We start from the raw sequence: 102659 nt of genomic DNA on the forward strand, positions 1-102659 counted from the left end.
AACACATGGTTGCACTATACTATATACTACTTAAACACTAAATTGACAGATAACAGATAACGATTGGTCAGAACCATTAGAACCCCTACTATGGTCTTGTTCAATGCCTGTAGTAGCTACTTATCCTACATCAAGCCTATATTATGCCTATGACTCTGCAACTGCAAATTGTCCCAAATGTCATCACAAGAAACACATTTTAATCACTTGATATGGGCTTGTTTTAAAATTCATGTATTCTGGAAGGATGTCTGCCAAGTAATTAAAATCTACTTACATATTCCCATGACTCCAAAGTTTTGTGTGTTCTATGTTACTGACATTCTTTCTAGCTTGCTACACCAAATAACATGAATTCGAGAATCCCTCTCTTTTGGCTCACAAAACAATTGCCCTTAAGTGACATACCTGAGCTACAGACCTGGAAGGCCCTGCTTAGCCTTCTAGTTTATATTCCTAGGCGAAACCCAGAGAAATATAAATAAATGTCAGGATACTGGAGGCAAAATGCATAGTTGAGCCTGCATTTAATGTACGATTTCAGTAATGAGACCTGACAAACCTGGTTATTTTTTTGTTTGTATTTATCATTATGTTTATTAAAAACAGTAAATATAAAAATGGGGTACCTACTTCCTTGCATACCCTGGATTAAGCATTCTGAATGACAAGCAGACTAGGCATGTGGCATTATGCACCCATGTGCTGCCCACCTCCTAGCCGCAGAAGCAGCACAGCATGCAGTTCTTTGCTCTGCGGGAACGTAAAAAAGTTTTCCTGTGGGTGCTAATAGTAAATTCCATCAGTTCAAGGCAAAAAATGCAAAAAACTCAAGGGACCACTTATAGCCATGAGTGCAGTTGTGATTGGCTAAGTGTAAATGTGTGTTCCAGTTAGTGAATACACAAAAGATGAACAATTTAAATTATAACAATATGTAAAAATCTTAAACGACTGAATCATACAAATATTACTAGACAAATAAATTTGCTCACACGTGTTATCATTAATAATAAGCATCAACATAATTCAAAGGATATATATGAAAAAATACGTAACAGTTTTTCTTCTTATTGGTTAGTACCTTCACCAAAGTGACTAATAGGCAATATTTTGCCAATAAGATATTTGTCTGGGAAGAAATGCTTTTTGGCTGGTAGAAGTGCCTCTGCACTGGGCATGAATCATGTTGTTACAAAAAGTATTCACTGCAGGCTGAAATTTGGATAATTTGCAAGGTCATTTATTTTATACAAAACCAAAATGCCATTCCAAGCAGATGACTGAAAAGCTGAATTGTTAAAGAATGAAATCTGGCTGTTATATAAGAGCACTTCAAGGCAGTTCACGATACAAAGCAACAAGTTATTTATTAAAAGTAAGAGCAAGAACGTACCAGCTGTGGGGAGATCAACAGGCTCAAGTGTGTCAGATAACAGAAAAGGTAGGTGCTCTTAGCTCTATTGTGTCTCAAAGAGAATTGGAAAGGCCCCATTAGCTAATCATAGTAAAAAGTAATTTGCACATGTTCACAGGGCTATATAGTTCTCTTTTTAGCATGTATAAATGAGGGAAACCCAGTTTACAAAACTCTAGCTGTCATTAAATAAAATTGACAGCCTTTGAGATCTAAGGTGGATATGCGTAAACTATGTTGTAAAAAAATCACAAAATAATATATTCCTTCTATATTTGAAGACAAGTCTGCTTCAAATATTTCATAAAACATTCCATGTCTGCATGTTTGCTTGAGCACATTCATGGCATGGCATCCTTATGACTAAATGTATAACATGATATACTGTAACTGCACCACTGCAAGCAAAGTGCAGCTATAGAAATCAACTTTTTATTCCAAAGCTTTCATGGTAACATAGTTAAAAATACCTGAGCAAAAAGCAAGCGACCCTCTAATTAATTATAGCCTTCATTTCCTGAAAGGTGTCTCTCCCCGTTGCAAATAATGATAGAAACCGTTAACACTAAGGGCTTTGTTTGTTTTTTTATTCAGAGTAAGACACAGTCCGTGGTCAGTGTGGCCATTTCTATTACTACCAGAATTACTATTAATTGCAGCTGGCTGGTGAAATTCTGATTCTTTTTCATTTTTTTGCTCCTGTCTGAGAATTTTCCAGCATGTTACAGCACTTTAAAAATGAGGAGCCAGTATTCTCTGAAGACCATATTAATTCTAATCACATTGTTTTATGTCTAACTGAGAATACAACAGAACATATTGAATATTCTGACCACCCTATCATTAACTTTGATCTAGAGAAAATGTGCAGCTTGACTTTTTTGTTATTAATTATATGGATTTCTGGAGAAACTCATACCTAATCTTTTGGAATAAGACAATTTTCATATTTATTTCATTTATAAATAAGTTTCATTATACTGTACCCCCTGGGCTCTACTTCCTCTATAGTTACACCCCTGTTTTTGTATAGTTGTGGTTTGACCTGAAATTTCAAATGCTTGCTGCCCAGGAGTTAGACAGCAAATTAATTCTGAGCAGGATTTTGTTGTTATTGTGATTACAAAAGCCAAATACAGTTTGTCTTAGGACACCATTCTTTTAAAAAATGCACTAAAATAGATTGAATATAAATATCCCCTTTTAAAATAAATAATATGTTTTGATCACTTTTTACACATTCCATTAAGTAGGAGGAATATATATATATATATATAATTATATTATATGGGTATGCTCTGCTTCTTACATTGTGTTATAGTTGAATACATTTTTTTGCATTTGTATAAAATTATATTAGCATTTCAGTGTTAGCCAAATTAATTGTTTTAATTATTCAAGTTTACATTTTTTTCACAAATCTCTAAAAACTCGAATTTTATAAATTTCTATATAACTTTATAAATGTTATATTTATCGAGTGTAAAAACCACAAGGAACTCGAATACAAAACTGTGCCAAATAAAAGCTGTCAAAGTTCTATAGAAGTCAGTGGGAGCTACTCTGATCCTGTTGGACCATTTTTTCTAGGGATGCAATGAATCCAGGATTCGGTTCAGGATTTGGCCGAATACTTCTGCCTGGCCGAACCAAAACGGAATCCTAATTTGCATATGCAAATTAGGGACGTGAGGGGAAATCATGTGACTTTTTGTCACAAAACAAGGAAGTAAAAAATGTTTTCCCCTTCCCACCCCTAATTTCCATATGTAAATTAGGATTTGGATTCGGTTCGGTAGAAACTTTCACGAAGGATTCGGAGGTTCAGCCAAATCCAAAATAGTGGATTCGGTGCATCCCTAATTTTTTTCTGATAGCAATTGTTGGAAAAACTTGCATTTTTAGAAGTAAATTATTTTCTTCCAGATCGTTAAGCGCTTTTTTAATTTGTGCTTTTTAAATTTGGATCTTTTAATAAATACCATGCTTTTCTTTCAAAAACCTCTAAAACCACTAGAATGAGAATGTTGATAAATATACCACTATACCAATATAGTCCTGTGCGGGTCCAGTTGGGCAGACCAGTGCCCAACCTGCTGGCCCTCAAAAAATCCCCCTTCCTGCTCCCGAAACCTACCCACAGTGCTCCAATTTTAGGCCTGACCCGGCTCGTGAAAACCGCAAGTGACGTCACTGCCGGATGGAAGGAGGATCAACCAGGTTGGGGGAAACAGTTACATTTAACTGCAGGACTCTAACAGGGCAAATGCAACCTGCAATCGGCCTAGTACCCAGGCAGGGCCAAAATCAGGGGACAGCAACCTTGTGGGTATTTATTCCTCAGGTACCCAACCCGATGCAGGACTCCCTAAGTCAGGGGTCCCCAACCTTTTCTACCCGTGAGCAACATTCAGATGTAAAAGGAATTGGGGAGCAACGCAAGCATGAAAAATATTCCTGGGAGTGCTGAATAAGGGCTGTGATTGGACATTTGGTAGCCCTTATATGGACTGGCAGCCTACAGGAGGCTTATTTTGGTAGTGCACCTGTTTTTTATGCAACCAAAACTTGTCTACAAGTCAGTTATTAAAAAATAAGCAGCTGCTTTTAGGCCACAGGGAGCAACATCCAAGGGGTCGGAGAGCAACATGTTGCTCACGAGCCACTGGTTGGGGACCACTGCCCTAAGTAATGATAATACTGGCTGACCTAATGATAGCAAGCACAACTAGTCTGAGGTTTTTCTGGCTATATATAATGATTATAAGCAATGTAGTATTACCTATAGTTATATAGTAAAAAGAAAATCTGGAGAGTCTTTGAAAGTATGTAGTTTTATTATCGCACTACATGTTTCGGACCCAACTGGTCCTTCCTCTGGTGCATGGGTCCGAAACATGTAGTGCGATAATAAAACTACATACTTTCAAAGACTCTCCAGATTTTATTTTTACTATATGATACCGTGGTGGAGATGGCTACTGTGTCTGTTGAAGAGTCTGACTAACGAAGTCAATTGGTGGATTACTGAGGAATAATTTCCAGTTTTCATAGTATTACCTATAGTTAAACTGTTTACTTTGAAACCAATACTTGACCTTTAGTTGAAATTTGTAGCTTGCATTTTATTTATGGAGGCAGACAAAAAGGAATTCCAGCAGCCTCTGTGCACATATGTTACATGCTGACACTTCACAGCAATTTCTCCTGTGACGGAGAAGTCATTAAAAGGGATGTAAATTTACAAAGAAAGTGTGAATATTTTGCTGCTACAGAGTTCAAAGCCAGTGACAGCTTGAACACTGATTCTCTTCTCAATACAGAGCAAGAGAGTTGTTAATTTTTCAAGCTGTAGGAAAGTAGGAGACATTGGCTTATACGTTTGGTAGAGAAAAACAAAGAAAGCATATTGCAAAGTGCCTTACTGTGCCCAAATCATATAGGACTCATTTGATGACAATAGGGCTGGGTGCAAAATCCAAAAAAAAGATGCAAACTGGCATGTTTTTTGCTGGCATGTTGTTGCATTTGGTAGAGCTGTATTTATGAGAGGTGGTTGGAAGGAGGCGTGAAGGCTTCTCATTGCCACCCCTTCTCATTTCCTAACTTGCACATCATTCAGATTAACAAGTAGAAGAGGCAGGTGCATGCTGCAAAGATAAAGGTAAATGGCAGGTAAGCACAGGGCTGCCTGGCTGGCACCTCACGCAGAGTGCAGCAAAGTAGTGGACACAAGTACACTAAAGGGTCATTGGTAAATTACCCCTAATCGTTTCTTTGTGCCCACTATGGGACGGAGGGACCTAACCTCCTGTCTCCATTCAGTGCTGGGGCCCACCAGGGTTACTTCTGTAATTTCGGTGGACCATATTTTAAGAAGCATATTTATTAAGGGTTAACATGGTGAACATGGATTTTTTACCCTTTCTTAACTATGACCCTGAAAATCCAATATAAATGAATAGAAGACTATTGAGCAATCTAATGAACTGTGATGAACTCATCATATTGCTGTATGACTAGTGATTTTCACTGGGTTTCCTATGAGTGTAAATAGTCCCTTCGGGTAATGTCATATGGGGAGATCTTTCTCCCACCTTTAAATTTGCAGTGCCACGTATGTTTTCCCCATCAGTGATTGCCGGTGGTAAACAATTCAGGAATATTGTTGCCCACAGTAGCTCAGCAGTAAACACGGGCAACAAATGTCTCAGTGCGCTATTTTTTTCCTAAAGGAGTTATTTATCAAAATCCGAAAAGTTCTCACTATTTTCTGAAACCCACTCTGAAAATTCCACACGGACTCCCCCATCCCATTTATTAATACATTTTGACCAGAAAAAAACTCGATAACATCGTGAAAAATCAATTTTTCTGATTTGTTGCTGAAAACTGCGACTTTTTTGTATTTGTCGACCGAAACCTCTGACTTTTTCAGATTTGACGCCCGAAACCACAAAATCTTTGGATTATTGAACTAACCCAGCGCAGATCAGGATATTAATGGGACATCTGCCATTGACTTCTACATGAACTAAGCAGGTCTATGTTGGAGTACTTTTTTATTCTGACTTTTAACACGATCGGAGTTTAATAAATCTCGAAACTTTCAAGTTTTTTTTTTTAACGAAAATATGTGTTTTTCCCTTTTAAAAGTCCGACCAGGAAAAAAATCGGACTTCAATAAGTAACCCCTAAGTGATCATCAATAGAGGCTACCACAGGGTTATCCCCACATTACTTAGCTTTAGCCACATTAATGATGGTAAACATTTGTCTGCCAGCTCACATCAAGTCATATCAGCTTCCATAGACACCTCAGTCTGTCTTATGGGTTAATTGGCCCACAATGAAATCTCTCAGCAACGGGCTGCTAATAATACAGTTGATAAGCAGCCAAAACCAGTTAGCATTCCTGCAATGTCACTTATTGCTGTAGGTACATTCAGCTGATGCATTTTAATAGCAATACAACTCATGTTTCTCTGCTTCTTTACTTCTTTCTTTCATTTTCCTATTAAACACATTTATTGATTTTGCAGCGTAGGACGATAAGGTTCCTATTGTCTCTTTTCAGTTGGAGCTTTTGCATGTTATTTATTATGACCAAACTATTGTTTACACCCCTAGCTGTAAGCAATGTGGTGCCAGAAACTTAAAATGTATACTGTTATCAGAATTTCTACCTGTAAAACAGCAAATATTTAAGCCGGCCATAGATGCAAAGATCCGATCGTTCGAATCCTCAAACGATCGGACTTCCCAATCTCACGACCTGTCACTAACCATTCAGATCAAATAAAGTAGTAAAAGAACAGATCAGCCGATGTTCTGCCCCTGACAGCATTCATACGAAAGTTATGTCTGACAAAGCTGGTGACAGTCTTCCACTGTATAATAGATCTTGCTAGACAAATTTCACTTTTTAAGAAAGCGAGCAAAAACCTAGACCTTGGCAGGGGATGTGTTTATAGGTATGTGACTACATATACAGTATGCACTGGGGGTTATTTGGATAGGTTGAAATCTGTTGTTTTTTTTCAATCCAGATTGACTATGTAAGTGGTGGGCAATGATTTTAAAAATTAGTGGTGAGCACAACTTTCCCTTGTTTGTTATCATTAAACACAACAAACCTGTTGTATTTTTTCTAGTATGGTCATACAATCAACCCAGGCTACTGCTTTACGGCCACTTGAATGGAAAATATAAGCCACATGTAAAGTGTTTTACATTCCAAAACTAACGTATAGCAAGGTGATTTCCCAAGGATGACAAAGCTACTTTCATCTTTAAAGGGATACTGTCATGGGAAAAAAAATTTTTTTCAAAATGAATCAGTTAATAGTGCTGCTCCAGCAGAATTCTGCGCTAAAATCCATTTCTCAAAAGAGCAAACAGATTTTTTTATATTCAATTTTGAAATCTGACATGGGGCTAGACATTTTGTCAATTTCCCAGCTGCCCCTGGTCATGTGACTTGTGCCTGCACTTTAGGAGAGAAATGCTTTCTGGCAGGCTGCTGTTCTTCCTTCTCAATGTAACTGAATGTGTCTCAGTGGGACATGGGTTTTTACTATTGAGTGCTGTTCTTAGAACTATCAGGCAGCTGTTATCTTGTGTTAGGGAGCTGCTATCTGGTTACCTTCCCATTGTTCTTTTGTTTGGCTGCTGGGGGGGGAAAGGGAGGGTGATATCACTCCAACTTGCAGTGCAGCAGTAAAGAGTGATTGAAGTTTATCAGAGCACAAGTCACATGACTTGGGGCAGTTTGGAAATTGACAATATGTCTAGACCCATGTCAGATTTCAAAATTTAATATAAAAAAATCTGTTTGCTCTTTTGAGAAATGGATTTCAGTGCAGAATTCTGCTGGAGCAGCACTATTAACTGGTTCATTTTGAAAAATTTTTTTTTTTCCCATGACAGTATCCCTTTAAAGCTCAACAAAGAATTAGTGTAAAAGTGTTGCTGTATCACAACAAGAGTAAAAAATTGTGCCTCTGAAATTGCCCACAGTAGATCCTCATCTTCTTTTCTGCTGATTCACCAAATATGTTCTCTGCTACTGGCTCACAATATACAGTATATACAATATAAATGTTGTGATACAAGGCTGATTAGTAATTAATTCAAATTAACATTACATGGCAGCATAGACGCCAGTGCACACTATTTTGGAATTAAAAATCAGCCCTATAACATCACATTAAACCTCACTTTCTGCTAATGTTTTGATGATTTTTGATGACCCCTAAGCGTAGTTTTTCATCAGCTCCCCAGAGTAATGATGTATGGTCTGGGAATTTCCAAAGGGCACATGAAGTAAAAATTGAAGGGGTCATTTACTTTCCCATGGGTGCAAGCGCAAGAGCCTTCTACCTCAGGTAATGCTGCACTCTGCAACTAGGGCCAGATTGAAAATGCTAAGCATGTGCCATGGGCCTAAACTGTTTTAAAGTGTTTTAATTATATTATAATGTTACGGTTGTGATGTCACATTCATTAATTTTCGACAATAATATTGAAATTGGCTGTAAAGTGCAGCTGCCAATCACACTTGATTATGCACATGTCACTGCTTTGATCTGATTCAAGTCAGCCTGGTGGAAGTATTAGTACTGTTGCAGATCACTCCCAGCACAATAATTTGGTTCGTATTGTGCATGAGCTATTGCAGTTGTCACTAGAAATCATAGTTTCCATGTTGACCTAACCATTGGAAAACACTTGATGCAATGAAATGGGTTCATAATCACAGGGTCCTCAGGTACCACATTAAAGGTATGGGCCATAATTACACTCCATTACTCACTAGTAAAAAAGTTCTTGGTTCAGGCACCGTTTTTCGATTCCTTATGGCTGCAGATTCAGGTGTCTGTGTTACACCTTAAGGTACAATATTCAGGAAAATAGTTAAATCAAACAGCTCCAGGCAGTATTTTAAACTGCAATGTGTTTTTATTAGCAGGGTAGGCACACAACATGTTACGGGCAAGACCCTTTATCAAGTGTGATAAACTTGACTCTTGATGAAGGGCCTTGCCCGAAACATGTAGTGTGCCTACACTGCTAATAAACACATTGCAGTTTAAAAATACTGCCTGGAGCTGTTTGATTCAACTATTTTCCTGAACACTCCATTACTCACTAAACATTTCGATAAGTGTGCATTTGCCTTTAAATGCTTTCATCATAACAACATAACCAAGCATCTGGTTTGTGTATATTAATATGCAAATGAGTGCTAAATGCCATCACACTTAATGAACAGAAAGTAAAGTCTACTTGAAACATATAATTGGTGTGGCATGGTGGTTCAGTGGATAGATTTGCTGATTTCAGGTTAGCATGGAGTTTACATAAGTTTCCTGTGGATGCTATGGGTTCTTCCTACAGTCCATACACACTGGCAGACTAACTGGCATCTGTTAAACTCTACCTCAAAGTGACTGTAAGACTAGAGAATTCCCCTTGAGAAAGGCAAATAGCCAAAACGTCGGGGTAATTCTCCTCTCAGGGAAAGGGCATCCGATTTCTTTATCAAATTGCTGTTTGACCATATTCTGAGTGGTATGTTTTGTATGTATTCACTGGCATGTTTTGGCCTTGACCTATGTATGTGATTTAGCTTTTTTTTTTAAATATATGACTATTTCAAATACTACTTGGTCTTTTTATTTGGAGTGCAGGCCCTTTTTGTTAATGTGACTGTAAGACTAGAGACAGACATATCGGATCTCAGCCTGAGGAGAAATGCAGGTCGGGATCAGCTTCGTCTGTCCTTAACCAAAAGGGGGAATTCGATTAGAAACTACACAGAAGTCAGAAGAATGATATGAATTATCAGACATTCTCTGTAAAAGAGCCATGTAATACATTAGTGCAGTATGTATAAAAGAAGGCAATAGCTATTGGTAATGGTATAATCCATGCAATATTATAATAGATTTTGGGCAGTGTTGAGTATTACAAGAGGCACACCCTGACTCCAAGCAGCCCTGCCTGTTACAGACTCTGTTATTGTTCTTTTGACAAGTGTATTTACCAATGCACCTGGGGCGGTAGTGACTACACTGATGGTGGCCTGAATGCGTGGGGGAGGTGCGCTGTGTAACTACAGCCTGTAAGCATGACTTGGCCAGATTATATTGTGATCTGCAGCTTTCCTGGCATGAGGAATGTATACTTAACTTGAAATATTCAACAGTCCCCGCCGTATGTGTTTAAACAGCGAACATGCAGTGATGTATTTGATACAGGCGATGTCAGAGGCAAAGCAAAAATAAAATAGGTATAAAATAAAAAGTTACATACCCACAGGTGGTTTGTTGTGCACCTGTCTGCAGTCTAACTTCAAATCCATCAGAATTGACGTTTCCAGGTTACTCTTTGATCTATGCTATGCCGTGTGTTTACTGACAACACATGATGCTGCAAAGTCACAGCAGGCAAGGGTTAAATTGCCAGCAGGCTGTGTAAATTGGCAGTTGAATGTGCAGTGCCAGTGGGGCCATTTGTTAAACTGGAGATGTGTTCATTAAAAGTTACCTATAAGTCAGGTCATCATTTTGCCTGCCTTTTCAGCCCAATGAAAAGTAACTGTCTATGTGGCACTTACAGCAGCCCATCTGGCATTTGCAAGAATCCATACATTGCCAGTCCAGGCCTGACTGTAGGATGTGTTTGTGGTGATAAAAGACCTTAGTAAAGGTGATGAACAGATTTTCTGATTCAGAAAAAAAAATGTAATATATGTTGCTTATAGTCAGTTAAGCAATGCAAAGAGAAAGTAGATGATTAAAGAAAATCAAGTATTATCCTTCCGACTGCTGTTTTTTTTTTTTTACATGTTATTAATATTACATTAATATTTGATTGAAGCTCTCTTCACATTGCTTCTAGTATATCTCTCCCCTTAAAATGAAACTTTAATTTATTGTTGACAGCAATATTCTAACAAAACTTGCAGTTAGCCTTAATTTTTTATAGTTTCTTGTAGTTTTTTTTTGTTCTGCAGTACTCAGGCTTGAAATTGCTACAAAAAGTTGTGGCTTATTAACCCTAGCAACCAGGCAGAGGCTTTGAAGATGAATAGGAGTCAAAAAAGAAAGAGAAGCAATACAATTTAGGAATAATGTTAAACCCTCACTGCCGTGTGTTTTGGGTTCCAGGCAGCAGCTTGGAAGCCAGAATGTAAAATGAATAGGAGTCTGAAAAGAAAGATAATTGATAAAACCATAAGAATAATGTTAAACTCTCACTGGAAATGTGTTTTTGGTTGCTGGGGTCAGCAACCCTGATAATCAGACAGCCTTTTCAGTTACAGGCTGAAAATATTTAGAAAAGGAATGCTAATCGTTCAGAAAACATAATGAAGACTATCTGAAAAGTTGCTTAGAACAGGTAGCTCAATGACAAAAAATTACTGATCTTACCATCTTTGTATCTTTCCTATTAACATTGACATTAAATATTATTAGAGATGCACCAAATCCAGGATTAGGTTCGGGATTCGGCCAGGATTCAGCCTTTTTCAGCAGGATTCGGACGAATCTTTCTGCCCGGCCGAACCGAATCCAACCCCTAATTTGCATATGCCTATGCAAATTAGGGGTGAGTAGGGAAATTGCGTGACTTTTTGTCACAAAACAAGGAAGTCAACTTTTTTCCCCTACCCATCCATAATTTGCATATGCAAATTAGGGTTTGGATTCGGTTCGGTATTCGGCCGAATCTTTCAAAGGATTCAGGGGTTCGGCCGAATTCAAAATAGTGGATTTGGTGCATCCCTAAATATTATTTTTACTATTCAGGTCAGTTTCAGTCCCTCCAAAACTTTTGCACCTGTCACCCCAGTGACTACCCTAATCTGGACAGCAGAGCTCCTCTTTACCCTCCTACACATACCAATCTGTGATGGTTGTTATGTAAGTGTATATGGGCACAATACTAAGAATAAAAATGGCATAAATGTGGTACAATATTTTTTTTAGTTCTGTGGTACCGTAGGAAATTATGCCCTTTAGCACTCAGTATTAGTTCACACGAGGAGATTTAGTCGGCCTGGCGACTAATCGCCTCTTCTTCTGGGCGACAATCTCCCCAAACTGCCTTTGCGTGTCTTCCCATCCGCTATAATGAAGAGTCGTCTGCGCTAAAGCACATGCGGCGGTTCATTTTCCGAAGTCGCCCGAAGTTTCCTCGTGAGGCAACTTTGGGCGACTTTGGAAAACGCATCGGCACGTGTGCTTTAGCGCAGGCGACTTTTCATTATAACGGATGGGAAACCACACGTAGGCAGTTCGGGGAGATTGTCGCCCAGAAGAAGAGGCGATTAATCGACTCTTATTCTGGGCGACAATCTCCCCGAACTGCCTACGTGTGTTTTCCCATCCGTTATAGTGAAAATGAAAATCTCCTCGTGTGAACTAACCTTTAGAGGGATGCGGCTCCGGGAATTTACATCTAAATTCAGGGTGAGTTTATGTATAAAGTTCTCAAGTAGGATTAATTAGAAATGAATCGATCAAGAAAAAACATGACTGAATTAAGGGGAGCCATAAACTAATCTGCCTTGCCTTGCACTTACAATCTCCTTTGCCTCAAATATAAAATGATTACAGCAGTGGTAAACACGTCATCGTATCTTCTACTTCTTGCATGCCTGCAACGTGGTTAAATTTGAAAAGATTGTCAGCTCTGTGGGCACCTGCATAGGGAGCATCCATTTTGGGAAAAGGGTGGGGCACATTATGTTTTAATTGTGGTTAAACTGCAATGAATCCATGACAGACCCCTTTCTATCCCCTCCTTTCTGCCACACAGGCAGCAGGTAATGGTTTGGAAGCACCTTGGGTTTTAGTGCACCCTGGCTCCTTCTGCGTCAAGTGCCTCTTTTATTATTTTTATTATATTTATTATTAGCTCTAAGGCAGGTTCTGTAGGTCTCCTTGTGCCTCTTGTACAAAAACACCAGCAGAATGTTTTGTGTCAGACTTGGTGTCCCTGTACGAGCTGGCAGTCGGCTGTGTGACAGACTAGGAATGTGGCTGTTGCTGCTGTGGAGAGACATTTGGTACATTAGGAGGAAGTGATGAGGTGGGACCATCACGACATTGGCAGTTCCATAATACGTGCTGAACGTGAAACTGAGAGCCGCCGAGACACCTCAAATAAACCAGCCCACTTCCTTCCAAGGGGGTTACTAGCAATTAGCCGGCGCCCTTCCCTGCACACTAAGTCCTGACCTCTATTTTTTTAGGAGTCCTGTGCACAAACCACCCCCGCACTTCATTCGTACAGCCCACCCAGCCCCCTAGAGCTGGAATATCCACCCGCACATCCCACACCCTCGCTCCTTCCGAGCCGCATCACATCTTGCACCCCCCCTTAATCAACTCTCCTCTTCCTCCAAGTACTGCAGGGCTCGCGAGTTGCAGCCAATCACAGGGCAGAAAGGGGGCCGGCTTTAATATGTCACTGTTCCTGGTAGATGTGCATCTGTGAGTGTGTAGGGCAGAGACAAGGAGAGCGCTTAGTGCTCAGATCAAGGGGCTGCTGCTGCTGTATAACTGGGCGCAAGCACATTGAGTTCCTCTGCCAGTCTATAGGCGCCTCTGAGCTTTGCCGACAGGATGATTGCTGCCCAGCTGCTGGCCTATTACTTTACAGAACTTAAAGATGATCAACTCAAGAAGGTGAGTGGCCAATGATGCGTCTGTGTTCTGGCTCGCTGCTGGGGAGCAGTGGAATCCTATGTAAGGATCATATACCAAGCCAGGGCCATTTTGCAGGGAAAAGCCAGGAGTCGGCGTAATATGCCTGTGTCTTGGGATTAGTGTGAGGAGGAGGCTACTGCTGTGCCACAGGAAATAACGATGCGAGGGGAATTGAGCAGGAAGCTTGGGGAAGGGTAGGACCGTCTGCAGTGTCCTTGAGAGCAGGATGCGCTGACATTTCTCCTCTGTGACTGTCAGTCTGGGGCTCTAGGCCTCGCACCGGATCTCTGCCAGCCTGCCACTATAATACCTGCCACTATAATACCTGCCACTATAATGCCTTCTATAATACCAGCCACTATAATACCTGCCACTATAATGCCTTCTATAATACCAGCCACTATAATACCAGCCACTATAATACCTGCCACTATAATACCTGCCACTATAATGCCTTCTATAATACCTGCCACTATAATGCCTTCTATAATACCAGCCACTATAATACCTGCCACTATAATACCTGCCACTATAATACCTGCCACTATACCTGCCACTATAATACCTGCCACTATAATACTTGCCACTATAATGCCTTCTATAATACCAGCCACTATAATACCTGCCACTATAATACCTGCCACTATAATGCCTTCTATAATACCTGCCACTATAATACCTGCCACTATAATACCTGCCACTATACCTGCCACTATAATACCTGCCACTATAATACCTGCCACTATAATGCCTTCTATAATACCAGCCACTATAATACCTGCCACTATAATACCTGCCACTATAATGCCTTCTATAATACCTGCCACTATAATACCTGCCACTATAATACCTGCCACTATACCTGCCACTATAATACCTGCCACTATAATACCTGCCACTATAATGCCTTCTATAATACCAGCCACTATAATACCTGCCACTATAATGCCTTCTATAATACCTGCCACTATAATACCTGCCACTATACCTGCCACTATAATACCTGCCACTATAATGCCTTCTATAATACCTGCTTCTATAATACCTGCCACTATAATACCTTCTATAATACCTGCACCTATAATACCTGCTATAATACCTGCCACTATAATACCTACATCTATAATACATGCACCTATAATACCTGCCACTATAATACCTGCTTCTATAATACCTGCTACTATAATGCCTGCTACTATAATGCCTGCTACTATAATGCCTGCTACTATAATGCCTGCTGCATCACTGGCTTACTGTCAGGGCAATGCCACTCACCCACAGACTCCCATCTACACCACAATGCTGCCTAGATATGCCCCTCACCTAATATATATATATCGCTATATACTGCCCATACTCGTCTGTCAGTGCTCATTCAATAAACTCCACGTATGCTCACATTGTGCTGATGTTTTACTCTATTATTGTCATTCATCCCAAATAGAGAATATAAACCTCCTAGCATGTGTTCTCTATCTCTCGCAAAATACGTGTCAGCTTGGTGTCCAAGGGGCTGCTTTACTAACTGAACCAATGCAGTAACCCATACCAACCAGACTTTATTGGTCTTTCCCTTTTCAAGTAATTGGAGCAAATAACCACATAGCTATTGGGGGTTACTGCTCGCAATCTCGCACGCCAGTTAATGTTTAGCATATTATCATTGTAAGTTATTGCCATTGGGCCTATACAGACTCAGACAGGGGGATGCTTTCTCTGTCGGTTATACTATCATCTGTCCCTCTATCTATTATATATCTATCATCTATCTATTTATCTTACTATATTTATATCTCATATCTAAGCTGTCACAATGGCAATGCATTAGAGCCTTTTCAAAGCTAAAATACTGTGTGAGTGGTGCTGTCTGACTTACCTTCTGTTCATAATGAAAGGTTAACGTTTGAGCTCAGGCCCTGAGTACTGTACCATATTCACTTGCACACTGCCTGCCTTTCACTAGCAGTTATTCCTACTAATCCTCATCTTCCTCTGTTCAGTAGAATAGTAAGGATTTAAATTTAAGGGTACACCTTGCTGTCATTGCCTGCAGAGCAGATGGTAGGGCTGCTGACAATTCGCTCTGACTGCCACTTCAGCATCCCCATCCCTAGTTGGCCATTATGTACTGCTACCCAGATGCTGGCTTAACTGCATCCCTTGAATATGAAGCACTTAAGGCATGTGACCTCCATTGCTACGTGTGTCTGTCTTGTGTCACTTCCTCAGGGGAGGGCTGACCTTTCTGACAGACATAAATATAACCTATGTTCAATGGCACATATGGTTATATATATTATTAGTAGTAATAGTATTATGATTATTATTATTAATAGTATAGGTATGGGATACGTTATCCAGAAAATAATTTATAAAGCCCATCAGGTTTAAAGGATTCCATTGCAAGGGAATATGTTAAATTGTTGTGCATGTAATATTAGTAAATTTCGGGAAAGTGACAGAGATTTGCCTGTGGCAGTATTAAAGGATGGTGCATTATTATATCTGTCTCTGATAATGTGCATTGTTCATATCAATAGTTCATATAAGTTATTAGATATTTTACTTCATGTGCTGATTTTTAACTGGTAGAAGTTGTTTTCTTTGGCCTCTGTGCTTTCAGCTGTGGTACAACTAGCCCAGGGCCGGACCGGCCATCTTTGGGTTCTGGCAAATACCAGAGGTGCTGCTGTAAGATGCCATAGACAGTCATTGTTGATTGGGATTGTGTGGGGCTGTTTGGGCATCTTATCATGCCAGGGCCTATTTTGAATCCCAGTCCAGACCTGAACAAACCAGTAAATATCCACCAGTCCCGGCATACACAGAAACAGTAAACAGCAATATTAAATAATTTACATATCTCATTTCCAGGAAGTCTTTGTTCTTTGTTCAATGTGTGTGTTACATAAGACTTACTCCGGTGTGTTGGGCCTTCCATACATGTTATGCTTACGTATTGCAAGAAACACTTGGTTAACAGGAGCATTGAAATAATTCTGTGCTTCCAGTAGAAAAAATAATGGTTGATCCCAATGTTATTAATAGGGAAAAAGTATAAATATATAGGAAAGCCGGTATTTTTTTTCCAGTAAAGGTGGCAACTCTAGCTTCCAGACAGTTTTACAAAGAGGATCAAGGAAACATAATAGCAACAGAAAGGCTAGAGCATTACCATGTTTCTAACATACAGGGTCAATCCCTTTCTTTTGCAATTGTGATCCTTAACCCTCTTTTTAAAACTGCCCACTTACCCTGGTTACCAAGTTTACAAATTATCAGTATAATTGTGATTTTAACCCTTATATAGGTGACTGTTGAGGTCCTAGGTTTGATTCCAGCCAGGACACTGCCTGCAAGGAGTTTATACTGTTCTGTTCATGCTATTGGGTATTCTCCAGACACGAAAGTTTCGTAACCCTTTCCAAAAACATACATGTAGGTTAATAGGCCCCTAATAAAATTGACCATATATGATGGGGGCCCTTAAATTGCAAGCTCCAATGAGGTGTGACGTGAATGATGTAGTATGTGATTGGAGACTATAGGGCTTATTTATTAAGGGAAACCTCAGTCGGTATGGTATGCAAAGCAAATTGGCACCATTTATTGATAGTATTATTTATCATGTAGACTATTGAAGATAGCCTGTCTATATTTTGAATATTTCCAGATAATAGATCCCTTCCCATATGTTATTAATATATGACAGAGTAGTAAGAACCAAAATATATCATAGTACTGGTCCTCTATTTTCTAGAATAGGACTGTGCAACTAGAGTCAAAGAAGCTTAGGCTTTCCCCCACAAGAGATTTTGATAGCACTCGTCATGCCTAGAGCTTCATAACCGAAAAGTGGAAGTGTCTGGTCAGCATTACGTGTCTTAACTTTACTGAAGGCTGCATGTGCATGATCAACCACAAAGAACATTTAGAAAATTTACACTTCTCACTGTATATTACTGACAGAGGGAAAGTCTCCAATTATTGTATTTTTTAGAAACTGTGCCTGTTAATGGACATCACAGTGTTATGTGGCTCATGCGAAAGTGAATTTCATTGAATTCTGAAACGTTGTTATTTTAGCTGTAAATAAAGATGTCTGTTGATAAACTTACTAATGTATTGAATAAAAAGTCTAATATGCAGTTAAATGTTTCAAAAAGAGCCCCTTCTGGTACCACGCTCCTCTGCTGCTCGGTGCTGGAATTTTTCACTGCCACTTTTGGTTAAGCAGTTTATTATAATCACACTTCTGCTGTGTCCTGGGGGCTCATATACATATAGGAGCCTTGGGAGGTGGTTAAAGTGGACCTGTCACCCAGACACAAAAAGCTGTATAATAAAAGTCCTTTTCAAATTAAACATGAAATCCAATTTTTAAATTTTATTAAAGCATTCATAGCTGTTATACGCTCAATTAAAAATCTCAGCTGTCAATCAAATATTGTCTGCCCCTCCTCTATGCCTTATGCATAGAGAGGGGGCAGACAAATACTTTCACTTTCCATTCAGCACTTCATAGATGTCACTGCTTTCCACACATTCCCCCATTATCTTCACTGTTTAATTGTGTAGCCAGGGCATGGGGATGGACATCAGGTCCCCCATTCTGGTGCACAAACAAGATTCTGAGATGATGCAAGGCTTGTCTTAATAACACTGTCCACAAAATGGCACCTGCCTGCTTGCTATAATTATGAATGCCCAGACTAAAGGAAACAAGATTTAAATCATTTATATAGTGTAATTAAAGTTCATTTTGCTTGACTAATGTGATAAAATAGGATTGTAAAAAATTTGTTTGGGTGACGGGTCCCCTTTAACAGTCTTATTCTGACTGTAGCCCACTATGTTATAGTGACTTCCGAGATGTGAAATCCTTTTGACCTTGCAAAGGTCACTTTATTTCCTTATGTCTCTGTATACCAGAATGGCTCCACTGATTGAAGATCTTTTCCATAGTAGATCTTTATATAATACTGGTTGGCCTCAGACAGTAGGGGGCCCATTTACTTAGCTCGAGTGAAATTGCATAACACTCAAGTGTGCAACATTCTCAGATATTCTCAAAATCCCATAATGCATCCGTTTAGATCTGCGCAGTGTTATTGAGTCCTTTATCGAAACAAAATACAAGGGAAGCAATGAGCTGTAGCCTGTGTGTTTGTTTTGTGATACTGTACTCTCATACATTATGTATACAGTAGCATAACGCAGACTTTACTGTATCTGCGGCTAGGAAAATGTCATTGATTTATTTTAGCATTTTTAGCAGGAGTACGGGAGTACAGTAATATGATTTCTGACATAGCATAAAGATGCCACGACTGTCTTACTCAGTACAGAAAGGATATTCCTGTGAATGATTAATGAGACATTTCATTTGAAACCTGTTTTACATTGTTTATCATCATTAAACTCCTGGGATTCATTCTTATTGGAATTTATGGATGGTATTGCTTTTATCTCAGCAGAGGAAACAGTATGGTAGATCTTATTAGATATCCCATTAATCTATGTTCATACATAACAATCTCAATTTATAAAATACTTGTTTCTTAGCAACTTGCCATTATGCACTAATTACACATCTCCAAAGGTTCTAACGCTATTTGTAAATGCAATTGCTACTAAAAGCATTATCTGCATTATTGATTCTGACTCCTTAAAAAATGTTGCTAGGCAGCTGATTAACAGACCTGGAGGAGAACAGAAAGGGATGCTAAAATACTGCTTTGAGGAATAATTACATTTTCAAATAACTGTAAAACCACAGAAAATGTTGACTTTACTTTTATTGCAAAGTTTGTTAGAGTTACATTTTCTTTCATTGTGCAAAATGCAGATATAGTTGATTTAGAGACCCGTTAATGTACTTTGTTAGAAAACATCTGCAAATTCGTTCTGTTTTTTTCTCCAGGTTCAACTGTGTTTTAGCAGGAGTGATATGTAGCTGAGAGAACATGCCGCTGGGCACTTGCACAACATCCTAATGGCACCTTCTCAGGCATTTTCCCTTTATTCACTGTCATCATTTTGGGTGGGTAAAACACCCCATAGTCGCTCCAATCATGGAGGGGACTCATCAAAATGACATATAAAATAATTTATGAACAAAATTATTCTTAAATATTATGCCTTCGTACATTAGCGTCATGCAAATACAATCCACTAATTATGGAAATATCATGTAATACATCAGGTTCTTCTCTAGATACCTTTATAATCAGACATGGGTCACTATTACATTGGTTGTTCACCTTTAAATTAACTTTTAGCATAATGTAGATAGTGATGTTCTGAGACAATTTGCAGTTGGTTTTCATTTTTTATTATTTGTGGTTTTTGAGTTACTTCGATTTGTATTAAGCAGCTCCCCAGTGTGCAATTTCAGAAATCTAGTTGCTAGGGTCCAAATTACCCTAGCAGCCATGCACTGGTTTGAATAAGAGACTGGAATATGAAAATGAGAGGGCCTGCACAGGAAAAATGAGTAATAAAAAGAAGAAATAACCATAAATCTGTAGTCTTACAGAGCATTTGTTTTTAGATGGGCTCAGCGACCCCCATTCGAAAGCTAGAAAGGATCAGAAGAAAAAGGCAAATAACTCAAAAAGTATAACATATAAATAATGAAGACCAATTTCAAAGTAGCTAGGAATTGGACATTCTATAACATACAATAAGTTACCTCAAAGGTGAACCACCCCTTTAAGTTAAATTAACCTTCTTCAGAAACAAAGATGGGATTTTTAAAATGGAACACTTTTTAATTTCGGGACAGCGCATGTGCAGTAAGGTGAAAAAGCCAAACAGTAAGGGCAAGGCCAGACGAAGCGTTTTTGCAGCGTTTTTACGTTGCGTTTTTAAAAAAGAACAGCCAGGCGTAAATACGCATAAACTGCACTACCACTGAAACTAATTGAAAACGCACTATGGCAATTCACACAGGGCGCTTGCAAGCTGAAATCCGCCACAGGACACCAGTATTGGCATTTTTTTAGCAGAAACGCCAGTACGTCAAGAAACTAACAAATAGACTCTATGGGATCTGCACGTTTGAAACCACACTTTGCGTAAATACGCAGCGTATTTTAAATATGGCGTCCAAATTCTCAATGAGAACAATGAGAAGTGCATGTTAGGAAAAGAATCCTACGTGCTGAAATACACATGAAAAACGCATGTTGACGGTCACATGTGGTTTTAGTGGGGGAATTAACGCCTGGCTGTTTTTTTTTTTAAAAACGCAACGTAAAAACACCGCAAAAACGCCACGTTTGGCCTAAGCATAAACCCAACCTTTTCACTCTATTGCAAATGCACAAGCCCAGGGCTGTTGAAAAACAAAGAAACAAATATAGGCGCTGGCTCCTTGGTGTTGCATTTTGGAGCCATCTCACTAGAGCTGATAGCTATAAATAGAAAACCTCATAGACAAATAACTTCAATTGACAAGTACATTCACTCACTTGTCAGTCAGATCTAGGATGAAGCTGTACTTCAATAATGCCATGGTGTATTGTTTATGGGTCAGATTAGTGCAATCTGGCCATTTATGGCTATTGCTTACAATGAAATATGTAGGCAAGTTGGCTGGAAACTGGACGGTTTTACTGCATTCCATGAATGGTACAACTCACTCTCATCCTGACTGTGCATTGCTAAAGCTGTTCTATCTGGGACTACAGGTATAGGATCTGTTATCCAGAAACCCATTATCCAGAAAGCTCCGAATTCCGGAAAGACCATTTCCTATTGACTCTGTTTTCATCAATAATTCAACATTTAAAAAATGATTTCCTTTTCCCTGTTATAATAAAACAGTACCTTGTATTTGATCCAAACCAAGAAATAATAATTTACTTAAAGTAAAACAGTTCTGTTTGGTTTATTTAATGTTTAAATTTTTTTAGTAGACGTTAGTAGAGTACAGAGATCCAAATTACAGAAAGATCCCTTATCCGGAAAAACCCCAGGTCCCGAGCATTCTGTATAATAGACCCCATACCTGTAGGTTGGGTGGTTGAATCTAAACAGATTGCTTATACTTGAATCCAGAACACAGATTCCAGAATACCAACAGTACAGCGTCATATATTCTACTTTGGTTGATCAACAGTCCCAGCACAGGCTACTGTCTAGATCAGTGATCTGTCTGTGACTCATTAGGTTTAGCTGGAACACCAATGTCCAATATGCTAGCTTTAGTATGATGAGAGTTGCAGTTCTGTAAGAGCTGAAGAGCTGCAGGCTTTACATCACAGCTTTGAACTATACTACTCCTCTATTTCTACTCCATTTATACCTGGTCCCTCCTGCAAATATATTTAATTTCCTTTGTACAATTTCCAGATAGCATTTCCAGGGATTACTATTGTTTCCAGGACTTGGACTCCGCCTGAGTTTACTACTTCCAGTTTTACTGCATTTTTCTACATTCTTTGTAGTTGGCACCAGTGTCATATTACTGTGTAACCTATAGAGTAAAACTAGGTTCCAAATCACCCTTTTTGCCTTTGATTCATAGAAACATTTATTTTTTGAGTATAAAAATTGAATGCAAACAAATGAGCAAACCTGATATATATCAAGTATATACAGGCAGTCCCCAGGTTACGTACGAGATAGGGTCTGTAGGTTTGTTCTTAAGTTGAATTTGTATGTAAGTTGGAACATGTACATTTACGGTGCATAATTATTTTTACCTTTCTGTGCTCTGCAGTAGACAACACGCACAAGAGGGGATTGGGGCAGGTGGTTTATTAAAGGGGAACACCGGCTTCCACACCAAAATTTGATAAAGAGGCCCACATAACACAGAAACCCCTAATATATACACCACAGTTACCTGTTTCTTCAAAAAGTATGAATAAATGCCATTTTGTATGCTGAAATCCAGCTTTGTAAGAGTTCTTCTCTTTCTGCATCATTTGAAATCCTGGCAGGGAAGGAGGGACAAAAACACTGATGTTAAAGATTGTAAGAACTACTCCACAGCTTACAGACAGCATGCAGGAACTACATAACCCACAATGCATTGCACTGGGATGTTCTGTTCCTTATTGAAATCACATGTGCAGGGAATTGTGGGGTATGGAGGATGCAGGCAGCACTGCAGCGGGTCGGGTACCCGTGGGTACCCTCGGGTTGCCCGCAAAAATCTGCGGTACCCTACGGGTTATGGGTAGAAGTTCCGGGTGCGGGTATAGACGCAGGCTGGCGGTTCTGCGGGTCTTCTCAATAGCGATTTTTACTCCTTTTTTCTGATCATGTCTACTTCCGATGATGTCACGTCCAGTTTACAATGACAGCACTTCTTGATTCTTGATGGTCAGCGGGTCCGGGTTGTGGATAAGGCACTTGCGGGTCGGGTAGCGGGTAAGAATGTGGGTTTGCGGGTCCTGGTTGCAGGTTGCGGGTACGGGTGGGGAACGGGTTCCAAAAAATGGACCTGCGCAGGACTCTAATGCAGGCTGAGGACATATGGCTGTTGATACAAAGTAACAGTAGTCAGCCAGCTCAGCAAAGTAGTCAGAAAGATCAACAGCAGAGCAGGGGGCTAGGCTTAGGGAACTGTTCCAAACCATTAAAAATCATGAAAAGTTAGCATATTTTTTAATTGATGTATATTGCAAAATTGCTTGAAATTGTGTTAACTTTTCAAAAAGCTTGTTATGTTTTTGTGGAGTTCCCCTTTAAAGCTAATGCTAATAAAGGCCAAGCAAACCACATTATGTTAGTGTAATAACCTCTGTTTGTAAGTGTGAGTTGTATGTAAGTCGGAAGTATGTAACTCGAGGACTCCCTGTATATTACATTTTAAAAACGTATAGCAGAAATCAGCCTTGCATGCTTCCTCACTGGTTGGTTAATTTGTTGGCTTCTGCTACATTGTTTTAAATGGCAGATCCACCAGAAAATATAAGATGGAAATTGTTTTCAGTAGCAGTTATTTTTATAAATAACTTTGAGTTTACATTCCCTTTATGCCACAGTTAGTTGAGTATTTTCTAGGCAGGTCTCGCAAATTGGTTTAAAACCTAGGCCTATGTTAAGAAAGTTAAGTGCTCTACTTTAAGGTTTCTGTGATTTTACTAGGCCTGCTTAGAATTCATGAGATATGTTTACTTTAGATCAGACAGGTATGGTCATGCTCTGCATATCTTTGTAAATTCCTTTTTTGGAAGATCATCTGAGTTTGCCAGTTTAACTCCCAATGCATTTAAAGGGAAACAGAGCAACACCATTTATCATTCTAGCAGCAAAGGAATTAAAAGTGCATCAAGCATATATCTATGGAAGACATAGGTGTGTGTCAGTGCTGTTCAGTAGTCAAGCAATCAGTTTTCAGTTGTCATGTCTAGTTTAAGATTTCCAATAAAATTGCAACCACTATGGAAAGCTTCTCCTCCTTATTAAATAAATAAGCAGATACAGTATGACTCCCTGCATAAATATTCTACTACACCATTGATGGGAAACCTTTTGCTTTTGATGGATACTGGAAATGTACATTGGAAGGATTGCAGGCTGCTACAGAGTACATTTGTTACCTGCATTGTGCTTGCAAGTGCCATTCTTGTATACAGGCTTTCTGGATAATGGATCTTTCCATAATTTGGATCTTCATGCCTTAAGTCTATTAGAAAATCATATAAACATTAAATAAACCCAATATGCTGGGTTTTGCATCCAATAAGGATTAATTATATCTTAGTTTGGATCAAGTACAAGCTACTGTTTTATTATTACAGAGAAAAAGGAAATCATTTTTAAAAATGTGGATTATTTGGATAAAATGGAGCCTATGGGAGATGGTCTTTCTGTAATTTGGAGCTTTCTGGATAATGGGTTTCGAAATAACGGATCCCATACCCGTATAAGCACAATAGCATTCCAGGCTGGTGTGTAGTAAGGCTCCCTCTGTATACCTCAGTTCTGCTTTTGTTACAAGCAGGGAAAGGAACTGAATTCAGAACTCAATCTGAATGAAACTTTTTATTGATATTTGCCTAATTCGTGAGAGTTTGTGCAGATGCAGCATGTTCAGATCTAAACTTTATATAGCATTTCAGAAATATATAACACAGTTACTAGAAAAAAAATGGATGTACTGGATTTTTGCGGTTTTATTTTTAGTTCAAATTAGGGTATAATTAATGGTTATTAGACACAGTCATCGAAATAAAGCTGTTTTATTTGTGTTGCAAGGTTTATTGCAGTCCTGTAACCAGTTAATCTGAATAACTTAATGACAGTCTTATTAATAATAATACAGGATATAGAGAACAGTGATTGGACAAAGCAAATGGATAGCAATATGTTCTGATGTCCTAGGTCAATGTGGTCACAAGGGGCTCATTTACACAAGTGGTTTTATCACGTATAACTTTGTTAAATAACACAATGATGATTTGAAATAAATTGGAAACTATTGTAATTTTGCACAAATTCCACGGAACCTTGCTAAAATTAATCAATTTATTCCGATAAGGCTCTGTTTAATTAAAGGGAATATAAACTCTCCATGTCAATTATACAACATTTAAATGAGGATGAACTACTACTCTCAGCATTCTCCCACATAGTTTCAAGAGTTAAATAAAAATGGGAGCTGTAGGTTTGTTTTTAAAGCAACACTACATGAGAAACCTTTTACATGACCTTTTTCTGCAGTGAGAATTATGCCCATGTACCCTTGACTATCACTTCATGGTTTCATAGTATAAAAGGCATGTTAAATACTCTTTTTAGCTCTCAACCTACCCCTGAAGTTTGGCACGCACAGAGAATAAAGGAATAAACGGAGGTCAAGGAGGCAAATTAAAAAAGAAAACAAAATAGGACAACATTTTAAAGCACAAATACAAAATCCATTATGAAGGAGAAACATTCATCTATAATCAACACACAGATATAAGTTTTTATATGGATACATATGTATATAAAACTCCTTGTTCTCCTTTCTATCAAGCTGTGCTATGCAATTCATTTTATGCAAAGTAGAAGAGCTATAGAAATAGCCCCACACCAACGCATTTATTGGTAATAGCCATTTTAAACTGAATAATGTATAGTGAAGTTAATCTCCATGTTCTGTCTCCGAATCCGGCCTCAGCATGACTTGCACATTCTATAACTGTAGCTCGTATCCTCGACATAACTCTCCTTTTGTACCCAGCTGCTTGGGCCAGACATACGTATTAATTAACTATTATAGCACAATACTACTGTTTCTGATAAGGGAGAACTGTATGTTCTGAATGAGAACTTGGCCATCAGATCATTTTTATTTATGCTCATAAATTCAATTTGTTTTCATTTTTTATTATTTGTGGTTTTGGAGTTATTTAGCTTTTTATTCAGCCACTCTCCAGTTTGCAATTATATCTGGTTGCTAGGGTCCAAATGAACCTAGCAACCATGTATTGGTTAGAACAAAAGACTAGAATATGAATATCAGAGGGCCTGAATAGAAACACGAGTAATAAAAAATATCAATAACAATACATTTGTGGGCTTACAGAGCATTTGTTTTTTAGATGGGGGTCAGTCTCCCCCATTTGAAAGATGTGAAGAGTAAAAAGAAGGCAAATCATTCAAAAACTATTAAAAAAATAAATAATGAAGAACAATAGAAAATTTGCTTAGAATTGGCCATTCTTAAACATACCAGAAGTTAACTTAAAGGTGAAACACCCCTTTAATATACTTTATTGATATCAAATAATGTTTTAAATGTTTTCATTTGCTTTTATGCAGACCTGGGGTATGGTTATTCTTTTATATAAATTGCTCGCTGTCTGTATTTCTGTGTAGGTTCAGGAAAGCATATTATCTTGTTAAATACTTTTATCTTTGCCTGTGTCCTATAGCAAATTTCATCTTATAATTCCCTTCTCCCAAGCTGAGTTTTAGGACCTTCAGTTTGGGAACCTCTGTCAAATGTATGGGCAGCAGATAGTCCATTAGACCATACCAGAAGGCTCCACAAGTGAGGCATATCTCAATGTTTAGTTGTAGTATATAAATGTCAAAGGTATATATTAAAATGCTGGCTGTAGACTTTACATTAATAGATACACGTTTTACATAATAATAGCTAATGTATCTTTTTATTTCCGTCTTCCATTTATAGATTGATAAATATCTGTACGCTATGCGCCTTTCCGATGAAACCTTACTCGATATTATGGGGAGGTTCAGAACAGAAATGGCAAATGGTCTATCAAGAGACACAAATCCAACAGCAATTATCAAGATGTTGCCAACATTTGTAAGATCGATCCCTGATGGAACAGGTATGGTAATGAAGGAAGTAAGGGATTTGCTCATTTGACTGAAAAACACAACATGAATACGTTTTCCGTTCACAAGTTGAGCTGTATGGCATCCCATACTTAGGGTGCGTCTAACATGTTTTTTCATATTGGCTGCTAGATGTACCAGTTGCCTACGCATTAAATGCAATGCACAGGATGCAGTGTACTTGGAGACAGTGATGCATTAAGTTCAAGCTGATCAAATTGCAGAAAAGAACATCATGTCTCCGACCTTCAAAACCCCCCCATTACCTTGTACAGTATGTATGTGAAGGAGAAACCAAATTCCTTTCCCAAATTATGACATAAACGTTAGTTACTTCAGCTGCACACGGCCCTGTGCTATTCCCAACACTGTTGGAAATGTACCCAAATCTTAATGCCCACCAACCCAAGCCCTCTCACCTAGGACTCTGCTGCAGATAATCTCCAGTCCGGGGCTGTCCCCTTTTTGCCTGATTGCACCTGCAAGTTAAGCTTTAAAAGCCACACTATGTGGCACAGAGGGGCCATTGGGAACACAGCTCCGGTGGGACTCGCACACCCCAGTCCAACGCTGCTCTGCACTTAACATTTAGGACACATTGGGGCCTGGGCCTGTGGGCACTCCCTAACTTTAGGTGTACACTTAGGGGACAGGAGAGCAGCATCTATGTGCCCCCCACCTATCCCCTTTAAAAACAGTGCTGCCAACCACTGGGAAGAAAGCAGGTCTATGCACAGGGTAAGGCATGATTGAAAGTGATATTTTATTTTACTCTGCGCTTAAAGGGGCTTAGTTTTTTTCAGTTAGATCACCAGAAATAACGACTTTTTCCAATGACTTTCTATTTTTAATGTGTGACGGTTTTTCTAATATTTAAGTGTAAAGTGTCATTTTTAACCTTCTGAAGCTGCTCTGGGAGGGGAGTCGCCGACCCTGTAAACTGTTCTAAATGGATACATTTAGTTGATACATTTCTCATCTTTGTCCCTGCTGAGCAAAATCTCTGGGTTTCATTACAGGCAGCTGATACAATAGTTGCTAATACTCCAGAGATGCTGCTGAAAAATGTATCAACTAAATGTTGCAAAATTGTAACAGTTTAGAGTCTGCACCTGAATTACTGAGCTGCCAGACTCAAACACCAGACACTGACTTCAAACTTTAAACTTAGATTTTGGAAAAACAGTAAAAAATAAATAATGGAAAGTAATTGAAAAAGTCTTTATTTCTGGGGAACAACGGAATTGAAAAAAGTGTTGGAAGGTGGACAACCCCTTTAACAGATAACCTTTTATTGCTCAGAACTGTGTTTCAGTGTCAACCATGTTTCTGCCATTTTATTTTTTTACGCGTTTGCTTAGGTGAAATTGCCCTTTTTTAGTTTGCCCAGGCAATACTCACTCACAGGCAAAAATGCAGTGTAGCAGGGCCGGGCCATGCTGGCTGGGCGCCCCAGGCAACCCAGCCAGCCGTGACGCCCCATCCGCTCCACATGCGCACTGACCGATCACATAGAAGGCGCGCACACGTGCACTAACCGGCTGCGTCGACCTCTCTCTCTCCAGGTACACTCTCCCCCTCATGTACGTGCATGCGCACAAATAGGCGAATGGACTGGAGCGGCACTTACTCAGCCGGACTAGGGGTAGGTAGCAGTGAGAGGTACGTGCCTGGTGCCCCTCAAGCTTTGCGCCCTAGGCATGTGCCTACTCTGCCTACCCCTAGTTCCGGCCCTGCAGTGTAGGACAGCAGAACTTTATAGTAGGGATGCACCGAATCCAGGATTTGGTTCGGGATTCCTTCTGCCTGGCCGAACCGAATCCTAAATTGCATATGCAAATTAGGGGCGGGAGGGAAATCGCGTGACTTTTTGTCAGAAAACAAGGAAATAAAAAATGTGTTCGGATTCGGTTCGGTATTCGGCCGAATCTTTCACAAAGAATTCGGGGGTTCGGCTGAATCCAAAATAGTGGATTCGGTGCAAGCAGCATTGTGTGCAAAAACATACGAGAAATATCACAGGACAGGATAAAAGGTTTAGATCAGATCAGATTATCAGAAGAATAAAGCTGGCCATAGATGCAAAGATCCGATCGTTCGAATCCTCGACCGATCGGACTTCCCCATCTCCCGACCTGCCACTAACCATTCAGATCAAATAAAGTAGTAAAAGAACAGAAGCCGATGTTCTGCCCCTGACAGCAATCGTACGATATCTATGTCCAACCAAAGCTAGTGACAGTCTCCCACTGAAAACCGTACGATCGGCAATACACGCAGAGATATTATCCGCAGCCGACAGAAATCTTTTAACCTGTCCGATCGACCAAACGACGATCTCCGTGGGACGAAAAATGTCGGGTCTCTCCACACGCGGTCCGAAAATCAAATCAAGGATTCGTACGATCGGATCTTTGCGTCTATGGCCATCTTAAATGAACTGCTAAATGAGTGTTAGAACTAATTATGGGCAGTGTTTGTTTGCAGCAAATGTATTGATTTGGCAAATCTAGGCATTGGAAAGACCACATGTTAATGTAAATAATGGTATTAGTATTCCTTTCATGAATATATTGAATTGGTTTCTATTGAACAGATGGACTGAACAAACCAATTACACCTTTGAGTGGGGTGGAAATAAACACTAATCATGGTGGCGCCTTATTCTTAGGCTTAAGCTGGCCATAGACACAAAGATAAAGTTGTACGAATCGCAGGTTTGGTGCAATTTTTGGTGGATCATCCCATAGTCAATCAGACAGGTTAGACAATTTCTGTCAGCTTACGATAATATCTCTGCATGTATTGCCTATCAGACAATATCAATGGGTGATCACTATGGGTCACTACTATTAGTTAGATATAACTTTCGTACGATTGCTGTCTGTCAATTAATGGCTAAATCATCGTCTGATGTGATATTTTTAATACTTTATTTAATCTGAATGGTTAGTGGTAGGTTGGTAGATTTCAATCAAGGATTGTATTTGTATACAAGATATGGTCAGCTTAACATAACTCTTCAATTAAATCAGGACTGGCAGTACAAATTAAAGGGTAACTATTACAAAAACGGAAATTTAATATTAGCTTCAGCATACTGAAATAAGAAACTTTGTAAATACAATCAATGAAATATTCGTCTCTGAAATAATCAAGTTTATGTTCACTATTCCTCTTTCAGCTTCTCTTCATTCTGTCTTCTTGCAGCAATTGGGTGTCAGATATTCATTGACAGTTAAATCCAATATATCTTATAGGGGGCCCCTTTCCTAGAAAATGTATTAGAGCTCATTCAAATAACTGATTCCAGTACAAACAAAATCTAACAAAATAACTGCCTCTTGCACAAATTCTGCATGTAGAGAGACATGATGTCTGGTGATTTGAATAGAGTGAGCTCTAATACGTCTTCTAGGCAAAAGGAGCCCCCCTATAAGATATATTGGATCTAACTTCCAATGATTATCTGACACCCAACTGCTGCATGAAGACAGAATGAAGAGAAATAGATGCAGAGAACGGGATAGTGAACATAAACTTGATTATTTCAGAAACGGTACAAAATATTTAATTATATTTAGAAAGTTTCTTATTTCAGGATGATAAAACTTATATTAAAATTTAGTAGTTCCCCTTTAAAGCCAGCAAAGCATTGGACATTGAGGTTGGGTCTAGGTGGCTTCAGTTTCTTAATGGCTGTGCATGTTACATGTTCTGAATCTTTATTTGCTGGGTTACTTTTAACACATAGTGAGTAAGGTAAGTTCCCATAAAGGACGTGATTTCCCTTAAATATATTAAGGAGGGTTTGATTAAACCAAGACCCTCTGACCTTTGTAAGTTGCCATTTCTAGCCCTTGTCTCAGGTTGCTCTTTCTATATTTAGTTGGACCACAATGACAGCTCATATTGCAGCGAGGATAAAAGCACAAAGTATTGACAGAATGAGAAGCCTGCCCACCTTCTGTGATTTGTATATTACATTTTATTCATTTTAATAGTTAGCATAAATGCATGTTGGTGCAGTATAATCCCACTGTTGTTTTTAATCATTATTATGATTTTTTTGTAGCTTTAAGCCATAATGTTCACAATTATACTGTATATAAATATTTATGAAGGGATATGGTGATAATAAATGGGGAAGACAGACTGTTAAATGCAGGCACCAGCTTAAAGAATACATTATCCTGTGAAACATTAAGTGCAGTGACACTACTTTTGTACACTGCTTTTTGTGAATAATTTGAGTGTGTATTGGGTGCAAAATTCCTGTTATGTGTTATTCTCTGTATAGTGTTTGTAGAAATAAATAAAATCCTAGAGTGTGTTACTATATTTGGTGCGAGTAGAGGATGATATTTCATGTTGACTTTTGACATTACTGAGCATTTAATTAAAGTGCATCAATGGCCATGAAGTATGAACATCTGTTCTGCTGTTTACTCTGCCAGAGAAATGAACATAGCAGTAATTTGCTGTATCTTTATTGAGATAACAGTCAATTATAGGCAAGTTATCTGGAAGTAATAAAAGTCTGTTTATGCCTGTCATTAACAGGGCTTTTATTTGAATGCCAGTTGTATGCTGTTAGGGCAGGGACACACAAAGCTACTGGGGGAGATTAGTCACCCAGCGACAAATCGATTTTTCTTCGGGCGACTAATCTCTCCGAACTGCCTCCCCGCCAGCTAGAATCTATATCGCCGGTGGGATAACACTCGATCGCTTCATTTTCCGAAGTCACCCGAAGCACTCTGAGTGCCATCCCACCGTCGATTTAGATTCTAGCTTCAGTGTGGAGGCAGTTCAGGGAGATTAGTCGCCCGAAGAAGAAGCAATTTATCTCCGGACAACTAATCTTCCCCAGTAACTTTGTGTTCCCCTGCCCTTAAAGGAATTGTTCAGTGTAAAAATAAAAACTGGGTAAATAGGTAGGCTGTGCAAATTAAAAAATGTTTCTAATATAGTTAGTTAGCCAAAAATGTAATGTATAAAGGCTGGAGTGATTTGATTTATAACATGTCAGTCAGGACTCTACTTCCTGCTTTTCAGCTCTCTTGGTTTACACTGACTGGTTACCCTGGTTACCAGGCAGTAACCAATCAGAGACTTGAGGGGGGGGCCACATGGGTCATATCTGTTGCTTTTGAAACTGAGCTGAATGCCGAGGATCAATTACAAACTCAATGAACAGAAATGTACCATGTGGCCCCCCTTCAAGTCGCTGACTAACTCAGAGTTAGAGAGCTGAAAAGCAGGAAGTAGTGTTCTGGCTGTTTTATTAGAGATCTGTTCACTCCAGCCTTTATACATTACATTTTTGGCTAACTAATTATATTAGAAACAGTTTTTATTTTGCACAGCCTATCTATTTACACAGATTTTATTTTCACACTGAACTATTCCTTTAAGGTACATTTTTTGTTCATGCAGCACTATAGAGAATTCTGGAGCATTTATATGTGTCTTTTCTGTAAAGGTGGCTATACACTATAAGATCCACTCTTTTGGCAAGGGTGCCAGACTAGTGGATCTTTCCCCAATATGCCCGCCTAAAGTGGACTATATCAGGCTTTAGTCTGATCTCTGGCCCTAGGGCCAAACGATTCGATTACAGCGGCATGTATATGAGCCGTCAGAGCAAGGACTACTAGCTGATGTGGACCCCAATCCAGTGGGAAAGTCAGAACTACCAAATCTGCCAGATTTTTGATGAGATATTGATTGGGTGGGCCCATCGGAGGTCCCCATACACGGGCCACCTTAAGCCTTGTTGCCTGTACCGTCTGAGTCATGTCCATTGCATGTGTAGCAGCCATATCTGAAACATGTATTACTGCTGGTTTTGAATACAATCATTGACTTGATTGTGTTGATGTTAGAGGTTAACTCGAATTTCTTTCTTTGCAGAACCCCCAGAAAATCTCTGAGCTTTCTTATTAAAATGCTATGGAACTAAAGTGTCATCATTTTGACAATGCTGAATAAATAAGTAGGGTTGCAGACATGAATATTGAGTGACTTATTTAGGGCCACGGAAAAGTTACTCTGTTTTTTTTATCGTCATCTTAACCCATAGATTCACTCAGGCCCATTTACTACACTGGACAAAACAAAAAAGATTCCAAAACATTATTCTGTCTACAACCTGATAATTCCTGGTTGCTATGCTCTTGGGGGTCACTGACCCCATCTAAAACCTCTGTAAGGCTACAAATGTATTCTAATTGTGACTTTTTATTACCTGTATTAATATTCAGACCCTCTCCTCTTTATAGGCTAGTCTCTTATTGAAATCAATGCATGGTTGCTACAGTAATTTTGACCATAGCAACCAGATTGCTGAGATTGCAATCCGGAGAGCCTCTGAATAAAAAGCTTAATAGCGCAAAAACCACAAATAACAAAAAATGAAAACCAACTAGGGATTCTTAGCAGCAATCAAATGGCACATCTAAGAATTAACAGGTAACTGGAAACAGATAAGATATAGGGGCCCATTTACTTAGCTCGAGTGAAGGTATAGAGGAAAAAAACGTTGAATTTCGATTGGTCGAATATGGCTACTTCGACCATCGAATGGGCTACTTCGACTTCGAATCGAACGATTCGAACTAAAAATCGTTTGACTATTCAACCATTCTATAGTCGAAGTACTGTCGACCCCCTAGTTCGCCACCTAAAACCTACCGAGGCCAATGTTAGCCTATGGGGAAGGTACCCATAGGCTTCCTAACAATTTTCTGATCAAAGGAAAATCCTTTAATCGATGGATTAAAATCCTTTGAATCGTTCGATCGAACAATTATTCCTTCGATCGTTCGATCATAGGAATAGCGCTAAATCCTTCGACTTAGATAGAAGTCGAAGGATTTACATTCGGCAGGCGAATATCAAGGGTTAATTAACCCACGATATATTCGACCCTATGTAAATCTGCCCCATAATGTAGGTGAACTGCATTGAGGGGGGGGAATAGGCTCCAAATCATAGTACAATAAGGGGCAAATTTATCAAGGGTCGAATTGGAAATTCGAATTTTTGAATTTTTATATGGTCAAAACTGTCAAATTTGATTTTTTAAATAAATTTCGATTGGTAAATGTGCCTCTAAGGGGCTGATTTATCAAGGGTCAAAATTCGGGAAAAAAAAGACCAATTGAAATCTATTTTAAAAAATCGAATTTTTTTAAAAACGGGTGAATAGGATCGAGCTGCAAATTGGAATTGAATTTGAAAAAAATTCCCCCAAAATTCCACCAAATTACTCCAAATTGATTGTAGTAGGTCCCCCATGGATTAAAACACCAATTCGGCACGTTTTAGATGGCGAATAGTCAAATTTGAATTCTTAAAGGGACAGTACATGATAAATTTCAAAAAAAAAATTTAAATCTAATTTGGACTATTCTCTAGTTGAATTACACTAAAATAAACTCGAAATTCAAATTTAAAAAATTTAATTTTCAATTCGGCCCTTGATTAATCTGCCCCTAAGTGTATGTCAAGTCACCCAGCTGCGTTCTAGCTCTGCACATACTGTATGTTAGTGCCACTGCAGTCATATGTACAAATATACTGAGATAAACATCCCACTTCCTTGATTTCATTAAATGTGATGTCTTTCTACGTAGGAGGGTATGGATTTCTCAATTCAGTATATTCTCTTGTCTCTTGTTCTCTCTAACAGAAAAGGGAGATTTCATTGCTCTGGATTTGGGTGGATCGTATTTTCGCATTTTGAGAGTGAAGGTTTCACATGAGAAGAAGCAAACAGTCCAGATGGAGAGTGAAATCTATGATACACCAGAAGATATTATCCATGGTAGTGGTACCAGAGTAAGTCATGTTATAATTGATAATGTTTTATATATATAGAGAATCTTCCAATTATATTAATTAAGAGCAGTGATCCCCAACCAGTGGCTCGTGAGCAACATGTTGCTCACCAGGCCCTTGGATATTGCTCTCAGTGGCCTCAAAGCAGGTGCTTGTTTTTGAATACCTGGTTTGGAGGCAAGTTTTGGTGTTGTACTGACAAACAGAGACTCCTGTAGGCTGCTAGTGCTAGCCCACATAGGGGCTACCAATGTGGCTCCCAGGTTGGGGATTTCTGATTAAGAGCAATGCAGAAAATGATGTTTTGCCTATAGAGGTAAATAAATAATTACTAAAGGGCAATTAGGTATTTTTGCAGGATCAGCATAGCTCGCTACTTTTTCTGGCCCTGGATATTTAAGAAAATATTTAGTGAATATCCCATTACATTACTAAATGTGAAAATGTAAATTTGGGGTGGCAGTAGAGTGTTTCAGAAATTGCTGTTATATGTAGAAGAATTACTACTCCATACAGCAGTGATCCAGAAGAAAAAGTTCCAGACAATAGTGGATTTTCCACAAGCTATCACTAGATTGTGCTCTGTAGTGTTCATTCAAGCAGCATGTCTTCCTCTGGTCTGGCTTACTCTGTGTAAATAAAATAAAGCACAAGGAGTAGATAGCATTGTCATTAGGTACAGGCCAGGGTTGCCAGGTTGGCGGTTTAGCAGCCAAATTGGGTTACTAATTTAAAGCCCAGGGTTTTGGAAGTACAAACTAGCCAAGGTACGGATTTGGGCTAATTTTTGGGTGATTGGCTGGTTTTTTAACTTTCTAAACCAGCCAAAGTTTTTTCTTGCCCTATTGAGCCAAGCCTGCGTATCCCAATGCATGTTGGGTAATGTCGTTTTTGTTTAACGATTTGCCAACTGGCAAGTTTAATGTAAGACTACAATACCCAGCATGCAATGCAGATTTTGGGCTCTGTACCCCAGTCTCCTGTCACTCATATGCATTCTCATATTTTCTGTTGACTTTACTCAATTTCAGAAATTTTTGGGTCAAAAATCTACTGGCCACCAAAATGTCTAGAGGTTGACCTGTATTATCAATATTTATTGAAATTGTAAATATATTTGGGCCTTATGGGGCCCCTATACCTCCTGGGCCCCCCTTTGTAGTTACACCCCTGGTGAGGGGCGAAACTGTCCCATTTTGATTCATGGAAAAATTTGCCAAAAATTGAAAAACGCATATTTTCACATTTATTTTTTAGACCTTTGTTTTACTGCACATGTGCTGTTTTTTGGGCTACTTTTGAAGTGCCTCTTGGCTAGTTTTGGGCTGGCTTTGTAGCTGTCTTTGGCTGGTTTAGACCTGGTAACCCTGGTACAGGCAATCCCTGTCCGTACTGCCTGCCAGAGGTCACACTTTGCACTGGGCTCTTGCACCCCTCAGTGCTCTGTACATCTACCTCCGATCTGACCCCAATACTGCTCCTGAATTATCGCTTCTTTCACTCAAGTCTTACTGGCAGTTGAAAGAATACTCTTGGAATAATAACAAATCACTGTTGGGAAGAGTAAGATCTATAACTTTGAACAGAGGAAAACATCACGGAGAAGAGAAAGCCTGCTGCTTCATCATATTAAGACAATACTAACACGGTCCTATGAAAATATTTAGGTGCTGAAACTCTTCAGTAATACTGACACATAATTTTATGTACATGGATTTAAGTTTTTGCCAGAATTTACCCATTTTTAATGGTCCCATACAGGTAAGTGGCATCTCCCCCCCCCCCCATTACTGTATTTGATTTTTTCCTGCATTTTAAGCAGTTTTGATGCTATCCCCTAGAAAACCTAAAATTGTGGTTCACTGTATATATACAAGGTAGTCTAAAAACATTCTAGCAACATTCAATTTGGTACATTTAGGCTGCTGTGGTTCTGGGGGGGAAACAATAGTGTGGTTGTTGCTTAATGGAACAGTAACATCAAAAAATGAAGGTTTTTAAAGTAATAACAATATAATGCAGTGTTGCCCTGCACTGGTAAAACTGGTGTGTTTGCTTCAGAAACTCTACTATTGTTTATATAAATAAGCTGCTGTGTAGCCATGGAGGCAGCCATTCAAAGGAGAAAATTCTCAGGTTACACAGCAGATCAGCTCTGTAGAACATAATGGTGTTATCTGTTATCCACTATTTAACCTGTGCCATATTCAATTTACGCCATTGCTACAGAGCAGCTTATTTATATAAACAATAGTAGTGTTTCTGAAGCAAACACATCAGTTTTACCAGTGCAGGGCAACACTACATGATATTGACATTACGTTAAAACACTTTCATGTTGCAGGATTTTGGGGAGTCCCCTTACCTTTGCATTGCTGCCTGTGAATGTGTTCTCAGGCTTGTCTATCATTGGGCTTATACTTAAAGGGATCCTGTCATCGGAAAACATGTTTTTTTCAAAACGCATCAGTTTTAGGTTTTTTGGTCATAGGCATCATCAACCCTGGTGAGTGAGATAAAGGGTGAGGGGAGTCTGCTCTCTGTCACATGCAGGACAATGATATGTCACAGTAATCCCATGGGAACCATTTTCTGTTTTCACTGTGACAGGTTTTGTAGTTTTATCTTTAGTTTAGTTTCCAATGGCTAGAATGTAAATCGTCGTCGGGATGGCACTCGGAGTGCTTCGTTTTTCAAAGTCGCCTGAAGTTTCCTTGTGAGGCAACTTCGGGCGACTTCAGAAAATGAAGAGCCGCGAGTGCCATGCGCAGGCGTTTTTTTATTGTAGCAGGCTGAAGACACAGGGAAGCAGTTTGGGGAGATTAGTCGCCCCTAAAGAAGAGGTGATTAGTCGCCGGGCGACTAAATCTCCCAGAATCTCCAGGTGTGACATTACCCTAAGTCTACTAGAAAATCATGTAAACATTAAATAAACCAAATAAGCTGATTTTGCTTCCAACAAGGATTAATTATACCTCAGTTTGGTACAAGGTACTGTTTTATTAATACATAGGTTTGGAAACTTTCTGGAGTAATGGATAACGTGTTTCCAGATATCAGATCCCAGAAATGTACAAGGAAATGTTGTATTATTACAGAGAAAGTGCAGTTTTAGAAGTGACTTGGTAAGTAGGGCACAAAGCTAGGAAGTCCCAGATTCACGGACATCATTAAAAAAGGGTCTCAAGAGATCTGGGTTTGTATTGACACAAATGTGTTGAAATGACCCCCTGCAGAGCTTAATGCTCACATTAGAGCAGGGATCCCCAACCTTCTGAACCCGTGAGCAACATTCAGAAGTAAAAGGAGTTGGGGAGCAACACAAGCATGAAAAATGTTTTTGGACTGCCAAAAAAGTGCTGTGATTGGCCATTTGGTAGCCCCTTTTTGGACCGGTAACCTACATTGAGGCTCTGTTTGGCAGTACATCTGTTTTTTAAGCAACTAAAACTTGCCTCCAAGCCTGGAATTCAAAAATAAGCCCCTGCTTTGAGGCCACTGGGAGCAACATCCAAGTGGTTGGAGAGCAACATGTGGCTCACGAGCTACTGGTTGGGGATCACTGCATTAGAGCTTAGAGGTAGGCCAGTCCTGTTGTATAACTAGGTGCAAGAAGGAAGGCCCTGTAACAGTGGAAGAAGAATTGAATATTAAAGGGGAACTATGGCAAAATTAAAATTTAATATAAGCTTCATCATACTATATTTCTAAATACAATCAATTAAATATTCTGTACTGTTTCTGAAATAATAAGCGAGGAAGACTTTGCACATGCCAATGAAAGGCACTAGAATTATGGGTAACCACTGCATTTTGGGTAAAAACAATAGTGACTTGCATCAAAAATTGCACTTTCCATGCTGCACTTGCCATTGTAAATTAACTTTTTGTCACAAACTGTCGCTCAGTTAAGCAAAGCAATTGCTCTTACCATATTCATGCTAATTTGACTACTGTGGCCACAGTATATTAATTTGCTATTGGTAAAAGAAAAGAACATACTCTTACCTTTTTAGAACTTTCTCTTCTTCTCCAAGAAAGAGGAGGGGTGTTAAAATGTACCATGGACTATATGTAACCCTGCAAGGTTTTGCTTTAAGGCAAAAAAGTTTTTACAGTAGTACTGAGATATGATAGGCTGGGGATTTATTACGTATTTATTATGACTACAAAGGCCTGTTCCCTAAGGGGCTCTTACACATGGGTGGCTTTACCTGCACTCTCCTGCATTGCGCTTTCTTCCGTTCAGCCGCAGGGGAGTGCAGGACTGTATTCACACAGACACATGTAAGCGCCAAATGCAGGTGGGACACCATTTCACCTGCGTTTGACGCTTACATGCGTCTGTGTGAATACAGTCCCCTTTACAATAATTGAGTGTGTCTACTCCTGCGCTCTCCTGCAGCTGAATGCATACCTCCCAACTGTCCAGTTTTTAGAGGGACAGTCCCTCTTTTGACAGCTCAACCTGCAGTCCCTCTTTTGTACTGAAAAGTCCCATTTTCTCTGCACTTGAACAGTGCAAAGTTTCTAACCCAGAACAGCCACAGCAGCAGATAAGATGCTTTTGTAACAATTTCGAGATAAGGAAATAAGTAATTGTAACAATATAAGATAACAGGTCCCGTGGGAAAAGTTAGACTTATGGCTTAAAGAGCAATTCACCTTCATTAGCAGGGAGGGGGGCAGACAGAACGGAGAAAAAAGAACTACAAAAAAAAACGATAAAAAACCCCAAAAAACTACAAAAAAACCTACAAAAAAGTTATTTGGGGGCAAAGTAATTTGCAAAGGGTCTCTGGGATTGGGGCCCTGCCAAATTTTGTAAAATGAACATGGTAATTAGGGGGTGTAGCCATAAAAATGGACGTGGTCAAAAAAATTTGCCACCCTGCGCGTGGCAACTTTTTTGTCCCTCTTTTTAATGGCAAAATGTTGGGAGGTATGTGAACGGAAGAAAGCGCAATGCAGGGGAGCGCAGGTAAAACCGGCGTGTGTAAGAGCCCTTAGAAAGATGCCAGTTGCACCCACTCCCAAATGACATAAATGTTGTGATCTGGATCTTTTTCCATAGTACATATATTAATATAGTTCAATGTGGAAGGAGATTGGAATCAGTCAAAAGTTAACTGCAAGCATGTTAAAACGTGTCTGATTGCTTTCTTTATATTTTTGAACAGCTTTTTGACCATGTTGCTGAATGCCTGGGAGACTTCATGCAGAAGAAGCAGATCAAAGATAAAAAGCTGCCAGTTGGATTTACCTTATCCTTCCCTTGTATTCAAACCAAAATAGATGAGGTGAGACTGATGGGGTTTTTGATACAATACACTTCTATTGTTAGAACTTTGTATTGTAATATATATTCTCCCTATGACCAGTTCTGATTTCTATCCTTTTCTTTCTTCTTCCCTACTCCTCTTTCTATTGGTGGAAGTAAAGAAAGTAATGGATGTTAATTGCCTAAACTGTCATTGAATGTACAGTATGTGCATCAAAGCAAAGAATGGCTAGGCCACAATTCTGCAGATGCCTCTTATGCAGGGAACATATGTCATTAGTATATTCCATATCTGTGCTGGACTGTGCTTCATTTCAGCAAAGTTGCCAAAGACAAGAAGCCCTGACGGATTGGTGGCAACTTTTATATTTGTCCAGTGGTTAAACACATATTTATCCACTTTATAATGCCCTGCAACTCTCACTGCCATGTCTGTTCCCCTGCTCCTCACTCGTCCATTCTTTCTCTTTGTTTCTGCAGAGCCCCCTCTCATAGTTCTTTTCTCTGGAGCAGGGGTCCCCAACCTCTTTTTTACTCGTGAGCCACATTTAAATGTAAAAAAGAGTTGGGAGTAACACGAGCATGAAAAAGTCCATGGGGATGTCAAATAAGGGCTGTGATTGGCTGTTTGGCAGCCCCTATATGGACTGGTAGCCTACAGGAGGCTCTTTTTGGCAGTACCCCTGTTTATTTATACAACCAAAACTTGCCTCCAAACCAGGAATTCAAAAATATGCACCTGCTTTGATGCCACTGGGAGCTACATTCAAGGGGTTGGAGCTCCCTGACCTGAGATGGCGCCCAATATTATAAATTAAAAAATACACTTGCTGGTTCAAGAATAGAATTTTATATTGTGCAGTGAATTATTTTTAGTGTAAACTGTAATTTAGAAACAACATCATAAAAAAATAAATAAAATAAAAACAACATCATAAAAAACATCAAAAAAACAGGGGCACTGGGGCTGAGCCACTGGAGGGGGCCCTTTAAGATTTTTTTTTCATTAGATTTCAGTTTATTTAAAGTAGAAATGAAAAATGTAGCTTTATCAGTGTGACTTGTGTTTTACCAAAGCTAGTTATTGGTAATCAGAACATATAGAGGCACATTTATCAAGAGTCAAATTTCAAATGTGAGTTTTTAAACTCCCTTAAATTCAAATGAATTAGAAATTAGACTTGGGGAGATTTATTTAAATCGAATTTGTAAAAGTCGGACAAATTTAAACGACCAGAAAACTCGAATTTGATCAAACTCGATTCTCTGAAAAAAACTATAATGTCAGGAAGGCTACAGAGTTGACCCCTGGACCTCTCCCATTGACTTAAACAGTAATTCGGCAGGTTTTAGGCAGCGAATAGTCAAATTCAAATTCTTAAAGGGCCAGAGTATGACAAATCTCGAAAATCTAATTTTAATTTTTATAGGGGATAATTCCCTAGTCGAATTTGACAGTTTTGACCATAAAAAAAAACCTTTCAATTAGACCATTAATAAATATGCCCCATAATGCAGTAGCCTGCTGTTTAACATCAAATATCTGATTGGTTGTTACTAGATTTTAATGAAACCTTGCGCTGCTTTTTAACCAGCAATCACAATACCTCCTGAATCAAAGTATTAATTTGTTGGTGAAGGAACTAACTGCTAATACCAAGGTGGCAATCTAACAGTGTAATATCCTACCTTCTTATCTAGGGTGTGCTGGTTACCTGGACCAAGAGATTCAAAGCCAGTGGGGTTGAGGGAATGGATGTTGTGAAACTCCTTAACAAGGCAATCAAGAAACGTGGGGTAAGCAAATTTCTTTTTAGATGGTTTGAAAGGTTTTACTTAGCGTTAATTGATAATCCTCACACTCAGAGCATTGTACTTGTGCCATGTTTTAACCATGGAAAGAATATAGGATTTTATTCTTTTAACTGATGCTAAGTGCACTTGAAAAAACATTATGGATGGCTTAATTAAAGTGTGCTTCATCTCTGCTTGTTTTCCATGTCCATGCTAATTACACTGGTGTTTCATTTTCATAGCAATACATGATGACACAATGTTGTATTTAATTACTTGAGACACTTGTCTTCAGATGTCTACTCACTGTCTTTCTCTCTCATTTCTTTATGTTTTCTTAAAGGAACAGGAACACAAAAAAATTAAAATGTATCATTGAAATATAATGTACTGCTGCCCTGCACTGGTAGTTGTGTTTTTACTTCAGAAAGATTACTATAGTCTATATAAACAAGCTGCTGTATAGCCATGGGGGCAGCCATTCATGAAGGAAAAAAGGAGAAAAGGCAAAGGATACACAGCAGATAACAGATAAAACACCATTGTATTCTACAGGGCTTATCTGTTATCTGCTATGAGACATGTGCCTTTTCTTCATCTTGAATGTCTGCTCATGTTGTTACACAGCAGCTTCTTTATATAAACTATAGTAAAGTTTCTGAAGCAAGCACAGAACTTTTAGGGCAGAGACACATGAGCAGCAACAAATCTCCTCTTCTTCAGGGCGACTAATCTAGCTAGAATGTAAATCGTCGGCGGGATGACAATCGGTGCACTTCGTTTTCAGAAGTTGCCTCTCAAAGAAACTTTGGGCGACTTCGGAAAACGAAGCACTCCGAGTGCCATCCCACCGGCAATTTACATTCTAGCCGGTGGGATGTAGTTCGGGGAGATTAGTCACTCCGAAGAAGAGGAGATTTATCGTCAGGCGACTAAATCTCCCCGAATCTTAGCGTGTGCCCTTACCCTTACTAGCACAAAACACAACAGTACATTATATTGTAATTACTATAATACACTTTCATTTTTTGGTGTTACTGTTGTTTTAAGCGATTTTATCTTTATCCTCTGCTTCAGGACTACGAGGCTGATATAATGGCTGTAGTAAATGACACCGTTGGGACAATGATGACTTGTGGGTTTGATGACCAGAGATGTGAAGTTGGTATAATCATAGGTAACATGCAGTATATACTTGCTTTTGGTTCTTAAAATCCAACAAGTTGGAGAGAAGTTTGCTTATTGTGAAATGTGTTTATAAGGTACTGGGACCAATGCTTGCTACATGGAGGAGTTGAGGCACATTGATATGGTGGAGGGGGATGAGGGTCGAATGTGCATTAACACTGAGTGGGGAGCATTCGGTGATGATGGGTGCCTGGAGTATGTCAGGACGGAGTTCGATAGAGAGATAGACCGAGGTTCACTTAATCCAGGAAAACAGCTGTAAGTATTATCACTTTTACAATGCATTCCTCAACTTCACTACTAAAGGAAATTATTTTTTAAATTTAAAGTTACCTTTTGCACTAAGTAGGGATTTATCATAATGTACTACCAAAATACAGAGCACATTGTAAGGATGAATACAGTAAGTAATCATGTTTGCATCTGTCACACTCACTTGTGCAGGTTTGAAAAGATGGTCAGTGGCATGTACATGGGGGAACTTGTCAGACTTATCCTAGTCAAAATGGCCAAAGAAGAAATCCTGTTTGAAGGAAGAATCACTCCTGAGCTTCTGACCAGAGGAACATTTGAAACAAAGCACGTCTCTGCAATTGAGAAGTAAGTATAAGGCAAAAATCTTAACTGTGAGTTTCTACACAAGATGTAGGGTGATGAACAGGTTGGCCAAGGATAGAAACAAAACATAAAAGCGTGTGTAACACATGATGCAGGGCTGCTTCCAACAACAGCTGCGCATGGTGTGTGCTCCAATCCCTTGTGCTTTGACACATTCCTAGCAGGCACTTTACACATCAGGGATGAAAATGTATGTATAAAAAGAACAATGTCTAAGCTGAAGGTGCTGCTACTATCTTCTCTTTTCCTAGTTTAAAGCTGAATTAATTCTATATTCTTGGAAATTAAAATGTATTGGGGCCTTTTTATATGATTCAAGCTGATTAACTGTTTGAGCATTTGTGCATGTGCAAAATTGTGTATAAAGAAATTGTGTGATGATTTTTTCACAATTTGACATACTTTTTTTCTTTCTTTTAGGAGCAAAGAAGGTTTAAGCAAAGCCAAAGACATATTGACCAGGCTTGGTGTAGAACCATCTCATGAAGACTGCATTGCTGTGCAGCATGTATGTACAATCGTTTCCTTCCGCTCTGCTAATCTAGTTGCTGCTACACTTGGTGGAATCCTCATACGACTACGTGAAAATAAAGGGGTTCCTAGACTGCGTACTACTGTGGGCATTGATGGATCCTTGTACAAGATGCACCCACAGTAAGTAATCTTTTTCTTACTATAAGGTAGCAAAGCTCAAACTGTGGACTGGGGGAAAGAGAGCAGTCTGAAGATCAGCAAGGGAGAGATGTGAAGTGGATTCCTATATGTTCTCCTAGATCAGTGATCCCCAACCAGTGGCTCATGAACAACATGTTGCTCTCCAACCCCTTGGATGTTGCTCCCAGTGGTCTAAAAGCAGGTGCTTATTTTTGAATTCCAGGCTTGGAGGCAAGTCATGGTTGCATAAAAACCAAGTGTACTGCCAAACAGAACTTCCTGTAGGCTGCCAGTCCACATAGGGGCTACCAATAGCCAATCAAAGCACTTATTTTGCACCACCCATGAACATTTTTCATGCTTATGTTACTCCCTAACTCTTTTTACATTTCAGTGTGGCTCATGGATTAAAAAGGGTTGGGGACCCCTGTCCTAGATACTCCTGGAAGCCAGAATGAATGTCAGTTATGGCAAGATTTAGGGGTAAATTTATCAGAGTGAAGTTCCGCCACTAGAGTGAAATTCCGCAGCTCTCAATTCATTTCTATGGGATTTTGGAAGGAGTATTTATCAATGGGTGAAGTGAAAGTTCACCCTTTGATGAATACGCCTTTAAAAATCCCATAGAAATGAATGGAGAGTGGCGGAATTTCACTCTAGTGGCGGAACTTCACTATTAGCTTTACTCTTTGATAAATATACCCCTTAGGGAGAATTGCTTTTCTCATAGTTACTTATGAAAGCCCAGGAATATCAGGGTGATAGATAGCCCTAGATATCCTAGATAGCCTTGGAACTATTATGGGAAGGGTTATGTCACTTTTACATAGTCAGACAGCAAATAAGGAGGACTGTACAAAACATTCTATTTTTGAGGACTCAGTCCAAGTAACCTGTGATATTTATTCTGATGGTGAATATGGTAAAACTATCTTGTAGGCACAATAATGATCTGGAGTTGCATAATAGCAATTGACAGTGCTCATGTAACCAGCATTTGAAATATAATTTTTTTATTAATAGATTTGTCTATTTATTTGTTAATGGGTCTTTTGTAGGTGAAATTTTTATTGTATTTGCATTTATAAAATGTATTAAAAAATAGGGACGCACTGAATCCAGGATTTGGTTTCGGCCTTTTTCAACAGGAATCCTTCTGGCCAGCCGAACCGAATCTGAATCCTAGTTTGCATATGCAAATTAGGGACAGGGAGGGAAATCACGTGACTTTTTGTCACAAAACAGGAAAGTAAAAAATGTTTTCCCCTTCCCACCCCTAATATGCATATGCAAATTAGGATTCGGTATTCGGACAAATCTTTCTCGAAGGATTTGGGGGTACGTCTGAATCCAAAATAAGGATTTGGTGCATCCCTATTAAAAAATATGTTTCATAGTTGTGTAGTTTTCTTCCCAGACAGTTGGTGCATTTGGTATCAGCAATCCAATAAAGGACACTATGACTATATAACTTTGCCAAATTGTTAATTTTTTTCCTGTGATGAGTGGAATATCAATCATTGTGTGATATGTGCATTCTGCAGATATGCCAGACGCTTACATAAAACAGTAAAACGATTGGTTCCAGAATCGGATGTAAGATTCCTCTTATCTGAGAGCGGCAGTGGTAAAGGAGCTGCCATGGTGACTGCGGTGGCATATAGGCTGGCAGAACAGAGAAGGCAGATTGATGAGACCTTGGAAGAGTTTAAGCTCAGCCGTGATCAGTTGCTTGAAGTGAAGAAGAGGATGCGGGTTGAAATAGAGAATGGACTTAGGAAAAAGACCCATGAATCGGCAAAGGTTAAAATGTTAGCAACATTTGTAAGGAGTACACCTGATGGCACAGGTACAATTCCTATATCTGTTCAATGCTTCATTCTTTGCAGAATTAGAAGTGCATCCACTCCCTTACACATCTCTGTTGATCTGTACTGAAAAGTACAGCTTTTACTTGAGTGCAGGCACATGGGACGGAGTTTGGGCTGAGAGGAAATCAGAAGCTGCACATTCAGTACAGATCAATGGAGCTGGGGAAGAGAGAGAGAGAGGACCAATTCTCCGTGTGCCCTTAGCCTAAATGTCTTTTCCCAACCCAAAACCTTTGTCTGTCTAGCTGATGCTGACGACAGATCTCAGCAATCCCAGCATGCCCTGAATGTGGAGTGGTGTGCCAGTTGTAACCACAACTAGATTATGCACAATTATCAGCTGTAGATTCCACAAAGAGTCTCACGAGACTCGAAACATGTTGTGTTAAACAATAAACACTGAAGTTTGAGCAGTTAACCTGCATTTGGGTCGATCCTTGTGAACTTTAAACTTTGTGAATAATTCCAGGTTTAAGCTTCTTGTGTATATAAGTATACAGTATATTTACATACTGTATATGCCTAAAGGAACAGTCACACCAAAAAAATTTTTAAAGGAGGAATGACAACGCTTTAATGGCTGCCCCCATGGCTACACAGAAGCTTCTTTATTTAAACTTTCTGAAGCAAAAACCCCAGTTGTACTAGTGCAGGGCAACGGTACATTATATTGTCATTCCTTTAACACTTTCATTTTTTTGGTGTTACTTTTCCTTTAATTTAATATTAAAAGACACATCATAGGTCTATCCATTGACTCAAAACTGTCATTGAGAATATGTTGGTGCATTTTAACGGTTAGCCAGCATTTAATTATATATATATTATTAATTATATAATTATTGATTATATAGTGATTCATTGGATATGGCACATATTATGTCAAGCTTTTTCTGCTACACTGCAGAGTAGCCATTGAAAATTGCCATTGAATGTAACAAAATGTTCATCCCTTTTCTGTTCATTGGTTGTGACTCTTGAAACAATGTAGCCAGTCAGCTCTCTAGGTTTGAATTAGTGATGTGCGGGTCGGGATTTCCCCAACTCACACCTGACCCTAACCCGCCCTCCCTTGGCCCACGCCTGCCCTCATCCGACCTCCGCGTTGCTTTTATAGACCCGCCCGCACCACCAATGAAGTCACAAAAGGGGTGGGGTGCGCAGGCACATCGTCTATAAAAGACGAAGTCGGAAGCCGGCAAATACACAGTGGCCACCTGCGAGGAAGAGTGCAAGGTTGTCCCGAACCAGTTCGGTATCGGGTTGGCCCGCACATCACTAGTTTGAATGCTGCTACATTGTAATTTTGTATACAGATACACATAATAAACATAATTTTGTCCTTGCTCAAGCATGGAATATGAATTTTAGTGGCTGATTTATCTTTTCAGAAAATGGAGACTTTCTGGCACTGGACCTTGGTGGCACAAACTTTAGAGTTTTGCTTGTGAAAATTCGAAGTGGGAAAAAAAGAATGGTGGAAATGCACAATAAAATCTATGCCATCCCTACAGATGTCATGCAGGGGACAGGGGAAGAGGTACCAATCATTATTTGTGTGCTTTATTCAGAAAAATCACACAGCCCTCATATAAAATATTAGTTTGTTATTATATTTCGGTTGGTGGCTAATAAGATCCTTTGTAGGGATGGGCTAATTTTTTCGCCTCGTTTCGCCGAAAAAATGATGCCCATAGACTTGTATGGCGCAGGGCGTCAAAAAAAAATCCCCGCGACAAAATTATTTTGATGCCCATAGACTTTAACGGGTGTCTGCAACATTTCGCAAGCGGCAAATTTTTGGCGAACTGAAACGAGTCAAATTTGCCCATCCCTAATCCTTTGTACTGTTTAATGCTGACAGAAAGAATAGTGTCCATGTTGCCCCCCAGTATTCTGAACAGACTGTAAGCTTACAGGGAAAACATACCTACTTCTCACCCATGGTTAAATGAATAGGGTGTGCTTTTTGCTATTTCTTCCACTAAACAGAGGATATTTTGACAATGAAAGTAAACCCACATTCTGGTTTTGGTTTTTATGAGCCCACCAAAACGGAACAGCAGTCGACTGAGAAGTGCTTTGTATAACAAACTTCTTCTTGTCTGAAAGCCTGACATAGATTTCAGCTGGGGGATGAGAAGGTTTAGTTAATATTGGGGTTTTTCATAATCAAAACAATAAGTAATCCCCAATGCAAGGTACTTAGAGAATTATAAATTCAGACAAGCTGTTCCAAACACTTGAATGAATGGTTCCAGCATATAGTTATATAACAATAGTCTGTGACAGTGAAGCACATTGCTTCTTCTTCCTGGGCATGTCAGGGAGGATGGGCTATTGTAATTAATCAGTGTGTAGCAAGCTTTACTATGTACGGGAAAGGACACTTTTTTATAGGACCTACAACTTTACAATTACAGCAACACATAGTATTGGTGGCATAAATTCTGTTGTAACCTGTGTTCTCTGTTCTCCTTTACAGCTGTTTGATCACATTGTTCATTGTATTTCTGATTTCCTGGATTACATGGGAATTAAGGGAGCAAGACTTCCGTTGGGCTTCACTTTCTCATTCCCCTGCATGCAGACCAGCTTGGATGCTGTAAGTCTGTCTACAGCATGTCAGTACAGTGATAATCTATTGTTCTTTATTTCAAAGTAATTGCCACAACTATAAATAGACTCTAAAAACCAATATATGGCTAGAAGTGCCATATTTTATATACTACTTACTACTAGCATAAAGGTTTAGCATCTCTATAGTAGTAATCATCCAGGACTTTAAATGTTGACACAAAAGCTCACAATCGATTATGTTAGAAGTGTCAGTGACACACACACATGCTCAGCTCGGTCTGGGCAGCTTTTGAGAAGCTAAGCCTAGGGGTTGTAGCAAATCATCAAGAAGAAGAATGAGGTTAATTTGTCATATAAGCTGATGCTACAAGGCTGATGATTAAAGTTTGATCCTAATTGCACAGGCTTAGAGGCAGCCAAGTAGCCTTATATCGTGACATTTATATCTGTATATCAGTATATTGTGAGTGGGTCCCTAAGCTCAGTAAGTGACTGCAGCACAGAGCATGTGCAGTGCATCAGCAGAAAAGAAGATGGGGAGCTACTGGGGCATCTTTGGAGACACAGATCTTCTCTGCTGAAGGGCTGTGGTTGCCTTGGGCTGGTAAAGAAACCCAAAACATAATGTGCAGCATTTCTGCCTTTCTTTGTTAGCGTTAATTCACATTTTAAAAATGTCATCTTGAAGTTTGAGATCATTACAAATTGAGTTTTTAATACAGAGGTTTTTAACCTTGGGGTCCCAGACGATGACAAACTATAATTCTGGATGCTCAGTTATTAATAGGAGCTTGCTTGGTGTTGAAGTTCAGTAATATCTTAGGACCAAGTTTCACAAACTGCTTTAAAGGGTGAGCTGCCTGTTTCATTGCTTGATATCATACTAAAATGTTGTGTTGGGATTTATTCTTCCTTCTTCCATTGTGCTTTCTTGTTTTATATGAAATCAGATTGAGTCAGGCTAGTTCATCACCCAATGTCAGCTGGATCTCCTGTGTGCCATTTTAATTGAATGTATTTTTTTTATTAAAAAGTGGCCTAATGAAAACCCAAAATATTGAATGGAATACTTGTGATATTAAGGGGGTTATTTATCAAGCTCCGAATATCTGAACCCCCGAATAAAAAAAAAAAATAACTACAAATTATTCGAGATTTATTATTATTATTTATAAGTCCAATGGTCCAAAAACTCTGAATCTAAAAGCTCTCGAGGTCCTGTATAAGTCAATGGGGAAGATCCCAGTGTCTGCGCTGATGTACTTACCGATATCCAATGATTTCAGGGATTTGGAGCAAATAAGTCTGCCGTTTTTGCGGAAAACTCCGAACAATTTGGAGTTTTCTGAGTTTTGCCCAACCCTATTTTTTCGGGATTTTTTCTTCATAAATAAGGTCCATTCGGGAATTCAAGTTGCTCGGAGTTGGATATTAAGGTGGCCATAGACGTAACAATTACGATGTTTGTTGGAAAATATCTTTCCAAGAAAGATTGTTTGTTTCAACACACACGTGTAGAGCTGAATCGTCAGATATACAGATAGAAACAATAGAATTCAACCTGTATCTAACGATTCAGCACTAACAGTGGCCGATGTTTGTGTGTCTTCAAAGGCACCCAATCAAAAATTTCCTTCCAGCCCTTTCGACGAGCCGACCGATATCCAAGTCTTCTGCCGATATCGGTCGGCTCTTTTCCCACCATACACTCACCGAATATAGCACGAAAATTAGTTTCATACGATATTATCTGTGTGTCTATGGCCACCTTTACAAAAACTGAGATAAATTCAGACCTTGATATATAACTGCCTAAATCATTATATAAATTGCTCTACTGTTGCTGCCTGGTGAAATGGGATCTCTATTCTACATTGATTTATTTCTCATACCAACTCCCTACTGAGCCCTAGGTATTAGCTTATGGTCAGTACTGAAATAAACACCACTTTTTCTCTTGCACAGGGCATGTTAGTCACGTGGACCAAGGGTTTCAAAGCCACTGATTGTGAAGGAGAAGATGTGGTTAATCTATTAAGAGAGGGAATTAAGAGAAGAGAGGTACGTCACAGCTACATAACTATGATTCTTGTGCACATGGAAATATATCATGTACTGTACCACTTGAGTGTAAATAAATACAAATACTATAATAAATATTATTATTAGCAGCAGTAGTAATTTAATTACAACTACCTGCATAATCGATCAGTTACACAACAATAATGTCCACTAATGTATGTAAATGTATTGGGTGAGTGAATACAATTCCAGAGACATCAGACTGGATTTGTTTTTATTACCAGAAGTACAGTATATCATTCATTAAGAACAAAAATGCTTTAAATGCATTTACACATAGGGGCACATTTATTTAGGGGCACATTTACTTAGCTCGAGTGAAGGAATAGAATAAAAAATACTTCTAATTTCAAAGTATTTTTTTGGCTACTTCGACCATCAAATTGGCTACTTCGACCTTCGACTACGACTTCGAATCAAACCAAACCGACTTTGATTCGAACTAAAAATCATTGGACTATTCAACCATTCGAGAGTCGAAGTTCTGTCTCTTTAAAAAAAACTTTGACCGCCTACTTCGCCATCTAAAAAAGCCCATAGGCTTTCCTAGCTTTTTTTGATTGAAGGAAAATCGTTTGATCGATGGATTAAAATCCTTTGAATTGTTCGATTCGAAGGATTTAATCGTTCAATCGAACGATTTTTCCTACGATGATCGTTCCAACGAATGAATAGCGGTAAATCCTACGACTTCAATATTTGAAGTCGAAGGATTTTACTTTGACGGTCGATTAACCCTCGATGTTCGACCGTAAGTAAATGTGCCCCTTAGGGTCGATTATCGAGGGTTAATTAACCTTCCCCATAGGCTAACATTGCACCTCGGTAGGTTTTACTTGCCTAAGTAGGAGGTCGAAGTTTTTTTTAAAGAGACAGTACTTCGACTATTGAATGGTCGAATAGTCGAACGATTTTAAGTTCGAATCGTTCGATTTGAAGTAGCAAATTCGATGGTCGAAGTAGCCACAAAAATCATTTGAAATTCAAACTTTTTTTTATTCTATTCCTTCACTCGAACTAAGTAAATGTGACCCATAAGGTCGGTTTCGCTGTTGTTTAATAGTCCAGTATGAATATGTTACTGACACCTGTAAAGTAGTAAATATAAATCTAGGAGTCAGACAAGACTTTACAGGGAATGCTTTGCTAAAGGGCAAATGTTCAGCTCTCCTAAAAATGTGTTAAAATAGTAATTTCAGGTGACAATAACTTTCTGCATTCTCCACTTTCAGGAGTTTGACCTGGATGTGGTTGCCATTGTAAATGATACAGTAGGAACCATGATGACCTGTGCGTATGAAGATCCAAACTGTGAAATTGGTCTCATTGTTGGTAAGTGGCCCGACATCTGAAAATCCAAGGACAGGAATAGACTGAGTATGTACAGGTGTGGGCTCTGTTATCTGGAAAGCTCCAAATTACAGGAAGGCCATCTCCCATAGACTCCATTATAAACGAATAAATCAAATTTGAAAAAAATGATTTCCTTTTCCTCTGTAATAATAAAACACTACCTTGTTTTTATCCCAACTAAGATATAATGAATCCTTAACGGAGACAAACAATCCTATTGGGTTTTTAGTTGATTTAAGTTATGTTGATCCAAATTATGGAAAGTTCCTTTATCCAGAGAACTCCAGGTCTTAAGCATTCTGAATAACAGGTCAAATATATTGTACTGTATTTGTTTCTGTAATTAATAGGATCTAGATCTTATGCGAATTACCAGAGAGGTGAATTATAAAGTCAACACAAATATATATGAATTACATTATAGTTCATTACAGCAGAACCTTTATTCCTGAAAAGTATAATATATATATATAGATCCATCTGTGTACAGCCTGTTGCTGCACCACCTGCTGAGGTCAAATCAAATATCATCAGATATTTGTGGCAGTCTAATTAGTACCACAAGGGGCCAAAATTATCTTGACAGGGGTGTAATTTCCCTGTTTAAAGACTAATACATTTTGCAGATATTATACATGCAAAGATGTGCATGTAAAACTACAAAACACATTCCCTAGCAGGAGATAAACAATTAGTGACACATCAGTATGTCAACTTACCTAAAATGCTAAAATAGGATCCTTTACAGAGACAAGAAGAATGCCATTTATATTCAAGTTCTATCTAATCTCTTTTATTTTAGGGACTGGCAGCAATGCATGTTACATGGAAGAGACAAAGAATATTGAAATGGTGGACGGAGAACAGGGAAGAATGTGCGTGAACATGGAATGGGGAGCGTTTGGGGACAATGGATGTCTTGATGATATCCGCACAGTCTATGACCAGGCTGTTGATGAATTGTCATTAAATTCAGGGAAACAAAGGTATGTTCTTTTAATTCAGTCAGGAACAGTTGATGATCCTCTTGCTACTGGTGTTGTTTTAATAACTTTACAAAATCTGCCCCACTATCTTCCATGTTGTGCCTGATTTCCCCAACAAGGGGAGACCCATTTATCAAAGGTTGAAGAAAAAACTTGAATGTCTAATATTCCATCTAATGGTTCCGACCCAAAAATTCGAATCATATGTGATCTGTACGAATCGAGTTTTTCTCCCCTAAAAAAAAACTTCTCAACTTTTCCAAATGGCTCAACAGACCTCTGCCATTGACTTGTACATGAACTCGCAGGTTTAAGTTGGCGAATATTTGAATTAGGACGGTTTCACATTCAAATTTACATTTGAACAGGGGGATTAAAATTAGAATTTGTGAATTTTGAAACTCGAAAATTAGAATTTACTATTCAAATGTTGATAAATCTGCCCCTTAGGGGCCTATTTATAAGGCCTCAAATTTTTCTGGTTGAATTTTTAAGGGAAAAATATGAATTTTTAGAGGGAAAAAAGCCTCACATTTTTTGAGATTTAAACTGCTCCAAAGCTGCTAAAAATTCAAATCTGAAAATACTCCAGTTAAAACCTGTTGAATTCATGTAAAAGCCAGTGGCAGATGTCCCTGGCATTTAAATATTTTTTGCCTTCATGGTTTTCAAGAGTTTTGGGCTGTTTGATGGAAATTTTCGTGGAAATTCAGGTGACCGTTGTAAAACGTTGCATGATTCGAATTGCCGCACGACTTTAACGTAATTTTTCCCACTCGTGCAATTTTTCATTTGGATTTTTTGTAGGAATGCACCGAATCCACTGTTTTGGATTCGACCGAACCACAGAATCCTTCACGAAAGATTTAGCCGAATACCGAACCAAATCCTAATATGCAAATTAGGGATGGGAAGGGGAAAACATTTTTCACTTCCTTGTTTTGACACCCCTAATTTGCATATGCAACTTTGGATTTGGTTCGGCCGGGCAGAAGGATTCGCCCGAATCCTACTGAAAAGGCAGAATCCCGAACCAAATACTGGATTCTATGCATCCCTAATTTTTTGTAAAATAAGCCAAGTCGTGTTTAGGAGTTGTCAATTTTTATTTTTTTTTATTTTTGAAATAATGAGAAAAATTTAAGGTTTAATAAATACCCCCTTAACCTTTCATCGGGTGCATTCTTGATCACCCACACTGATCATGTAGTTCCCTCCTAATCCCCCCACCACAAGTCACATGACCTGAGGGCAGCTGGGAAATGTCAAAATGTCTAGCCCCATAGCAAATTTTAAAATTATATATAAAAAAATCCATTTCTTGTTTTGAAAAACGGATTTCAATGCAGGATTCTGCTGTAGTAGCACTATTAACTGATACATTTTGTAAAAAACATGTTTTTCCATGACAGTATCCCTTTAATGTTCAAAAAGTCTGAATCTGTTGAAATGAAACTTAGAAGGAAGTTTCTTTAGAACGCAAAGCAAAGCCAGTACTTATTTGCCATGTTCCTGCAGGTATGAGAAGATGATCAGTGGCATGTATTTAGGAGAAATTGTGCGCAACATATTAATTGACTTTACAAAGAGAGGATTCCTGTTTAGAGGACAGATTAGCGAGGCGCTGAAAACCACAAGTATCTTTGAAACCAAATTCCTTTCCCAAATTGAAAGGTAAGTAACAGACACACTCTTTCTGATTGAATACAACATTTCTTGGCTATGTTTTTTATATTATGTATCTTGAGTCTTACAATTGCTTCCTGTTCAAGGGAAACAGCTCACCATGGCTTTCATACAAAGGATACTGGGACGTTTTGTGACTTTCCAGGAGCAGCAGTTAATCCTAATGAGTTGTGTTTGGATAGGTTTGCTTTAACCCTAAGCAGTTTGAGGGTGAACATGCACAATAGGACACCCTATGATGTAAGGCAATAAAGCAAGTGTTTGCCATGGATATTCTTAATGCATCATAAGGGAGTCCAACCCACTAAAAAGACATACAATTATGAAAGTGCTGGGTGCTTATCCAGAAGACAACTCTCCTGCTCAGTGGCCATTAAAGGAGAAGGAAAGCTACGGAGGCATTTTATTGCCAATAGATGAGCTGCAATAGTGCAAGCTAGAATGCTATATTTATTCTGTAGAATGCTTTACCATACCTGAGTAAAAAGCTCTAGAAGCTCTCTGTTTGTTTAGGATAGCAGTTGCAGTATTAGCTTGGTGTGACATCACTTCCTGCCTGAGTCTCTCCCTGCTCACTTATAGCTCTGGGCTCAGATTACAGCAGAGAAGGGAGAGGAGCAAACTGAGCATGCTCACGCCCGGGGCAATGAGGTTTAAGCTGAAGGCAGGAAGTCTGATACAGAAGTCCATGTGTACACAATAGAAGGAAAGAAATGCAGTGTTTCTTTTGACAGAGGACTCAGAGCAGCATTACTTTGAGGGTTTACTGGTATATTTAGGTGGACCTTTCTGATAAGGCTTACTTAGTTTTAACCTTCCTTCTCCTTTAAAGGAAAACGTTACCCCCGAAATGAATACTTTAGCAAAAGATAGTTTATATCTTTTTAAGTGGCATATTAAAGAATCTTACCAAACTGGAATATATTTTTAAATAAATATTGCCCTTTTACATCTCTTGCCTTGAACCGCCATTTTGTGATGGTCTGTGTGCTGTCTCAGAGATCACCTGACCAGAAATGCTGCAGCTCTAACTGTAACAGGAAGAAGTGTGGAAGCAAAAGACAGAACTCTGTCTGTTAATTGGTTCATGTGACCTAACATGTTTGGTTTGTTTGTGTGCACCGTGATCCCAGGGGGCGGCCCTTAGTTTTTAAAATGGCAATTTTCTATTTATGATTAACCAATGGCACAGACTACTAGAAAAGTATATTATTAGTTTATTTACATGAAGCAGGGTTTTACATATGAGCTGTTTTATGCAGTATCTTTTACAGAGACCTACATTGTTTGGTGGGGTATAGTTTTCCTTTAAAATCAGTAGAGAAAATCCAATAGCACACAAAACTTGCATTGGGTAAACGGTGTTTCATAACTATGTATTTGCTTGGGCATTTAATTCTCTTATGATCTCTTACCTTGGCTACAGTAATATTCTTTTTCACTGATCCTTCTCCTAAGGATCAATATAAGATGTTGCTATGGAGAGCAGACCCTCTCATTTGCCATCTAAATGTTTTCGAATAAAGTGTCTTATTAAAGTGCTCATCGTGTACATTTCATGACTGTCTTTTATTCTCTTTACAGTGACAGATTAGCTTTGCTCCAAGTCCGGTCTATCCTCCAGCAATTAGGTCTGAACAGCACCTGCGACGACAGTATAATAGTAAAGGAGGTGTGTGGCGCTGTATCTAGAAGGGCGGCACAGCTGTGCGGCGCAGGCATGGCGGCCGTCGTGGATAAAATCCGAGAGAACAGGGGCTTAGACCATCTGGACATCACAGTTGGAGTTGATGGAACATTATATAAATTACATCCACAGTAAGTTCTTGTTTTCTAACAAGAGTCTATGAAGGATGGCCTTTTTTTAAAGGGGAAGTAAAGTCTAAAATAGAATAAGGCTAGAAATGCTGTATTTTGTATACTAAACATAAACATGAACTTACTGCACCACAAGCCTAATCAAACAAATGATTTATGCTTTCAAAGTTGGCCACAAAGGGTCACCATCTTGTAACTTTGCAAGACCAAGACTGTGCACATGCTCAGTGTGGTCTGGGCTGCTTAGAGATCGTCAAATAATATCTGCCAGAAGCCGATACAGCAAGAATGATTAATAATCAGAATATACAGACTGCACTGGGTCCTGTGTTGTCATGTAATCTAATGTGGATTTTATAGTTTTTGTATTGTTAAATACAAACTTTCTCCAACTCTGCAGAACCAGTGGCTGCAGCAAAATAATCCTCCAAATAGAATCCCAGTTTATCTGTTTAAATCTGGCTCCATGATCTTTGTCCCTGCAGCTGGAGTTGGAAACAGTAAAGGGGATGTAAAGACAATAATAAAATCTCTACACAGTCGCCGACTGCTCTTCAGGGAAACAAACAAAGTTGCTTGAGTTCTGCATGGCTGGGAAGTAAGGCGGGGGCTCCCCCTGCTGTTCATAAGTATGATTGTTTCCCTGCTCAGCAGTTAGGGACCGTCTGACAATTCCTATCCACAGCAGTAAATGAAGAGAGAATTTCACTGCATACAGTCAGGTTTCTTATAAAAACTGTACACATTTTTTAATTAAAGTATATTGGAGATATGTTTCTTTTTCATTAAAGAAAGTAAAAATGGGATTTTGTTTTTCTTTTGTCTTTACATGCCCTTTAATTTGGAGCTTTCTGGATTTCCAAATTACGCATCCCATACCTGTAATAGAAAACATTTTTGATCCTATTACTAACTTTCCTAAATTGTGTTTCTTGTTTCAGCTTCTCCAGAATCATGCACCAAACCGTTAAAGACCTCGCCCCGAAGTGCAATGTTTCTTTTCTCCTGTCGGAGGATGGGAGCGGTAAAGGAGCGGCTCTGATCACTGCTGTGGCCTGCAGACTCCGCAGCGGGGAATAAAACGAAATCCTGAACATCTTCCTTTAATGCTCCTGCCTTTTACAGCACTTTCATTTCAAGCATAACCTTAAGTAGGCTGGTCAGCTCCAGTCATGATGTCCATAGGAAGATAATAAGGGGAAATAGTAGGTCACAGTAGAAAATTCTTGCTCCGCTATGTATCAGTCCCACAGTTAAAGGGGAAGTTTAGCTTTAACTTAACTATTAGTATGCTATACAATGTCATTGTTTAAGCAAATGTTCATTTGGTCTTCGTTATTTAAAATGTTTTATCATTTTTTAATTATTTATCGTTCTTTTCTGCCTCTTTCCAGGTTTAAACAATACACAGTCAGTGAGGCTAGAATGTTATTATTTATTTTTCTATTCTCTCCTGTTCATATTACAGTCTTTTATTCACACCATTGCCTGACTGTTAGGGGCAGATTTATCAAAGGTCGAGGTGAATTTTCGAATGCCAAAAATTAGAATTTCAAGCTACTTTTTGTGTACTTCGACTAGGGAATAGTCCAATTCAAATTCAAAATTCGAATATCGAAATTTATCATGTACTGTCTCTTTAAAAATTCAGCTTCGACCATTTGCCATCTAAAACCTGCCGAATTGCTGTTTTAGTCCATGGGGGACCTCCTAGAACCTACTTGGAGTCAAGGTTTTTTTTGGGCAAAACGTTGAATCAAAATCGATATTCCTTCGATTCGTACGATTCGAATTAGGCCGCATACGTACCTATTCGATCGCAAACGGACCTATTCGACCCAAAAAAAAAAAAAACTTTGCGACTTAATTTCAGTTGGTCTTTTGAATTCGAATTTCTACGTTTTTTCAATTTGAATTTCGACCCTTGATAAATATGCCCCATAGGGTAAAGAGAGTGATATTCTGAGACAATTTTCTATTATTTGTGGTTTTTGAATTATTTAGCATTTTATTCAGCAGCTCTTCGATTTGCATCTTAACCAATCTGATAACTAGGGTCCAAATTTCCCTAGCAACCATGCACTGATTTGAATAAGAGACTGGAATATGAATAGGAGAGGCCTGAATAGAACGATCAGTAATAAAAAGTAACAATAACAATACATGTGTAGCCTTACAGAGCATTTGTTTTTTAGAAAAGGGTCAGAAGAAAAAGGCAAATAACTATAAAACTATAAAAAAAAAATAATGAAAACCAATTGAAAAGTTGCTTAGAATTGTCCGTTCTATAACATAATAAAAGTTACCTTAAAGGTGAACCACCCCTTTAAGGGCAGAGACATACGGTCAGATTGAGGGAGATTAGTCGCCCAGCGACAAATCTCCTCTTTTTTGGGGCGACTAATCTCCCCGAACTGCCTTCCCGCCGGCTAGAATGTAAATCGACAGCAGGATAGCACTCGGAGCGCTTCGTTTTCCAAAGTCGTCCGAAGCTTCCTAGTAAAGTAACTTCAGAAAACCAAGCGCTCCGAGTGCTATCCTGCTGTCGATTTACATTCTAGCCGGCGGGAAGGCAGTTCGGGGAGATTAGTCGCCCCAAAAAAAGAGGAGATTTGTTGCTGGGCGACTAATCTCCCTGAATCTGACCGTATGTCTCTGCCCTAAAAATAAAGACTAATTGCAAATTGTCTCATAGTATCTCTGTCTACAGCAGGGGTGTCCAAACTACGGCCCGTGGGCCAAATGCGGTCTGCGATCCATTTATAATTGGCCAAATTCCAAAAGTATACCAGAATATGGGCCGCACACAGGGTCGGACTGGCCTGCCGGGGCACTTGCGGCGTGCGCTGCGTCTGCACGTAGGGTTTGATTGCGCAGCACCCCCGTGACTCCTCTTGCTGACGTGACTGGCCAGAAGAAGGACCCGACTCCTGTAGAAAACATTGCGCTCATGCTTGGATGCACTCACACGCAGCACAGCGCAGCAGGGAGCAGCGATGGTCCTGAGACGGCAGCATTTAAATATGATCAACATTTTGTAGCTTCCTAGCAGCCATCTTCCAAGTGCTGCCTGGACAGGAGGGAGGTCGGTAGTGTGAGTGAGAAGTGAAAGGGACAGGGGAGAGAATGGTGGAGGTGGGTGAAGGGGAGAGGTCCAGTATGAAGAGAAGGGAGAGTAAGAAGCAGCTAGGATGGGGAAGTGAAATTGAAGCAGGAGGTCAAGTGAGGTGTCTGGAAGGTATTAAAAAAGCAGGGCCCACATCCTATTGTTCCAATGGGGTTACAAATCATTTGTAACAAAGCAACACAATATGGGGTCTTGGACAAATGTAAGGGGCTACAAAGATTTGTACACAGCACTGAATACTATTTGGCCATGCCCTCGTTTGACACACCCAGGGTTGCTACTTTTTATTACTCATTTAGGGCCTAAATCACTAGTTAGATACCTCGGAAGGGATATTGTTGTCAGGCTGAATGGTCGGCCCCCGCACATTTTCACCTCTCCAAATCTGGCCCTCGTTGCAAAAAGTTTGGAGACCCCTGGTCTTTAGCATACTAAAGGTGCAATTTAATGGTGAACTGCCCCATAACATGAATCCAACCAGCTGGCCAGTGATAATGAGTTATAATTTATTCTTTTATATGTTATTTATCAGTTTGTAAGCGCCCAGCAATGTCAAATTCTGTTTTATCTTGAATGTGTTTTTTTGGCCATAAATTAAGAAGACACGATATTCTGTGACATTAGGCTGAAACTCATTATGAATTTTAAACATGCAATTATTTAGTAGGTCTATCCAACATCTCTGCTTGTTTCTGAACTACAGCTCTCTGCCGCCATTGAAAATAGTAGTTCAGGGGTGCAGGGTGGGAATAGACTGTAGAACGGCTTCCATTCCAGAGCTCACAAACATCTTCCCAAATCATGAAGCACTGGAGACACCTCTGTTACATGTGCTGTCAGTGGCAATTCTCAATGCTTGTATGAATAGTGTTGTGTCAGTCGTATGTACCAAAGCCCATGTGTACGTTTTTGTTCCTCACGTCGGCCAATATTCAGCTTGTTTATTTCTGGGAGGTATCGTTGTTGAACTGCACAAAGCAGGACCCAGGAACTGAAAGGGTTGGACACTTTTATATGAATATCAATTGATTTTGCACTGTGATTGGATGTGTTGAGATCGTGTGAATTTCATTTGTAAGGGTAAGGCCACACTGGGCGTTTTGGGGAGATTTGGTCGCCTAGCGACTCGTCTTTGCGGCGACCAATCTCCCCAAACACCTTCCGTGACTCTGCGCCAGGTAAAATGCAAAAACGTCGGCGCTAATCACATGTGGCGATTCGTTTTCCGAAGTCGTCCGAACTTCGGAAAACGCAGTTTTGGGGAGATTTGGTCGCCTGGCGACTAATCCCCTCGTCTTTGCGGCGACCATTCTCCCCAAACGCCTTCCGTGACTCTGCACCGGCTAAAATGCAAAAACGCATCGGAAAACGAATCGCCGCATGTGATAAGCGCCGGTGTTTTTGTATTTTAGCCGGCGCAGAGTCAGGGAAGATGTTTGGGGATGAAAAAAAGCCGGCACTAATCACATGCGACGATTAGTTTTCGGGCGACTTCGGAAAACGAATCGCCGCATGTGATTAGCGCCGGCTTTTTTTTTTTTTTCATTTTAGCCAGCGCAGAGTCAGGGAAGGCGTTTGGCGAGATTGGTCGCCGCAAAGACGAGGCGATTAGTCGCCAGGCGACCAAAACCCAAATGCCCAGTGTGGCCTAACCCTTAATGTTTGTATTAGAAAAAGAAGCCTGACAAATCCAATGTGAGGCAGAAAGAGATATATTTGCCACTCTAGGTCACTAATGTTATTTATCAACTTAATAAACTTTTTCCAATGTGTGTTACTGGGCATTCTGCGTTTTTATTCCTATTGCAGTGCCTGCAATTAAATGTATTGGATTGAAACCGTTGCTACAATCAAATCAAATCAATGCAATGTGTTTAAGGGTAGGACTACACGGACGTTTTCGGCGTGGTCTGACTCGCTGCGGCAGCGTCTGCAACGGACAGTCACGTTGGATCAACGATGCAACTTCATCCGGCATTTCTATCTTTTACCTTATTTCCGTCGCATGCGACTTGTCGCAGGGGTTTTGTCGCATCGCGCCGAAAACGTCGGTGTAGTCCTACCCTTAGAGATAACCAAATTGGGTTTACCTTGACATGATATGGTGGCTTACCAATTTTATGATCTTTGTAACTTAAATCCCTTGTTTTTCTAATGCACTTGCATAGATACTATTGGGCAGATTTATTAAGGGTCGAATTGAAAATTCTAATTTTTAAAGTCGAATTGAAAATTCTAATTTTTAAATTTGAATTTCTAGTTTGTTTTAGGGTCAGATATATCAAGGGTCGAATTTCAAGTTTATGGGAGTTTCTCACTCCCAACAACTCCCACAAACTTGAAGTTCGAAAAAAAAAAAAAGACCAATCGGAAGTTATTTAAAAAAAATCTAATAATTGGATCGAGCTGCAAATTTGATTTGAATTTTTTCACCAAGAATTGTTTTTGAAAAACTTTTTTTTCCAAAGTCCACCAAATGACTCCAAATTGATTGTAGGAGGCCCCCATAGCCTGTGACACAAATTTGGCAGGTTTTAGATGGTGAATAGTCTAATTTGAATTCTTAAAGGAGCAGTACATGATACACGAATTTGGACTATTCCCTAGTCCAATTACACTAAAATAAACTCGAAATTCCAATTAAAAAATTCAAATTTTCAATTTGACCCTTGATAAATGTGCCCCTTAGTGTAATTCGACTAGGGAATAGTCCAGATTCAAATTGAATTTAAGAATTCAAATTCGACCATTCGCCATCTAAACCTGCCGAATTGGTGTTTTAGGCTATGGGGGACCTCCTGCAATCAATTTGGAGTAGTTTGGTGGAATTTTGGGAAAATTTTATTTTCTTTTTGGTGAAAAAAAACTTGATTCAAATTCGTTTAGAGTTTGCAGGTCAATCCTTTTCACCCGAATTTAAAAAAATTTGAATTTTTAAATAAATTTCAATTGGTCATTTTTAATTTCGAGTTTTTGGGAGTTTTTAGAAACTTTCATAAACTCGCAATTTGCATTGATCAATCTCCCCTCTTTTTTGTATGCTTCTAGTTAATTCAGCAAGATCAGTAGCGCTTCCATCGTATGTAACTATAGAGGAAGCAGACCCTGCGGCTGCAGGGGGGGCCCAGGAGGTATAGGGACCCCATGAGGCCCTAATTCTTATACATTTATAATAAATATTGGTAAAACAGGCCAACCTGTAAACATTTTGGGGGCCTGAAAGATAATTTGCTGTGGGGCCCAGTAATATCTAGTTACGCCACTGGCCACTCCTAATTCCGATAGCATTAAAATAGGGCTGCACTATTCTGGATTCGACCAAATCCTTTCGCGGAAGATTCGGCCGAATACTGAACTGAATTCTAATTTGCATATGCAAATTGGGGGTGGGAAGGGGAGAACATTTTTTAGTTCCTTGTTTTGTGACAAAAGTCACATGGAAAGAAATATGCAAGTTCGAATTCGGTTCGGCCTGGCAGAAGGATCCGGCCAAATCCGAATCCTGCTGAACCGAATTCCTGGATTTGGTGCATCCCTACATTAAAGTACAGCTGAAATGGCTCTATTAATAACGACTTGACATTTCTTTTTGGAAATATTATAGAAATACATAGATTTTTTTTAATTAATTGCTTTCCAATCAATACATGAGATATTTCCTTTAACTCTTATCACAATTCTCTCCAGCCAAATAAAAAATCCTAAGAGCACTGAGCAGAGTGGAGACTGGCATGAAAAACATGAAGCATTTCCAGTCTGATTTTTGCTCCGCTCAGTGTAGCCGCATTCAGTGTGAAGCTGTGCCGGGGTCAGTGCAGGTACAGGAAAGCTGCTGATCTGAGTGGATTCACTTCTCTCAACCTCATTAAAATCCACAGGCGGAGAAAAGGCTCGAATACACTTTGTTTACTCTTGTCCCAAGGGTCAGTTACTACCTGCATGGCAAAGTGCAAGAAAACACAAGTGCAATCCACCATTTTTGTGTACTGTTTGCACTTAATTTGGGCACACAAGTTAGGGAGCTGTAGTGGGTGCAGGGTGCAGTTGGGCCCTACAGGTAGAAAGAAAGGACAAGACTTCATTACACTCACAATAATTGTGCTCTGTAGAACCGGACTGACCCACAGGGATACCAGGTAATATCCCAGAGGGCCCCAGTCTTAGTGGCCCTACAGAAATATGTTTCGTTTATGCACAATAAACTATTGTTGGGATGGCCTCTGAGGAAACTTCGGGCAACTTCGGAAAACGAAGCGCTTTGATTGCCATCCCGCCGGTTTACATTCTAGCTGGCAGGAAGGCAGTTCGGGGAGATTAGTCGCCCTGAAGAAGAGAAGATTTGTTGTTGGCGACTAATCTGCCCTAATCTGACCGTTTGTCTCTGCCCTTAAGGTGGCCATACAAAGGCGGATCTCAGCTGCCAATTCAGGTCCTTTTCACAAGCCAGCCACAATACAATCTTCTCCTGCCATAATTTGCTTCTTTTAAACAGCAGCCGATAAGAGTGACAAGAACTACAGGAGCTCATGCAGTCCAATCCTCACACACGCTGCGCACCGTTTATTCCTCCCTCCGCTCTGCCACTCCAGAAGGGTTGCCACCTGTCTGGTTTTGACCCAGACAGCCTAGTTTCTTTGAAGGATTCCCTATGATTGATGCAGTGATCTTAGCCTATTTTTATCTTCTCTCCTCTCTGTTTCCATTGCCTTGTCATTTGCTGAGTTATCCATCACACTATTTTGCAAAGGAGACTATTGGCTCTGGCTCTTCTCTACTTTTCTTATTCTTCACTGCACTCTCTTCCAGTTCTCACTGGTGTCCACTCCCTCATATCCCTTTGTTTTCCTCAATATCCACCTCTCACCCAATTGGTACACTTTCTTCCCTGCTCCATCTTCCATTCTCTTTCTTTTCTTATTCCTTCTTATTCCTACTTCATATAAATCATTCTGTGAGAATACCTGGTGGTCTAGCAGTGGTGTAGTGGGGACACCCAACGTCTGACGTCATTGGACAGTGGCACTAAATTCAAATATTTAAAGGGCCAATGGTCGGAAACACACTGCCCAATGTAGGTCTATTTTCAATAGTTCCTGGGTGCAATTTCTAGTGTTTCTGATCTGTTCTTGACCCTGCCTGTCCCTGACCTTGTTTAGTCTGCTGCAAGTCCTGACCCGTGCCCGTGTACTGACTACTCTCTTGGATCCTGCTTTGTATTGCGATATTGGTGTGTTTGACCCGACCTGTGACCTTGACTACTCTCATGTCTCCTGTAATTGTACTGCTTCTCCTGATTGGTATCTACCCAGTCTGTCCTTGTTCTCAGTTCCTGCTGCAAACGTACGGTTCCCTTGTCTGCCCAGAACTCTTTCCTTGGTCCTCTCGTATTAAGACCTGGCGGCATGCGAGTAGCAGAGGGATCCTCCCGAAGTGAAAGGACTGGTACTTTAGGGTTTGTTTTGGGTTTGGGATTCCGTACGTAACACATTCTCTCCTCATGTGCCATTGTTTCTTTATTTCCCTGTGTAACATATTCTCCCCCTTTCCCCGTATAACAAATGTTGCTTTCTCTCACGCTTCCCCAGAAGCCAATCTCTTCCCATTTCTCATCTGCTTTTTTCTCTCCTCCATGTGTCGCCCACTCTCCAACCAATACGTTTTATATCCCTCCTTTCCCTACTCCCCCAACCATGTGTCAGACTGTTCCCCTTAACTCACTTTAATAAGACAGTCTTTCAAGCAGGCAGGGGAGGATAGGGATATGGTTCTCTCAAAGCAATAGCGCACAGGCTTGGGGTCAACTTAAGAAATAACAAACCTTGAGATGGCAAATGGCATCCAAAAAAGCCCCTGAAATTAAAATGCTTGCCCAAGTGGAGACACAACAATCACCCACAATGTTTCACTTGGATGCCAGGGGCCAACCAATCAAACGTAGACAACAGGTCCATGTTCCACATTATTTTCCCTCTTCTCCTCACTCCTTATTCTTCTTTCTACATACTACCATCTATCCTTCTCTCCAATTACTGTCTCTTTTTTCTCATAGAGGAATGGTTAATGACCAAAATATAAGCATAGAAGTTCAAATGGCTGTCTGATCAGGAGGACTAACTGACACTTAGGCCCACCAGGAATTTTCTTGGTACCTTGGGGGGGGGGAGCAGTCTAACGCTGATCATCAGTTACTTTTGCTTAAAGAAAACATCAGCACATTCTGCAATCTCTATTATAGAAAAAAAAAGAATCAAAGGAAAACAGGAAAATAGCAGAAAATGCAAGAATGATGTTACTTGTCACTTGTAAAATGATTTTACTGTGATATATATATATCCTTGAAAAAGGTCCCCAGGTGGGACCGAAACGTCGGATAAAAATGTGTTTTGTTTGAAAATAAACACTATTTCAGCACTACAGAACAGCGTGTGCTGATCCTTCATAAGATTATACATGATTTATTGATCGTGCACCACTGGCAACATCTGTCTGAGTGCTGGTACTGTGGGACTACATATATATATATATATATATATATATATATATATATATATATATATATGATCAACATCGAGGAAACTGGTTTGGGAGTTAATAAAATTGTGATTTAGCAGGGGCCCCATAGCATATAACAATGACCAGTGTTGCAGCTTCTGAACAAGACACTCAGGACTATCACAACGGTGTTCTCCTGCTTGTTACATTAAGCTTCATTTGCTGGTCCAAATTACAAAGACAATTTGTACTTAAATGAATCTGTTCCTAAACATAGAGAACCAAAATCTACCAATGAAACATCACATCACAGTCACACAGCACTGGTTGAATTAGCACATGTTTATACATGTGAGCAGTAACGCCACGTCACGGCTTCAACCTTGTTACCGGCACGCCGGGTGTAACGCCTCACACAACAGCGCCACCCAATTGATGGATTGATAAAATGGTTGGCGTCTGATGTCTCCTCGCAGTCCAAGGCGACGTTTTGGCTTCCTTTTAAGAAGCTAAAGGATTAATCACTAAAGGAGCAGAAATATATCTGTGAATGTTACAATACTTCTATACCACTCTTACTACTTACCTTGTACAGAAGATGTTTCAGATCTTCATCCAGCCTGTTAGGTATCTTGGGTTCCTTGTATTTTATGGAATGAATCAGCTCCTTGGTGTTGCCGCTGTTATCAAATGGCAACTTGCCAGTGGCCATGTCGCAGATGGTGATGCCCAATGACCACCAGTCCACTGCTGCAGTATATGTTCCTTTATGCAGAATCTGAAAAAGAGAATAAATCACTTACCAGATTGTAAAATTCTCTAGCTTGGATCAGAACAGTCACACTTGCCAGAACCCAGTGAGTCCTGTATGGGGACAACTCAGCCACAGGTACAAGAAACCATGTCAGATAATATGGGTGATGCCTGGTACAATGTGGGTGTCACTAAAGCTCTGTGTAAAGCTGAGCGAGTAATGGAAAATGTTTAACACGTAAGTAAAGTAATTTGATCCAGTTGGGTTTGGATTTGAAGCTGGTTCTCTCCACTGACCCATTATGTACCAGTAACTACAGTATTTTTTTTCTTAGCATTTTAACGCTCTTTTCATTGTGGCCATTTCATATGTCTGTAATAAATATAGTATATGAAAGTGAATGCTCACATGCAGGTATATTCACAGATACCAAATAAGTACCAGTATAAATACAAATGTGGCTGTTACAGGACAAAGACAGGGTGATACAATGTGGGGGTTCCATAAGTTAAGGTACCTTGGGAAATAATTTAACGTGGCAGCCTGGCTCTTATAAAAAAGGGTCCCTATAATATTTTCTAAACAGGAGCACTGGTCTGGGGAAAAAAAAAAATTTATTACACTGGGGGTACCTAAAAGTGTACTACTCTTTCACTGTCATTTAATAAATATTTTGGCTAACAGTGGAACCTCTATGTCTTTGAAAGGCATCAGCTGAATTTTATAAACAGGTCTGCTGCCCCCAGACACATTCTCCTATACTTCTTACCTAACTGGATTTCTGCTGTAAATATAATGTAATTGCATATCTCACCTCCGGCGCCATGTATTCCAGGGTTCCGGCCCAGCCGGTGGTGGTGTCTCCTGGGAAGATGTTCTCCTCTGCCAGGCCGAAATCTGAAATTTTAGCATGTCCTTGATGGTCTAGTAGGATGTTCATGGGCTTGATGTCTCTATAATATTTATAAGATAAAAGGAATTAGAGGAAAGAAGACAAAGGCAGCTGATTTGCAGCCCAATCTGTGTGCAGCCTCTACTGTACAAATGAATGAAGAAATCTATACTGACCGATGGATAATCCCTTTGCCATGTAGAAATTGCAGGCCGCATATAATCTCTGCTGAATGGAAGCTATAAACAGGGAAATATTAGTTAATTCCTTGAAGATTATCCTATAATGTTCTCTTTCTTAGAAAAAAATTGAAATGATTGACTACTGAATTTAAATGCTGAAAAAACTTTGGAGCAGGCACTCAATGAAGGCAAACTTCCACCAGGCAGATAAATTCAAAGTGAAGAGTTAATTGTGTCCACAGCCTTACGTGTTTCGTGTCATAAAAACGTAATCTTTTCAGAGCCATGCTTCAAATATTTAAACAAAATGACACCAATCAAAACATTGCACCCATTAGAACAAAACAACCAATCAAGAAACTTTACCCAGGTGCACCAATCACTATTCAGCTTTGGTAGGTGTGGTTAGAGGTTACAACCTTGACTCCAATTAGGAGCCATATTGGTAGATATAAAGTGACGACATGTTGGTACACCCAAGATCAGTTTAAGGTGACACTGTGCCAAAATGAAAAATATATTATAAATATATAAAAAAAAAGTTTCTTTTGTATAAAAAGGTGATCAATGCATATATACACAAGCACATATATACATATAAACACTGTGATTGTACAGAAAATATATCGTATATGGATATATAAAAGACACATATCAATAGAATATAAATATATTAGTATAAATACAATTCAGACTTAAGTGTCTAAGAGTACAATAATCAAATTTTAGATATTTTTTAGATAGGAGTAAACTGTCCAAATAATACATTCTTATAGGGAAACATTAAATATAAAAATAATAGAATAATATACTGGGGTTGCATAGAAGATATCTGAAAACTCGCTATTTAGACCCATAGGGGACCTTGTGGCTAGGATAAAGATCCACTTTGTTTCCAAGTATAATAATTTTTTTTGTCCGCTCCTGGTGCTGAGGGCTCAGGGCGGTTCACGTGGGCCTCTTCCCTTGTGTGTTGAGTTATCATTTTCTACCTGCCGACCCTATACTACAGATTTATCATTGAATTTAAATGCTCACTAGTGTCAAAATGTACGTTGTATTATTCCACAGGTATACATGTATAGGTATAAAGCTATTTATTAGTGATATTATACTGGTACCATGTAATACTTACCGTACTCTCTCTATGGGCAGTGTCCCGTGATCCTTCAGCTCATCCTCTAGGCTGCCCCCGCTCAGAAACTCCATTACAAAGAAGGCATGCCGCTGGTTACACAGACAAATGGAAAGAGTGAGGGACATAAAGAAATGGCACAGCGCTTACAGCATAGGGTAGTACTCATTTATTACAATGTGGCTCAAAGATATAAATAAAATAAACCCTTATATTCACCAGTAATAAATACCCATTCCTGTACATGCTGCACAAATATAATAAAATATATAATATGAATATATGGCATCAACTCCTAAATACTGCGGGTAGTTGAATCATCCTGCACTTTGATTTTAATCTCCACAGGCAGAATTCAGTACTGGATATATACTGCATGAACATGTATGGGGAGCACAAGGCCATATGTTTATAATTTATATATAATATATGGGACATGATGTAAGGGGATCAGATGTATGACTATATCATCTAGGGGACACAGAGGAACATATTACAAACTAAATGGCTATATGGAGCCAATGTTGTACCTGGGTTTGAAAAGCAGCATAGCCTTGGCAGAGGAAAGGGCTGTCTCTGGAGATCTTAAGCAAATTCGCCTCAGTTAGAAGACTCATCTGTGGTCTGTGCTGTTTTCTGTATGGATTTTACAGCCACGTATGACCCCTTGACTCCTAACTTTGCCAGCGTAACCTGAGAAAGACAAGAAAAGTGTCAGTGTATATATTTCATCAGGGTGCCCAAAAGGTAGATCAGGATATACCAGTAGACCTTTAGCTGGTGATCAGTAGATTTCAAGACACTGTCAACAAGCAGCTTGACTAAATCACCCTCCTATATTATACTTTTCATTCAGATATTTTTTATGTAAGGGTTACATAAGAAATAGTTATTAAACATAGCAATATGAATCCTCTCATAAAGGAATAAAATATTTAAATAATGTTTTCCACGAAACAGAATGCTCACAATGCTTTTATGGATGTAGATCATAATGGGACAACATCACTTAGGGGCTGATTCACTAAGCTCGAGTGAAGGATTCGAATGAAAAATACCTCGAATTTCGAAGTATTTTTTGGGTACTTCGACCATCGAATTGGTTAAATTCGTTCGAAGTCGAACGAAATCGAACGAATCGAACGAAAAATCGTTCGACTATTCGACCATTCGATGGTCGAAGTACTTCCCCTTTAAAAAAAACTTCGACCCCCTACTTCGGCAGCTAAAAGCTACCGAAGTCAATGTTAGCCTATGGGGAAGGTCCCCATAGGCTTGCCTGTGATTTTTTGATCGAAGGATTTTCCTTCGATCGTTGGATTAAAATCCTTCGAATCGTTCGATTCGCAGGATTTAATCGTTCGATCGAACGGAAAATCCTTCGATCGATCGATCGCAGGATCAGCGCTAAATCCTTCGACTTCGATATTCGAAGTCGAAGGATTTCAATCCGAGGGTCGAATTTCGAAGTATTTTTAACTTCGAAATTCGACCCTTAGTGAATCGGCCCCTTAAAGTAGACCTCAAATTAGTAAAGTATGGGCACTCCTGTATTACAGTGTTATTAGAGCACTAAGATGGAACATTACTAAGATTTGTATTCTGTTTCTTTTCAACATCATTGGAAATAGAAAGAAATTACCACCTTTAGTATTTAAACCCAACAAAAAAGATCTGCAGCTAATGGGAACAAATCACCACTCACATTGGCAAATCCTCCTGCCCCCAGCTTGGAGTAGAAATTGTAGCTGGAGATACTGAGCGGGTTCGGCCTTTGAGGTTGAGCTTGTTCATTCACGGGTCCAGCTGCTCCTAGTGGGGAAAAGAGATTTTATTTACAACTCAATTATGTTGCATTATATTTGTTTCCATGTTTTGCTGCTCCCATACTTATTGCACCAAAAACATGTGACCTTTCTTTTCCCTAAGAGAAGAACAGTACAGAATGACTAAAAGGTTATCATCATAACAATGTATTTACTCAATTCTGTTTTCCAACTTTTCTAGGGTTTTGTGCAGTGCCGTAAATAGAATCACTAGTAAAATAAATAGAGGAATTTAACAGACAAGGCTGGGGTTGTTTTAACTGGAGAAAAGGCTCTTGCAAGGGAACCTGGTTGCTCTTCACCAGTACTTTAGAGGACGTTATAGACAGATAACAGAGATCTGTAGCAAATGCAGATGCACAGACATCTGTGGATATTTAACAAAATATGCAAAGCTGGTTCAGGTCTAGTGCAACAAAAAAGCAGGAAATATTTACTGGTTACCTGATGAAACACAAACATCTCATTGGCTGCCATAGGATACTGCACCTGGACAAAATATGTGCCTTTTATTACATATGGGGGATAGGTGCTGAATTGCACCAGTGCAGTTACCCTTAGCATCTAATTAGATCTTTGCTTTCAGGTTGCAGTACACTATCCCAAGCTGCTGGCTAACTGGATGCCATTGGCAATCTCACTTGTGCCATTGAGCAACTATATTAGTTACTGACCCCTAAATAACCATTACACCAGTAAATTAAGAGCAGCTAGCAAACACGTGGGTCACTCCTTGTATTAGTAATACAATAATGTAGTAATTTTTAAGCCATTTTTACCTTCATCACTCTCCTCCCTTTTGCGTTTCTGCTCCCTGCAGCACTCATCTGGCTTCTGCTGCTCTTCTGAACTCCTCTGCCTCTTCCATTCTCTCGTCTATGTATTTCCTTGTATATTGGGCAGGATATACAATATGGCCTCAAATGGGATTCAAGGATACATTTTGCTTTAACCAGCAAGTACTGTGATTATTTACAGAGCCCCTATAAGAGTAGAAAGTGCAACTAGTGACCCCCATACATTCCCTACTGAGTTTATTAGCTATCTGTTCCATTCTATTTGTCCAGTTTGTGTTCCAGATTCCAGAATCAGATTCTGAGCTGCTTTAAATATGAATATGTTTTTTTTCACACTGGGAAGTCATTTACTGTTTTTTGTTTGCATGGGAGCTGCCATGACTCCAACATGAATAAAGAAAACCAGACCCATTAACTCTAGTAACACAGGTTTGTAATGGGTGGAGAAGGTACCATGAGTTCTGTGCAGAGAACCATACTGGGCTGCTGTTCACATTCGTGGAGGTTTATTGCAGTTACTAAATGTATATTTGACATAACACTGGTTCACTGTAACCATCTGTTTTTCTTTAATGGCAAATGTACATTTCTTTAGGCTTATGTCACATGGGTGATATTGTTGATTGGCTGATTGTAAACAGTAATGTAGCAGCCAATTGCAGGGAGTATACAAAAAAGCAGTTACAGGTTAAGGGGTTTTTGTCAGCACCAGCTTATGTGCCAGCTACATGGTGTTGCAGCACTAGACAAATCATTAATATGTTGCCTAGTGTCACTGGCACAGAACGATTCAGGTCTGACCTTTTCTGCTGCTGCTGCAGTGTTATAGGTAGTACATACACCCATAGCTGGAGAGGCTTTTGGAGGTGATTTTGCAGGACAGCGCCCCTTGGGGTGATAAGTAGTTAGCACTGCTGTAATGTTGGCTATTGGTTAAGTAATAAAGCAACTTTGCATTAGGGACAAGTAAAATATTTCCCCTGAAACAGCAGTCGGAGTCAAAGCAGAAGCCACTACAGAATGAAGAAGCTGGGTCTCCTAGGTGAAAGAAAACCTCTTGCAAACTTACCACACCCCCTAATTACCATGTTCATTTTACAAAATTTGGCAGGTTATGAAAGTTTGAACATATTTCTGTGTTTTTTTTCCGGTTATTACAGTTTTGCTAATGAAAGTGAAGTGCCCTTTAAGCTGGGAATCTAACTTTTCTCAAGAGACCTGTTATGTTATATTTTTACAATTACTTATTTGCTTATCTTGAAATTGTTACAAAAGTATTTTATCTGCTGCTGTGGCTGTTCTGGGCTCTCTGCCAAAAGCCAATTAAGTTAGAAACTTTGTTTCTTTTTCTGGATGTTCAGTGCAGATAAAAACTGGACTTTCCAGTACAAATGAGGGACTATGGGTTGAGCTGTCAAAAGAGGGTCTGTCCCCCTAAAAATGGGACAGTTGGGAGGTATGCCATGGCCACCAATTTATTTTCTTTTTACTAGTGGGGCCTTATCACTAATGCTTTTTTGTGCCGGTTACCAATGTCACACATTTATATGTGGGCTGCTTTGATTTTTTGATTTTTATAGGAGAGGGGCTGACTAGAAAGATAAGTAATAAAAAGTAACAATAACAATAATAGTATAATTTTACAGAGGCAAACGGAAGCAGACCAAAAAGGCCTGAAAGTATACTGCCATTTCCCAGCATTAGTCCTGTTTCCAAAATACTTTACTAGCATCTACCAGGCAACTTGTTTTGTTTTTTTTAAAGGAGACATGAAAAATCCCTAATTATGTAGGAAATTATAAGTAATATATGGTGTTGCATTTACATGGTGCTAAAAATAAATATTATCTTTAAAAATAGCCCTTTTATTGGAGCTCCCTGTAGATGTTCTCTGGTCCCTGTCTGTGTTTCAAATGAGGGGTGGGCGTTCCTAGCGGTCCCTACCAGAAACACAGTAGGAGGGGGACAGCCAATCACAGCCCTGCAGTCACATAGTTCTCATAGAAATAGGGAATGACCATGAAATAGGTTAAATATTTAGCAGTACAAGGGCCCACTGACACCCAGGCCCACTGGGAGTTTTCCTGGTATCCTGGTGGGCCAGTCCGACACTGCAGCTCACTAACCATCATGAGTACAATGAACACAATCTGACAGAGCTCGGCAGGACTGGGAGCTTAGAGACAGGGGGTGGGACTTGGGTTGCTACAGCAGACTTCTGACTGTCACTCACAGTTATGACCATTTCCTGTGGGAGAATGAAAAGATGCCTCAGCCTTCATCCCAGCCCAGACGCCGAGCAGAGGAGATGTCTCTGCAGCTCTGATGTCATTACATTTTTAAGAGGTGAAATTCTTTTAAACCATTTTTTTCCGGGGCACTATGAATTTACAGGAAAGATGGGAGATTAGGATGATACGATATGTGTGGAATGATTTTATAATCAGGGCTGATTCTAGGGCAGGGCAAATAATGCATTTGTCTGAGGTTTCTCATATTATTATATAGTAGAACAGTTGTCAGGTGCTTCAATAGATATACATCCGGGATCTCCAGGCTGCAGTCACCTTAGTGTTGACAAAATGCAACTGTCAACCTCGGTGTTGATGAAATGCAACTGTCGACATCCCACAGTAGCAGCAAGGGAGATTGTGAGAGTTGTAATATAACAGCTAGAAGTCTCTGTGTTAGACATCCATTATTTATGTTCTTCTCCCTAGCAGGGCCCCCACCATCACAGCATTGTCAGCAGCCTCCTTTCTCCAGCCTGTGAGAATTGATGGTGCAGATCTGGTTGTACAATTCTTATGTTTGAGTAATTAAATGCTGCACAGTAATGGTCACATTTCATTTGCAAATGATGGTTGCACAGATTGCCGGTTCTTAGACCTTGCCCTGGCTGACTAGATCATTCAAACGTTGCCCCTTGTTGATTGTTTATATGTCACTTTAGTGAGTTGGGCTCCTAGTTCTTTTATTAGTGTGGACCCAGTCTATAGGGGCATCTTGTTAAATCAGCCCACAGCTCTGACTGGGTATTTCTACTGTACTTTCTTTTAGAATAACCTATAATAATAGGCTTCGTGTGAAACAGAAATCATAGGGGGCATAACAGCTGCAAACGTGCTTCCATAGAAACCATTCAGCAGGGAGTAGTCACGGATCTTTTCTTTATAAGTAAACATGGAAGTATTACAGTTACAAGACCCAGAGCAAACCTTGCAACTAGGGCTGCCACCTGGTCTGTATTTTACCGTCCTGACCGCTAAAAATGATGGTTGATTCCAATGTGGAAAAAGATGGATACATAGGAAAGCCAGTATTTTTTTTCCAGAAAAGGTGGCAACCCTACTTGCAACAATAACCTATGTTTGTGCTTCTGGGGGCAAATACAAGAGTCCTCTGCACTCAACGCATTATCAATATTTTTAAGACAGAGACATTTTGTGCCTTAAGCTACTAAAAAATGCCTTGCCCTTTAAACAAAACAGGGATTGTTTGTCCATATATTGCAATATATTTAAGCTGGCCAACTACGTCAAAGTCATCCCATATCTGGCCAGTCCTATGCTCAATTTTCATCTGATTCAAGAAGAATTCTATTGCTTCATTATACATTTTACGAAGGGACTAAGTGTTACCTGCAACTTACTTGCTGCTTTCAAAGTAAAACTCCCAAACTTGGTTGCCCTTTCATTGGCCACCAGTGGGATCACCTGACTATAGCTGGGAGGGGTGGGAGCTACAACATGGAGCTGGTCACTGCTCCTGTATAAACTATAACAAACAAGGGAAAGTTGTGCTCACCACTCATTTTTAAAACCATTAGGTGGGGGTGCAATGAGGCTGTGACCACAAAATGCATATAGACAAATACAAGTGTCCTCTGCACTCAACCCAATATCAATATATTTAAGACATCGAGACATTTTGTGCATACTGCTACTAAAAAATGCCTTCAGTGGGGCCAATTACAGACACCCCAGATGCGGGTGTAGAGAAGAACACTCCTTAGTACAGGGACCCCCAAACTTTATTATCCACATTCAAATGTAAAAAAAAAGTTGGAGAGCAATATTGAAAATGATGGGGTTTCATTGACTATTGTTAGCCCCTATGGTGACTGGCAGCTTACAGGAGGTTCTGTTTGCAGAATACCTGTTTTTTATGCAACTAAAATCTTGCCTTGCTTGAGGGGAGGATTCCAGGGCATTGCCCCCCCCCATGTGTCTGGGCACACTGATAGTGGAGCACTTTTAGTGACTGCTATTATGTGCTGATTTTACCACAACATACAGTCTCTAGCAATCGTAAATGAATTGTCTCTGACTTTGTCAAATATTGTTATCTGTATTCTAAATCGTCACTTTTTCTCTTTTTTCTCAGATTTCCATTAAAACAGTGTCACTATGGCCCAGTTTGGGGTACAGAGGAACGCACCTAATTGGGTATCCCAAATTACAGCAGCAGTGGTATCTCAGCCAGGTATAATGCTTCAATCTTAAGTAATTTATCATTGGTAAGATAATGGGGTTAATGGGATGGAAATTTCAAATCACTGGGGGTGCCAAATTGTTAGGCACCCCCAAGTAGCTCTGATTGTTGACCTACTCCTTCATCAAATGGCATACTAGCTTGGGCTAATGTTTTGCAAAGTCGGTCATCATCATTTTGCCCCAGGCCCTCAGGTGTCCATTGCTCAAGAAATTTTCCTCTGATTTCTTGCATGTTATTATGGTTAAAACAATAAAACCTATTTCGAGATCATTTCAACTCTTACACATTTTTTAATGTTTTTGCCATGAGTATGAGACAGGTTTGTTTTCCATTATGCAAATGCCCCACCTCCCAAGTGCCTCTCGTGTCTCTTTCACAGTCCTGGCTTGCTGTCATTTCTTTGGGTGACTAACAGTATTAGTCTCATGTAAACTTAGGCGCTGGTGCTTCTGGTGAGGAACAAGCTTTCAGCAGCAGTAATTAAGAACTGAGCCATGGATTGCTAAGGAATACGCTTTGGTAGGGTTTGCACTGGACCTAGATATGCTTAAGAATGAACCTACATAAGCTTGGAGGCGAGCCCTGGCATTCTTAGGAAGGCAAGCCGTGGGATGATTATGAGGAAGAGCCTTGGGATGATTAGGAGGATGAGCCTTGGGATGCTTAGGAAGGCCAGCCATGGGATGATTTGGAGGATGAGCCTTGAGATGATTAGGAGGATGAGCCTTGGGATGCTTAGGAAGGCCAGCCGTGGGATGATTTGGAGGATGAGTCTTGAGATGATTAGGAGGATGAGCCTTGGGATGCTTTGGAGGGCGAGCCTTGGGATGCTTAGGAGGGTCAGCCTTGGGATGATTAGGAGGATTAGCATTGGGATGCTTTGGAGGGCGAGCCTTGGAATGCTTAGGAGGGTGAGCTTTGGGATGCTTAGGAAGGTGAGCCTAGGGATGCTTAGGAAGGTGAGCCTTGGGATGCTTAGAAGGCAAGACATGGGATACTTGGAGGGTGAGCCTTGGGATGCTAAGAAGGATGAGCCTTGGGATGCTTAGGAGGGTGAGCCTTGGGATGCTTAGGAAGGCAAGCCGTGTGATGATTAGGAGGGCGAGCCTTGGGATGATAAGGAGGAAGAGCCTTGGGATGCTTAAGAGGGTGAGACTTGTGATACTTAGGAGGGTGAGTCTTGGGATGCTTTTGTGGATGAGCCTTGGAATGTTTAGGACGTGAGCCTTGGGATGCTTAGGAGGGTGAGTTTCAGGATGATTAGGAGGGCGAGCCTTCGAATTAATAGGCAGGTGAGTCTCGGGATGATTAGGAGGACGAGCTGTGGCAATTTTATTTAAGAACAACTCAAAGTGATTACTTTTAAGAATACAAGGAAAAAGACAAAGTAGTCCCATAATATAAAATAAGTCATATTTTATTCTGATTTCAGTTTGCACAGCTATGCAATTACATCTGCCTAGAAACATGATGTTTTGAATCTATTTTTGTATATTTGCATCCCAGTGTTAAGGGACTCTGCTGTTGTTGAGAGAACAAATCTACTGAACATGGCAAAGCTCAGCATAAAAGGTCTCATTGAATCAGCTCTCAGCTTCGGCCGGACCCTGGATTCAGATTACCCTCCAATTCAACAGTTCTTTGTCGTTATGGAACACTGCCTCAAGCACGGTCTTAAAGGTATAAACATGCTGGTACTGTGCATGTAGTAGCATTAGTTGATTACTGCAATGTCTGCTCTACAAGTATTAAGAACCAAATTAATGACCAGTTTAAGTCCATGAAGTAAAAAATAATAGATTGGTAAATTTCAGTTAAAATTTGTATGATTTACACATGAACAATACTGGGTGCTCCATGTCTGTCTTTGAACTGTATTAGCACCAAGAAAAAAAGGGAAAAAATGTTTTGCAATCAAATTTGCAATTTGCAATGCCTTTTTACATGTCTGGGATTGTTATGTGTGCTTCAGCATTTCATTTAATAGAAACTTCTGTACTCGAGCTGTAGTAGTAGCTATGGTTCTTTTGTATTTACTGGCATATGGTAAATATAGCAGTCAGTGGCGTAACTACCGGGGGAGCAGGGGGGGCAACTGGGCCAGGGTCCACACCCCCCCAGGGTCCCCTCGGCCGATCCCGCACACTGCAGCCGCAAAGAAAACGTGCACGGACGAGGGTGGGGTGGCCCGGCTGCACGGCCCGCCCCCATCTAGTTCCGTTACTGATAGCAGTGATCGACATGAATGTAATGGATTAAAAAATGTCCTTGTAGCCTGTACCAACTGCAGAATTGGGGATATTAAACACATGCATTTCCATCTGCTGGCTTTTCTATCATCCAAATTGGAGGCTTCTGGATGTTGAATTCTGAAGAGAAACTCTTTGTATGCATATTGTGTCTTTTATTTCCAAACAGAAAACAGCATTAGTAGTTGGACTACTGTAAATAATTATTTACAAATTATTATTAAAGACATACCTTCCAACTGTCCCGTTTTCTGCTGGACAGTCCTGATTTTGACAGCTCAGCCCGCAGCCCGGGAGAAATTTGCTGAAATTGCACTGATGCCAGAAAAAGATACAAAGTTTCTGAAACATAATTAAAATAAGAGGCTTTTGGCAGGGAGTCCAAAACACTGAACAGCTGCACTTAGATACATTTGTGACAATTTAAGATAAGCAAAGAAACAATTGTTATTTAAGATAAGCAGGTCTCTTGGGAAAACTGACTCACAGCGTAAAGGGAAATTTCACCCATGGCCATAACATGGGTGTGGTCAAAATAATTATTTTTGTCCGTCTTTACATTTTTCAAATGTTAGGAGTTATGTTAAAGGGGCAATTTATCATTAAATAAAGGGATACTGTCATGGGAAAAACATATTTTTTTCAAAATGAATCAGTTAATAGTGCTGCTCCAGCAGAATTCTGCACTGAAATCCATTATTCAAAAGAGCAGATTTTTCTTATATTCAATTTTGAAATCTGACATGGGGCTAGACATTTTGTCAATTTCCCAGCTGCCCCTGGTCATGTGACTTGTGCCTGCACTTTAGGAGAGAAATGCTTTTTGGCAGGCTGCTGTTTTTCCTTCTCAATGTAACTGAATGTGTCTGAGTGGGACATGGGTTTTTACTATTGAGTGTTGTTCTTAGATCTACCAGGCAGCTGTTATCTTGTGTTAGGGAGCTGCTATCTGGTTACCTTCCCATTGTTCTTTTGTTTGGCTGCTGGGGGGGAAAAGGGAGGGGGTGATATCACTCCAACTTGCAGTACAGCAGTAAAGAGTGATTGAAGTTTATCATAGCAAAAGTCACATGACTTGGGGCAGCTGGGAAATTGACAATATGTCTAGCCCCATGTCAGATTTCAAAATTGAATATAAAAAAATCTGTTTGCTCTTGTGAGAAATGGATTTGAGTGCAGAATTCTGCTGGAGCAGCACTATTAACTGATTCATTTTAAAAACAATTTTTTTTCCCATGACAGTATCCCTTTAACTTCTAGTATGGTATCATGTTATACAATGTCCTAGTCTTAGCAGCTTTTCAGTTGGTTTTCATTTTCATTTCATTCATTTTGTTTTTGTTTTCAAATTCTTGTACACAGCATGAAAAACATCATTTTGTAATGCTGAGCCTGATCACACTACCAGGAACACATGATTTAGAACAAACGGGCCATTCATTGCATCCAGAAGCAAATAACCCAGAATAGGGGGAAGGAAGCAGACACAGTATGCAAGTAACATAACTAAGGATTATCCGGGTTATACCTAACATGCCTGCTGTTTTTTTTTTTTTGTCTCAGCAGATAGTTATTGTGGACTGCTTCCAATAATAGTAGGTCTTGCCTCTGAGTATGTTACAAGGGTGCAATTGTCATTTAAAAATGGGGCTGATGGAGTTGCCCTCTTATTATAATGGAGAAGAGACCGGTGACAATTCTGTGTCATTTTCATAGCATTTTGTAGATGAGTCCTGATAAGAATCACCACATTTGTCATTACTGTAAGGGCAGAGACACACGCTGCGATTCGGGAAGATTAGTCGTCCGACGACAAATCTCCTCTTCTTTGGGGCGACTAATCTCCCCGAACTGCCTTCCCTGCCTTCCCGCTGGCTAGAATGGAAATCGCCGGCGGGATGGCACTCGGAGCGCTTTGTTTTCCGAACAGCTACTTCGGAAAACAAAGCGATTCGAGTGCCATTTTTCACCGCCGATTTTTACTCCTTCTTGAGCATAACTGTTTCTACACAGACTATTCATATTTTATTATAAAACCCTCAAACCTTCCTGATCAAAAGAAAAACGAAGGGCTCCTAGTGTCGTCCTGCCGGCGATTTCCATTCTTGCCGACGGGAAGGCAGTTAGGGGAGATTAGTCGCCCCAAAGAAGAGGAAACTTCGGGCGACTTCAGAAAACAAACTGCTCCGAGTGCCATCCCGCTAAAGACGAAGAGCAGAGCACAACAGCAAGAGAGAGAGAAAAGGGGGGTGGAGGAAAGGGAATGAATGTATAGAAAGCATATATGTATTCTGAGAGACTGTAGCACATAGCCTATTTATTAGAAATCTAATCAAAGAAAACCAAGTTTGTGGAATACAATGTAGAGGCTTACCACTGTGTAAAGAAAGTGGGCTCGGGTGCACAAGCCCCAGACCTTCAGCAGAGGGATTAAACACCAGGAGACATCAAAAAGAAGCTGACACTATCTTAACCACATGAGTAGAGAAGCAGGAGCCGAATTGTAAAAGTTAAAAAAAAACAAATCACATTTTATTTTCCATAATTAAAAGCAAAGGCCTGACGCGTTTTGTGTCTACCAGTCATAGGCCTATGAAAATAATCACAACCCGCATTGTTGTTTTTGCAGTAAGAAAATCATTTCTGAGCTTTAACAAAACCATATGGGGTCCTCTAGAGATTGTGGAGAAGCTGTGTCCTGAAGCAGAAGAAATAGCAACCAGTGTTAGAGATTTACCTGGACTCAGGTATGGTCACTGTAAATGTAGGTTGCAACTACAACTGTTCTAATGAACACCACTTATTATTCTCATCCTTTCAACATAAGCAATACTGTTAGCCTGTTTCGCCATTTCTTTGTAGAACTCCACTTGGCCGTGCCCGAGCTTGGTTGAGATTAGCAATGATGCAGAAGAAACTGGCAGATTATCTGCGTTGCCTAATTATGCGCCGGGATCTGTTAAGGTTTGTAACTTTAATATTTTTCAACTGGATTACATTCTATTTGAGTGTTTAGCAAATGCAGCACTGACGTTTATGCAGCTCAGTAATCAACTGCATTGCTGTATAGTAACCAGTTAAAGGAGCAGGTCACCTTTTTTTGAAAGCTTGTGTTTATTGCTTTTGGAGCAGTTCACCTTTAAGTTAACTTTTAGTATGATGTAGAGAGTAATATTCGGAGGCAATTTGCGATTTTTTTTGGTCATGGTTGATTATTTGCGGTTTTTGAGTTATGTAGCTTTTTGTCGGGGGAAAGATGAGTAATAAAAAGTTGCATTAACAATATATTTGTAGCTTTATGGAGCATTTGTTTTTTAGATGGGGTCAGTGAATTATAAGAATTATAAGAAGAAGGCAAATAATAAAAAAAACTATAATAAATAAGGAAGACCAATTGAAAATTGCTTAGAATTGACCATTCTGCAATGTACTAAAATTTAACTTGAAGGTGAACCACCCCTTTAAAGGGGAAGTAAAGTAAATAAGGCTAGAAATGCTGTATTTTATATACTAAATATAAACATGAACTTACTGCACCACAAGCCTAATCAAACAAATGATTTATGCTCTCAAAGTTGGCCATAGGGGGTCACCATCTTGTGACTTTTTTAAACATCTTTGTAAGACAAAGACTGTGCACATGCTCAGTGTGGTCTGGGCTGCTTACGGATCGTCATAAATTATCAAAACAGCACAAGTTAAATAATATCTGCCAGAAGCCGATACAGCAAGACTGATTAATAATCAGAATATACAGACTGCACTGTATCCTGTGTTGTCATGTAATCTAATGCAGATTTTATAGTTTTCATATTGTTTAATACAAACTTTCTCCAACTCTGCAGAACCAGTGACTGCAGCAAAAAAAAAAAAATCCTCCGAATCCCAGTTTATCTATTTAAATCTGGCTCCATGATCTTTGTCCCTGCAGCTGGAGTTGGAAACAGTAAAGGGGATGTAAAGGAAAAAATAAAATCCAATACAAATCTATACAAAGTTGCCGATTGCTATTCAGGGAAACAAACAAAGCTGCTTGAGTTCTGCATGGCTGGGAAGTAAGGCAGGAGCTCCCCCTGCTGTTCATAAGTATGATTGTTTCCCTGCTCAGCAGTTAGGGACTGTCTGACAATTCCTATCCACAGCAGTAAATAAAGGGAGAACTTCACTACATACTAATTAAAGAATATTGGATATAGGTTTCTTTTTCATTAAAGAAAGTAAAAATGGGATTTTATTTTTTTGCCTCTACATGCCCTTTACATGCCCCTGTATGCTGAAATGTATAAATCAATCATAGAGAACATACTGTAAATACATTGTTTGGCCTGATCTAGTAACCCATAGAAGCCATTCAGATATTTGCCACCATTACTGCATTAAATCAGTTATAGCTAGCTGTTTATCTGTATATTATACTATCTGTATATTATATTTATTTGACATTCATTTTATTTGCAACAGTGATTTTTACGAAAATCATGCCGTAATGATGGAGGAAGAAGGGACAGTCATTGTTGGAATGCTAGTTGGATTAAATGTAATTGATGCTAATCTTTGCGTGAAGGGAGAAGATCTGGATTCACAAGTAAGTCCCAGATGTTCATACATGAGATTAAAATGTGTGGAATAAACAGGTGTAATGTGCTGGGGCTTCATTATTTGGTATATGATCAGGGGCGTAACTACAGAGGAAGCAGAGTAGTGATGTGCGGGTTGGGATCTGGCTAGGGATGCACCGAATCCACTATTTTGGATTCGACCGAACCACCAAATCCTTCGCGACCGATTCGGCCGAATACCGAACCGAATCCGAACCCTAATTTGCATATACTAATTAGGGGTGGCAATGGGAAAAATTCTTTAATTCCTTGTTTTGTGACAAAAAGTCATGCGATTTCCCTCCCTGACCCTAATTTGCATATGCAAATTAGGATTCAGATTCGGTTCAGCTAGGTAGAAGGATCCGGCCGAATCCGAATCCTGCTGACAAAGGCCAAATCCTGGCTGAATCCCGAACCGAATCCTGGATTCGGTGCATCCCTAGTTCTGGGTTCTGGGTTCCTTTTATAGACCCTGCGCCAACCCGCCCAGCCGATAACATCACAAAAGAGGCAGGGTGAGCAGGCGCAGCGTCTATAAAAGATGAACCCGGAAGTCGGCATTTGACGGTGGCGGGCAGGGAGAGCCCCACGGGTATCATATCGGCCCGCACATCACTAAAGCAGACCCTGCGGCTGCAGGGTGTCCCAGGAAGTATAGGGGGGCTCATGAAGCCCAAATAATGAGTGATTTCAACTTATATTGGTAAAACAGGACAACCTCTGGATCTGTTGGGGAGCCATAAAATGAATTTGCTGTAGGACCCAGTAACATCTAGTTACGCCACTGTATCTGATAAAATGCTACAAGTCTGAAACCAGTGGACCTACTCCTTCAGTAGCCATGTTACAATATCTTGCCTTTATAAGGTGATTGAAACAGGTTTTCTTTTAAATTCACTAGTGCCACATGAACGCCAATAGTAACCTGTTCAATAACCCATATTCTCTATCAAACAGAGCAACATAATCTTTGTTGGTTTCATTAACAGATATAACATAATTCTTTAGGTTGGAGTGATCGATTTTTCCATCTATTTAAAATCTGAAGAAGATGACCTTGACAGGCAAGGAAGGTATAGTAAATTGATATGGCTTTAATGACTTAATATGACTTACTTGTTCTGTTAATTTTCACTATTCTGAGATCCATAAATTAGGATTGCTGCATAAATAGGGAGGTATGTACATATAATACACAAAAGCCATGAATATCCTGTAAATTATATCCTTATAAACGGTGAGTTCTGATGTCATCAGTTATAAATGGTGAGTTCTGATGTCATTTCTGTCACATGACTCACTGAAATTTGTGTATTATAATAAATAAAGTACCCCCAGTTGCAAAATATGAGGATATTAGAAGTTACCTCGGAGTTCCATGACCTGTATAAAAACACTCGGCCTTCGGCCTCGTGTTTTTATATGGTCATGAAACTCCTTGGTAACTTATAATATCCTTATATTTTACAAGAGGGGGTACTTTATTCACTATATATTAGGCTTTAACTAGGGATGCACCAAATCCAGGATTTGGTTTGGGATTCAGCCTTTTTCAGGAGGATTCAGATTCGGATTTGGCAGAATCCCTGTGCCTGGCCGAACCGAATATGAATCCTAATTTGCATATGTAAATTAGGGACCGGGAGGGAAATCACGTGAATTTTTGTCACAAAAAATATTTTTTTCCACTTTTTCCTTTCCTGTCCCTAATTTGCATATGCAAATTAGTATTTGGATTCGGTTCGGTATTCGGCTGAATCTTTCACCAATTACCTTCCATAATTAATTTTTTAATTTTTTCCCCAAAATCTAAGTTTAAAGTTGAATGTTCGCGTCTCTGGTGTTTGAGTCTGACAGCTCAGTAATTCAGGTGCAGATTCTGAACTGTTACAATTTTGCAACATTTAGTTGATACATTTCTCAGCAGCATCTCTGGAATATTAGCAACAATTGTATCAATTCTAACAGCTACCTGTAATGAAACCCAGAGATTCTGCTCAGCAGGGAAAATGATAAGAAATGTATCCACTAAATATATAAATTTAGAACAGTTTACAGGGTCGGTGACCCACCCTCCCAGAGCTGCTTTAGAAGGTGAAAATTGACAATTTGTACTTCAATATTAGAAAAACTGTGACACATAGAAAATAGAAAGTAATTGGAAAAAGTTGTTATTGCTGGTGATCTATCTGAAAACAACCAGTTGTGAAGCTGAACGACCCCTTTAAGACATCATTTACATTAGCTTTTTCTTTTAGATCGAATTTCCAAGTTAGTATCCCCCCTCTTATTTCTGGTTCACTGTTATAATTTGCCTCCAGTTACAATTTTTACAATATTCATGTTTCAAGATTCACCTTCTGTATAAATGTAATTTCAGTAACAGTTATCTTTCTATTAGAAACATGCAGATTGCGGCAATTTTGGACCAAAAAAATTATGTTGAAGAACTCAACAGGCAGTTAAGGTACACTGGTTTACATTTATTCCATACAAATCAATTTATCATGCATAATAGCACGAATATCAGACTGGTGTTGAGCACCAAAGATAAGCAATTCAAATAAATCCTGATGTCTAGACGAACTAATATAAATGGTGTTTGTCTTTTCATTTGCTTTGCAAACACTAAGATAAAGAAAACTGAAACTAAACTGAAAAACTTCGAAATTCGAATTCAAAAAGACCAACCAAAATTAATTCAAAGGTTTTTTTTGGCCGAATTAGTCTGTATTCGGCCGAATTCAGTACGAATCAAAGGAATAGTGCATTCGATTGAATTCGATTTTTCCCAAAAAAGCTTAGATTTCTTAGAAGTCCACCAATTGACTCCAAAGTCCAAAGGTTCTAGGAGGTCCCCCATAGGCTAAAACAGCAATTTGGCAGGTTTTAGATGGGGAATGGTCGAAGTCGAATTTTAAAAGAGACAGTAAATGATACATTTCGATATTCAAATTTTTTTCAAATTTGAATCAAATTTGGACTATTCCCTAGTTGAAGTACAAAAAAATAGCAAGATTCGAATTTTTGGAATTCGGAAATATTAAGGTATTTTGAGGCCATCGCACACAACAAATTGCGGTGCATACAAACACATTTGTGTAAAAACACAAAGTTTTGTATTCATTTTGACCAGAGCACACAGTTTTTAAAAACTGTGCACGCAAGTTTGAAATGTATGCACAAAAGATTTTTTTTTTTGTGCATCTCAGGTCATTTTGCCTAGTCATGCGCTTTCAGAAAGAGCCAGTGCTGCACTCTGGAATTGCTTTCTGACAGGCTGTTGTCTCTCCTACTCAATGTAACTGAAGGAGTCACAGTGGGACTTGTATTTTTACTATTGAGTGCTGTCCTTATATCTACCAGGGAGCTGTTATCTGGTTACCTTCCCATTGTACTGCTGATGGACTGCTAGGGGGGAGGGGGATGATATCACTCTTATTTGCAGTACAGCAGTAAAGAGTGACTGAAGTTTATCGAAGCACAAGTCACATGACTTGGGGCACCTGGAAAACTGACAATATGTCCAGCCCCATGTCAGATTTTACAATTAAATAAAAAAAAAAATCTCTTTGCTCTTTTGAAAAATGTCAGTGCAGCATTATTACTGAATGCATTTTGAAAAAAACAAGTTTTCCCATGACATACTGTATCCCTTTAATAAGATCTTAGAATCAGATCTTTCAGAAGCTGTACCTTCTCAATCGAATCACCCCAGTCTCTTAGAGTACTGGCAAACTGGGTACTTTCTGGCGCTTTGAGCTCCATGTTCCTAGGCAGCTGTCGCTGACATGCACTGCCATTATCACTTGTAGGTAGTTTCAGCATCTTAAAAACATGGATTTCAAATCAGTCCGTGTGTGCCTTTACTTTTAAAGTGACCTATTTATTGGACATAAATCAAACTTGATCCAATAACGCAATCTACACCATCGTTTGAACAGTATAATTTGCACTGTCCATAATGCAGCCTGATTCCTGTTCCTTTACATATGTTCCTTTCTGTTTTAGTGGCACTGTGAGCAGCCTCCACACAAGACTTGACACTTTAGAGAAGTCAAATACTAAACTCATTGAAGAGGTATATACATTACACCGCCTGCCTTGTCTTCTATTGTTTTCATACAGGGGCGTAACTATAGAGGAAGCAGACCCTGCGGCTGCAGGGGGGCCCAGGAGGTATAGGGGCCCCATGAGGCCCTAATTCATATACAATTTCAATAAATATTGGAGAAACAAGTCAACCTCTAAACATTTTGGGGGCCTGAAAAATAATTTGCTGTGGGGCCCAGTAATATCTAGTTACGCCACTGTTTTCATAATTGTTTTACTATTAATTACTATGTTTTATTTCTGCATCAGTGTCTATAAAAATACACAAGGGTTGCAATATTTCATTATTCAGCTGATGTAAATATTCAGTGCAAGTATGCGATCTGTTATCCAGAAACCCCCAGGTCCTAAGCATTCTAGATAACAGGTCCCATACCTGTACTTTGTTTTGATTTACCCCTCATGTGATTGGTTATGGAATATCTATGGAAACAACTAAAAAGTGTTTTGCTTAGTAACTGATAATAGTTAATATAATGTGCATTATAGCCTCCTCTATATTTCACATGGTCCTTAAGAAAATATCATCACAAATACTTTCAAGGTGTCTATTTCATAATAAGTAGCCTGCCTGGGGTAATTAACAGTACTACACAGGATTTGAGGATGGGTACCATGGCAGCCATTTTTAAACTTTATGTTCTTTTAATGTAGCTGGCTATAGCAAAAAATAACATCATAAAGCTTCAAGAGGAAAATCATCAGTTAAGCAGTGAAAATGCCATGCTCTTAATGAGAGCACATTATCATTTGGAGGTATGTACATTTTCATCTATAATATTTAATACACATATAAACTGTGAGTAGGAGATAAACAGTGAGTAACTGTGTGTGTGACTTAATAACAAAATGGATATTTGGGCCTATAACTATAGCACTGAAGCTGCAGCAATAATTAACTTTGTAGGTCTACTTATATATATATATATATATAGAGATTTGTACATAAGGAACCGCACACCACTATTTTTCATCAAAATAAGTGTTTTATTCGGTACATAGATCCTTGTAGGATCTATGTACCGAATAAAACACTTATTTTGATGAAAAATAGTGGTGTGCGGTTCCTTATGTACAAATCTCTATATGAATTTTTTGGACCCTGCACCCACAAAGATTATACCAAGTCCGGTCTTCAGAGTGCGGTCGTTTGACACAGACTATATATATATATATATATATATATATATATATATATATATATATATAATTTGACTAGAATAAGATCAGGCACTGCCAGCTGGAATAAAAAACAATCGGGGCTCATTTATCAACACCGGGCAAATTGCCCATGGGCTGTTAACTATAGCAACCAATCAGATTGCTGCATCCATTGCTCTTCTTGCAGCTGGCTTTATAAAGCTAATCACTGATTGGTTGCTATAGGTAACAGCCCATGGCCAAATTTGCCCAGTGTTGATAAATGAGCCCCTGAAGCAAACCAGAAACACAAGCCAGGTGTACAAATAATGGTCTTACTACTCAGTCACGTTGGTTGCTAAGGGATTTCATTTTAAATGCACTAAAACTTAGAATGCTCACAAATAGTGTAAGACTCACATACAATGAGGGGCCTTGACGTGGCACATGAGCTTACATATTTTGGCCCAAAGTGTGATACTAACACCTAATTTTTTGTAATCATTATATTTAAAGGCAACCCATGCACTGGCAAATTTTGTGTACAAATACTGGCTTTTTATCATTTATGGCAGCTGGTCAACTCCAATATGCGGTTTAGACTGAGCACTGGCACAAGGGTGTTTCTAGTAGCTGGTCAACACTACAGTGTGGGTTAGACCGAGCGCTGCCGATTTCTTTCTGTTTTGTGTACAAATGAACACAAAACACATGTAAAGGGAAAATACAGGGTGGGCAGAAAGGACAGCCACTAATATTATACTAACAAGAAAGCAAAGCATGCATAGACAGAAACTGTATGGGAAAAATTAAGGAAATGAGAAAGGATATGAAAATTAAGTAAAAGTCAAGTGGATGAGCAGAAGAGACAGGGGAATGAGAAAAGGGGTGCAGGATGCAACCGAGACATGGGGGCTAAAGAAGAAATAAAATGAAAGAATGAAGGAAAAGGGATGAGAAGTAAAGAATGGAAAATGGTGTCAATAAGGTTGAGAATGTACGGTAACAAAATGTGAATGCAGTCGTAACTGAGGGACTTGTATGAGGGTGGTATGGCAGACAACATTTTTGGAAGGGGGGGAGGCAGATTCAAAATTTGCACCATGGACCATTGCTTATAAGGATAACTGCCTGTCTCGACTACAGGGCCGGAACTAGGGGTAGGCAGAATAGGCGCCCGCCTAGGGTGCCATCATGGTGGGGGGTGTGTGTGCATTTTTTAAGGGGAATTTTTTTTTTTTTGCTTGACTTTTAATAGTTTTTCAATTTTATAAACTGCCTGTTATTACCCGTGATTCATACTGCGGGCAGAAGCACTTCCCACCTCCCTCTTGGCACAGGTACATATTTGTGGGCAATATCTTGGCTGCTGCTGGCACAGTAAAACAGATGATATGGGGCAATATGATGGATATTTTGGCTGCTGCTGGCACAGGTACAAATCAGGGGCAAAATGAGGGATTGGCTGCTGCTGGCTCAGGTACATGGGGCAATATGCTGGCTGCTGGCACAGGTACACAGATGTTTGGGGCAATATCATGGATGTTTGGCTCCTGCTGGCACAGGCACAAATTAGGGGCTGCTGCTGCTGGCAAAGTTACATTTTGGGGGTAACAATAAGCTGGCACAGGTACAGATTTGGGTCTTGGGAGGAATCTGAGGGATTGACTGCTGTTGGCACAGGTACAAATGGGAGCAATATGATAGGTGTTGGCACAGGTACAAATGGGAGCAATATGATAGATGTTGGCACAGGTACAAATGGGAGCAATATGATAGGTGTTGGCACAGGTACAAATGGGAGCAATATGATAGGTGTTGGCACAGGTACATGAGGCAACACAATGGCTGCTGGCACAGGGGGCAATATGAATGGTAAGGTGGGAAATGGAAATGCAAGACCGGGTGGGGGGGGCACCGATTAAAGCTCTTGCCTAGGTTACCAAAATACCTTGGCCCGGCCGTGCTAGATTATATTCTTGCACATGAATTAGCCATAGATAATTCAAAACTGGAGTCAAGGTTTGTATCCCACCTGAACTCTTCTAACCTAGGCTGCTAAAAAAAAATGTAGAGGAAAATTTGCAGTTGTATGTATTATATACACTGATGCAATTCCTAGTATTTATCCAAATACTTTTCTAAACTATGTATACTCTAAAACACATAGGCCCAGATTCAACAGCAGTGAGATTTATTTATAGCACTCAAAATTGAGAGTTATTTTCCCTGATATAAAATCTTAATTCAAAAAATGTGGTGCCATAAATGTTTAGAATTTACCTTGAAAAATTAATACTCTGTGGTTTCTAAACCAGAATTTTAAGTGATATTAGCAGCAAAATGGGTGTGAACTCAGACTTGGCATTATATAGGAAATCTTGTGTGTTTGTATCTGTGCAATGGCAGGTGGAGGCACAACTGAAATTACCAGGGAATGGACAGTATTTTTTCCAAAAAGGGGGTTATACAACTTTCCCTGTTTATTCTCCAAACTCTGCTATGGATCTGCAAATGGTTTCCTAAGCTCAGCAGATTCACATAAGCACTGATGTGGCAAGCAATTCATGTTTGGTTATTATGACTATTAAAAGGGTAGTTTATTTATTTATATTTTCCTTCATCAGCTTTTAAATGGGGCATCTAAAAAAACTTAACTCCCCATTTTTTATTGCTGGTTTCATTATTTGCATCATACTAAAAGGTAATTAAAAGCCTGGTGAGATCATTATTAAAGTGGGGTGTCAGACACATTAGCAACCACGTATGTCTGGTATTAAATGGTATTTGGGGGAATTTCTGTGTTAGGTAAAATCACTTCTGTAGTCTCTCTCTGTCTTTAAAGAGAAAGTGTTGAATATAACTTGATGTGTTGATTGACTTTGAAGGCCATAAAGCAAAGTGCAGAGGATAAACATACAAACCAACATTCAAGACATGGGCTGTATGACCTGTATGCAGATTCCTGTACACAGCACCAGGAAGATTCACAAACACAACATGTAAGATGATTTTTGGTATAAGTAACAAGAGCCTTATGGTTTGAGATTTGTAGTATTCACAGTCATTTGTTCGGTAATATAGATGAGTAGCCTGGATTATATAGTTAGCTTCTCACAGTGATCAATAGCTTAGCTATCCCTTCTGTATGTGTAAAATGGCCAATCATCAACATATGTGGTAGTCAAATGTACAATATGATCAATAACTTAGGGGATCGTTTATTTAAAATTCTTTTTTTTTTTTTATCCCCCTGAATTTAACTTTTTAGCTCTAAAAAATTGCGTATTAGAATAATTCCTGTAAACCATGAAAAATGTACTTATGTGTAAAAACCACATAAAACTTCTACATAACCTTGCCAGCCTTTAGATGGAAGTCAATGGGAACTATCCTTTTCCAATCGTAAAATCTTTCTTTGCTTTTGAGTTTTTGGTTTTTCTTTTTTTAATTGTAATCACGCAAAAATTCTTACGAAAACAAACATTTCAAGAATTTTGGAATTCTTATCCAGAATCGTTCTTCATTTTTATTTGTTCCTGCTTTTTAGATTTAGATCTTTTTAAGATGTGAGTTTAGTCGAGGTTGAAAGAAAAACTCTAAAACTACACTAATCTCCATGTGAGAAAGTTTCCTGGTCTAACAGATTGTGGACTCATGGCAGCTTGGCTTAAAGGAGAACTAAACCCTTCATTTAAAAAAAACCCTACCCCCCTACCCTACATAGACCCCCATCCCTGCTCCCCTCCAGCCTAGTTGTTACTCCTGGTAAATGCCTATAACCCTTTCTTACCCCTCGGTGCAGATTCAGGGCTTAAGAGTTCACGGGTGCCATCTTCTTCTCTTCGGGAAGTAAGTGCTGTATCGGCGCATGCGCAGTTCGAGCAGTTTTTGATGGAAATTGCCAAATTGCTGGAAGAAGACCTGAAGTTTACCGAAGAGAAGAAGATGGCGCCTGTGAACTCCGATGTAGAGTCCTGCAGCGGGTCGGGTACCGGCAGAAAAAGCAGGCACCCTGCAGAATGAGGGGAGGGTTTTCAGGTGCGGGTATACCAGCGGGTCTGCAGGTCGGGTTGCAGGTCTCATCTAAATTTCTTATCTTATGTAATATTGTGTATATTTTACTCCTTTTAAAGTTTTACAAAACTTGTTTCTGTCCCGCCAACTTTTGATGACATTACTTCCGGTTTGCAGCACCATCACTTCCTGTTTTATGGTGGTCAGCAGGTTCTGGATCCGGTTGCGGATAAGGCAGTTAAGGGTCTGGGTTGGGTAGCTGATCAAAGTGGGTAAATATGCGCGTTGTAGTTTGGGTCGTGGGCTGCAGGTTTTAGAAATTGGTTCCACGCAGGACTCTAATCCAAGCCCTGAATCTGCTCTGAGGGGTAAGTAAAGAGTTAGGGGTATTTACCAGGGGTAACAGCTAGGCTGGGGGGGAAGCAGGGAGGGGGTCTATGTAGGGTAGGTAGGTTTTTTTTGAATTAATCCTTTAATGGTTCATTCAGAGGTTTTGTATTTACTGTATGTATAATTTGATTTTACAATCTGAATAATTAGACATGTGAATTGACACAGTACCTTTCTTAAGGCTTATAAGTGGTAAAATACTTTGACTTTCAGATAAAAATATCTATAAATCTGCCACTAGGACAAAATATGCGCAAATAGTACCCACTAGGCAACAACAAGAAATTTCATGTGTTTTCCAGTTCTCCATCTGGTATATGTCGGAGGAGATGGGGGGAGAAACCCTTTAACAATAGGAATTTAAATGTAGGAGAATATCTATAAAAGGCTCTAACAGTTTTTCTATTTCATACAATCCTGGGTGGTACTGGGAGTGGCTCTTAGGGGGAAGTATTACTTATTCAATGTAGGGTGTTCTGATGATTACTGTGTGACCCTGACCATTGGGGTAGGTCGATGAATGTGTGCAGACCTACTCCAATTTAAATGTATAACCCTATTCATTCTGTATGTATCTTTTTGGTGCTAATAAAAACTAGGGTGCACCGAATCCAGGATTCGGCCTTTTTCAGCAGGATCTGGATTCAGCCAAATCCTTGTGCCCTGTCGAACTGAATCCAAATCCTAATTTGCATGTGTAAATTAGGTGCAGGAAGGATAATGACTTTTCTTCACAAAACAAGTATTTAAAAAAAAGAATGTAACCCTTGGACTGCTATATATATATATATATATATGTATATATATATATATATATATATATATATATATATATATATATATATATATATATATATATATATATATATATATATAGCTTTAGAGCAATAGGCATTCTTATATTCCTTGGTTTTGAGTTGCGTGCTGGGTCCATTCCCCCTGGCCCCTGTATGTATGTATATATATATATATATTACCCTCCTTGTGTTTCTCTGGCCCTACAGGATGTCGATATTGAACTGGAACCTGCCAGAATGCAGCATGAAATTGAACTTGCTGTTCAATTGTTAGAGAAGGATATTCAGGACAAGCATGATACTCTCGTTGGCCTCAAAGAACAGTTAGAAGAAGTAAAAGCAATAAACGGCGAGTTGTATCAGAAAATGCAGGTATGGGGGCAATTTGTGTATTGTACCAACTGTGTGATTTTTGAACACGGCATTCAGTTGTCCAAAGCTTTCCAATATACATTCATTCAAAATATGCAGTGGTTTTATTTATATAATTAACTCATTAAAGGAGGACAAGGAAATTTAAAGAAGTAGGGTAGACATGTTGTACATTATGTTTCGTGCTTCTGTACCAGCCCAAGGCAACCACAGCCCTTTAGCAGGGAAGATCTGTGTCTCCAAAGATGCCCCAGTAGCTCCCCATCATCTTTTCTGCTGATTCACTGCACATGCTCTGTGCTGCTGTCACTTACTGAGTTTAGGGACCCACTCACGATATACAGTACACATAGAATAGAAAGGTCACAATATAAGGCTGATTAGTAATTAATACAGATAAATACTACATGGCAGCACAGAAACCAGTGCAATTAGCATCAGAATTTAATAATCAGCCCTGTAGCATCAGTTTATATTTCAGACCAACCTCATTTTCTGCTGGATAATTAGTGACAACCCCTAAGCTTAGCTTCTCAACAGCTGCTCAGAGCCCACTGAGCATGTGAGTGTCACAGACACTTTCCAAGATGGTGATCCCCTGTGACAACTTTGAAGTCCTGGATCATTGATGCTATTGACAAGCTGAAACTTTAGGCTGGTGCAAGAAGTTGCAGTATGTAAAATATGCCATTTTTAGCCATACAAATTTTTAGGGTTCAGTTAGCACCTATTTGACTCTTCCTGCACTGCTGGTTCTGTCTCTCCAAACAATGTAGCCACAGTCTGTCTTGCATGTTTTGTCACAGGACTGTTAATCACTTGGCTTCTGCTACATCATGTAAAAAGTCAGAATCACGATGGCATTGAATAGAAAGGGGTGGATAAATACTGCAGTTACACTTACAAATTCTGAGACAATTTGCAATTGGTTTTCATGTTTTATATAGGGATGCGCCGAATCCAGTTTTTTGGATTCGGCCAAATACTGAACCGACTTTGCATATGCAAATTAGGGGTGGGAAGGGGAAAACATTTTCTACTTCCTTGTATTGTGACAAAAAGTCACGCGATTTACCTCCCCGACCCCTAATTTGCATACGCAAATAAGGATTCGGCCTGGCAGAAGGATTCGTCCTTATCCAAATCCTGCTGAAAAAGGCCGAATCCTGGATTTGGTGCATCCCTATTTATTTGTGGTTTTTGAGCTATTTAGCTTTTTATTCAGCAGCTCTCCAGTTTGCAATTTCAGTGATCTGGTTACTGGGGTCCAAATTAGAATAGCAACCATGCATTTATTTGAATAAAAAACTGGAATATGAATATGAGAAGTCTAAAGAGAAAGTATTAGAAAGTAGGAGAGGCCTAAACCAATGAATATTAGAAAGTAGCAATAATAATAATGCTGTAGCCTTACAGAGCATTTATTTTTAGATGGGGTCAGTGACCCCCATTTGACAGCTGTAAAGAGTCAGAAGACGGCGGCATTTAATTAAAAAACTATAAAAAATAAATAATGTAGCCCTATTGAAAAGTTGCTTAGAATTGAAGATTCTATAACAAGTTACCTTAAAAGTGAACCACCCCTTTAAAACCATTGTGAGTATTTAATGAATGTATATTAAAAAGTTGCTTAGAATAAGGAGTTTACATTTTGTTTTGGGGTTTACGTGCCTTTATCTCATTGTTTGCTTTCAAACAAAACATACTTTGTTCATGTGGTTTGATTGTATAGAGGGGTTTGGCCTTGGCAATCATTTTGGTTACCATCAAATCATCCATGTTGTTGGTCTGTGCGGGTCAAGTATTTGTGTAATGCTTGGTCTTAGGGTTAGAACATATATAATACACATATATGAAATATTGAAACAAGCTTGCCTAAACCAACTGTGCCAGTCCAATAAGGCAAAGAATATCCCGACACTCAAGTGGGCATCTGTTTTGCTTTATGCAGGGGGCAGAAGATGACAAAAGCTCAGTTACTGATGCTCTGGAAGACAAAAGTGGTTACATTTCAGCTGCAGTGAGATCACTTGACCACAGGTATGGTATAATCCTTAATGTACAGATAATATACAGTTCTATTTTTTTCTGTTCGAAGATGATATACTGTAAGTATGGTACCTGTTATCCAGAATACTTTGGACCTGGGGGTTTTTCAGGATCATAGATCTTTCCCTAATTCGGATCTTCATATCTTAAAGGGCATGTAAAGTCTAAAATAGAATAAGGCTAGAAATGCTGTATTTTGTATACTAAATATAAACATGAACTTACTGCACCACAAGCCTAATCAAACAAATAATTTATGCTTTCAAAGTTGGCTACAGGGGGTCACCATCTTGTAACTTTGTTAAACAACTTTGCAAGACTAAGACTGTGCACATGCTCAGTGTGGTCTGGGCTGCTTAGGGATCGTCATAAACAAAGCTGCTTGAGTTCTGCATGGCTGGGAAGTAAGGCGGGGGCTCCCCCTGCTGTTCATAAGTATGATTGTTTCCCTGCTCAGCAGTTAGGGACCGTCTGACAATTCCTATCCACAGCAGTAAATGAAGGGAGAATTTCACTGCATACATTCATGTTTCTTATAAAAATGGTACACATTTTTTAATTAAAGTATATTGGAGATAGGTTCCTTTTTCATTAAAGGAGAAGGAAACAAAAAAAACGATACTACCTCAAATGTGTTTTCTATCAGGCCCCCTCCTGAAACGCCATTCAAAAAACTCAGAATTTATACCTGCTTCTGTGCACCATCCTTCCTAAGTTTCGCCCTTTAGCACAGTTTGACACCGCCATTTTAATATAGGCGCGTCACTTCCGCCCTGCATATAGTACAGACCTCAGTCAGACAGTGCCGATGCTTGGCTGCAGCTCCCCTCCTTAGCTCCTGCGCTCGCTCACTGACAGACAGTAAATTAAAACCAGAGCGAGCGCAGGAGCTTCAAAGCTTCCCCTAGGTTCCTGGAAACGCGAAGCTGCATAGCTAATAAAGCTCAGATTAATGAGGCGGGGGCAGAGAGGTCAGTGATGACGGAACGGCTGTGTCATGTGACCGCATCTTCATCGCTGCACAAGGAAGATAAAACACTCTTGTGCGCATGCGCAGGGCACTGATAGAAGCTATTGCGCATGCGTGTGCCCTAATCATAAGGATTTCTTACAGAAACAAAGGTAAGCTTTCTCATACATGTCTATGCTTTTTCAAAAATCGATTGCAGCTAAAAGATTTAGGGGAAAACCAATGAGGGAATGCTTGCTGGCAACTATATATACTATACATTGTCAACACTTACTGCTTAAGTTATTTTTTGGCTTTCCTTCTCCTTTAAAGAAAGTAAAAATGGGATATTTTTTGCCTTTACATGCCCTTTAAGTCTACTATAAAATCATGTAAATATTACAAAAAAAAAACCAATAGTATTGTTTGACCCATCTTAGTTGGGATCAAGTACAAGTTACGGTTTTATTATCACAGAGAAAAAGGAAATAATGTGAAAAATATAGATTATTGGATAAAATGGAATATATGGGAGGCGGCCTTCCGGTAATTTGGGGCTTTCTGGATAGTGGGTTTCAGGATAACAGATCCCATCACTGTATCATGTTTTTTTTTATCTCTGTGATTTCCTCATTCTATCTATGGGCTGTACTTATCGAAGGGTGAAAAAAAAACTCACCACATTTTGTCCTAGAGAAATGAAACATACTCTATTTTCAGTTTTTTATCAATATGTCCCTTAAATAGTCTTATACAAATGTGAAATTTCCCTCTAGTTAACTGTGTTTTGACAGGTAAATATGGCCAAATATTTCTCTTGGTCATCTCTCTCTTACACATTCGGAAATATTAAAGGAAAACTGAACCCTTTAAACAATGTCTCTATAAAAAGATATTGCATAAAACAGTTCATATGTAAAACGCTGCTTCATGTAAATAAACCATTTTTATAATAATATACTTTATTAGTAGTACGTGCCATTGGGTTATCATAAATAGAAAATTGCCATTTTAAAAAATAAGGGCCACCCCCTGGGATCATAGGATTGGTGGTGCACACAAACATACCATACATGTTAGGTCACATGAGCCAATTAACAGGCAGAGTTGTGTCTTTTGCTTCCTCACTTCTTCCTGTTACAGTTGGGGGCAGATGTATGAAGGGTCGAATATCGAGGGTTAATTAACCCTCGATATTCGACTAGGAACTAAAATCGTTCGACTTCGAATATCGAAGTCGAACGATTTAGCGCAAATCCTGCGATCGAACGACCGAAGGATTATTCGTTCGATCGAACGATTAAATCCTTTGAATCGAACGATTCGAAGGATTTTAATACAACGATCGAAGGAATATCCTTCGATCAAAAAATCTCAGGCAAGCCTATGGGGACCTTCCCCATAGGCTAACATTGACTTCGGTAGCTTTTAGCTGCCGAAGTAGGGGGTCGAAGTTTTTCTTAAAGAGACAGTACTCTGACTATCGAATGGTCGAATAGTCGAACGATTTTTAGTTCGAATCGTTCGATTCGAAGTCGAAGTAGTAGTCGAAGGTCGAAGTAGCCCATTCGATGGTCAAAGTAGCCCAAAAAACACTTCGAAATTCGAAGTTTTTTTAAATCGAATCCTTCACTCGAGCTTCATGAATCGGCCCCTTAGAGTTGTAGTATTTCTGGTCAGGTGATCTCTGAGGCAGCACACAGACCATAACAAAATGGTAGTTCAAGGCAAGAGATGTAAAAGGGCAATATTTACTTAAATATATATACCAGTTTGATAAGATTCTTTAATATGCCACTTAATTTGATATAATCTGTTGCCCCAGTATTCATTTTGGGGATATAGTTTGTCCAATTGCATCAGCGCAGCTTCTATTGACTTCTATAGCAGCTTGACAACTTTTACTTGCCTTAGAGGTTTCCGTGGTTTTTACACTTTATTAATCTCAAATTTTTAGAGCTTTTTAGAAATATAGGAAAACCACACATTTTTTTGAGATTCGTGGAATGGCAGCAAAGCAGCTGCTCAATTTATTAAGTCTTGGGGGTACAAAGACTTTTTATCTTTGAATATGGCCCAAGGGGGGGGGAGGGAGTGTTCAATTAGCTTACAGATATGTCTATTTAACAAGCTGTATATTGTTTCATAACCCGTGTTCACTATGCCTAACATTTCTTTTTTTTCTCTCTTTTCGGAACATTTTATTTTTCATGAATACATTCATCAATAAAAAGTGATCAACTTGTGTTAAACCAGACGAGGAGCATTGGAATATCCTATGGGAAAGAAGTGGCCGTGGAGTCCACCCCACAATACAAAGTCATTAAAGATATTTCCTTTTAACTTTCTGTTCACATATAGTGTATAATAATATTATTGAATATAATCAGTTCAAACTTCCTCCGGCAAATGCAGCTTATATAATGAGGCAAACTATTTTATTGTATGTTTCTATATTTTTCACTTGTAAATATGTTAGAGGTTTTCGCCTTTATTATGATCTAGAGAGCGATAGTCTGAGACAATGTTACAGTCATTTAACTTTTTAGTCAGCAGCTCGCAATTTCAGCAATCTGGTTGCTAGGGTCCAAATTAGCCTAGCAACCATTCATTGATTTGAATGATAACAATAGCTTTGTAGCCATACATATCATTTGTTTTATAGATGGAGTCACTGACCCCCATGTGAAAGTTGGAAAGATTCAGAAGGCAAATACTATAAAAAAAAAAGAATAAGTGAAGGCCAATTGAAAAGTTGTTTAGAAGTAAACATTCTGTGACATACTAATAGTTAAATTAATGGTGAACCACCCCATTAATAATCATATTCAGGAGTCATGCCAGATATGCTGTCAGCTATATAACTCGAACACTTTTTGTGTTTCTATATCTATATATATCAAATGAAACACAAATATTTCTGCTCCAGACCTTTGCCCTTTACCAAGTTACAGTTTGCCTTTCTGTTATCTCCTCATGGTCCGGACAGCACCACCTAAAACTGCACTGCGCCAAAACGTAATTTATTATATTTCCATCATCTTCCCTTGTTCCTCAGGTTTCACAGCCAACATCACTTTCCACTCAACCACACACTGGCTTGGAGTTATTTTTGCATCCAATGTGTTTTTTTACAACCACATCTAAAACCTCTCCAAATCTTTCATAATAGTGAAGTGCGGGGCAAATAAATTCAATCTGAACCTGACCTTAACCGGCTTAGCACTGGGACAGGCGCTCATCTATAAATAAATTCTGCCGGAGCAAGAAGGTGGCAGCCAGTGTGCAAGATTCGGCCCGAACCTACCTGATCAGCGGGTATTGGGCTGGCGCAGACATCACTATTTCACATTAGTCCATTATAAATACTGCCTCCAGGATAGATCCATCTATCTCACCATTCTAGATCAGTTGTTGGACTCATTGGAAAATCCCTTTACGGGCTCTCAGTTTCCTCATAAAGGGGTTTTTCACCTTTGCGATAAATTTATGTAGAGAGTGTTTGAGTATTTAGCTTTTTATTTAGCAGATCTTCGCATTTTAAGCAATCTGGTAGCTAGGGTTCAAATTAACCATGCACTGATTTAAATATGAATAGGAGTGAGTCTGAATAGAAAGACAAATTAGCAATAACAAATGTGTAGCCTTACAGATCAATTGCTTTTTAGAAGGGGTCAGTGATGCCCATTTGAAAGCTGCAAAGTGTCTAAAGAAAAAGGCAAATAACTAAATAATGAAAAACAACTGAAAAGTTGCTAAGTATTGTCCATTTTATACCATACTAAAATTTACCTAAAAGGTGGACCACCCCTCTACTCTAATAAGTAATTCTAAAACAACTGGACTTGCTGAGTAATCATTGAAGACGTTGCACTAGAAGCTGCTTGGACGAGTAAAGGCCCCCATACATGGGCCGTTAAAAGCTGCTGACAGACAGTTGGCAGTTGACAGTTGGCAGTTTATTGGCCCGTTTGTCGGGCCAACCAATGGGCTTCCTCGATCAATATCTGGCCAAAAGTCAGCCAGATCTTGATCGGGCAGGTTAAAAAAATCCCATTGGATAGTGGGACCGCGTTCATGCATAGATGCAGCCGCAATCAGACCGCATCAGATCCATTATGATCCCTAGGGCCCAACGATCAGATCAGCCCAATATCACCCACTTCAATGTGCGCATATCGGGGAAAGACATGTTGCCAAACCTGCGGATATCCATGTCTATGGACACCTTTATGAAACGTCTTCAATGATTATTCAGTAAGTCCAGTTGTTTCAGAATTACTTATATTAGATATACCATGACCTGGATGAATTAAAATCTTCAGTCACACCCATTTAAATCAAAATAGTAAAACTCGGGGCCCTTAGCAGCAAAGCCACTCCCTGTAGCTCAGCTCTGATCTCTAAATACGCTCCTTCACACAACCTTCAGTGTGCTTCTGATGTCACACTCTGAATTATTTCAACCCATTCCCACTGCAAAGTTTCCTAATTACCTTCAGCCTATCTTCCCACCATGACCTATCAGACTTCTTTTTTTCATCCATTCCCTCACCTTTTAGATGGTTAGCTCTTGTTAGCAGGGCCCTCTGAACCTATTTTATTTTGTAAACCTTGTTTGTTAAATTATTGCATAAACTGTAAAGCACTCATATCTTGGTGGTGCTCTATAAATAAATTCTAATATTGGCAATTTGAATTTGTTTTAAAATATAAGCAAAAACCAGTAGATGTTGGAACAATGTTGGAGAGATCTGCTTTTATTCAACCATAACAGCAATAGTGAGATTGACCACTCTCCTGTTGATCAGGCTTGGCATTCAGTTGGTGTTTCAATTGATCCCAAAGGTGTTTGGTTTGAGGTCCACAAGGCGATATTCATGATTAAAAAACAAAATGCCTTCCCCAAACTGTTGTGTCAAAGTAGAAGGCAATGAATTCTCAAGGAAAACAATGCTAGCTGTATGAGCAAGGGTTGCTTTCGGGGGAAACAATTAAAAACAGCCCCAGACAATTATTACACCTCCAATTTGCCAGCATGAAAAAACGGTGGATGGGTCCCTGCTTTAACTTTGCATTTACAAGGGATGATTGACTAACCAGCAGGTGCACGAGATTTTATACGATGGTTGGAGATTAACAAAACCCCATACAAGGATGCAGTTGCATGGGTAAAAATGTGATGGAACAGATGCAAAAAAAATCTGGCGTGTAAACAAACCAACTCGTTTCTCGAATGAGAATTCTGCATGCTGTGTCTTCACCCAAAATAAAATCCAATCCAAACGAAATCTTGATTTCAAATGGTTGAATTTCAAATTTATGAGAGTTTTTAAGAACTCACGTGAATCTGAAATTCAACCTTTGATAAATGTGCCTCCTGGTGACAATTTGCCACTCACACCTGCTATACTAGAGGGAGTTAAAATCAATTTTGAAGCATGGTGTATGCAAAGAATATGAAACCGGTTCTTTTGTGTGTGTGTTTTTTTTTTTTTTATTAGTTGTGGTTTTAGAAAAAAAAAAAAAAAAAAAACGAATATTTCAGTAAGACAATGCTTTTCCCTTTACC

General features: G+C 39.3%; 2 protein-coding genes across 3 annotated transcripts; both read left to right on the forward strand.

Moving 5' to 3' along the window:
* Positions 1 to 1388: 1388 nt before the first annotated feature.
* Positions 1389 to 58291, forward strand: LOC108697444 (hexokinase-1). Of its 2 annotated transcripts, none has more exons than XM_041570995.1 (18): positions 1389 to 1444; positions 26783 to 26945; positions 34649 to 34797; positions 39978 to 40097; positions 41780 to 41875; positions 42950 to 43049; positions 43135 to 43318; positions 43505 to 43660; positions 44099 to 44332; positions 45877 to 46181; positions 47595 to 47743; positions 48689 to 48808; positions 50749 to 50844; positions 52098 to 52197; positions 53021 to 53204; positions 54723 to 54878; positions 56475 to 56708; positions 57650 to 58291. In XM_041570995.1, the coding sequence occupies exons 2-18, from the start codon at positions 26804 to 26806 to the stop codon at positions 57786 to 57788; spliced, it is 2664 nt and encodes an 887-aa protein (XP_041426929.1). In that variant the 5' UTR covers positions 1389 to 1444; positions 26783 to 26803; the 3' UTR covers positions 57789 to 58291. The 2 variants fall into 2 exon arrangements, with proteins under 2 accessions (XP_041426929.1, XP_018082965.1); XM_018227476.2 differs by lacking the exon at positions 1389 to 1444 and adding an exon at positions 13383 to 13617.
* Positions 58292 to 73984: 15693 nt separating this feature from the next.
* On the forward strand, positions 73985 to 99433 carry rufy2.S (RUN and FYVE domain containing 2 S homeolog). The gene is made up of 14 exons (XM_041570996.1): positions 73985 to 74259; positions 76300 to 76398; positions 77917 to 78090; positions 81289 to 81406; positions 81522 to 81623; positions 83121 to 83244; positions 84269 to 84333; positions 85662 to 85727; positions 87272 to 87341; positions 88028 to 88129; positions 91402 to 91515; positions 93925 to 94089; positions 96041 to 96129; positions 99322 to 99433. The coding sequence occupies exons 2-14, from the start codon at positions 76323 to 76325 to the stop codon at positions 99428 to 99430; spliced, it is 1374 nt and encodes a 457-aa protein (XP_041426930.1). The 5' UTR covers positions 73985 to 74259; positions 76300 to 76322; the 3' UTR covers positions 99431 to 99433.
* The last annotated feature ends 3226 nt before the right edge of the window (positions 99434 to 102659 follow it).

Source organism: Xenopus laevis, chromosome 7S (assembly GCF_017654675.1).
Source record: "Xenopus laevis strain J_2021 chromosome 7S, Xenopus_laevis_v10.1, whole genome shotgun sequence".
In the NCBI taxonomy this organism is placed as follows: domain Eukaryota; kingdom Metazoa; phylum Chordata; class Amphibia; order Anura; family Pipidae; genus Xenopus; species Xenopus laevis.

Coding starts and splice junctions, on each gene's coding strand:
- LOC108697444 (XM_018227476.2), top strand. CDS start 13,555: ATGATTGCTGCCCAGCTGCTGGCCTATTACTTTACAGAACTTAAAGAT. Junction 46,182..47,594: donor GAGTACACCTGATGGCACAG/GTACAATTCCTA, acceptor TTATCTTTTCAG/AAAATGGAGACTTTCTGGCA. Junction 56,709..57,649: donor TTATATAAATTACATCCACA/GTAAGTTCTTGT, acceptor TTCTTGTTTCAG/CTTCTCCAGAATCATGCACC.
- rufy2.S (XM_041570996.1), top strand. CDS start 76,323: ATGGCCCAGTTTGGGGTACAGAGGAACGCACCTAATTGGGTATCCCAA. Junction 81,624..83,120: donor ATGCGCCGGGATCTGTTAAG/GTTTGTAACTTT, acceptor TATTTGCAACAG/TGATTTTTACGAAAATCATG. Junction 84,334..85,661: donor GACCTTGACAGGCAAGGAAG/GTATAGTAAATT, acceptor TCTTTCTATTAG/AAACATGCAGATTGCGGCAA.